The sequence below is a fragment of the Melanerpes formicivorus genome, unplaced genomic scaffold (assembly GCF_026170545.1).
Source record: "Melanerpes formicivorus ecotype bairdi unplaced genomic scaffold, bMelFor1.0.p_v2 SCAF_6, whole genome shotgun sequence".
Taxonomy (NCBI): domain Eukaryota; kingdom Metazoa; phylum Chordata; class Aves; order Piciformes; family Picidae; genus Melanerpes; species Melanerpes formicivorus.
In genome coordinates, this window is record NW_027142358.1 from 31,159,561 (window position 1) to 31,300,357 (window position 140,797).

At 54.8% G+C, this 140,797-nt stretch overlaps 2 protein-coding genes across 2 annotated transcripts in view; both read right to left on the minus strand.

Annotated features, from left to right (window-relative positions):
• Window positions 1–14,402, minus strand: part of SLC29A3 (solute carrier family 29 member 3) — a 20,209-nt gene extending 5,807 nt beyond the window's left edge. Inside the window, exons 1-3 of the mRNA XM_068140326.1 lie at window positions 14,098–14,402; window positions 5,572–5,654; window positions 2,048–2,274 (exon numbers count right to left, since the gene is read on the minus strand). Coding sequence (XP_067996427.1) covers window positions 2,048–2,274; window positions 5,572–5,654; window positions 14,098–14,349 — 562 coding nt within the window. The 5' untranslated portion in view covers window positions 14,350–14,402. The remainder of the gene's footprint in view (window positions 1–2,047; window positions 2,275–5,571; window positions 5,655–14,097) is intronic.
• A 6,214-nt stretch (window positions 14,403–20,616) lies between these two features.
• UNC5B (unc-5 netrin receptor B) lies at window positions 20,617–119,918 on the minus strand. The gene is made up of 17 exons (XM_068140327.1): window positions 119,771–119,918; window positions 52,626–52,847; window positions 45,803–45,946; window positions 42,518–42,621; window positions 41,020–41,200; window positions 40,151–40,318; window positions 38,691–38,855; window positions 34,036–34,068; window positions 32,424–32,618; window positions 30,672–31,064; window positions 29,042–29,129; window positions 28,782–28,950; window positions 27,857–28,090; window positions 26,162–26,311; window positions 25,731–25,895; window positions 25,450–25,640; window positions 20,617–24,008 (listed from the first exon to the last, which is right to left on the minus strand). The coding sequence occupies exons 1-17, from the start codon at window positions 119,862–119,864 to the stop codon at window positions 23,843–23,845; spliced, it is 2,862 nt and encodes a 953-aa protein (XP_067996428.1). The 5' UTR covers window positions 119,865–119,918; the 3' UTR covers window positions 20,617–23,842.
• Between the last annotated feature and the right edge of the window lie 20,879 nt (window positions 119,919–140,797).

Below are 140,797 nucleotides of genomic sequence, written 5' to 3' on the forward strand. Positions count from 1 at the left end.
GTGCAGGAGGAGGACCCAGAAACAACAGCATTCTCTCATTAACACCTCCTGGCATGCACAAACCCTCCCAGGGGAAGCAGCTTGCCCCACTTGCTGGTCCCCAAAGCTGGCTCAGGATGCAGCCTCACACATCTCCTCTTCTCCATTTCCATGCAGCATACCAAGTCATGAAGGCTACATCACCACCCAGATCCCATCCTGCATCTCCTTCCAGCACTGCACAAGGGGCAGGATGGGACTCAACCTGCTGGGTTTCCATGTGCTGAGTCCTGCAGAGAAGGTCCAAACCCTGCTTAAAACCTAACCCTGGCTTGCCACCAGCACACTATAACCACATCCTCCTGCACTCCCCCAGATGGGACTTCCACACCAGCAACAGGGATGCTCAGCAGGGTTCTGGGCAACCTGATCCAGTTGGGAATGTTCCTGCTAACTGCAGAGGGGGTTGGACTTGATGACCTTTGCAGATCCCTTCCAACCCAGACCATTCTGTGCCACCTTGGGGCTGCTCTGACTTCCCCCACTGGGCTCAACTCATCAGAACACTCTTAGCCCCAAGAGAAATATCTCCATCTTGATTTCTCCCCTCTTCCTCTCCTGGTTTGTCAGCTGTTCCACAGCACATTCATAATGTTAGCAAACCTCCAGGGAGCTCATCACTCACAGCTCCCAACGTGCCCCTCATCACTCATGGGAGTGCTGAGCAGAAAGGAGGAGACAACACAGCGCTGCAAACAGAGGAGCTGAGGGAGGTAACTCAGAATCACAGAATCAACCAGGTTGGAAAAGATCTCAGAGATCATCAAGTCCAACCTAAAACCTAACACTCCCTGACAACCAAACCATGGCACCAAGTGCCACATCCAGTCCCCTCTTGAACACCTCCAGGGATGGTGACTCCACCACCTCCCTGGGCAGCACATCCCAATGGCAAATTACTCTTTCTGGGAAGAACTTTCTCCTCACCTCCAGCCTAAACCTCTCCTGGCACAGCTTGAGACTGTGTCCTCTTGTTCTGGTGCTGGCTGCCTGGGAGAAGAGACCAACCCCCACCTGGCTACAACCTCCCTTCAGGGAGTTGGAGACAGCAAGAAGGTCTCCCCTGAGCCTCCTCTTCTCCAGGCTAAGCAACCCCAGCTCCCTCAGCCTCTCCTCACAGGGCTGTGCTCCAGACCCCTCCCCAGCCTTGCTGCCCTTCTCTGGACACCTTCCAGCAGCTCAACATCTTTCCTAAACTGAGGGGCCCAGAACTGGACACAGGACTCAAGGTGTGGCCTAAGCAGTGCTGAGTCCAGGGGCACAATGACCTCCCTGCTCCTGCTGGCCACACTGTTCCTGATGCAGGCCAGGATGCCCTCGGCCTTCTTGGCCACCTGGGCACACTGCTGGCTCATGTTCAGCCCACTGGCAACCAGTACCCCTGCAGGAGGAGGACCCAGAAACAACATTAACACCTCCTGGCATGCACAAACCCTCCCAGGGGAAGCAGCTTGCCCTACTTGCTGGTCCCCAAACCTGGCTCAGGGTGCAGCTAACTTTCAGGTAGTTGTAGAGAGCAGTAAGTTCTCCCCTGAGCCTCCTCTTCTCCAGGCTAAACAACCCCAGCTCCCTCAGCCTCTCTCCTCACAGGGTTGTACTCCAGACCTCTCCCCAGCCTTGTAGCCCTTCCCTGGGCACATTCAAGTATCTCAAGTATCTCCTTCCCCCCTTCTCCCTGCACAGAACACGTGACGCAGGTCAAGCCACAGCACTGCTCTGCAGGAAGGGTGAAGAGCCACCACTCTCCTTGTCTCTGCTGAGCCCTCAGACCTCTGGTTCAGAGAGGTATTTACAGAAGCAAAGACACCAGCTCATGTGACTGAGCATGTTTCTCCTTCAGCAACTTCCCCTCTGTCTTGAGGGAAAAGTTAAGTTTCTGAGGCGAGCCCCACGTGACGAAACTGCAGATGTCAGGAGAGAAAGAAAACCAAGCACCCAACCACAGAAAACCCCAGAGCATGCTCTCACTGCCACAGTGAGGCTGGGGGGAGGAGGGGAAGGCACCAACCTGAGATCAGAGCCTGCAAGTTCTTCATGGGGAAGCAGCTGCTCAGGCCAAAGATGCTGCTGGTGAAGATGGTGGAGGCGCTGCTGACGACAGCCACGCAGCCGACGGTGAGGGCGAAGAACAGGGTGGTCCAGGTGGAGGTGTCCACCTTCACCAGCACTGTGATCACCAGGAAGACAGCCAGCATGACAAAGAGGGAGGAGAGGATCCGGACACTGGCAGGCACCCTGGGGGCAAGGGCAGAGAGAAACTCTTGTGTATAGAGTAGGATGGAATAAACCAGGTTGGGAAAGACCTCTGAGATCACCAAGTCCAACCTATCCCCCAGCACCATCTGACCAACTAAACCATGGCACCAAGCACCCCAGCCAGGCTCTTCCTAAACACCTCCAGGGATGGGGACTCCACCACCTCCCTGGGCAGCACATCCCAATGGCCAATCTCTCTTGCTGGGAAGAACTTCTTCCTAACATCCAGCCTAAACCTCCCCTGGCACAGCTTGAGACTGTGCCCTCTTGTTCTGGTGCTGCTGGCCTGGGAGAAGAGACCAACCCCCACCTGGCTACAACCTCCCTTCAGGGAGTTGCAGACAGCAAGAAGGTCTCCCCTGAGCCTCCTCTTCTCCAGGCTAAGCAACCCCAGCTCCCTCAGCCTCTCCTCACAGGGCTGTGCTCCAGACCCCTCCCCAGCTTTCTTGCCCTTCTCTGGACACCTTCAAGTCTCTCAATGTCCTTCTTAACCTGAGGGGCCCAGAACTGGACACAGGACTCAAGGGGTGGCCTAACCAGTGCTGAATCTAGGGGCACAATGACCTCCCTGCTCCTGCTGGCCACACTGTTCCTGATGCAGGCCAGGATGCCATTGGCCCTCCTGGCTGCCTGGGCACACTGCAGGCTCATGTTCAGCCTCCTATCAACCAGCACCCCCAGGTCCCTCTCTGCCTGGCTGCTCTCCAGCCACTCTGACCCCAGCCTGTAGCACTGCATGGAAGGCACAAGGCAGAGGATGTCAACTCCTCTGCCATGAGAAGGGGTCAAAGAAAAGAAGGGAAGTGGGGGGGACTGGAGGTGAGGAGTAAAAGGTAATGATTCTTCTCAGAAGGCTTTTGTTGTTAGCTCTGCCATTTCCACTTTTGCCATCAGTAGGACTAAGTCTTGAAGTTCAACCAAGTTCCAAATACCTGTCTGCACTCCAGCCCTGGGACATGGCCCCTCTCCTGCTTTGTTCCAGGCTGAACAGCCCCAGTTACCTCAGCTGCTCCTCAGCAGACCTGGACATGCTGGAGCATGTCCAGAGAAGGGCCACAAGGATGATCAGAAGGCTGGAGCTGCTCTGCTAAGGAGACAGACTGAGAGAGTTGGGGCTGTTCAGTCTGGAGAGGAGAAGGCTCTGAGGAGACCTTCTTGTGGCCTTCCAGTATCTGAAGGGGGCTCCAAGACAGCTGGGGAGGGACTTTTGAGGGTGTCAGGGAGTGATAGGGCTGGGGGGAATGGAACAAAACTAGAAACGGGTAGATTGAGATTGGCTGTGAGGAAGCAGTTGTTCCCCATGAGGGTGGTGAGAGACTGGCACAGGTTGCCCAGGGAGGTGGTGGAAGCCTCCTGCCTGGAGGTGTTTGCAGCCAGGCCAGGGGGTGATTCTGTGATTCTATGTTGAGGTGGAACCTCCTGTGTTCCAGCTTGTGTCTGTTGTTCCTTGTCCTGCCTCTGGGCACCACTGGAAAGAGATGCAGAGGAGCTCTGGTAGCTCTCACTGGCTTTTGAGGCAGTTAGAAAAGGATTGTAATGCTTTGGTGTCTTGGTACATCAAAACCAGCCCTCATGGGGCTCAAGGAGGAGAAAAACATTCAGGGGTTTGTCCAAGGTGCTGCAGCCAGCAGGAGGAATTCAGATCTGATCAATGCTTATCAGTATCTAAAGGATGGGGATCAAAAGGGCCACAGACTGTTCAGTGGTGCCCAGCACCAGCACAAAGGGCAGCAGGCACAAACTGGCACCCAGGAGGTTCCACCTGAACAGAAGGAAACCAAGGAGCTGGAGCCCTGGAGCAGGCTGCCCAGAGAGAGGTTGTGGAGTTCTGTGATCTCAACCTGCAAGGGCAGATGAGAGGATTTTGACCACACTGTGCTCACAAGGTCCTGTGTGCCCCATGGCTTCTCCCAAAGGGAAGGAGAGGGTGAGCTGGGGAGCCAGGGATGAAGGCAGAGCAGCAACATGGGCAAAGGCAGGGAGATGGATGGTGAAGAGCCAGCCAACATGGATTTAGGAAGGGCAGGTGCTGCCTCACCAACCTGAGCTCCTTCTATGCCCAGCTGACAGCCTGGTGGATGTGGGGCAGGCTGTGGATGGGGTCTGCCTGGACTGCAGCAAGGCCTTTGACACCATCCCCTACAGCAAACTGCTGGCTAAGCTGTCAGCCCCTGGCTTGGACAGCAGCTCTCTGAGCTGGGTTAGGAACTGGCTGGAGGCTGAGCCCAGAGAGTGGTGGTGAATGGTGCCACAGCCAGCTGGCAGCCAGGCACCAGTGGTGTGCCCCAGGGATCAGTGCTGGGCCCTGTGCTCTTTAACATCTTCACTGATAATCTGGATGAGGGGATTGAGTCAGTCATCAGCAAGTTTGCAGATGACACCAAGCTGGGGGCAGATGTTGGTCAGTTAGAGGGTAGGAGAGGCTCTGCAGAGGGACCTCAACTGACTGGACAGATGGGCAGAGTCCAACAGGATGGCATTCAACAAGTCCAAGTGCCAGGGGCTGCACTTTGGCCACAGCAACCCCATGCAGAGCTACAGGCTGGGGTCAGAGTGGCTGAGAGCTGCCAAACAGAAAGGGACCTGGGGGTGCTGATTGACAACTGCCTAAACATGAGCCAGCAGTGTGCCCAGGCAGCCAAGAAGGCCAATGGCATCCTGGCCTGCAATAGGAACAGTGTGGCCAGCAGGAGCAGGGAGGTCATTGTGCCCCTGGACTCAGCACTGGTTAGGCCACACCTTGAGTCCTGTGTCCAGTTCTGGGCCCCTCAGTTTAGGAAGGACATCGAGACACTTGAAGGTGTCCAGAGAAGGGCAACAAGGCTGGGGAGAGGCCTTGAGCACAGCCCTGTGAGGAGAGGCTGAGGGAGCTGGGGTTGCTTAGCCTGGAGAAGAGGAGGCTCAGGGGAGACCTCATTGCCCTCTACAACTACCTGAAAGGTGGCTGTAGCCAGGAAGGGGTTGGTCTCTTCTCCCAGGCAAGCAGCACCAGAACAAGAGGACACAGTCTTAAGCTGTGCCAGGGGAGGTTTAGACTCGAGGTGAGGAGGAAGTTCTTCACTGAGCGAGTCATTCGTCATTGGAATGTGCTGCCCAGGGAGGTGGTGGAGTCCCCATCCCTGGAGGTGTTCAAGAGGAGATTGGATGTGGCACTTGCTGCCATGGTTTAGTCATGGGGTCTGTGTTCATAGGTTACAGGTTGGACTCAATGATCCTCGAGGTCTCTTCCAACCTTAGTGATACTGTGAAGAGGCTTGGGCAGGGAGCAGCACTCACCTGTTGACGAGCAAGAAGTTTCCCATCAGGCACAGCACAGAGGGCACAGTTGAAGCAATGGAGATGTAGCTCTCAAAGAAGTCCTGCCAGGGGAAAAAAAAAACCAACCACAAACATAACCACAAAAGAATAACCTCTGGGGAGTTGTTAAGGGGAGCATCACATGGACTTCAGGCTCTAAATGCAGCATGGACAGCACGTGTGGGGGAGCTACACCGGAGGTGTCCCTCTCCTGGCATGCTGGAACGCCTTGCCAAGCTGCTCAGGACAACAGGGAGCTCAAATAGGCCTTGTTCAGACTGCAGCAGCCCTGGGGGGGATGTGTCAGGAAATTAGGAGCATCAAGGCAAGTAAAAAGGGTGAAGGAAATACCTGCCCTACTGCTGCACTGGCTCCGTGGAGAAGGAGGTCACAGGTAGAATGGTAAGGGGTGGAAGGGAGCTCTGGAGATCAGCCAGTGCAACCCCCCCTGCTAAAGCTGGGACCCCCACAGCAGCTTGCCCAGGGTCACAAGGGCCAGGTGGGTTTGGAACCTCTCCAGAGAGGGAGACTGCACAACCTCTCTCTGGGCAGCCTGCTCCAGGGCTCCAGCTCCCTCACAGCAAAGAAGTTTCTTTGGTTTCCTTCTGTTCTGGTGGAACCTCCTGGGTGCCAGTTTGTGCCTGCTGCCCTTTGTGCTGGGCACCACTGAACAGTCTGTGGCCCTCTTGATCCCCATCCTTTAGATACTGATAAGCACTGATCAGATCTGAATTCTTCCTGCTGCCTGCAGCATCTTGGACAAACCCCTGAATGTTTTTCTCCTCCTTGAGCCCCATGAGGGCTGGTTTTGATGTACCAAGACACCCAAGCATTACAATCCCTCTCTAACTGCCCCTGTGCTCAGCACTGCTTAGGCCACACCTTGAGTGCTGTGTCCAGTTCTGGGCCCCTCAGTTTAGGAAAGATGTTGAGCTGCTGGAAGGTGTCCAGAGAAGGGCAAGAAAGCTGGGGAGGGGTCTGGAGCACAGCCCTGTGAGGAGAGGCTGAGGGAGCTGGGGTTGCTTAGCCTGGAGAAGAGGAGGCTCAGGGGAGACCTTCTTGCTGTCTGCAACTCCCTGCAGGGAGGTTGTAGCCAGGTGGGGGTTGGTCTCTTCTCCCAGGCACCCAGCACCAGAACAAGAGGACACAGTCTCAAGCTGTGCCAGGGGAGGTTTAGGCTGGAGGTGAGGAGAAAGTTCTTCCCAGAGAGAGTTGTTAGCCATTGGAATGTGCTGCCCAGGGAGGTGGTGGAGTCCCCATCCCTGGAGGTGTTCAAAAAAGGCTTGGATGTGGCACTTGGTGCCATGGTTTAGTTGATTGGATGGTGTTGGGTGATAGGTTGGACTTGATGATCTCTGAGGTCTTTTCCAACCTGGTTAATTCTATTCTATTCTAAAAGCCACTGAGAGCTACCAGAGCTCCTCTGCATCTCTTTCCAGTGGTGCCCAGTGATAGGACAGGGAACAACAGGCACAAGCTGGGACACAGGAGGTTCCACCTCAACACAGAATCACAGAACTGTCAGGGTTGGAAGGGACCTCAAGGCTCAGCCAGTCCCAACCCCCCTGCCATGGCCAGGGACACCTCACACTGCAGCAGGTTGCTCACAGCCACATCCAGCCTGGCTGCAAACACCTCCAGGCAGGAGGCTTCCACCACCTCCCTGGGCAACCTGTGCCAGGCTCTCACCACCCTCATGGGGAACAACTTCTTCCTCACATCCAATCTCAATCTACCCACTTCTAGTTTTGCTCCATTCCCCCCAGTCCTATCACTCCCTGACACCCTCAAAAATCCCTCCCCAGCTTTTTTTGCAGCCCCCTCCAGATACTGGAAGGCCACAATTAGATCTCCTCAGAGCTTCTCCTCTCCAGACTGAACAGCCCCAACTCTCTCAGTCTGTCCTCATAGGAGAATGAGGAACACGAGGAGCAATTTTTTACTGTGAGGGTGGCAGAGCCCTGGAGCAGGCTGCCAGAGAGGCTGTGGAGTCTCCTTCCCTGAAGGCTTCCAAACCCCACCTGGATGTGCTCCTGTGCAGCCTGCCCTAGGTGATCCTGCTCTGGCAGTGGGGTTGGATTGGATGATTTGTGGTGGTCCCTTGCAAACCCTAGGATTCTGTGATCCCTCTCCACCCAGAGCATGCCCCAGCAAAAGCAGCCTGAGTGGGGACACAGGGACATTATTTTCCTTCCTCCTCTCTGTGTGCAGGAAACTCATTGAGGAACTATATTGAGACTCAACACACATTTCCCCTGGGGACTTGCAGATCATCCAAGCAAGTCAGCTGCAGCATCAGTCAGTACTCACCAGCCCACCCCATGCAGAGGGCAGGAAGAAAGCAGTAACCACAGGGGAGAGCTGGAGATTTCCTTGGCAGGACTGCAGCCAAACACTCACATTTTCAACCCATTTCCTGTTCAAGTGTCTCTGCTCCATCTCCTCCCCTCAAGCTGCTCAGTCCCCTGCTGCTGCCACCTCAGCCAGCAGGTAGGACAATGCTCACAAAGGGGATGAATCACAGAATGTTAGGAGCTGGAAGGTACCTGGAGAGCTCATCCAGCCCAACCCCCCTGCCAGAGCAGGGTCACCCAGAGCAGGTCACACAGGAACACAGCCAGGGAGGTCTTGAATAGCTCCAGGGAGGGAGACTCCACCACCCCCCTGGGCAGCCTGCTCCAGGGCTCTGTCCCTCACAGGGAAACAAATTCTTCCTCCTGTTTCCATGGAGCTTCCTCTGCCTCAGCTTCCACCCAGTGCCCCTTGTGCTGGCATTGGGCATCCTCCAGCAGAGCCTGGCTCCAGCCTCTGGGCACTCACCCTGCACAGCTTTATCAACAGCAATGAGGTCACCTCTCAGGCTCCTTCTCCCCAAGCTACAGAGCCCTCAGCTCCCTCAGTCACTCCTCCTAAGGAAGATGTTCCACTCCCTTCAGCATCTTTGTGACTCTGCTCTGGACTCTTTCAAGCAGTTCCCTGAGGTCCTTCTTGAACTGAGGGGCCCAGAACTGGACACAGTACTCCAAATGCAGCCTCAGCAGGGCAGAGTAGAGGGGGAGGAGAACCTCTCTCAACCTACTGACCATACCCCTTCTAATCCACCCCAGAATGGCATTTGCCTTCTTGGCACAGGAGCATGCTGCCAGCTCATGGTCAACCTCCCATCCACTAGGACCCCAAGGTCCTTTTCCCCTTCACTGCTCTCCAACAGCTCAGTCCCCAAGCTATACTGATACCTGGAGCTGTTCTTTCCCAGGTGCAAGACTCTGCACTTGCCTTGTTGAACTTCATTCAGTTCCTCCCTGCCCAGCTCTCCTGCCTGTCCATGTCTTAGAATCATAGAATCAATAAGGTTGGAAAAGACCTCAAAGAACATCCAGTCCAACCTGTCACCCAGCAATAGCCTCCTCTTCTCCAGGCTAAGCAACCCCAGCTCCCTCAGCCTCTCCTCACAGGGCTGTGCTCCAGACCCCTCCCCAGCTTTCTTGCCCCTCTCTGGACACCTTCCAGCATCTCAACATCTTCCCTAACCTGAGGGGCCCAGAACTGGACACAGGACTCAAGGTGTGGCCTAAGCAGTGCTGAGCACAGGGGCAGAATGACCTCCCTGCTCCTGCTGGCCACACTGTTCCTGGTGCAGCCCAGGATGCCCTTGGCCTTCTTGGCCACACTGCTGGCTCATGTTCAGCCTATCAACCAGTGCCCCTAGGTCCCTCTCTGCCTTTAACCACAACAGGTTCAGACTTGCTGCTGTGATGCACACCATGCCCTTGCTGCCTTCAGAAAACAAACCCCAAACAGGAGCAAAGCATCGTGGTGGCAAATCGGTCACCAGCGTCACCAAGGTGTGTCTGCAAAGCAGTTTTTGTCCTTCTTCAGCCTGGACTCAGCACCTGGGCTCCTGCTGGGCTGGGAAAAAAAAGCAGTCCAGGCCCATGCTGGTGGCTGAAGGCAGCAGAGCGTTACCTGGAGCACAGGGCATGAAATTAGCTGCAGCGAGCAGGCTGGAGCCAAAAGCAAGCTGCCAGTCACAAGGGCATTGCTCTAGAGCCAAGCCCTCTGTGCAGGGAAGGCCTGCTGCTGCAGCATGGCATCCAGCACAGCCCTGTCAGGAGAGGCTGAGGGAGCTGGGCTTGCTTAGCCTGGAGAAGAGGAGGCTCAGGGGAGACCTTCTTGCTCTCTACAACTCCCTGCAAGGAGGTTGTAGCTGGGTGGGGGTTGGTCTCTTCTCCCAGATTAAGCAGCACCAGAACAAGAGGACACAGTTTCAAGCTGTGCCAGGGGAAGTTTAGGCTGGAGGTGAGGAGAAAGTTCTTCCCAGAAAGAGTTGTTAACCATTGGGATGTGCTGCCCAGGGAGGTGGTGGAGTCCCCATCCCTGGAGGTGTTCAAAAGGGGATTGGATGTGGCACTTGGTGCCATGTTTTAGTCAGGAGGTGTTGGGTAACAGGTTGGACTTGAGGATCTTTGAGGTCTTTTCCAACCTTATTGATTCCATGATTCTATGGCTTGTCCTGGGCAGAAATCACAGAATCAACCAGGTTGGAAAAGACCTTTGAGATCATCAAGTCCAACCTATTATCCAATACCATCTAATCAACTAAACCATGGCACCAAGTGCCCATCCAGTCTCTTCTTAAACACCTCCAGGGACCTCAACCCCACCACCTCCCTGGGCAGCACATTCCAATGGCCAATCACTCTTTCTATGAAGAACTTCCTCCTAATCTCCAGCCTAAACCTCCCCTGGCACAGCTTGAGACTGTGTCCTCTTGTTCTGGTGCTGCTTGCCTGGAAGAAGAGACCAACCCCCACCTGGCTACAACCTCCCTTCAGGGAGTTGTAGAGAGCAAGAAGGTCTCCCCTGAGCCTCCTCTTCTCCAGGAGGCCAGCTGGTTTATTTTTCACTATAGAATTGTTTTGGTTGAGGGAAAACCCTCTAAGATCATTGAGTTCTGCCATTCTCAAACTCTCCCAAGGCTGCTGGCTGAACCTCGTCCTTCAGCACCACAGCTCTGTGCCTTTTAAACACCTCCAGGGATGGTGAGCCAACCACTTCCTTGCTCCAGCCTTTGAGAAGCCTTTCAGTGAAGATGTTTCTGCTCACACCCAACCCAAACCCTCCCTGGTGCAATTTCATAGGCTCACAGAATCAGAATGGCTTGAGTTGGAAGGGACCTTAAAGCTCAGCTAGTTCCTACCCCCCCCTGCTATGGGCAGGGACACCTCACACTAGACCAGGTTGCCCAAAGCCTCACCCAGCCTGCTCTTAAGCATTTCCAGGGATGTGGTGTCCACAGCTTCTCTGGGCAAGCTGTGCCAGTGTCTCACCACCCTCACAGTGCAGAGCCTTCTTCCTAATCTCCAAACTAAATCAAGCCTGCTCTAGTTTAAAACTACTGACCCTTGTCCTATCACCACAGGCCCTTCTAAAAAGTCCCGCTTCAGTTCTCCTGTAGGTCCCTTGAGGTTTCATAGTTTCATAGTTTCATTCAGGGTTGGAAGGGACCACAAGGATCATCTAGTTCCAACCCCCCTGCCATGGGCAGGGACACCCCACACTACATCAGCCTGGCCAGAGTCTCATCCAGCCTGGGCTTAAACACCTCCAGGGATGGGGCCTCAACCACCTCCCTGGACAACCCATTCCAGGGCTTCACCACTCTCATGGTGAAGAACTTCCTCCTCACATCTAGCCTGAATCTCCCCACCTCCAGCTTCATTCCATTCCCCCTAGTCCTATCACTACCTGAGATCCTGAGCAGTCCCTCCCCAGCCTTCCTGTAGTCCCCTTCAGATACTGGAAGGCCACAATTAGGTCACCTCGGAGCCTTCTCTTCTGCAGACTGAACTGGAACTGGAAGATGGATGTATTGGAGTGGCAGAACCAGCCAACAGCTCTGGTGGGGCTTTCAACCTCTTGCCCTTGGCCATTGGAATGTGCTGCCCAGGGAGGTGGTGGAGTCCCCATCCCTGGAGGTGTTTAGGAAGAGCCTGGCTGGGGTGCTTGGTGCCATGGTTTAGTGGATTGGATGGTGCTGGGTGATAGCTCGGACTGGATGATCTCAAAGGTCTTTTCCAACTGGTTAATTCTATTCTATTCATCCAGAGAAGAAGCCAACCCATGGAGCTGCACTTTTCCTTGCTGCAGTGATGTGGTGGAAGTAGCTGGGTGAAGTGGGGTCTCCTGCATGCCTCATGGGACCCCACTGATGCCTATGTCCTGGCTGAGGGCTGCCTGCTCTTCAACCCTTGCCCTGCTCCTGTGAGCTCCACCAACCCTTAATGAGCCTCTTGGAGGTCCAGATAAAGAAGACATAGACTTGGAACTATTTCCTCTCATTCTAAAGCTTACTACTAGGGTGACCAGCCACCACAGAGAAGCCAGGCTGCTCTTCACCAGAGGAAGTGAAAAGCTAGGAAGAAGACACCAACTCTGCCTTGCAAACAGCCTTTTCTGCCACTGCCTTGGATAAGCAGCACAGCAGAGCCACAAGGAGGGGGTGGGAGGCAGGCAGTGTGGGAGGACATCGTGGCACAGGATGGCAGAGCACCTTTGCCCCTTCTCTGAGCTCCCATTACTAATATTCAAACAGCCCTGGCTGCCACGCTGGGGTGGTAAGTCCCAGAGCAAATGTGGGCGTTGTGCTGGGCTCTGTGTTTGTGTAACAACCACAGAAACACAGAACTGTCAGGGCTGGAAGGCTCAGCCAGTCCCAACCCCCCTGCCATGGGCAGGGACACCTCACACTGCAGCAGGTTGCTCACAGCCACATCCAGCCTGGCTGCAAACACCTCCAGGCAGGAGGCTTCCACCACCTCCCTGGGCAACCTGTGCCAGGCTCTCACCACCCTCATGGGGAACAACTTCTGCCTCACAGCCAATCTCAATCTACTCCTAGTTTTTCTCCATCCCTCCCAGTTCTATCCCTCCCTGACACCCTCAAAAGTCCCTTCCCAGCTTTCTTGGAGCCCCCTGCAGATCCTGGAAGGCTACAAGAAGGTCTCCTCAGAGCCTTCTCTTCTCCAGACTGAGCAGCCCAACTCTCTCAGTCTGTTCTCACAGGAGAGGTGATTCAGCCCTCTGCTCATCCTCATGGTCCTTCTCTGGACACATTCCAGCACCTCCAGATCCTTCCTGTGCTAGGGGCTCCAGAACTGGACACAGTACTCCAGCTGTGGTCTCACCAGTGTGGAGCAGAGGGGCAGAATCCCCTCCCTGGCCCTGCTGGCCACACTTCTCTTGCTGCAGCCCAGGCTCTGCTTGGCTTTCTGGGCTGCAAGTGCTCACTGCTGGCTCCTGTTGAGCTTCTCATCCCCCAGCACCCCCAAGGCCATTTCTTTAGGGCTGTTCCCAAGCCAGTCCCTGCCCAGTTTATATTGGTGCTTAATAAAATGTGCTGAAACCACTGGAATGAGCTTGGCAGCGGAGGGGGAGGATGGGGCACGGCCTCACACACAGAAATCATCCTGCTGTGGCAGGAGAAGCTAGAGAAGGCTTTTATGGGGGGGGAGGAAAAAAAGAGAGAGGCCATCAAGCTTGGCACCCCAAGGCTGGCTCATCAATCGCCCCGTGACAAGCTCCTCATCCCATATGCCAAAAGCCAGATGTTTAGAGCTGCAAGGGAAATATTCCAGTCACAGTTGCCAGATCTTGAAGGCAAAAGCAGTAAAGCATCTGGGGAGGGGGGCCTGAGACTACTGGTGCTCCTGCTGCTGCCTCTGAACGCTGTGCTGCACCACTGCAAGGGAGGGGAAAAAAGTGCCTACAGACCTGTTTGATGCCTCATCACAGAGCCAGAGGTTCAGGGCAATTTATCTCCCAGCCCAGCTGAGACCAGCTGGGAAAGCACAGAGCCCTGCAGGGCCTGCAGGGGGGGGTTCACCAGGCGTGAAGGACAAACAAACCACAGAGAGTTCTACCTTCTGCTGCAGAAGCTGTCCTTGAAAGGCAGCCTTGATTAGGGGGCAGGATAAACCCAATTATTGTTTTCTAAGCCTTAGCACAGAGAGTGGTAGGGCTTGGAAGGGACCTCCGAACACCATGGGGTCCAGCATCCCCCTGCCAGAGCAGCATCACCTAAAGCAGATCACCAAGGATGGTGTCCAGGTAGGTTCTGAAGGACTCCAGAGATGGAGACTCCACCACCTGCCTGGGCAGCCCTGTTCCAAGGCTCTGCCACCCTCAAAGTGAAGTTCCTACCCATGTTTAGAGGGAACTTCCCATGTTCAAGTCCATGCCCATTACCTCTTGTCCTCTCCCTGAGGACCACTGCCAGGCCACGGAGCACTACGTCTTTTTGGGTTTTTTAAGCATCTTTCCTCCAACTATTTGTGCTCTCCCCCCCCAAAAAAAAACAAAACCCAAAAGCAGCTCTACCCCTGGTTTACATCAGGCAAAACCCCAGGGGATGTTCACTCACCTTCTGGGGCAAAGAGCAAGTTGGGGAGGAAAGCCAGCTCTTCGTTTCCTCCCCTCACCCAGCCTCCACAGCGGCACACTCACCCGCAGATCCGACGCCGCCCGCCCTGCTGGGCCTGCCTGCTCCGAGCAGTTTTGCAGCTTGTACATCCAGTAGTGCTTTGCTGTGATGAAAAAATTCCAGGGCAGCAGGGACCCGATGCCCAGGAGGAAGAAAATTATGTAGGCCCCGTGCAGGCGGTCGCTTGGCTTCTGCTGGCCGTACCTGTTCACCGAGGGCTCCTCGGCGAGCAGGGGCTCCTCATCCGGGGAAAAGCTGCTGCCTGCTGGGTGCATCGTGCCGGCAAACTGCAAAAGAACACCACCAGCAACGTTACCAGCACGTGAGGCTCGCAAACTGCTGCTTGCAAGCTGCTTGTGTGTGGCTCTCTTCCCCCCTTGGTCTGAGATTGCCCAGCAAACGCAGCGTGAGCGAGCTGAACCAGCTCAGCACCGGGCTGGGTGGAGGGATGGAGGGGTGGATCCCCAAAAGGTGCAGGAGAAGGGACTGAGATGGTTGGACTTAGTGACCTGAAAGGACTTCTTCGACCTAAATGATTCTGTGAGACGTGGTAGGGATAGGCTCTGCTGCTTCAGCACCCATAGTTCCATCCTTAATTAATGATTAACCCATCCCCTTGACCCTGTAAAAGCAGGAAGCCTCTACTCATGCAAGGCTCCAGAACAAATTCACAGCCTGTAAACTAAAGCTGCTGTGCAGAGGAACCTGTAAAGCAGTACAGCACCTGAAGGACTTGCAGAACTACCTGTAAGCCAGTACAGCACCAGCAGGATTGGCAGAGCAATCTGTTAACCAGTAGCAGAACAACCTGTCAACCAGCACAGAACCTGAGGGATTGGCAGAGCAACCTGTAAACCAGGACATCACCTGAAGGACTGGCAGAGCAACCTGTAAACCAGTAGCAGAATAACCTGTGAACTAGTACAGCACCTGAAGGACTTGCACAGCAACCTGTAAGCCAGTACAACACAAGGTTGGCAGAGCAATCTGTTAACCAGTAGCAGAGCAACCTGTGAACCAGCACAGCACCTGAAGGACTTGCAGAACTACCTGTAAACCAGTACAGCACCAGCAGGATTGGCAGAGCAATCTGTTAACCAGTAGCAGAACAACCTGTCAACCAGCACAGAACCTGAGGGATTGGCAGAGCAACCTGTAAACCAGGACATCACCTGAAGGACTGGCAGAGCAACCTGTAAACCAGTAGCAGAATAACCTGTGAACTAGTACAGCACCTGAAGGACTTGCACAGCAACCTGTAAGCCAGTACAACACAAGGTTGGCAGAGCAATCTGTTAACCAGTAGCAGAGCAACCTGTGAACCAGCACAGCACCTGAAGGACTTGCACAGCAACCTGTAAACCAGCACAGCACCAGCAGGATTGGCAGAGCAATCTGTTAACCAGTAGCAGAACAACCTTTAAGCCAGCACAGCACCTGAAGGACTTGCAGAACTACCTGTAAACCAGTACAGTACCAGCAGGATTGGCAGAGCAAGCTGTTAACCAGTAGCAGAACAACCTGTAAACCAGCACAGCACCTGAACGGCTTGCACAGCAACCTGTAAACCAGCACAGAACCTGAGGGATTGGTAGAGCAACCAATAAACCAGTACAGCACCTGAAGGTTTGGCTGAGCATCCTGTAAGCCAGTACAGCACCAGCAGGCTTGGCAGAGGAACCTGCAAACCAGTAGCAGAGCAACCTGCAAAGCAGTACAACTCCAGCACAGTTAGCAGAGCACCCTGTCGGGCAGTCCCGGCCCAGCAGGCTTGCTAAAGTAAACTAAAGGCGAGAGCAGCAGGCTTCGCACGGCGGCCTGCACGCTCCCAGAGCGCCAGCGAGGCTCCGCCGAGTGACTCACAACCTGCGGTAACATCCCCGGGCTCCGGAGCAGGGCTGCGAACCTACGCCCACAGCTGCTGCCTCTGCCTCTGCCTCCGCCGGGCGAGCCCAGAGCGCCGCTGCAACCCCGGGCTTCGCAAACCGACTCCCAGTCCGAGCCCAGCAACCCACGGGCGGCCATGCCAGACCGGGGGGGACCCCGGGGATGGGCCGAGCCGAGTGCAGGGCGGGAGGAAATTGCCGGAAACCGGACATATGGCAGGAAAACCGCTCCCGTTTCGGGGAGGGGGAAGCGGCGCATCCCTGCCTGACCCCCTGCCCTGCCTGACCCCCTGCCCTGCCTGACCCCCTGCCCTGCATCCCTCCAGCCCTGTCCGCAACCCCTACTGCCCTTACCCCAGCAGCACTTACCGGGGCGGGGGGGCCGCCGGCTCCGTCCCCGTCGCCCCGCTGCGCTCCGCCCCGGCGGGGGTGGCTCCGACCCCGGCCCGGCCCCGCGGGCGGTGCTGAGCAGCTAGGGGCGGTGCGGCTCGGAGGCGTCGGGCACCTACGGCTGCAGCCAAACCCTTGTTGTTGTTGGTGGTGGTCGTCATCAGAGCGCATGGTCCCTCCTGAGGGTGTGAGCGGGGGGAAAAGGGGAGCAGAGAAGCGTGGAACCATGGAATGGGGCGGGTGGGAAGGGGTCTTTAAAGGTCATCGAGTCCAAAACCTCTGCAGTGCACGGACCTCTGCTGCAACGACGGCAGGTTGCTCACAGCCTCGACCAGCCTGACCTGGAATGGGGCATCTGCTGCTTCTCTGGGCAACCTGGGCCAGGGTCTCACCACCCTCAGGGTCAAGCATTTGTTCCTTCTCCCTGGTCTAAATCTTCCTCTTTTAATTGAAACCCAGTTCGCTGGCTGCTAACTGGGAGCCAGAGCCAGCCACCAGCGTCCTCCAGCCTCTCTGAGCCTTCAAGGAGAGCAGGCCAGATCACCTTGGCCAGCCAGATGCCAAAACAGCCCAAGACACACACTCACACACTCTATTTCCCCTCCCCCTCCCAACCCACTCTCTCCTGAACAAATAAACCAACAAGCACCCAACCCACTGGTGATGTGCTGAGATGGAAAGGCTTCAGAGGAGCACGTGGGTGAGGTTTGTTTTCTCCTCAGGATTTTCATTTGCAGTGGCATGCCAGGCTGGGGAAGCACCTGAGGAGATGATGGCACAGCCTCTCCGAGTCAGTAACCCCAGCAGCCCAGAGGGGTTGGCCTGATCTCTCTGATCTGCTGCTGTCTATCATGTCAAAAAGCTCACTGCTGGAGAAGAGCCTCACAGCACATCAGCACAAGGGGCTGTGACAGCTGAGCAGGGGAAACAAAAGCTAGCCCATGCCTAGCTAGAGCCAGGGCAGCCCCTCCAGTCAGCATTACCCACACTCCACAGACCTCCTGAGGTGCAGCCCTCCCACCCCTTCCCCCCCCACCACCACCACAACGTGGGCCCAGGGTGGATTTTAGGGACACCACTAGGCTCAGGGTGGAGTTTGGGTGGTTTGAAGGCAAGATGAGATGTGCTGGTGCAGGGTGTCATGGTTATCCCAAAGAAGGAAGGGCGTCTGGCTGTGCTGGAGGCATGACAGAGCAGAGTGAGTGATGGTGAAGAGATGGGAATGGGATCACAAGGACTTAGGGAGCAGCTCCCCCCAGCTCTCTGCACAGCTCAGTGCTCTCCAGAGCATCTCACAGTAGGGTAGGAGAGCTCTAGAAAGGGACCTTGCCAGACTGGACAGATGGGCAGAGTCCAAGGGCAGGAGATTGAACACATCCAAGTGCCAGGTGCTGCACACTGGCCACAGCAACCCCAGGCAGTGCTACAGGCTGGGGTCAGAGTGGCTGGAGAGCAGCCAGGCAGAGAGGGACCTGGGGGTACTGGTTGATAGTAGGCTGAACATGAGCCAGCAGGTGGCCAAGAGGGCCAATGGCATCCTGGCCTGCATCAGGAACAGTGTGGCCAGCAGGAGCAGGGAGGTCATTGTGCTCCTGGACTCAGCACTGGTCAGGCCACACCTTGAGTCCTGTGTCCAGTTCTGGGCCCCACAGTTTAGGAAAGATGTTGAGCTGCTGGAAGGTGTCCAGAGAAGGGCAAGAAAGCTGGGGAGGGGTCTGGAGCACAGCCCTGTGAGGAGAGGCTGAGGGAGCTGGGGTTGCTTAGCCTGGAGAAGAGGAGGCTCAGGGGAGACCTTCTTGCGGTCTGCAACTCCCTGAAGGGAGGTTGTAGCCAGGAGGGGGTTGGTCTCTTCTCCCAGGCAAGCAGCACCAGAACAAGAGGACAGAGTGTCAATCTGTGCCAGGGGAGGTTCAGGCTGGATGTTAGGCAGAAGTTCTTCCCAGCAAGAGAGATTGCCCATTGGGATGTGCTGCCCAAGGAGGTGGTGGAGTCCCCATCCCTGGAGGTGTTTAGGAAGAGCCTGGCTGGGGTGCTTGGTGCCATGGTTTAGTTGATCAGATGGTGCTGGGTGATAGGTTGGGCTTGATGATCTCAAAGGTCTTTCCAACCTGGTTAATTCTATTCTATTCTAAAATCCAGTGGGACTGGCCCCAAACGTGAAGGAAAAGCAAAGAAACCCTGGTGAGGGCTCCTCTGGTGCCCCCTGGGCATCCTCTCTCCTGCAGAACAAATCTAGAAATCTTAGTGATGACACTTTGGAACATGTCATGGGGGACTGAATTCAAGAGAACAAATGCAGGGAAGATTTGGGCCAGCTTTCACTTCAAGGGGAAGGAGCAAGGTGGGGATTTCAACAGGAGAACATCAAGTGAAATCAGGAAGCACTTGGTCAAAGCCAGCCACAGATTTGGATGGCTTGGATTGGAAGGGACTTTTAAAGGTCACCAAGTTCAACCCCCTGCATGGAGCAGTCACTGGCTTGTAAGCAGCCCTAAAGAAAAGGCCTTGGGGGTGCTGAGGGATGAGAAGCTCAACAGGAGCCAGCAGTGAGCACTTGCAGCCCAGAAAGCCAACCTGAGCCTGGGCTGCAGCAAGAGAAGTGTGGCCAGCAGGGCCAGGGAGGGGATTCTGCCCCTCTGCTCCACTCTGGTGAGACCCCACCTGGAGTGCTGCATCCAGTTCTGGAGCCCCTAGCACAGGAAGGATCTGGAGGTGCTGGAAGGTGTCCAGAGAAGGGCCAGGAGGATGAACTGAGGGCTGGAGCTCCTCTCCTATGGAGACAGAGAGAGTTGGGGCTGTTCAGTCTGGAGAGGATAAAGCTCCAAGGAGACCTTCTTGTGATCTTCCAGCATCTGAAGGGGGCTCCAAGAAAGCTGGGGTGGGACTTTGGAGGGTGTCAGGGAGGGATAGGACTGGGGGGGATGGAGCAAAACTAGAAGTGAGTAGACTGAGATTGGATGTTAGGAAGAAGTTGTTCCCCATGAGGGTGATGAGAGCCTGGCACAGGTTGCCCAGGGAGGTGGTGGAAGCCTCCTGCCTGGAGGTGTTTGCAGCCAGGCTGGATGTGGCTGTGAGCAACCTGCTGCAGTGTGAGGTGTCCCTGGGCACGGCAGGGGGGTTGGAACTGGCTTACCCTGGAGGTCCCTTCCAACCCTGACAGTTCTGTGACACATTCAAGAAGAACCTGACCTGGAACGCTTTCAGGATGGGGCTGTGAGCAACCTGTTCCAGGATGAGTTAGTGCCAAAGGTGGCAAATGAAAGCAACTTGAGAGACTGAGGTCAAAGGATCTATGATGCAAAAAAAAAAGGTTATCACTTCTGAGAAGGTTTCTGCCTCAGCATCATGTCTGGGGCTGGAAAGCCCAGCTTGGGAGGGCTCTGCATTTTAACATGGCTACCAGTGCTGAGGTGCCAGGGCAGCAATTTGCTCCCCATTTCTTTCACTGGCTGCAGAATCTTCAGCAGCTGCCCAGAGCAGGAACAACGTTGCCATCTCCTGGCGGTACCTTGTCCACAGGAGCTGGGCAAGAGGCAAGTGGCCCAGGCAGAGGCAGCAGGAACCTCAAGTCTCCCTTTCCCTGAGACCTCACCTCATCCTGCAAACCCTTCTGGCTTCACTTCCTCTGCCAGAGCCAGACCAATGACACTGAACTAGGAGAGCAGTGTGGGGGGAAGGTGGTCCCAAAGCCAAGGGTGGAGCAAAGCAAAGGAATCAGAAGAGGGAGGTGGCAGTTGGAGGACAGGGCCTTGCTCCTCACTCCCAAATTAGGTACCCATGTCCCTGCTCTTGCTGCAAGGGGCATTGCTTTCTGCAGGGCTGGTAGACATCCCTCAGAGAAGGGAATTCTCTTCTTGAGCTGATGGCTTAGCCCATGAGATGCTGTCTTTACACCAGTCTCCTGCCTTGGAAGCAGCCATGTGAGTCCAAACCAAATCATCAATCAATCTTTACAGCTTACCTCCATCAGGGCCTCTGACAGCAGCCTCCTCCACTTGCTGGCACTGGCACACCTTTGGCATTCGACCCCAAAACAAGCTGGAGGGATGCTCATGGAAATCCCCACGCTGCTGCTGCTGCTGTGGAACTGGACCCAAACTCCCCTCCCCAGATGCTCAAAGCCAGCAGGAACCAGTGAGTGATGAACATGAGAGGAGTGAACAGAGCAGTTCCTTTGTTGCTGTTGTTGGGTTTGGTTTGATTCTTTTTTTCTTTCTTTTTATTATCAGACTAGGAAATATAATTTATTGCATAAAAATTAATCTGTTACAATAGGAAGGCTAAACTTTATTTACAGGTCTTTAGTTTACAGAATAAACAGATGGGGGTTTTAGAGGATGCTGCCACCAGGCCCATCCCCCTGGACATATAAATATGGAAACAGATTGCTGAGCAAGGGATGGGACACTGCCAGCACACGGACCCTGGGCTTGCCTTTGCCAAAGCTCCTGCCTGGAGAGCCCTCTGGCCATAAAGGGAGGCAGGGAGGGCTCCCAGGAGCTGGCACCCAGGGGGGAGAGGTGCAGGCACTCAGAGGACCTCCCCCTGAAGGTCTGAAAAGTGGGGAGAACCACCCCCCCACACCCCCCCCCCACAAACACACACCTGGGTGGATACAGACAGCTGCTGCCCCCCTGGAAGGAAGGGGAAGACAGATGTGGACAGATGAGGATGGAGGCAGAGGTGAGACAGATGGATGGATGGATGGACGGACAGGCGGTGGTCCATGAGCCAGACAGCCAGGATGAAAGCGGGAGATTCAGATGCGCCCCCAAAGAAGAGCATCTCCATCTCAGCCCACAGAGCACAGCAGTGCTGAGAAAAGGAGCCCCATCAACCACCAGCAGCCACTGTGGAGCCATCAGCTCTTCATCTGACTCCAAATGTGCGTGCTCCCCCTCAGATCAGAGACAGGGGCTCGGCCACCGGATGCTCTACCGCAGCCTAAGGGACGGATAAAAACCCTTCCGACACGACACAGGAGCCCACCCAGCAGAAGCCCTCCCCTCCACGGGAAGAACATCCCCTCTCTCCCACAGCAAGAAATGAAGCCCACCCAGAGAGCCAGAGACAGAGCAGGGAGCAGTTCCACACAGATTCAACCAGGTAGGAAGAGACCTCCAAGATCACCAAGTCCAACCCATCGCCCAGCCCTAACTAATCAACCAGACCTTGGCACTAAGTGCCTCACCCAGGCTGGTCTTAAACACCTCCAGGGACCTCGACCCCCCCACCTCCCTGGGCAGCCCATTCCAGTGGGCAATCTGTGAAGAACTTCTAAGATCAAGCCTGAACTTCCCCTGGTGCAGCTTGAGGCTGTGTCCTCTTGTTCTGGTGCTGGCTGCCTGGGAGAAGAGACCAACCCCACCTGGCTACAACCTCCCTTCAGGGAGTTGCAGACAGCAAGAAGGTCTCCCCTGAGCCTCCTCTTCTCCAGGCTAAGCAACCCCAGCTCCCTCAGCCTCTCCTCACAGGGCTGTGCTCCAGACCCCTCCCCAGCTTTCTTGCCCTTCTCTGGACACCTTCCAGCATCTCAACATCTTTCTTGCATTGAGGGGCCCAGAAGTTCAACCGCTGCTTCAAGAGCTGCCAAGAGGAGGCCTCACAGCCATGCCCATGCAATACTGCAGGCAGCTCCCCTCAAGCCACCCTGTGAAGGTGATGCTCTCGCTCGTGTCAGGGCTCCCTGAGTTCGCTCTGCTCCCCAGCATCACCCCAGGATGCTGGGCCAGGGCATCACAGCCCAAAGCAGGACCTGCTCTCAGAGCCTGCTCTTAATACTTGCACTGATGGAGGATCCACAGCCTGGCTGTGGGACCTAACCTAGTCCTGAGCTTACCATCCCTGGCCTATTCTTTTTCTGCTTTAAATACCAGACACATCCCTAAGGTATAGCACTTGCTGAAGAACTATTTCTATCTGCAGGCAGCCTATAGCTTTACCTTCATTGAGACACCACATCGTTGTGAGGAACCTAACCCCCCCCTTGATCCTTCCTACCCTTTGATTACTTTGCCATTCATTCCACAACTTCTCCATCCTCAGAAAAAGTCTACTACAGGGAAAAACAAAGAGAAGAGGAGGATGGAAACCCCATCACCAGAAGATGCCATCCCTCAGCTTGGATGTACTGAGGTCTTCCTCCCCCCCCCAAGCCTCTGCTGAAATACTGCATCAAAAACTGGGCAGGAGCACAGGACCCCCAGACCAATGTGGTTTGCAAAGGGGCTGCACCCTGACCTGCCAACCCCTCTGCTCTCCCCAGGCCCCTCCACGAGCTACTCATCACCTGCCTCTGCCCCCAGGTTTGGTGTGCTCACTGTGGGTTTAAAACATCCCCCACCCTCACCTTTGCCCAGTGGGTCAGTGGGTTGGTGCAGGAGTGAAATCTTTGGTTTGCACTGAAGTGATGTGAAGGAAGGCGCAGGCATCCTGATAAAAAACAGCTCCCCCAGGTGATCCCAGGGGAAGAATTGGTTAAAAACACCCTTCTCTGGACACCCTCCCCACCCCCATCCCTACACCCCTCTTTGCAGGCAGAGAGGGATTCCTCAACTCCACAGGGCGCCGCTGCTGGGAGAAGGGCAGTTTGCAAGGTGGGGGGTGGGTGGGGTGGGTGGAAACCAGCCCCCAAAACTCTTGGGGAAGGTCTCAGGCGGCCCTGAAGCAGAGGGAGGTAGAGGCACTTCACCCTACAAGACTCCCCAGGGGGTCCCAGGCCATTGTAAACACATTTCGCTCCACGCTCGTTTCCCTACGGAAGGACGTCTGCCGCAATCTCTCTCTCTCTCTCACCACCACCCTGACCACAGCAAAGCTCTTGCTCCCAGGCACCAAAACAAAAACCCCAAAGAGGTTTATTAAATCTGACTTCTTTTTTTTTTTTTTGCTTTTCTTTGCTTTTTTTTTTTTCTTGTAAAAAGGACTCATCCATAGATCTGGATAATAAATTCTTTGCGTTTCCTAAGAAACTCTTCTTTCTTGGGGTTGGGTTGGGTTGGTTTGATTTGTTTTGTTTCTCTTTCTCTCTCTCTCTCTCTCTTTTTCTTTTGTTTTCTTTCTTGTTTGCCTTGCTAAGCTGTCTTGAAGCTCTTGACAGAAGCCTTCGCCTCGATTGTACTCAGCTGTTCCACGCAGAAATGCTTTTAGAGGAGAAGGAGGAGGAGGAGGAGGAGGAAGAGTAGAACCCAAAAGGAAAGAGGAGGAGAAGGAAAGCCCCTGCCCCGACTTGAGAAGCCCTAATTCCTCCCCACAGCACCAGGAGGAGGAAGAGGAATGCTGTGTAACACTTGAATTGCTTTGTAAACGCTGAGGATGGGTCTCTAAGGCTGAGAGCGACGCGGGGAGGGAGGGAGGAGCGCTGGCCTCGGCCCTTCCTCGCTCAGCCGCTGCCCGGGGCTGGATGTGCCTCCCCACCTCCTGCCATCAGGGAAGGGTCTTCCAACCCTTGCCCCACCACAGTTTTTTATCCTCCTGGTTGCGAGGAGCATCATCAGCAGTCTCCCTCCGTGGCCATGACCACCAGCATCTCGCTCTTGCCCATCTCTTCTAAGGCACTGGCCAAGGTGTTGAGATCGCCGTCGTCCTGGTGCTGGGCTTCCCATAAGTCCAGCAGCACCCCCGTGGGGCTGGCTTTGGTGGCAAAGTAATTCAGATACCTACAGAGGGGAAACAAGAGAGGAGGTCCACGTTGGTGCAGTGCCCTTTGGGGATGGAAGGAATCACAGAGTCAAGGTCTGGGTTGGAAGGGACCTCCAAAGATCATCTAGTCCAATCCCCAAGGAAGAAGGATGCTGGAGCAGCAAATCTGTCTACAACATGAGGGATGGAACAGCACTAGAAATGGAGAGATTCAGATTGGATGTTAGGAAGAAGTTCTTCACTGTGAGACACTGGTACAGGTTGCCCAGGGAGGTGATAGAAGCCTCATCCCTGGAGGTTTTTGCAGCCAGGCTGGATGTGGCTGTGAGCAACCTGCTGCAGAGTGAGGTGTCCCTGCCCATGGCAGGGGGGTTGGGACTGGCTGAGCCTTGAGGTCACTTCCAACCCTGACAATTCCATGATTCTATGAAGCTTGATGGAAATGCCATAACACAAATGGTAAAACCCTCCAGATGTTGTCTTCAGCTTTTATACAGAGCTGGCATTCTTGCAGAAGCAAGACAAGCTTTGTTTTGCTGGAACTACCCTCCCTTCCTTCAGCCCTTGGAGGTGAACCCAAGCAGAAGCCAGCACAAGCATAGTCTCAGCTATATAAAGGCCAGTTCAGAGTGACCAGAGACCCAGGACTGTGGCATGGATGGATGCATGGACACAGATGGGTTTAGCTCCACAGACCTATATCCCTATTAGTCCCACAATTATTTTGCTTGGAATAGACCATCAAGTCCAGACCATCAAGTCCAACCATTAATCAAACCAAGTCACTACCAAGCCATGTTCCTCAGCATTACCAGGCTGGAACACCTCTGCTGTGAGGACAGGCTGAGAGAGCTGGGGTTGTTCAGCCTAGAGAAGAGAAGGCTCCAGGGAGACCTTACAGCTGCCTTCCAATACCTGAAGGGATCCTACAGGAAGGCTGGAGAGAGACTTTTCATGAGGGTGTCTAGAGACAGGACATGGAGGAATGGTTTGAGGCTGAGGGAGAGGAGGTTTAGACTGGATCTTCAGTACCAGGGTGGTGGGACTCTGGAACAGGTTCCCCAGGGAGGTTGGGGATGCCTCCTTCCTGGGGGTGTTCAAGGCCAGGTTGGATCAGGCCTTGAGCACACAGAATGATAGAAACAACAAGGTTGGAAAAGACCTCAAAGATCATCAAGTCCAACCTGTCACCCTAGACCTCATGACTTCTAGACCACGGCACCAAGTGCCACATCCAATCCCCTCTTGAACACCTCCAGGGAGTCTAGCTGAGAGGTGTCCCTGCCCATGGCAGGGAGATTAGAGTAGGTGATCTCTCAAGTCCCAACCTTAAGGCATTCTATGGTTTATAGGTGGACCTATATAGCTGGACATGGCCTAACTGGATGCCTGAATTAGGGAGGGTGCACAGAGTGAAGGACACAGGAGGGGAAAGCAAAGCACGAGCAGACCACCCACCGGTCCATGGAAAGCTTCTGGGCGAGAAGCCTCCAGTCATTTCCTCTGGAGCTGGGGGCATCCAGGCTGTTGCAGATCTTCTGCCTGATGGAGAGGGGGATTTTGAAGGCGTAGGGTCCCACCTGGGTGGTGCTGGTGGTGGCGGTGCTGCCGCTGTGGTGGGAGCGAAGGGTGTCGAAGGTGCTGGTGTGCTGCCAGGAGACGAGCAGGGAGAGAGGTTACGGCACAGGGCGTGCCCCAGGTGTGTCCTCTTGCTGTCCTCCCGCCTGCCAGCCACTCACCTCTCCCAACGTGATGTGGAGCTGGAAGATCTGCCCTTCCCCTTCCACCTGCCGCACGCAGATCTTGCAGGTGAGCTCGGTGGAGGCCTGGCTGTACCTCTCTAAGGTGAAGGTGCAGTGCAGAGCTCGCTGGCTGCCGCTCCAGATGTGGTAGAAAGGGATTTCCTGCAGATCACCAAAGCATGGGCTCAGCAAAGGCTCCAGCAGCTTCCCCTGGGAGGATCCCACTTCCTCCAGACACCCCACGGGGAAGAGGTGGACCCCACAGACCGCATCCCACCAGGGGAAGACCAACTGGTTCCCCTTCCTTCTCCAATCCTTCAGGAGACAACTCTGGAGGTAAGACCAAGGTGCTCACAGCTCTGTGGTGCCTGGCTGAAGGTGGTGTCCCCCCGTCTGGGATGCCAGCCGCTCCGGCCTCAGCCCCTCACCTGGTACTTGGCCAGCAGCTTGCTCCTCCATAGTGCATGAGGGATGTCGTGGATGGAGAGACGCAGGTTGTGGTAGCTGTCCTTGAAGGGCAGGGGCTTGGGCTCCTCCAGCAGGTACCCACCCAGCGTCCGCTCCAGCTCCAGCACCTCCTGTGGGCAGCAGGACAGGCAGCATGAAACCCAGGAGAGAAGCAGGGGCTGCTCCTCTCCCCACTCCAGAGCCAAAGCCAGGCGTGCTTCTGCCAAGAGGAGCCGGCAGCAGCAGCCAGCCCACCAGCCTCCTAAGCAGAGCATCTTCTGCTCTGCCTTGCCAGCCGCCCTCCAAGGACTTGCCAACTCATCTCACATGCCATCCCCACCTATGCCAAACTCCCTTCTGTGGTGCCCAGGACAGGACAAAGAGCAATGAGCACAAACTGGAACCCAGGAGGTTCCATCTGAACAGGAGGAAAAACTGCTTTGGTGCGAGGATCCTGGAGCCCTGGAGCAGGCTGCCCAGCGAGGTAGTGGAGTCTTCTCCTCTGGAGAGATTCCAAACCCACCTGGACATTATGATGCTGGCCAAGCTGCTGTGGGTGCCCCTGCTTTAGCAGGGAGGTTGGATTGGATGATCCCCAGAGATCTCTTCCAACCTCCAGCATCCTGGGATAACTTGAATTTTAGAACAGATGAGCCTCTGTACTCCTCAGACAGCGCCAGGGTCCAACACAGAGGTCACCCAACCTGTCTTCAACACCATCCCAGTATGGCACCAGCAGCTCTCAGAAAGAAAATGCCATCCAGGAGCCAGAGTGATGTCTCCATCCCCACCTAGAGGCACTGCAGCAAACCCTGACAGCACAGGACAAGTCACTGGGAATCCGTCAGCCACCACACCGCTGGTCCAAGCAGCCAAAGCATCACAACTCAAGCTTCCAGGGCTGCCCTTGGTGCTATCTATGCCACAAAATCCTCCCCAGGGAGGGGAGAGAGATGTCTCCATGCAGGACTAACATGTTCTGTAGAAAACCAAGACAAACCACGGCAGCAAGTGGTGGTGTTTTGGGTTTGGTTTGGTTTTCCATGAGGGAAAAAAACCTCATTAATTTGAGCCTCATTACTGTGAGGGTGCTGGACCAGGCTGCCCAGAGTCTCCTTCTCCAGAGACCTTCTCCAAACCTGCCTGGCCATAGAATCACAGAATTGTTTGGGTTGGAAAAGGCCTCTCTGAGATCCTTGAGTCCAACCATCGACCTAACACCACCATGGCCACTAAACCATGTCCCATAGTGCCATGCCTGCTTGTTTTTGGAACACCTTGAGGGACTCCACCACCTCAACCTGCTGTGTTTAGCAGGGGGGTTGAACTAGATGATTTCCAGAGGTCCCTTCCAACCCCCACCGTGCTGGGATTCTGTGATGGCATGAGAAACTCCACCCAGCAGCAGCAGCAAAACCTCTCGTGTGAGGCGTGCAGGAAGGGAGCCCAGTAGGGGAGCTGAGCAGCACTTTCATTGTTGCCATCAGGGAGGGTGGGGAAGGACAGGGAGATCAGTAAACACACTCATTATTTCACTGTGGTCACTTTGCAGGCAGTTGCATCAGGTTGCCTTCTCCCTGGGGCCAGGACATCCCGAGAGGCACCAGGCAGCGTCTCACCGCCAGCACAAACAGGCTTTGGGAAGGAGGGGCAGCCCATGTCAGCGTTAACGTTACCTTCAGAGCATCTGGTGTGTCCTCCAGGCAGTAGACCTTGAGGTTGTACTCCAGGGAGGTGCAAATGGTAGGTGCAAAGATTGCCAGCTGGAGCCTCTTGATGGCTGACCTGGAGTAGGACTCTCCCACGAAGACGTAGGTGCCAAGCTGGTCCAGCAAAATGTGGCAGGACTTGGCTTCCAGCTGGCAGTAGCAGGGAGTGTTGAGGGTCTCCTCATCCAGGGTCACAACCTCCTAGAAGCAATCAAGACCAAGGGTCACAGCCTATCCATCATCCAGGGGAGGTTTGCTGGGGTGTGGGGGCTGCAACCCACAATGCCCATGGCCTTCTGTGGCTGCAGGGATTGGGTTCATAGGATCATAGGATGTTAGGGGTTGGAAGGGACCTCCAGGGATCATTGAGTCCACCCGCCCCCTGCCAGAGCAGGGCCATAGAATTCAGCACAGGTCACACAGGAATGCATCCAGATGGGGCTGGAAAGGCTCCAGAGAAAGACTCCACAACCTCTCTGGGCAGTCTGTTCCAGTGCTCTCTGAGCCTCACAGTGCAGAAGTTCCTCCTCGTGCTAAGGTGGAACCTCCTGTGCTGGAGTTTCCATCCGTTGTCCTATCCCAGGGTGCAGCTGAGCAGAGCCTGTCCCCTCCCTCCTGACCCCCAGCCCTCAGATATTTATAGACATTTATTAGATCCCTTCTCAGTCCTCTCTTCTCCACCCAAACAGCCCCAGGGCTCTCAGCCTCTCCTCACAGGGCAGTGCGGCAGTCCCTTCAGCATCCTTGCAGCCCTCTGTTGAACTCTCTCCCGCAGATCCCTGCCCCTCTTGAACCAGGGAGCTCAAACCTGGATGCACTATTCTAGGCAAGGTCTCAGCAGGGCAGAGTAGAGGGGGAGGAGAACCTCCCTGGACCTGGGCCCCCAGCTTACCTCCCAGTTTCCCTGGTGGGACTGTGTTTTCAGCTGGTAGATCCAGTCCGAGGAGCCGACGTCGGCGCAGTGGGGCAGGGTGAGGACCACCGGGCGGCAGAGCAGGAGGCCGGTGGGGCCACAGGTCACCGCCGGGCTCAGCACCGTCTGCGTGCCCTCCGAGGGCAGCCTGGGCAGGGGAGAAGGGGACACTGCTCACCAAGCAAGCCTCCAAGGCCAGCAGGAGGAGCAGCAGCTGGGGTGGCGGGGGTGTGACTTACAGGGCGTTCTCTGCCTTGTTGAGGACCAGGTACATCTCGTAGAACTTCCCCTGGGGGATGGCCCCGTGGGGCACCAGCAGGCTCACCCCTGGCATGGCACAGGCAGGAGTTAGTCACAGAAAGGAGGGACAAACCACCCCTCCACCCTGCTGGGGAGGGCAAGGCCAGCCCAGAGCACCACAGGAGAAACATACAGAATACAGAATTAAGCAGGTTGGAAAAGACCTCAGAGATCATCGAGTCCAAGCTATCACCCAGCACCATCTAAGCAACTAAATCATGGCACCAAGTGCCTCATCCAGGCTCTTCCTAAACGCCTCCAGGGATGGTGACTCCATCACCTCCCTGGGCAGCACATTCCAATGGCAAATCTCTCTTGCTGAGAACTTTCTCTTCACCTCAAGCCTAAACTTCCCCTGGCACAACTTAAGACTGTGTCCTCTTGTTCTGGTGCTGGTTGCCTGGGAGAAGAGACCAACCCCCACCTGGCTACAACCTCCCTTCAGGGAGCTATAGAGAGCAAGAAGGTCTTCCCTGAGCCTCCTCTTCTCCAGGCTAAGCAACCCCAGCTCCCTCAGCCCTCAGTACAGGGCTGTGCTCCAGAACCCTCCCCAGCTTTGTTGCCCTCTCTGGACACCTTCAAGAGTCTCAACATCTTTCCTAAACTGAGGGGCGTGGAACTGGACTCAAGGTGTGGCCTAACCAGTGCTAAGCCCAGGGGCAGAATGACCTCCCTGCTCCTGCTGGCCACACTGCTCCTGATGCAGGCCAGGATGCCATTGGCCTTCTTGGCCACCTAGGCACACTGCTGGCTCATGTTCAGTCAACATCACCAGGTGTTCCTCGGCTACAAGATACTGGCCCTGGACTGATGGCAGGGCCAGCCAGGGAAGTGCCAGGGGGTTGTGACCTCCATCCTGAGGAGTCTGGCTTTGGAATAGCTTCCTGCCTTCCTTCTGAGTAGTAGCTGAGGCAGCTGGGGTTGTTCAGTCTGGAGAAGAGGAGGCTGAGGGGAGATCTCATCACTCTCTACAGCCACCTGAGGTTAAAGCAGCCTCTTCTCCTTGGTGGCAAGTGACAGGACCAGAGGAAACAGAAGCTGCACCAGGGGAAGTTCAGGCTGGATGTTAGGAAGTACTTCTTCACTGCAAGGGTTCTCAAACATTGCAATGGTCTGCCCAGGGCAGTCACTGTCCCTGGAGGGGTTTAAACAGTGTGTGGACCTGGTGCTTAGGAACATGGTTTAGTCTTGACCCTTCAGTGCTGGGTCAGGGCTTGAACTGGATCTTTGGGGTCTCTTCCCCAACTGGATGTATTCTGAGATCCTCCGAGATCAAGACTGGAGATTAGGAAGAACTTCTTTACAGTGAGGGTGGTGAGACACTGGAAGAGGTTGCTCAGAGAGGTGGTGGAAGCCTCATCCCTTCAAGTATTTTAGACAAGGCTAGATGAAGCTGTGAGCAACCTGATCTAGTGTGAGGAGTCCCTGCCCATGCTATGGGGGGGTTGGAACTGGGTGAACCTTGAGGTCCCTTCCATCCCTAACCTTTGGGATAGCAAAGGGCAGAGAAGAGCAACGCCTCGCTCATTCAGCAGCCAAAGTCACCCTCCTCCCCAGCCCAGGGCTTACCAGTGCCTGGTACAGTGAGCCTTCCTCCCAGGTAGCCAAACGTGCCGCTGGCACTGTTGCCAGGCTCCCGGGGCAAGCTGAGGAGGTGCTGGGAGCCCAGGGCTTTGTTCCTCACGTTGGCAAAGTGCCCGTCCCTGGTGCCGTCCCCGGGGTAGGTGCCGGTAGCAGGGACTCCCCCCAGCAGATCTGTGCCGTCGTGGAGCCCCGGTGAGGAGGAGGTGGTGGAGGAGTTGTAGACCTTGATCTTGAGGTTGGGGAGGGGGTCAAGCAGGGGGGAGTTGGTCATGGGGATCTTGTCAGAGGAGTCCTGCAGGGCGTACATGGGGCCACGGTACACCCCGGCGCTGGCCGTCAGGTCCGGCTGCATCGAGGGGTGCAGCAGCTGGGGGTTGTCTGCAGGAGGAGGAAACACAGGTGGGATAGAATAGAATAGAATTAACCAGGCTGGAAAAGACCCCAGAGATCATCAAGTGCAACCTATCACCCAGCACCATCTGATCAACTAAACCATGGCACCAAGCACCCCATCCAGGCTCTTCCTAAACACCTCCAGGGATGGGGACTCCACCACCTCCCTGGGCAGCACATCCCAATGGCCAATCTCTCTTGCTGGGAGGAACTTCTTCCTAACATGCAGCCTAAACCTCCCCTGGCACAGCTTGAGACTGTGTCCTCTTGTTCTGGTGCTGCTTGCCTGGGATGAAGCTGGTGGCAGGAACAAAGAGGTGGAAAAGCACTGCTTGACTGGAAGAGATGACTCTGAGAAAGCTGCAAGGGATGGAGGATGTACAGGAGGTGCAACAGGTACAGCACTGGGCTGCAGCTCTCTGCCTTCCACCAGGCACTTGCTCAACAGAAGAGCGTGGCCAGCGGGTCCAGGGAGGTTCTCCTCCCTCTCTGCTCTGCCCTGGTGAGGCCACATCTGGAGGTACTATATCCAGTTCTGGGCTCCCCAGTTCAAAAAGGACTGGAGAGAGCCCAGCAGAGGCTGTGAAGATGCTGAGGGGACTGAAACATCTCTAAGTGGAGGAAAGGCTGAGATAGCTGGGGAAAAGAGCAGCCTGAGAGGGGATCTGATCAGTGCTGATCAATACCTAAATGAGAAGGGAGCAAGAGGATGGGGGCCAGGCTCTTTTCAGTGGTTCTCAGCAACAGCACAGAAAGCTGCAGGTGGAGAGATTCAGGCTGGATGTGAGGAGGAAGTTCTTCCCCATAAGAGTGGTGAAGCCCTGGAATGGGTTGTCCAGGGAGGTGATTGGGATGCTCTCTATGGAGGTGTTTAAGCCCAGGCTGGATGAGGCTCTGGCCAGCCTGATCTAGTGTGGGGTGTCCCTGGCCATGGCAGGGGGGTTGGAACTGGATGATCCTTGTGGTCCCCTCCAACCCTGACTGATTCTGTGATTCAGTGGGCTCAAACTGGCATCCAGGAGGTTCCACCTGAACAGAAGGAGAAGCTTCTTTGCTGTGAGGGTGCTGGAGCCCTGGATCAGGCTGCCCAGAGAAGTTGTGGAGTCTCCTTCTCTGGAGAGATTCCAACCCCACCTGGCCATGGTGATCCAGGGCAAGCTGCTGTGGGTGCCTCTGCTTTAGCAGGGAGGTTGGACTGGGATAAACCCCAGAGGCTCCTTCCAACCCCCACCACGCTGGGTTTCTGCGACATTCCCCTAGAAAACTGGGGCTGCAGGTCCACCAGGGACCAATCTGACATTCACTGAGCTGCTGAGGAGGACCTGCAGGGGCTGTGGCTCTTACCATGCCGGGAGGTCTTGAAGTTGACAGGGTGGAAGCCTCCGGTGAGAGCGGCTGAGGAGTCCGTGATGTCTGTGTCGAAATCCCGGCACCTCCTCCGGTACACCACCACCCCCACGGCCATCAGGATCACCAGGAAGACAAAAATGGCCACCACCAGCCCAGCATACAGGGCCACATCCCCTGTGGCCTCCAGCACTGCGAGGGATAAAAGCAATGGAAGGTGAGAAAGGAGCACTGGGAACGCACCTCGAGACCCAGCGCTGCTTCCCCAAGCCTACCACCGCCTCAGGTGTGGGAGTTTTAGGCTGTGCCTTTAAAATGTTCCACAGATCTGGGAACAGAAAGTGGTAGAATGTAAACAAATCACCATTGGGTGTAAAAAGCCAAAGAAAATAATGGTAAGTTCTAAACAGTCCCATTGGAGAGGTATCCACCATGAGAATTAGTCTGGGGAATCACCTTTCTCTCTTTTTTGGCTGCTTGGCTCTGGAAGAGAAGGAGGAGAAGAGAAAGAAGGAGGAGAAGAGAAAGAAGGAGGAGAAGAGAAAGAAGGAGGAGAAGAGAAAGAAGGAGGAGAAGAGAAAGAAGGAGGAGAAGAGAAAGAAGGAGGAGAAGAGAAAGAAGGAGGAGAAGAGAAAGAAGGAGGAGAAGAGAAAGAAGGAGGAGAAGAGAAAGAAGGAGGAGAAGAGAAAGAAGGAGGAGAAGAGAAAGAAGGAGGAGAAGAGAAAGAAGGAGGAGAAGAGAAAGAAGGAGGAGAAGAGGGAGGAAATTTCAACCCACCACACTCATAAATATGTCCCTCCAGAAATCCAGATCAAGTGTCACTGCCTCTATACAGAGACCACTCAGCTCCCACATCTTCCCCTCCCCTGCCATCAGGCCCTCCATCTTTAAATGCTTGGTGTGTCTTGGACAGGTCTGCCCAGGAAGGAGAGGGATGAAGAGGGAAAGCGAAGCACAGCGAAGCTCCCAGCTCAACCCTTCCTCCTTCCTCCCTCAACGCTCAGCCCCAGCTCTTGGTTTCACACTGGAGCAAAGCCCTATCCCAAGCCTGCTGATCTCAGCCACGGTAGGATTATACCACTTGTGGGAGGTGTCACCTCATCCCCCAAGTTCCCCTTCTCTGGATGCCAGAAACAGGAACCCTCATGCCTCCAGCACCCCCAGCTCAAAGAAGAGGAACTCCTCACAGAGAGGTGTTGACCCCTAGAGAGTAGCTTTGGTGATGAGACACCAGCTGCATCACGGCTGCTTCTCTGGAGATACTCAAAACCCTCCTGGACACAAAGCTGCTCTGGGTGACCCTGCTTTTAGCAGAGGGGGTTGACTAGATGATCTCCAGAGGTCCCTTCCAACCCCCCCACCCCCCATTCTCTGAGCCTGTGGTGCACCCAAGAACTTCAGGCAGCAAACAGGAGGGGGGATGGGAGCAGAGGCACAAAGCAGAGTGCGGGGATTTAATGTACACTGGCGTTCTGGGGTGGCTGCTCCTTCTCCCCTCCAGGCCCCACCCCCTGCCCTAGCTGCTGAGGACCTCTGGCATGGATGTGACAAAGCAAAACCAAATCAATGCCTTGCAAAGAAACGAAATGGCCATGAAATGAACACTTACGGTGGCTTTTGGGTTCACTTAGAACTCTTTTATCTGTGAGGGGGAAAAAAAAAGTTAGAAAATAAAAGGTGAAGGTGATGATGAGGATGAGATGAAAACAAAAAGGCAGCAGGTGGGGGAGGGGGGAAGCCAGGCTGGGGGGGGTCACAAGGAGCTGCAGCATGGGGGGAAGGGATGGGAGAGCAACGTCGTCATTCCCTAGGGCATGAAGAAAGCCAGCTAGAAGCTTGGTGCTGGGGCATCATCCCCATGCCCAGCCAGCCCTTGGGGTGCACATTCCCAGCTAACAGGACTTCCCTGGCTGTGGCAGCGTTGAAGGGGACAGTGGTGTCACACAGCAGCAGGTGGCAGCATTGGCCACTCGGCTCTTACTGTTACCAGGGATGATTCAGGGCTCCTACCAAGCAGTGACACAGGTCAGATGTTTCCAGGGAGCTGAGACCCCATCAGCTTGCCCCAGTCAACCCCAACCAGCTTTTATTTCAGTAGAGACCCCAAACCCAGCACTCCTTCAGAAGGCTTGATGGGACATTGAGATTTAGATCCCACCAATAATCCCCCAAAACTATCTTTCCACCAGGTGACAACTGGGCTGAGTTTGGTTAAAAGACACAAGTCCAAGTCAGGAGGCACAGCACTGCTGCTTGCCCCTTTGGCTTGGGAGACGTTGCCAACAATGGCATGGGCAAGGTGGGGAGCAGCAGGGCCAGCAGCGCCCTGCAGAGCCCTGTCCCTCCACATTCACTCTGCATGCAGAGCACTTGTCCCCAGGCATTCACTCTGCATGCAGAGCCCTGTCCCTGACAACTCACACTGCGTGCAGAGCCCTTGTCCCTGTGCATGCGGAGCCTCATGCCTCCACACTCACTCTGCAACCAGAGCCCTGTCCCTCCGCACTCACTCTGCATGCACAGCCCCTGTCCCCAGGCACTCACTCTGCATGCACAGCCCTGTCCCCACACACTCACTCTGCCCGCAGAGCCCCTGTCCCTGTCCATGCGGAGCCCTATGCCTCCACACTCACTCTGCAACCAGAGCCCTGTCCCTCCGCACTCACTCTGCATGCACAGCCCTTGTCCCTGTGCATGCAGAGCCCTATGCCTCCACTCACTCTGCAACCTTTGCACTCACTCTGCATGCACAGCCCTGTGCCTCAGCACTCACTCTGCATGCACAGCCCTGTGCCTCCGCACTCACTCTGAAACCAGAGCCCTGTCCCTGACGACTCACACTGCGTGCAGAGCCCTTGTCCCTGTGCATGCGGAGCCCTATGCCTCCACACTCACTCTGCAACCAGAGCCCTGTCCCTCTGCACTCACTCTGCATGCACAGCCCTTGTCCCTGTGCATGCGGAGCCCTATGCCTCCACACTCACTCTGCAACCAGAGCGCTGTCCCTCCGCACTCACTCTGCATGCACAGCCCTGTCCTCACGCACTCGCTCTGCCCGCAGAGCCCCTGTCCCTGTCCATGCGGAGCCCTATGCCTCCACACTCACTCTGCAACCAGAGCCCTGCCCCTCCGCACTCACTCTGCATGCACAGCCCTGTCTCTGAACATGCAGAGCCCTATACCTCCACTCACTCTGCAACCTTTGCACTCACTCTGCATGAACAGCCCTGCGCCTCAGCACTCACTCTGCATGCACAGCCCTGTGCCTCCGCACTCACTCTGAAACCAGAGCCCTGTCCCTGACAACTTACACTGCGTGCAGAGCCCTTGTCCCTGTGCATGCGGAGCCCTATGCCTCCACACTCACTCTGCAACCAGAGCCCTGTCCCTCCGCACTCACTCTGCATGCAGAGCCCCTGTCCCTCCGCACTCACTCTGCATGCACAGCCCTGTCCCCACACACTCACTCTGCCCGCAGAGCCCCTGTCCCTGTCCATGCGGAGCCCTATGCCTCCACACTCACTCTGCAACCAGAGCCCTGTCCCTCCGCACTCACTCTGCATGCACAGCCCTGTCCTCACGCACTCGCTCTGCCCGCAGAGCCCCTGTCCCTGTCCATGCGGAGCCCTATGCCTCCACACTCACTCTGCAACCAGAGCCCTGTCCCTCTGCACTTACTCTGCATGCACAGCCCTTGTCCCTGTGCATGCAGAGCCCTATGCCTCCACTCACTCTGCAACCTTTGCACTCACTCTGCATGCACAGCCCTGTGCCTCAGCACTCACTCTGCATGCACAGCCCTGTGCCTCCGCACTCACTCTGCATGCACAGCCCTGTGCCTGACGACTCACACTGCGTGCAGAGCCCTTGTCCCTGTGCATGCGGAGCCCTATGCCTCCACACTCACTCTGCAACCAGAGCCCTGTCCCTCTGCACTCACTCTGCATGCACAGCCCTTGTCCCTGTGCATGCGGAGCCCTATGCCTCCACACTCACTCTGCAACCAGAGCGCTGTCCCTCCGCACTCACTCTGCATGCACAGCCCTGTCCTCACGCACTTGCTCTGCCCGCAGAGCCCCTGTCCCTGTCCATGCGGAGCCCTATGCCTCCACACTCACTCTGCAACCAGAGCCCTGCCCCTCCGTACTCACTCTGCATGCACAGCCCTGTCCCCACGCACTCACTGCCCGCAGAGCCCCTGTCCCTGTCCATGCGGAGCCCTATGCCTCCACACTCACTCTGCAACCAGAGCCCTGCCCCTCCGCACTCACTCTGCATGCACAGCCCTGTCTCTGAACATGCAGAGCCCTATGCCTCCACTCACTCTGCAACCTTTGCACTCACTCTGCATGAACAGCCCTGTGCCTCAGCACTCACTCTGCATGCACAGCCCTGTGCCTCCGCACTCACTCTGAAACCAGAGCCCTGTCCCTGACAACTCACACTGCGTGCAGAGCCCTTGTCCCTGTGCATGCGGCGCCCTATGCCTCCACACTCACTCTGCAACCAGAGTCCTGTCCCTTTGCACTCACTCTCTATGCACAGCCCTTGTCCCTGCGCATGTGGAGCCCTATGCCTCCACACTCACTCTGCAACCAGAGCCCTGTCCCTCCGCACTCACTCTGTATGCACAGCCCTATGCCTCAGCACTCACTCTGCATGCACAGCCCTGTCTCTGAACATGCAGAGCCCCTGTCCCCACGCACTCACTCTGCATGCACAGCCCTTGTCCCTGTGCATGCGGAGCCCTGTCCCTCCACACTCACTCTGCGTGCACAGCCCCTGTCCCCAGGCACTCACTCTGCATGCAGAGCCCTTGTCCCTGTGCATGCGGAGCCCTGTCCCTCCACACTCACTCTGCGTGCACAGCCCCTGTCCCCAGGCACTCACTCTGCATGCACAGCCCTTGTCCCTGTGCATGCGGAGCCCTGTCCCTCCACACTCACTCTGCGTGCACAGCCCCTGTCCCCACGCACTCACTCTGCATGCACAGCCCTTGTCCCTGTGCATGCGGAGCCCTGTCCCTCCACACTCACTCTGCGTGCACAGCCCCTGTCCCCAGGCACTCACTCTGCATGCACAGCCCTTGTCCCTGTGCATGCGGAGCCCTGTCCCTCCACACTCACTCTGCGTGCACAGCCCCTGTCCCCAGGCACTCACTCTGCATGCACAGCCCTTGTCCCTGTGCATGCGGAGCCCTGTCCCTCCACACTCACTCTGCGTGCACAGCCCCTGTCCCCACGCACTCACTCTGCATGCACAGCCCTTGTCCCTGTGCATGCGGAGCCCTGTCCCTCCGCACTCACTCTGCGTGCACAGCCCCTGTCCCCAGGCACTCACTCTGCATGCACAGCCCTTGTCCCTGTGCATGCGGAGCCCTGTCCCTCCACACTCACTCTGCGTGCACAGCCCCTGTCCCCACGCACTCACTCTGCATGCACAGCCCTTGTCCCTGTGCATGCGGAGCCCTGTCCCTCCGCACTCACTCTGCGTGCACAGCCCCTGTCCCCAGGCACTCACTCTGCATGCAGAGCCCTGTGCCCACGCACTCACTCTGCATGCAGAGCCCTGTCCCCATGCACTCACTCTGCATGCAGAGCCCCTGTCCCTGTCCATGCAGAGCCCTATGCCTCCACTCGCTCTGCATGCAGAGCCCTGTCCCTCCACACTCACTCTGCATGCACAGCCCTGTCCCTGAGCATACAGAGCCCCTGTGTTGAGTGCAATCACTTTGCATGCAGAGCCCTGTTCCTGAGCATACAGAGCCCCTGTCCCTCCACACTCACTCTGCCCGCAGAGCCCCTGTCCCTTTGCACTCACTCTGCATGCAGAGCCCTGTCCCTCAGCACTCACTCTGCATGCAGAGCCCTGTCCCTGAGCATACAGAGCCCCTGTCCCTCCACACTCACTCTGCAAGCAGAGCCCTGTCCCTCCGCACTCACTCTGCATGCAGAGCCCCTGTGCTGAGCACTCACTCTGCAAGCAGAGCCCTGTCCCTCAGCACTCACTCTGCAAGCAGAGCCCCTGTCCCTCAGCACTCACTCTGCATGCAGAGCCCTGTCCCTGAGCATACAGAGCCCCTGTCCCTCCACACTCACTCTGCAAGCAGAGCCCTGTCCCTCCGCACTCACTCTGCATGCAGAGCCCCTGTGCTGAGCACTCACTCTGCAAGCAGAGCCCTGTCCCTCAGCACTCACTCTGCAAGCAGAGCCCTGTCCCTCAGCACTCACTCTGCAAGCAGAGCCCCTGTCCCTCAGCACTCACTCTGCATGCAGAGGCCGTCGGTGCAGTTCTTGGAGTTGAGCAGGAGGCCGCTGCAGTCCTTGCCGCCGTTGCGGGGGGCAGGGGCAGAGCACTCCCGGCTCCTCCAGTGTGTGCACTCCGTGCTGCAGGCTGACCACTTGCTCCACTCCGTCCAGGCACCGTCCACTGCAGCCCAAGAAGAACAGACAACATCAGAACAATGCTGGGGCCATCCCCTTGGGGCTCGCTCCTCAAAGCTCCTCTCCATGCTTCCAGGAGACCTTTGGGTAGCGCTGTCCCAGCCACTCTGCAGATATCTCTACAGCGTGGCCAGCAGGTTGAGAGAGGTGTTTCTGCCCCTCTGCTCTGCTGAGACCTCATCTGGAGTACTGTGTCCATCTTTGGGGCCCCCAGCACAAGACAGACATGGACTTGCTGGAGCAGGGCCAGAAAGATGATCCTAGAGGGCTGCAGCACCTCTCCCATGAAGACAGGCTGGGAGAGCTGGGGCTGTTCAGCTTGGGAATCTCCAGAGGACACCTTAGAACTACGTTTCAGTATCAGAAAGGGACCTACAGGAAGGCTGGGGAGGCACTCTTTAGAAGGGCTTGCAGTGATAGGATGAGGGGCAGTGGTTTGAAACTGGAGCAGAGGAGATGCTGCAGTTTGGCCACAACAGCCCCATGCAGTGCTACAGGCTGGGGTCAGAGTGGCTGGAGAGCTGCCAAACAGAAAAGGACCTAGGGGCGCTGATGACAGATGGCTGAACATGAGCCAGTAGTGTGCCCAGGGGCCAAAAGGCCAATGGCATCCTGGCCTGCATCAGAAATAGCGTGGCCAGCAGGAGCAGGGAAGTCATCCTGCCTCTGGACTCAGCACTGCTTAGGCCACATCTTGAGTCCTGTGTCCAGTTCTGGGTTCCTCAGTTTAGGAAGGACATTGAGACTCTTGAAGGTGTCCAGAGAAGGGCAAGAAAGCTGGGGAGGGGTCTGGAGCACATCCCTGTGAGGAGAGGCTGAGGGAGCTGGGGTTGCTTAGCCTGGAGAAGAGGAGGTTCAGGGGAGACCTTCTTGCTCTCTACAACTCCCTGAAGGGAGGTTGTAGCTGGGTGGGGGTTGGTCTCTTCTCCCAGATTAAGCAGCACCAGGACAAGAGGACACAGTCTCAAGCTGTGCCAGGGGAAGTTTAGGCTGGAGGTGAGGAGAAAGTTCTTCCCAGAGAGAGTTGTTAGCCATTGGGATGTGCTACCCAGGGAGGTAGTGAAGTCACCATCCCTGGAGGTGTTGAAGATTGGACGTGGCACTTGGTGCCGTGGTTTAGTAGTCAGGAGCTGTTGGGTGACAGGTTGGACTCGATGATCTTTGAGGTCTCTTCCAACCCCAGCTCCCTCACCCGATCAGTTCTCCAGCCCCTTCCCCAGCTTCGTTGCCCCTCTCTGGCCACGCTCTCCAGCAGGGGCCAGGTTTCTGCCCCGGCCTTACCCGGGCAGAGGGTGGTGCAGGGGATTTTCTGGAAGGGCTGCCCGTCGCAGAAGGAGCCGCCGTTGAGCGGCGCAGGGTTGGTGCAGGTCCGGGTGCGCTTCTGCCAGCCCCGCCCGCAGCGGTTGTTGCACGGAGACCACTCGGACCAGGTGGACCAGCCACCGTTCACTGCAAGAGGAGATGGACAGTGTTAACAACTCAGTGGAGCCCATTGCTGCAGGCACTACAGCTAAGCCTCAGGGTTCACCAGATCCTTAATACATAGAATAAACCAGGTTGGAAGAGACCTTCAAGATCATCGCGTCCAACCCATCAACCAATCCAACCCACCTAAACAACTAACCCATGGCACCAAGCACCCCATCAAGTCTCCTTGAGGAGGCTCAGGGGAGACCTAATTGCTCTCTACAACTACCTGAAGGGAGGTTGTAGACAGGCAGAGGTTGGTCTCTTCTCCCAGGCACCCAGTACCAAAACAAGAGGACAGTCTCAAGCTGTGCCAGGGGAGGTTTAGGCTGGATGGAGTTATTGGCCATTGGAATGCGCTGCCCAGGGAGGTGGTGGAATCACCATCACTGGAGGTGTTTAGGAGGAGACTGGATGAGGCACTTGGTGCCATGGTTTAGTTGATTAGATGGTCCTGGGTGATAGGTTGGACTCCATGATCTCTGAGGTCTCTGCCAACCTGGTTAATTCTGTTCTATCCTATTCTATTCCTATACTATTCCCACCCTATCCCTATCCTATCCTACCCTATCCTATTCCTATCCTATCTTTTCCTAGCACTCCCAGGATGTGCCTCTCTCTCCCCTTGGCTCGGGGGTGCAGCCAGCAGCCAGGGTGCCCTCCCCAGGGGCAAGGGCCCGTACCATAGACGATGACAGCCGCCGTGGTGCTGCGGCGCTTGGCCACGATGTTCTTGGCCATGCAGGTGTAGTTGGCAGTGTCCAGGAGGCGAGCCTGCTTGATAATGAGGTTGTGATCGATGGTGATCAGGAAGTTGGTGTCCTGGGTGGGATCGATGACGTCCTCATTCCTCAGCCACTCCACCTGGCAGAGCAAAGGAAGGGATTGGGTAAGGATGGGGATGAAGCTGAACCACAACCGAACGCTCGGCCAGGAAAAAGCTTGCCACAGCTTTCAGTGGCAATGCCTGTCCCAACTGCGCCCCCACCAGGAGGGTCTCCACAGGCCCCAAAGCTGAGCTAGGACTCCCCAGTCCAAGAGGGACAGGGAGAGAGTCCAACAGAGGGCTACAAGGATGATGAAGGGTCTGGAGCACTGCTCTGTGAGGAGAGGCTGAGAGCCTTGGGGCTGTTCAGTCTGGAGAGAGGACTGAGAGGGGATTTAATTACTAATTAAAAGTGTCTGAGGGCTGGGGGTCAAGAGGGAGGGGACAGGCTCTGCTCACCTGCACCCCATGATAGGACAAGCAGCAGTGGATAGAAACTACAGCACAGGAGGTTCCAGGAGGAACTTCTGCACTGTGAGGGTGACAGAGCTCTGGAGCAGGCTGCCCAGAGAGGTTGTGGAGTCTCCTTCTCTGCAGGCTTTCAAGACCCATCTGGATGCATTCCTGTGTGACCTGCACTAGACTCTATGGTCCTGCTCTGGCAGGGGGTTGGACTCTATGATCTCTGGAGGTCCCTTCCAAGCCCTCACATCCTGTGATCCTGTGACTCAACTGCTTCTCTAGGCTGCTTGGGAAGGGTTTGAGTCAATATCATCACTGATCATGAGTGCAGGCATGAGCAAGGAGAAACATCAGTTTAGAGGGGCTGAAGTCACTACCCCTCAGACCAGCCTAGCACCTGCCCCAAAGCCCTCCCCATCCCCATCACCAAGACCACTGATGTCCTCAGCACCACAACCACTGACTGCCCAACACTGCCTCTGACTCTATTTCTTTCTTCTCAAAATCTGGGCCTAACCAGGCCTGCCCAGGGTACATCACTGCTGTTTTGGCCAAGGATGGGACATCATGGTCACCAGCAGCACACAGCTCCTGGGGGCTCACAGAGCTGTGGACAGGGAAAGCATCACTACTGTGCCAGAAACCTATCTGCATCGACTTGCCCAGCCCTTGGATCTCACTTCTGACTGCTCCCCTAGCGTGTCTCCTTGTTAGATCTTTCCCCTGATGGGTTAAAGGCAGACCAGAAAGCAGGGGCAGGGGTGGCTCGAGCAGGTGCTGAGGCTGCACCTGTGGTTAGATGTGAGAACAGCAAATCCACTGCCCCACAGAAACACTTCTGCTGAGTAATGAAAGGTGACCGTCTCAGCATGAGGCCATCCATCTGCAAGGACGTGCCCCATCTCTCCCCAGGAGGGGTGGGGACAAGCCCCCAGGCCCTTTGAGCTGCTCACCTCAGCTTGGGGCACCCCCTCAGGTGGGCGGCACTGCAGCAGGACCTCGTGCTCCAGTGGGACCTCCTTGCCCAGCGGCTCCTGGTCAAAGTTCTTCCGTAGGTCTGGGAGGGAAAGGAAAACCCCAGGGGTTACCAAGCCTGCTGCAAAAAGAACTTTGGTGGGCAGAGAGCATCACCTTGGCCCCAGAACCCCACAAGCAGAGAAATCCCCCTGGCATAGCACAGCTAGAGCAAAACATGGGGAAGGACTTGGGGGTGCTGGTGGGGGAAAAGCTGAACAGGAGCTGGCACTGTGTGCTCCCCAGCCCAGAGCCAGCTGTGTCCTGGGCTGATCCCCAGCAGTGTGGGCAGCACGGGGAGGGAGGGGATTTTGCCCCTCTGCTCTGCTGAGCCCCCACCTGCAGTGCTGGGGCCAGCTCTGGAGACCTCAGCATAGAACAGACATGGACCTGTTGGAGCAGGGCAGAGGAGGCCACGGCAATGCTGGAAGCCCTTTGCTGTGAGGCCAGGCTGAGACAGTTGGGGTTGTTCAGCCTGGAGAAGAAAAGGGTCCAGGGAGACCTTTTTGTGTCCTCTGAGTACTTAAAGGGGCCAATCAGCAAGCTGGGGACAGACTTTTGAGCAGGGCCTTTTGACAGACAGACTTTTGAACAGGACAAGGGGAGATGGTTTAAACTGAAAGAAGGAGATTGGGACTGGAGAGAAGGAGGAAATGTTTGACATTGAGGCTGGTGAGACCCTGGCCCAGGTTGCCCAGAGCAGTGGTAGAAGCCCCACCCCTGGCAGCAATCCAGGTCATGTTGTTTGGAGGTCTGAGCAGCCTGCTCTAGTTGCAGATGTCCCTGCTGACTGCAGTGGGGGTTGGACTTGATGACCTTTAATGTTCTTTCCAGCCCAAACCAGTCAATGATTCTGTGCCCTGGGAGGAAGGAACTGAAGCAGCATCTTTCCCAGGATGGATCTGGGGCAGCACGTGGTGCTCACAGATGACCCCTTTCCTCATCCACGTGCTTGCAAGCTTACACTCCCTCCTGTCCTTCTAGTCTTGGGGCTAAAGCTCAGCTTAACTGCTGCTTCTTCATCCCTCCTGTTTCTTTCCCTCACCCTCCTGTTTCTTTCCCCCTCTGGACTCCACACCAGGGCTATTCTTTGTTGGAGGGGTGGTGGTGCACCACGGCTCAGTGCCCACGTTGGTGCCAAAGCAAACCCCCAAATTTCAGGGCTTCAGAGGCCTGTTGCTGGGCTCTGCCCCACTTGGCTCCTGTTGAGCCACCTCTCCAGACAGGCTGGAAACCCAACCATCACACTCCAGGGCTGCCATGGGGAATGGCTGCTGCTGAAAAGCCAGGCTCGTTCAGCACTGGGCTGACCACTGCCTTAGGGAAGGAGGAGGAGCCCAGCAGATCCCCCAAGGACGTGGGGGACACAGCAGGATCCCATTCCAGAGCCTGGAAAGGAGCAAAGAACATCACTAGATGGTGCTGCAGCCCTCTGCTACGGCACGTAGCCCTCTTATGGCTGGGACTCCACTTGTGCACAGCAGCCAGCTCTTGCTCATCTGCTCACCACCCAGAAAATGCCAGACCCTTGGCTGGGGCCAAACAGGCAGCCCTGTGCCTCAGAACAGTCTCCCTTGTTGAGGCAAAGTCCTTTGGCAGCCGCCTCCACTTGGAGCCCTCCAGCAGCCAAAAGCTGTTTACAACTGGGGAAGCCGGGCAGTCCTCCTTCAACTTTGCCATCTCATTTGCTAAGAGAGCACATTCAGCTGGGTGAGAGCCTGATTAACTCGCCCTTAATGAGGCTGACACCCACAAACAGCAGCTCTGGCCCAGTGACACACGACTGCAGGGACTCCAGGGACGCGGAGTCGCTGATTCAGGCGAGGCGTGCAAGGTGCTCACCGTCGGGTTATTAACCATCATAAAGCAGCAGAAAGAGCTGAGCACGCTGCTGGCCAATGCAGCATTAACCCAGCCAGTGCCACAGCAGGTTAGGGTGGTTGGATGGAGCTCAGAGAAACCTGGTCTAGCAGAAGGAGGCCCTAGGGCCCACAGCATGGGGTTTGGAACTAGGTAATCTTTAAGGTCGCTCCCAACCCTAACAATTCTATGCACTGAGTCGGGCAGTTGGGGTCACAACAACCCCATGCAATGCTCCAGGCGTGGGGCAGAGTGGCTGGAAAGTGACCAGCAGAAAAGGACCTGAGGGTGGTGATCAGCACCCAGCTGAAGGTGAGCCAGCAGTGTGCCCAGCTGGCCATGAAGGCCAGCAGCACCTGGTCTGGATCAGCAGTAGTAGGGAAGTGATGATGCCCCTGTACTTGGCACTAGTGAGGCTGCACCACAGCAAGAAGGACAATGAAGTGCTGGAGCACCTCCAATGGGATTAGAATAGAATCATAGAATTAACCAGGTTGGACAAGACCTCAGAGATCATCAAGTCCAACCTGTCACCCAACACCATCTAACCAACTAAACCATGGCACCAAGCACCCCAGCCAGGCTCTTCCCAAACACCTCCAGGGATGGTGACTCCACCACCTCCCTGGGCAGCACATCCCAATGGGAAATCATTCTCTCTGTGAAGAATTTCTTCCTAACATCCAGCTTAAACCTCCCCTGCCGCAGCTTGAAACTGTGTCCTCTTGTTCTGGTGCTGGCTGCCTGGGAGAAGAGACCAACCCCCACCTGGCTACAACCTCCCTTCAGGGAGTTGTAGACAGCAAGAAGGTCTCCCCTGAGCCTCCTCTTCTCCAGGCTAAGCAACCCCAGCTCCCTCAGCCTCTCTTCACAGGGCTGTGCTCCAGACCCCTCCCCAGCCTTGTTGCCCTTCTCTGGACACCTTCCAGCATCTCAACATCTTTCCTAACCTGAGGGGCCCAGATCTGGACACAGGTCTCAAGGCGTGGCCTAAGCAGTGTGGTGTATAGGGGGAGAATGATTTCCCTGCTCCTGCTGGCCACACTGTTCCTGATGCAGGCCAGGATGCCCTTGGCCTTCTTGGCCCCCTGGGCACACTGCAGGCTCATGTTCAGCCTACTATCAACCAATACCCCCAGGTCCCTCTCTGCCTGGCCGCTCTCCAGCCACTCTGACCCCAGCCTGTAGCGCTGCAGCCAGCTTAGAGTGATCTTGCTTTTCCTTTTTTCCACACCCAACAGTGTAACAGTTATTGACATTTTACTACTTTCTGCTTGAAATCAGGGGAAAAAAAAACCCGCAGGATTTTAAAGGCATAGCCTAAAACTACCACAGGGGGGCGCCAGGGAGCGCTGGGTACTTACAGGCGATGCGGACGTACGCCCGGCGGCTCTTGGTGGTGCCCGCGGAGCTCCAGGCCACGCACTGGCACCAGTAGTCTTCCAAGCCAAAGAGCTCCTCCACCTGCTGCCGGGACACCTTGATCTGCACCTCCCGCACCAGCATCCCTGCAAGAGGACACAGCCACGGTGTCAGCTTGGCAGGACAAGAGGAAAAAGGGGGGGGGGGGGGGAACTGAGGCAGCCCCCCAAGAGGGCTGCTGGATGCAGGCAGCTTGAAGGGTGGAGGCGAAAGCTTGGAAGGTGTCTCTCAGGCAACCTGAGTTTGGTACCACAAGAGGCTGTTTCCTTGACAGCTGACACCACAATCATGGAATTAGAGTGAAGGATGGAAGGGACCCCGAGGAGCAGCCAGTTCCAACCCCCCTGCCATGCCCAGGGACACCTCACACTGCAGCAGGTTGCTCACAGCCACATCCAGCCTGGCTGCAAACACCTCCAGGCAGGAGGCTTCCACCACTTCCCTGGGCAACCTGTGCCAGGCTCTCACCACCCTCATGGGGAACAACTTCTTCCTAACATCCAATCTCAATCTCCCCACTTCTAGTTTTGCTCCATCCACCTTCCAGTCCCATCCCTCCCTGACACCCTCAGAAGTCGCTCCCCAGCTTTCTTGTAGCCTCCTTCAGACACTGGAAGGCCACAAGAAGGTCTTCTCGGAGCCTTCTCTTCTCCAGACTGAACAGCCCCAACTCTCTCAGTCTGTCTCCATAGCAGAGCAGCTCCAGCCCTCTTGCCCATCCTTGTGGCCCTTCTGTGGACACATTCCAGCACCTCCAGATCCTTCCTGTACTAAGGGCTCCAGACCTGGACACAGTGCTCCAGGTGGGGTCTCACCAGAGTGGAGCAGAGGGCCAGAATCCCCTCCCTGGCCCTGCTGCCCGCACTGCAGCATCAACAACCTCCCGGCGTGGCCATGGCAGACGGCAGGAGGGACTTGGGGCTGTGTTTTCCTGCTTCTCAGCAATCCTTGCCCTTTCATTTTTTTCCTGCAGCTTCTATTTCTGCCAAGGCCTCGAGTTCCTGGCACCGGGTGCTCCGCAGCTGTAATTCCGTTAGCTGGCCCCCGGCGCTGCGAGGAGCAAATCACCACCTCCCGGCCGCCTGCCCGGCAAGGGCTGACGAGCAGGCACCGGGGAAGCACTGTTTGTTTTGCCACTATGAAGGGAAACCACACAAAGCCAACAGAGAAGGCATCTGGGACAAGTACTTGTGGGGAAAAAACAGGGGTTTTTAGAAGGTGCTAGGATGGGGATAGCTCCAACCATGGAATGCGTCGGGTCGGAAGGGACCTTCCAAAGTCATTTGGTCCAACACCCCTGCAGTCAGCAGGGACATCTCCAACTTAGGGCCCCACCAAGCTGGCCCTTGAATGGCCATAGGGATGGGGCCACCACTGCCTCCCTGGGCAACCTCTTCCAGTATTTCACTGCCCTCATTGTGAACAGCTTCTTTCTAATGTCCAACCTAGATCTACCCTGCTCTACTTTCAAACCAGGAGGGGGTTGGTCTCTTCTACCAGCACCAGAGCAAGAGGACACAGTCTCAAGCTGTGCCAGGGGAGGTTTAGGATGGAGGTGAGGAGAAATTTCTTCCCAGAGAGAGTTGTTAGCTGTTGGAATGTGCTGCCCAAGGAGGTGGTGGAGTCCCCATCCCTGGAGGTGTTCAAGAGGGGAATGGATGTGACACTTGGTGCCATGGTTTAGTAGTCATGAGGTGTTGGGTGACAGGTTGGACTGGATGGTCTCTGAGGTCTTTTCCACCCTTATTGATTCTATGATTCCCCCTTGGCCTATCTTGTAGGTCCCCTTCAGACACTGAAAGGCTGCTATAAGGTCTCCTCTCCCTGGAGCCTTCTTCTTCTCCAAGCTGAACAGCCCCAACTCTCCCAGCCTGTCTTCACAGCAGAGGTGCTCCAATCCTCTGATCATCTTTGTGGCCTCCCCTCTGGACCCACTCCAGCAGCTCCATGCCCCTCTTGTGTTGAGGGCCCCAGAGGTAGACACAGTACTCCAGGTGAGGTCTCAACAGAGCAGAGTGGCAGAATCACCTCTCTGGCCCTACTGGCCAGGCTGCTTTCAATGCAGCCCAGGATGCTGCTGGCCTTCTGGGCTGCAAGAGCGCACTGCTGGCTCAATCATCTCATCTCTCTGAAATGCCCTGGTGGGGGGGGGTTGAGCAGCCCTTTAAAAGTGAGGAGCATCCTGCTAATGCCTTCTCTCTGTCATTCCTGAAAGCAAAGGCTACCTAAAACTGCAGCCTGAGCTCCTGACTCACAGGAGAGACAATTTAAGAGGCTTTCAGGCACCCAAACACAGCCAGCTCCTACAGACAGCCAGCTGAATTCTCCTCTCTGACTTGGCCTATTTTTGCTTTCTTCCACATGAAATGTCTTGGATCAGAGGCAGGCAGAGCATTACCAAGCCCAGCTCATTCAAGACACGTCATCTTCAAATGAAAAAAAACACCAAAATGACTTTTCAAGGTCCCTTTTCTTCCATGCTTTTAAACCCAGGACACTTCAAAGGCCACCAACACCTTCCACGGTGTCGACCCATGGCTTCGTGGCCAGCTCCTTCCCCCATGCCCACCTCCCCCTTTAAGCAAGGCAGCTTTGGGTTTTAGCACATCAAACCATTCTGCTTCCAGCTCCTTCGTTGTGTTTTGGGTTGTGGGTTGGGTTTTTTCCCCCCTCCTCCCCCTTCCTAGGGGATAAACTCCATGCTGGTGGAGTTGCATCACCTCCACACTGAAGGTACTGTTGGGGCTGCTCACTGACAGCAGCAATCCCACCATTTGGAAGCCTGGGTGAAGGAGCTGTGCCTTGCTTCCTCACCCAGATTGCTGGCACACCTTCTGCAGGCTGGGGGATTTGGCTGTGGGACAGACTTTCTGCTCCCTTTCTGCTAGGTTTTCTCCATCCTGTTTGACTCAGGAGTGGTGTGAGGCAGAAGAAGTTAGTCGCCCAAGAGGTGGCGTGTGTGGTGGGGCCAGAAAGTTAGAGCTTTCCCCACACTGCACGTCACTAAGCCATGGCACTCCCAGGTATGGGAGAGTGGGGTGATCTGGAGGAGATCTGAGTCTAGAGGGAATGGATTGAAGCTTGAGGAGAGCAGCTTTAGGCTGGAGATTAGGAAGAAATTCTCTCCAGTGAGGGTGGGGAGACACTGGAACACGTTGCCCAGGGAGGTTGTGGATGCCTTCTCCTTAGAGGTCTTCAAGGCCAGGTTGGATAAGGCCTTGAGCAACCTGGCCCATATCAGGGGGAAATACATGACCTTTAAAGGTTCCTTCCAACCCAAACCATTCCATGATTCTATGAGTCCTGACAGCATTAAGAGAGAGGAAATTCATCCAGGGCCAGACCATGCTGCTAGGATATCGCTGCCGGACCAGAGAGTCCCTACCCACAGACTGCAGGGAGCAGGGTCCATCACTCCATCCTTGTCCCAGTTCATTGCTCTTCCCCTAAGCATCCACCACTGCCACAGGCAGAGCACACAACCCTTTGGCTTGACCCAGAGTGGCCACATGTTATAAATAAACTAACAACCCCTTGGCAAAGGCTGTTCTGCCACTCAATGGCATTGACTTTGACCTAGAGCAGTGAAGGTTTCAAATCTGGCCTTTGTGAGAGCTAGGAGGTGGAGATGCAGCCCAAAAGAGAGAAGGAGGGGGGAAGCTCTGGAGAAGCAAGGGGACTGCCTGCCTGGGCATTTTTGGCCATTCATGGAATCATAAAAGGCATCAGGTTGGAAGGGAACCTCGAAGGTCACCTTGTCCAGCCCTCCCTCTCCTAGAGCATTGCTTCACAAAGAGATCACTGGGAGAAAAACACCCCAGGACCAGATGGAGCAGGTTTAGGAAGGGCTCAAAAAGCCACAGGGCAAAGAAAAGATCTTCTCCTTGCAGAGCAGGCTCAGAGACACACCCAAGCGAGGACCAGCTCAAGGCTAACACTGCATGAAGAGCTAAGAAGATACTGGAGGAGGGCAAAATGGGACTTAGGGGAGACTCTGTAGGAGTGCCTGTGCTCCTCTGGGCTGACAAAGCCTCTCCACTGAGTCCAGCCACCTTCTGGGGCCAACAGTGAAGCAGTTCAAAAGGCTGCCTTGGCTTAAAGCCCTCCAGAGGTGAGGAATGCCACAGGCTGAGGGATTGTTTAGCCTGGAGAAGAGGAGGCTCAGGGGAGACCTAATTGCTGTCTACAACTACTTGAAGGGTGGTTGTAGCCAGGAGGGGGTTGGTCTCTTCTCCCAGGCAACCAGCACTAGAACAAGAGGACACAGTCTCAAGCTGTGCCAGGGGAGGTTTAGGCTGGAGGTGAGGAGGAAGTTGTTGGCCATTGGGATGTGCTGCCCAGGAGGGTGGTGGAGTCACCATCTCTGGAGGTGTTCAAGAGGGGATTGGATGTGGCACTTGGTGCCATGGTTTAGCAGTCATGAGGTGTTGGGTGACAGGTTAGACTCGATGATCTCTGAGGTCTTCTCCACCCTTGTTGGTTCTATGATTTGTAGAGAACAGACCTTCCATGGGAAATGTGACTGTTTCTTCCTCTCCTGCTCAGGGCCACAGGGACCAGAACTGGGGCAAAAAAGGCGGGAGCTGAGCTAAAGCATCCCACACTCAGCCAATCTACTCCATTACATGAGATATCCAATCCCCACACCTTGGCCTCATGCCAAGACATTTCAAATCAGAGGGCAACCAACTCTGCAGAGCCCAAGTCCCACGGAAGCAGACACCTCCTAAGATGCCTAACCCCCTTTTCTTGGCCCCAGTGTCAGGCAGCCGGAGGCTGACTTGTCCTGAGGCAGGGAAGAGCTCATCTGCCATTAAAAGGCATTTCAAATCCTACCTTCACATGTTCTCACTGCCCATTAAGCACCTAATCCCCTTGTGAACCTAAGGCAGCTGCCAGCCTCCGCCAGCCCTTGTGGTGATGACTCCTCTGTGTTGACGAAGCATTTTGCAGGAAAGCATTTCCCTGTTTTAATCACTTTTAATTCCACTTAACAACCCCAAAGCCCTGCCAAAGGGTGAGTGTGCAAGCACCCAGGCTGCTTTCCCCAAGCTTCTACAGGGTATGATGACCCTCACCAGCATCACGCCTCCATCTGCGGTCTGGAACCTAAGTCGGGGCAATCCTAGATCTCAATCCAGGCTGGGGGACAATGAACTTGAGAGCAGCCCTGCAGAAAAGGACTTGGGAGTGCAGGTGGATGGGAAAAGCTGGACATGAGCCAACAATGTGCATCTGAAGCCCAGAAGGCAAATGGCATCCTGGGCTGAATCAGAAAGTTCTTCACTGAGAGAGTTGTTAGCCATTGGGATGTGCTGCCCAGGGAGGTGGTGGAGTCCCCATCCCTGGAGGTGTTCAAGAGGGGATTGGATGTGGCACTTGGTGCCATGGTCTAGTCATGAGGTCTTTGGTGACAGGTTGGACTTGATGATCTTTTAGGTCTCTTCCAACCTTGGTGATACTGTGATACTGTGAAAAGCAGCCTGGCCAGCAGGGTGAGAGAGGTGATTCTGCCACTCTGCTTTGCTGAGACCTCCCCTGGAGTACTGTGTCCAGCTCTGGGGCCCACAGCACAGGAAGGGCATGGACCTGATGGAGTGGGGCCAGAGAAAGGCCATGAAAATGATCAGGGGGTTGGAGCACCTCTGCTACAAGGACAGGCTGAGGGAGCTGGGGGTGTTCAGCCTGGAGAAGAGGAGGCTCCAGGGAGACCTAAGAGCAGCCTGCCAGGACCTGAAGGGGGCTACGAGAAGGCTGCAGAGGGACTGCTTGCAAGTACCTGCAGAGACAGGATGAGGGGAAATGGCTTCAGACTAGAGAAGAGCAGATTTAGATTGGATGTTAGGAACAAGTTCTGCACCATGAGGGTGGTGGAACACTGGAACAGGTTGCACAGGGAGGGAGGCCCCATCCCTGCAGCTATTCAAGGGGAGGCTCACTGAGGTTCTGAGCAACCTGCTCTAGTGGAGGATGTCCCTGCTGACTGCAGAAGGGATTGGACTAGCTGACCTTTGGAAGTCCCTTCCAACCCAAACCATTCCATGATTCTATGAACCAAGCTGTGTACAGACCAAGGAGGTGAAAAACACAAAAGGGACCTCATGAGATGAATGCCAAAATGAACCAAAGAAAGCCGTTGGTCCATGTGGGGGAGAGAAAGGAGGGAAGCAGGAGGGGAGGGAAGCAGGAGGGGAGGGAGGGAGGGAGGCAAGGCAAGGAGGGAGGGAGGGAGGCAAGGCAAGGAGGGAGGGAGGGAGGCAAGCCAACGAGGGAGGGAGGGAGGCAAGCCAACGAGGGAGGGAGGGAGGCAAGCCAACGAGGGAGGGAGGGAGGCAAGCCAACGAGGGAGGGAGGGAGGCAAGCAGGGAGGGATGCAAGCAGGGAGGGATGCAAGCAGGCAGGGAGGGATGCAAGCAGGCAGGGAGGGATGCAAGCAGGCAGGGAGGGAGGGAAGGAAGGAAGCAGGCAGGGAGGGAGGGAAGGAAGGAAGCAGGCAGGGAGGGAGGGAAGGAAGGAAGCAGGCAGGGAGGGAGGGAAGGAAGGAAGCAGGCAGGGAGGGAGGGAAGGAAGGAAGCAGGCAGGGAGGGAGGGAAGGAAGGAAGCAGGCAGGGAGGGAGGCAGGGAAGGAAGCAGGGAGGGAGGCAGGGAAGGAAGCAGGCAGGGAGGGAGGGAAGGAAGGAAGCAGGCAGGGAGGGAGGGCAGCACCTGGCAGAGAAGCGAGGGGAAGGGCAGGCCGCGGGCTGGCCGGGGCGGGTGTTTGCTCACCGGTGAGCTCATCCAGGCTCTCGTTGGTGAGGTGGTCGTTCTGGTTGACCCACTCGCCGTTGCACTTGAAGTAGATCTGGGTGGCGGGGTTGGCGCGGCACACCAGCTCCACGGGCTTGTTCTTGATGATGTAGGCGTCCTGCGGCTCCAGCAGGAAGTGGGGCAGGGTCTCCGCCGCCGCCGAGGGGAAGGAGTCGGGCAGCACCTCGCTGTACTCCAGCCCTGCAGGGGACACAGAGCGTCAGGAGGGGCCTTTAAGAGGCTCAATAGAGGTCTATGGAGCCTCTATATTGACCATTGGAGCCTCTATGTAGACCTTGGTAGCTTCTATAGAGGCCTATGAAGCCTCTATAGAGACTGATGGAGCCTCTAGATAGATCATGGTTGCCTCTATAGAGGCCTAAGGAGCCTCAGAAGAGCCCATGGGAGCCTCTATAGAGGTCTATGGAGCCTCTCATTGACCGTTGGAGCCTCTATAGAGGTCTATGGAGCCTCTCGACCATTGGAGCCTCTATAGAGGTCTATGGAGCCTCTCTATTGACCGTTGGAGCCTCTATAGAGGTCTATGGAGCCTCTCTATTGATCGTTGGAGCCTCTATAGAGGTCTATGGAGCCTCTCTATTGATCGTTGGAGCCTCTATAGAGGTCTATGGAGCCTCTCTATTGACCGTTGGAGCCTCTATAGAGGTCTATGGAGCCTCTCTATTGACCGTTGGAGCCTCTATAGAGGTCTATGGAGCCTCTCTATTGATCGTTGGAGCCTCTATAGAGGTCTATGGAGCCTCTCGACCATTGGAGCCTCTATAGAGGTCTGTGGAGCCTCTCTACTGACCATTGGAGCCTCTATAGAGGTCTGTGGAGCCTCTCTATTGACCGTTGGAGCCTCTATGTAGACCATGGCAGCCTCTATAGAGGCTGATGGAGTCTCTATATAGACCGTGGTTGCCTCTGTAGAGGCCTATGGAGCCTCTACAGAAGCCTAATGCGCCTCTGTAGAGCCCATGGGAGCCTCTAGAGTGGCCTAAGGAGCCCATATTGAGCCAATGGGGGCATCTATAGAGCCTGTGGGAGCCTCTATAGAGGCCTATGGAGCCTCTATATAAACCATGGGGGATGGCCTCATTCATGCTGATAAAGCTATGCAGGGTGAGTGCCCAGAGGCTGGAGCCAGGCTCTGCTGGGGGATGCCCAATGCCAGCACAAGGGGCACTGGTGGAAGTTGAGGCATGGGAAGTTCCATGTGAACAGGAGGAAGAATTCTTTCCCTGTGAGGCTGACAGAACACCAGGACAGGGTCCCCAGAGAGGTTGTAGAGTGTCCATCTCTGGAGGCTTTCAAGGCCCCACCTGGATGTGTTCCTATGCATCCTGCTCCAGGTGATCCTGCTCTGGCAGGGTTGTTGGACTCAATGGCTTTCAGAGCTCCCTCCCAGCCCTTCCCCTTCTGTGACTGGCTCGAGATGATGCTGTGGCCAACACTGAGCAACCAACGAGGGAAACCTGTTCCCAGCCACTTCACCCCTGAAGATCAAACCCAAGTTTTGCAGGTCTGACAGAACACAAAGAGGCAGTGGGATGCTACTGCTTAACCTGTTGTTCCCGGGCATGTCACTGGCAAGTCAAGTCACATCACGAGGCTCCCTCTTTACACCTAAGAGCTCTGAGCTTTCCCTCCTCCTCTCTTCCCCCAGCAAGAAGCTGTGATTCTCAACTCCAGGCACTGCAGCCTGCAGGAAAACAGTAAATATCTTCCAGCCCTGTGATAACATCTCCACAGAGCTGGCAAGGAAGAAAGGAGCCCACTCCCTTCATCACCCTCGGCGAGGAGCTGAAAATCCCGAGGTGGAGAAAGGAGAAGAAGAAGAAATAATTCAGATGCATCCAGAGGGAAAAAAACCAAAACCAAACAACTGGATGACCAAGCTACCTCCAGAGCAAAAACACCACTGAGGGGAAAGGGATGGGGGGGGGAAAGCAAACCACACTCTCACACACACACACAGAGACAGGAGGTCAGTCGTTTAAAATCCATTTAGGACAATTGACTTTCCATTTCCATTTAACACAGGACTAAGGGAGAGCGGCAGGACATTTGTCATAATCCATTAACTGCTCTTTTGGAAACAATGAATTAAACTCCAGGCTAATTTCTCCCTCTCTCTCAGGCTGGTTCTTTCCCTGCCTCGCCACAGCCAGGTTGTTTCCACCGCCGCCTCTCCTTTGCAGGGTCGCGATTTCGCCCCAGCAGCCTGGGGTGGGGAGGGGAGGATAGGGTAGGATAGGGTAGGATGGAATGGAATGGAATGGAATGGAATGGAATGGAATGGAATGGAATGGAATGGAATGGAATGGAATGGAATGGAATGGAATGGACCAGACCAGGTTGGAAGATACCTTCAAGATCATCAAGTCCAACCTATCACCCAGCACCATCTAATCAACTAAACCATGGCACCAAGCACCCCATCCAGGCTCTTCCTAAACACCTCCAGGGATGGGGACTCCACCACCCCCCTGGGCAGCACATTCCAATGGCCAATCTCTCTCTCTATGAAGAACTTCTTCCTAACATCCAGCCTGAACCTCCCCTGGCACAGCTTGAGACTGTGTGCTCTTGTTCTGGTGCTGCTTGCCTAGGAGAAGAGACCAACCCCCCACCTGGTTCCAACCTTCCTTCAGGGAGTTGGACACAGCAAGAACTCAGCTTTGCTGAGTTGCCATTACATAGAATCAACCAGGTTGGAAAAGACCTCAGAGATCATCAAGTCCAACCTGTTACCTAATACCTAACACCTCCTGACAACTAAACCATGGCTCCAGGTGCCACATCCAAGCCTGTTTTGAACACCTCCAGGGATGGGGACTCCACCACCTCCCTGGGCAGCACATTTTTCCTTCTGGGAAGAACTTTCTCCTTACCTCCAGCCTAAACCTCCCCTGGCACAGCTTGAGACTGTGTCCTCTTGTTCTGGTGCTGCTTGCCTGGCAGAAGAGACCAACCCCCTCCTGGCTACAACCTCCCTTCAGGGATTTGGACACAGCAATGAGGTCTCCTCTGAGCCTCCTCTTCTCCAGGCTAAGCAACCCCAGCTCCCTCAGCCTCTCCTCACAGGGCTGTGCTCCAGACCCCTCCCCACCTTTGTTGCCCTTCTCTGGACACATTCAAGTCTTTCAAAATCCTTCTTAAATTGAGGGCCCAACAAAGAACTTTTGTATCAATAGGTATCACACACTTGAGCTGCCTACAGTAGAGATCTGTCCAGCATGAGGGTGCCAGCAACCTCCAGAGGGTTACTGTACAGTTTGAGCTTATTGAGTGGAGCACAGATGCCCATCCTGCTGAGCTGTTGGTGAACCTGTAAAGGTTTATGGACAACCAGCTGCCAACTACACAACCAGGTGGCTGCATGAAAAGCAGCATGGCCAGCAGATGCAGAGAGGTGATTCTGCAACTTTGCTCTGGGGAGGCCTCACCTGGAGTGCTGAGGCCAGCTCTGGTGCCCTCCACACAGGAAGGACATGGACCTGCTGGAGTGGGTGCAGAGGAGGGCCACGAAGATGAGCAGGGGGCTGGAGCATCTCTCCTAGGGGCTGAGGGAGCTGGGGTTGTTCAGGCTGGAGAAGAGAAGGCTCCAGGGAGACCACAGAGCAGCCTTCCAGAATCTGAAGGAGGCTTCCAAGAAGGCTGCAGAGGGGCTGTTTATAAAGACCTGTGGTGACAGGACCAGGGGCAGTGGCTTCAAACTAGAGAAGAGCAGATTTAGATTGGATGCTAGGAGGAAGTTCTGCACCATGAGGGTGGTGGAAGAATGGAACAGGTTGCCCAGGGACACCAGGTGAGGCCCCTTCCCTCAAGCTGTTCAAGGTGAGGCTCAACAAGGTTCTGAGCAACCTGATCTAGGGGAGGATTTCCCTGCTGTCTTGAGGGGGCTTGGACTCAATGACCTTTGGAGGTCCCTTCCAACCCAACCCATTCCATGATGCTATGATCTTCAAGGTGTTTTCCAACCTTAATGATTCTCTTTTAATTTGCTGCTCAATTTTGCATCCACTGAGTTGTTGTTTTGTTGGTCTTTAATGCCACAAGTCTACATTCCCTGGCACAGGGGGTTGGCAGGAGACAATCCAGCTGGCAGCAGCAGCAGCCAACCAAGCTTCACTCATGTGAAAACCCCTCTGAAATCATAGAATCCCAGCAGGCTGGGGGTTGGAAGAGATCTCTGGAGATCATCCAGTCCAACCCCACTGCTAAAGCAGGGGCACCCACAGCAGCTTGCCCAGGATCACAATGGCCAGCTGGGGTGGGAATCTCTCCAGAGAAGGAGACTCCACAGCCTGCTCCAGGGCTCCTCCAGCACACTCACACCAAAGAACTTTTGTTCTCCTGCTCTGATGGAGCCTTCTGTGTCCCAGTTTGTGCCTACTGCCCCTTGAACTCTAACTGGACACCACTGAAAAGGGTCTGGCCCCATCCTCTTGCCCCCCCCACCCTTGAGCTATTGATCAGCTTGAATCAGATCCCCTCTCAGGCTGCTCTTCTCCAGGCTCAACAGCCCCAGGGCTCAGCCTTTCCTCCTCACAGAGATGCTCCAGGCCCCTCAGCATCTCCCCTGGACTTTCTCCAGTAGTTCCTCTCTGTCTTGAACTGGGGAGCCCAGAACTGGAGCCAGAGCTCCAGCTGTGATCTCAATAGGGCAGAGCAGAGGGCTCTCCACGTCCCTGCAGCCCTCAGCCTGTGAAGTCAGACTCAGCTCAGTGATCAGGAAAGGAGGCATCATCCAAAACGCTCTACAAACCACTGGTGGGATGCCCAGAGGGCTCTCTTGTCACCCAGCCCCTGGGCAGGGCTGGCTCCAGGGCTTTGCTGTGGCTCTAAGGGCAGGTTTAGGAAGCAGGTTTGCTATCAGGAATGTAAACACTTGAAGCACATCAGCCTCCCAAGGATGCTTGGCAGAGCAGAGCCCTGCCTGGGGCCAGCACCAGCCTCCCTCAGGCACTGCCAAGAGCAGTGCTAGAGAGAACTCCTCCAAGAAATGCTGTCCTTGGCCACAGCATGGCCCTGAAGCTCCTCATTAAGTTTTCCTTCTCTGCCTGTGCCAGCTGCTTGCTTAGTTCTTTTCTTTCTTCCTATTTCATTTGCTTTCTCCCCCAAGCCAGGTGTAACACCCCAAGGAGACCTTCAGCCTTCCCAGCACCATAAGGGTGGTCCACAAAGACCCAGAGCTCCTGAAGAAGCCAAGTTTCAGAAGGACCTCCCCTTATCAAAGCACAGATGTTCTCTGATCCAAAACCACAGGCAGGAAAGAGGTCCCTCTCCAGCAGCCAACACCAAAGACACATTTTCTGCCACCTCACCCTCACTTTGGTGATGCTAAACAAGACTTCAGGTCACCCAGGAAGATCTGGAAGCGGAGATAGGATGAGTCATGGCCCGACAGGGATGAAAAATCACAGCTTTGTGACTCACCCATGATCATCTGCAGCAGGATGGGTGACACCCTGGGCTGTGGTGGGAGCCATCTCAGCCCCCAGGCACAGGCTTTGGGGCTGAAACACCACCAGTGGTACCAAAAATCCATCACCACCATCCCCCTCTCAATGGGTCCCAGCCAGCTCTTCACCCCCAAGATGAGGTCTGCTCAGATTCCTGCTGGGGGTGGTTTCAAGCCCAAGGCTGCAGGTTTCTTCTCCAAGATGGGGGCACAGTGACTTTGGGGACAAGGGTGGTAGAAGAGAACAATCTCCTTGGGCCAGATGCTGTAAAGAACCTGCTCACTTGAAACTTTGAACCCCCAAAGTCTGGACCTTCAAAGCTGGGAGCATCCCAAGCTGCTGGGGAATAGTTACAATGCTGCAACAGCTGAGATCTTTTCTCTCTGGCCAAGAGAGATCTGAGGCCAACAGAGCAGCTCTACCAGGAGACAGGGAAACAAGAGGAGGAGTCCCTTCCAAGCCCCAACAGTCTATGGTTCTATGAGCAACTCCAACTGTTAAACCAGCACTGGCAAGTCATAGAATCACAGAACTGTCAGGGTTGGAAGGGACCTCAAGGATCCAACCCCCCTGCCATGGGCAGGGACACCTCACACTCCAGCAGGTTGCTCACAGCCACATCCAGCCTGGCTGCAAACACCTCCAGGCAGGAGGCTTCCACCACCTCCCTGGGCAACCTGTGCCAGGCTCTCACCAGCCTCAGGGGGAAGAACTTCTTCCTAACATCCAATCTCAATCTCCCCACTTCTAGTTTTGCTCCATCCCCCCCAGTCCTATCACTCCCTGACACCCTACAAAGTCCCTCCCCAGCTTTCTTGAAGGCCCCCCTTTCCTGCTAGTCCACCACTAAACCCATGTCCCTCAGCACCACATCTACACAGCTTTTAAATCCCTCCAGGGATGCTGACTTCACCACTGCCCTGGCCAGCAGGGTCCTTCCCCCCATGGGAGACTGGGGAGCAAATAGCTCCAACACAGTTGAGGACAAGGTGCTGTTGGTGTCAGGATTGGAGGTGTTTAGGAGGAGACTTGACAGGGTGCTTGGCTGCATGGTTTAGTTGATTAGGTGGTGTTGGATGATGGGTTGGACACAATGATCTTGAAGGTCTCTTCCAACCTGGTTTATTCTATTCTATTGAAGGATTAACCAAGCAGAGGATGGAGAGGTCAGGGAAAGAGTTTGTTCTGCTCCAGCCTAATAAAACCACCACTAATTGGCCCTGTAAAGGTAGAAGAGGCTATCTTCTGCTAGGACAAGCTCCCTCTGCAAGACTCTTCCATAATGTTGATTATATTATGGTTGCATTATTCCAGTACCTGAAGGGAGCCTACAGGAAGGCTGGAGAGGGACTTTCTATAAGGGTGTCCAGGCACAGGACAAGGAGGAATGGTTTGAAGCTGAGGGAGAGCAGGTTTAGACTGGATCTCAGGAAGAAGTTCTTCAGTACAAGGATGGTGAGACACTGGAATAGGTTGCCCAGGGAGGCTGTGGGTGCCTTCTCTCTGGGGGGTGTTCAAGGCCAGGTTGGCCTTCAACCAGCTGAGTGTGCACATGGCAAGGAGCTTGGAGTAGATAACCCCTGAGATCCCTTCCAACCTGAGGCATTCTCTGATTCCATAGCTATAAGAAACCTTGCAAGAAGCAAGTCTGTGGCTTCTCCAGCCTGGGCAGCCAACCTCAGGTTGGAGCTTAGCAGTAGTGGTTGGACTGCAAGCTCTAGGCAAGCAGCTGGGCTTGATCTCAAAGGTCTCTTCCAACCTCATGGCATCATAGTATCATAGTATCAGTCAGGGTTGGAAGGGACCACAAGGATCAGCTAGTTCCAACCCCCCTGCCATGGGCAGGGACACCCCACACTAGATCAGGCTGCCCAGAGCCTCAGCCAGCCTGGGCTTAAACACTTCCAGGGACGGGGCCTCAACCACCTCTCTGGACAACCCATTCCAGGGCTTCACCACTCTCATGGGGAAGAACTTCCTCCCCACCTCCAGCTTCATTCCATTCCCCCTAGTCCTATCACTACCTGAGATCCTGAGCAGTCCCTCCCCAGCCTTCCTGTAGCCCCTTTCAGATACTGGAAGGCCACAATGAGGTCACCTCAGAGCCTTCTCTTCTGCAGACTGAACAGCCCCAACTCCTTCAGTCTGTCCTCACAGGAGAGGAGCTCCAGCCCTCTGCTCATCCTCCTGGCCCTTGGAACCCTTGGCCCTCGTATGCCCTGGGACATTCAGACAGCTTGAACACCAGTGAAGAACTGATCAGCAGGAGGGTTCACAGAGCTGCTTGCAAGGCTCTGGCCACAAGCATCCCCCTTCGGAATGGATGTTTTGACCCACACAGGCGTGGAAGCCACCTCTGCTTTGCCCAGCACTGCTCTGATCCCACCTGAGATGCCTGTTTGGCCTGTTGCCAGCAGGAGTAGAGAGACTTCTGCATGTGGAGGCAAGCCAGGAGCCCTGTGCAGCCTTTTGCAGCCAGGGTTTCCAGCGCCTCGAGCTGAGGAGCAATAAAACTCCCGGCAGCCACAAGCTAATAAATATTTGAGAGCAGGCTGGGCTGGCTGCAATCATCATCTCCCTGGCAGGCATCTACAGGGGGTTCCCATCTGCTGGCTTCCCTGCTTCCCACTGGAGGTGGCTGTCTGCTTCCCAGCTCCCTTCTTTCTTTGCCTTTTTGGAAGTCCCAGGCTGTCACCATCCCACTCTCTTACACTCCTCGGGCACGCGGCTCGGCGTGCTAGGGCTATGGGATGGATGTGAGGGAGGCAAGGAGAGGGCAGCTCCAGCCTTGACTGAATCATACAGCCAGAGAATCCATAGAGCCATAGAATGGTCCAGGCCAGAAGGGACCCCCAAAGGTCATCCAGTCAGACCTCTTTGTGGGGGGAGGGAAAGCTAGACCTTCTCTCTCAACCCACTACACCTCCCCACAGTCAGCAGGGACATCCCCAACTCCATCAGGCTGCCCAGAACCCTGTCCAGCCTCACCTTGTAGATCTCCATGGAAGGAGCCTCAACCACCTCCCTGGGCAACCTGTTCCAGTGTTCCACCACCCTCATGGTGAAGAGCTCCTTCCTAACATCTAATCTAAGTCTCCCCTTCTCCAGTTGGAAGCCACTGCCCCTTGTCCTGTCACTGCAGGCCCTTGTAAACAGTCTCTCTCCCTCCTTCCTGGGACCAAACCCTGAACCCCTGAGGATGAGCGTGGCAGGAGCAGGGAGATGGAAAAGGAAGAAGGGGAATAGGTAGTGATGAGTTCTTTCCTCTCCCCCATCCTTCATCACACATTTTAATCTGCTGGGGCTGAGCTGGATTATCCTCAGCATCTGTTCCCTGCTGGTGGTGGTGGGGGGGTGTGACTTGCAGATGTTTGCAGCCAGCAGTTTGCAACTTGGTCACAGATTGATGCCCCCAAGCAACCAAGCAGCCAGCCAGCACCACCAGCCTGCATGGGGAGAAGCACCAGAGCCTGGGTCAAGCATTAAGCCCCTTCCATCAGCCTGAAAGCAGAGGGTGAAAAGGGGATGGCAAGCCCAGGAAGCCATTCCCCTTGCGGCAGTGGCCCAGCAAAGCTCTGCAGGCAAGCGTCAAAATCCTCTCTCCAGCAATTGTTATCCCCTCCAAATATTTGGGAGATTACAGGAGCATTAGCAGCAGCAGCCAAGCCTGGGGGAGCCCATCCCCCATGGTGCCCATCCCCCACGGTGCCCACCACCCCCCCTCCTTGGCCAGGCTTCTGCTTCTACTTCCACCACACCGGGCAGGCAAGAATTCGCTCTGAGGGTTAAGCTGGGATCTGCCTGGAGTTTCTCTTTCCCCTGGCTAAACCTCAGCTGGGGTTGGTATTTAACCCTTTTCTGCCTCCATTCCCCTTTGCCCCCCACCCTCCCTCCCCCCCAATCCATCCATGCCTGCCTTGGGGTGAGGGTTTTTCAGAGGAAGGCCTGACAGGCAAATGGTTAAACCCCTTCCTGCCTGCCAGGAAGGTAGAAATCCTCCTGGAGAAATGGAAAAAAGAAAATATGACAGCTTATCTCCAGCACCACAGAAGGAGAGCTGCCTGACTTCCCAACCCCCCCCATCCCCCCCAGCCCAGCTCCAGTGGAGCTGGCAGGGATGCTCCGGCCACCGGCTTAGCCTGAGGAGGTGTCGGAAAGGCTGGAGCAGGGCTTTGCCCCCACCACAAATCCCTACCTCCCCCCCTCCTATTGCTTCTGGGGGGGAAATGTAAGACCAGAGTCATTTAGGGATTAGTGCTGTTGCCACTTAAGCTGCAGCAAATGACGATGCTGGAGGGATGGTGTGGCTCCCTCCCATGCCCGAATCCCTGCTGCACCAAGGACATCCTTGGAGGAAAGGCAAAGGCATCCCCACCCCGGGGAGGGTCAAGCACATGGGAAGCAGACCTCAGCCCACCACGTTTCACTCCATCCCTGAGTTCAGGGAGAGGCAGCCCCACTGGGCTTGTTCCCAAGGGCTTCCATCACAGAGTGCCTGCCTGGGCTAACTTTGGGTCCAGCAGCAACCAAGAAGCAAGCTTTCCCTCCTGGAAACACCCCCAGCGTCCTCTCTGCCACAAGCATCCCCTTTCTCTGCTCCCCATCACACAGCTGCAGCCTCCTGCATGCCAGGGTGGTTCCCCCATCAGAGAATCCCACAACTGTCTTGGTTGGAAGAAACCTTTCAGGTCATCCAGGCCAACCTGAACCCAGCGTTGCCAGCTCACCACTGAACCGCAGCCCTCAGCACCAGGGCTACACAGCCTGGAAATCCCTCCAGGGCTGGGGACTCCACCACTGCCCAGGGCAGCCTGGGCCAGGGCTTCACAACTCTTTGAGGGAAGAATTGTTTTTTCCTCTTGTCCAACCTCAAACCTTCCCTGGGACAACTTCAGGCCATTTTCTCTCCCCCTGTCACTTGTTACTTGGGAGAAGACACCAACAGGCCCCTGGATCCAACCTCCTTTCAGGGAGTTGTAGGGAGCAAGGAGGTCTCCCCTCAGCCTCCACTCCTCCAGGCTGAACAACCCCAGTTCCCTCAGCCACTCCTCAACAGCCCCTTTTCTCTGGACACTTCCCCAGCTTTGTTGTCCTTCTCTGGACCTTCTCCAGCCCCTCAGTGTCCTTCTTGGAGTGAGGGACCTGGGGAAGAGGGAAGAGGGAAGAGGGAAGAGGGAAGAGGGAAGAGGGAAGAGGGAAGAGGGAAGAGGGAAGAGGGAAGAGGGAAGAGGGAAGAGGGAAGAGGGAAGAGGGAAGAGGGAAGAGGGAAGAGGGAAGAGGGAAGAGGGAAGAGGGAAGAGGGAAGAGGGAAGAGGGAAGAGGGAAGAGGGAAGAGGGAAGAGGGAAGAGGGAAGAGGGAAGAGGGAAGAGGGAAGAATTAACCAGGTTGGAAGAGACCTTAGAGATCATCAAGTCCAACCTATCACCCAGCACCATCTAATCAACTAGCCCATGGCACCAAGCACCCCATCCAGTCTCTTCCTAAATACCTCCAGGGGATGGTGACTCCACCACCTCCCTGGGCAGCACATTCCAATGGCCAATAACTCCTTCCATGAAGAACTTCTTCCTAACCTCCAGCCTAAACCTCCCCTGGTGCAGCTTGAGACTGTGCCCTCTTGTTCTGGTGCTGCTTGCCTGGCAGAAGAGACCAACCCCCACCTGGCTACAGCCTCCCTTCAGGGAGTTGTAGAGAGCAAGGAGGTCTCCCCTGAGCCTCCTCTTCTCCAGGCTACTGGAGATGTGGCCTCACCAGTGCTCAGCACAGCAGCATGCTCCCTTCCTTGGGCCTGCTGGCCACACTTTTGCTCACCCAGGCCAGGATGCTGTTGGCCTTCTTGTCCACCTGGGCACACATTGGCTCATCTTAAGGCAGCTATCAACCAGCATCCCACCTGCAGAATCACCTCCTGCCTTCAAACCCCTCTGAATCGTTTCAAGCAGGCTCGGGCAGGAGCTGGGAAGTGCTGATGGCAGCGAGATGCAGAGAGAGAGAGAGAGAGAGGATGGAACAAGCCCTCAGCACCACCATCCCAAGGGCTGCAGCTTGCTGATGTAACCCCCTGGCCTCATTAACTCAGCGCTGCGCTCATTAACTTCTCCCTCTGCGGGAGGACTGAGGCACCAGGATGGGGACAGACCCAGGCTGCCTGCAGAGGTCAAAACCTGAGCAGGCAGCCTTCAGGGATGGCAAGGACAAACGCTAGCAGCACCTGGCATCTCTCCTCTCCAGCCTGAAGCAAGGTTGGATGTGGGGATCAGAAGGCCCCAGGGATGTCCAATCATGGGCGTGATCGTGGGGTCCCTGTCCCTAAGGCATCTGAGGCCTCCCTCAGGCACATGGGTCAAGGACATTGAGACACTTGCACGTGTCCAGAGAAGGGCAATGAGGCTGGGGAGGGGTCTGGAGCACAGCCCTGTGAGGAGAGGCTGAGGGAGCTGGGGTTGCTTAGCCTGGAGAAGAGGAGGCTCAGGGGAGACCTTCTTGCTGTCTGCAACTCCCTGAAGGGAGGTTGTAGCCAGGTGGGGGTTGGTCTCTTCTGCCAGGCAAGCAGCACCAGAACAAGAGGACACAGTCTCAAGCTGTGCCAGGGGAAGTTTAGGCTGGAGGTGAGGAGAAAGTTCTTCCCAGAAGGAAAAATGTGCTGCCCAGGGAGGTGGTGGAGTCACCATCCCTGGAGGTGTTCAAAACAGGCTTGGATGTGGCACCTGGAGCCATGGTTTAGGCGTCAGGAGGTGTTAGGTATTAGGTAATAGGTTGGACTTGATGGTCTCTGAGGTCTTTTCCAACCTGGTTGATTCCATGTAATGGCAACTCAGCAGAGCCTGGACCACAGAGCCAGCACTCACCCACTCAGCCCTTGCTGCCAGTGCTCTGCAGAAGGGGTTGCTCCACCTCAGGACCATGCATTGGTAGGGTTTTCATCTCTATCCCTCCCTAAAGGTAGAGCCCACCTGGGAAAGCACCAGAAAGCCTGGAAGCAAGAGGTACCACCTCTGGGGAACACCCTGCATGGAGCAGCAGGACACACAAGACCTACACCCCTGCTTCCAGGGCACCACAGCCTGCAAAGTGCCTTGGCTAAGAGGGGAGAGAGCCACTTAACCCTTTCCTCCAAAGCACCTCTGCCCAACAAACTGCCTCATTTTCCTCTGGCAATGGCTCTCTTCTTTGCCATCCCTTACACCCCCACCCCCACCCCCCCTTCCTGACAAATTTAGGACAAATCCAGCCAGGATTATGCTCCATCCCATCATCTCTTGGAGCCCAGACAGACAGTCACCAGGACAGACAGACATTTCACAGTGGCATTGCAAATGGGCTAAGCAGTTTCCCCCCCCCCCCCCAGCCTCATCACCCAGCAGCAGGCAAACGTTCTAATTAGAGAGCATTCCTCCTCAGCCTGGGTAATGAGGGGGTGCACCCAGCCAGCCCTAATTACACCCTTGGAAAGCAAAAAAAGCCAGAGCAGATTCCTCTCCCAGGCAAATGAAAAGCCTGCAGCCAGCCTCCCTCACTGTGCACCATTATTAAAGCAGGGCTGGACAGGGGAAGGGGGGGGGGGGAAATAAACCAGAAAGCAAAGTCAATGCTGAGTAAAGGGCTGGGAAGGAGGAGCTGAGCAGCTCCGAGGATGATTTTGCCTGCCACAGCCTGATCAATCAAAACCCACTTCACCTGCCTGAGAAAACAACAAATCAGCTCTTCAGCTACATCCCCAGGTCAGGCTTTGGCAGAGAGGAGAACTAAAAGCAAGGTGACCTCACACAGGGCCTCCCAAGCTCAGCATCTTCCTGCATCCTAGCCCTGCATATTCCGCCACAGCGCTCCTGTGTGTCCCACCACAGCATGCCTGCACATCCCACCACAGCATGCCTGCACATCCCACCACAGCATGCCTGCACATCCCACCACAGCCTCTCACTACAGAACTCCTGTGCATCCATCCCACTACAGCATTCCATTGCAGCAGCCCTGCACATCCCATTGCAGCATCCCTGCACATCCCATTGCAGCATCCCACTACAGAACTCCTGTGCATCCATCCCACTACAGCATCCCATTGCAGCATCCCTGCACATCCTACCACAGCATCTCACTACAGAATTCCTGTCCATCCATCCCACTATAGCATCCCAGTACAGAATTCCTGCACATCCCACTACAGCATCTCTGCACATCCCACCATAGCATCTCACTACAGCAGGTCGAGGGAGGTGATCCTCCCCCTCTACTCAGCCCTGGGGAGACCCCACCTGGAGTACTGTGTCCAGTTCTGGAGCCCCTATTACAAGAGGGATCTGGAGGTGCTGGAAGGTGTCCAGAGAAGGGCCACAAGGATGAGCAGAGGGCTGGAGCACCTCTCCTATGAGGACAGACTGAAGGAGTTGGGGCTGTTCAGTCTGCAGAAGAGAAGGCTCCGAGCTGACCTCATTGTGGCCTTCCAGTAGCTGAAAGGGGCCTACAGGAAGGCTGGGGAGGGACTTCTCAGGATCTCAGGGAGTGATAGGACTAGGGGGAATGGACTGAAGCTGGAGGTGGGGAGATTCAGGCTGGATGTGAGGAGGAGGTTCTTCACCATGAGAGTGGTGAAACCCTGGAATGGGTTGTCCAGGGAGGTGGTCGAGGCCCCATCCCTGGGGGTGTTTAAGACCAGGCTGGATGAGGCTCTGTCCAGCCTGATCTAGTGTGGGGTGTCCCTGCCCATGGCAGGGGGGTTGGAACTAGATGATCCTTGTGGTCCCTTCCAACCCTGAATGAAACTATGAAACTATAATTCCTGTGCATCCATCCCACTATAGCATTCCATTGCAGCATGCCTGCACATCCCACCACAGCATCCCACTACAGAATTCCTGTCCATTCATCCAACCACAGTATCCCTCCACAGCATCCCTGCACATGCCATTACAGTATCCCACTACAGACTTCCTGGGCATCCATCCAACTACAGTATCCCACCACAGCATTCCTGCACATCCCACTACAACATCCCTGCAGATCCCATTATAGTATCCCACCACAGCATTCCTGCACATCCCATCACAGTATCCCACCACAGAATTCCTGCACATCCATCCAACTACAGTACTCCACCACAGCATCCCTGAACCTCCTACTACAGTGTCCCACCACAGCATCCCTGCAATGGGATCCTGGGGGGCATTCAGAGAAGTGTAGCCAGCAGATCCAGGGACGTTCTCCTCCCCCTCTGCTCTGCCCTGGTGAGACTTCACCTGGAATAGTGCATCCAGCTCCATGCCCCCAGTTCAAGAAGGACAGGGATATGCTGCAGAGAGTCCAACAGCAGGCTACCAGGATGCTGAAGGGACTGGAGCACTGCCCTGTGAGGAGAGGCTGAGAGCACTGGGGCTGTTCAGTCTGGAGAAGGGGTGACTGAGAGAAGGGGTGACTGTAAATATCTGAGGGCTGGGGGTCAAGAGGGAGGGGACAGGCTCTGCTCAGCTGCACCCTGGGATGGGACAAGGGGCAATGGATAGAAACTCCAGCACAGGAGGTTCCACCTCACCATGAGGAGGAGCTTCTGCACTGTGAGGCTCACAAAGCACTGGAACAGGCTGCTCAGAGAGGTGATGGAATCTTCTTCTCTGGAGACTTTCCAGTCCCATCTGGATGTGTTCCTGTGTGACCTGTGCTGGATTCTATGTCCTGCTCTCGCAGTGGGGTTGAATTAATCTTCAAAGGTCCCTTCCAACCCCTAACATCCTGTAATCCTGTGATCCCTCCACATCTTACTACCTTATCCCACCAGAGCAACCCTGCACATCTCCCTCCAGCATCCCCCTTGTCACAGCATTCCAGCACAGCATCCCACTCCAGAATCCCTGCACTTCCCACAACAGCATCTCAATGCTGCTGCACACCATGGCTGAGAGCCTCCAACCTAAACCCTGACCACCACCCCCCCTGCACATCCCACCATGGCTAAGAGCCTCCAATCTAAACCCTGAACACCACAATCCCTGGCAGGAGAAACTTCAACAGAATGGAATGGAATAAACCAGGTTGGAAAAGACCTCAGAGATCATCAAGTCCAACCTATCACCCAGCATCATCTGATCAACTAAACCATGGCACCAAGCACCCCATCCAGGCTCTTCCTAAACAGCTCCAGGGATGGGGACTCCACCACCTCCCTGGGCAGCACATTCCAATGGCCAATCTCTCTTGCTGGGAAGAACTTTCTCCTCACCTCCAGCCTAAACCTCCCCTGGCACAGTTTGAGACTGTGTCCTCTTGTTCTGGGGCTGGTTGCCTGGAAGAAGAGACCAACCCCCACCTGGCTACAACCTCCCTTCAGGGAGCTGCAGACAGCAATAAGGTCTGCCCTGAGCCTCCTTTTCTGCAGGCTAAGCAGCCCCTCATGGTGCTGTACAGAAGCATTCTCCATGCACCACCCTGCATTAACACTCTCACACTCACCTTACTTACTCCTGACCACCATCTGGTTCCACCTATCAAGGTGTGCTGAATCCCACCCTAGGGCAAGCCAAAGCATCCAAACCTCACCCACACCTGCTCCAGTCACCTCCATTCCAAAGGGGCACCAAGATGATCAGGGGGCTGGAGCACCTCTGCTACAAGGACAGGCTGAGGGAGCTGGGGGTGCTCATCCAGGCTCTGGCAGCAGCTCCCCTCCCTGGGAGGAGCATGAGTGATCCAGCTGATCGCGCCTTATTTACGGAGCCACCACTCTTTTTGTTTATCTTCTTGATTATGCTAATCACAGGCAAAGCCTCCTGAGAAGTGCAAACAGCTGAGATCCCTCATGGGGAGGAACCTCTCCTCATTTTTCATCAGCTGGTTTTACAGCACCAGATTGGACTGACTTGCTCTTTAGGCCCAGAGCCGGGAGCTTCGTGAGCCCCTGTAGATACCCACAGCAAGGAGAATGAATTAGGGAGTGGGGGGAAAAGAAAAGCATAGGGGAAAAAAAAAGGAGGAAGAATTGTTTAGCAAATCCTGGCTGCACTCCATTGTGGTGGCTTCTTTTGTGCTCTTTTTCCACCTCTCCTTCAGGGGAAGCAGTGAGGTTTGAAAACTATCTCCCCATCTCATCTCCGTTTCAGGCAGCGCCACTTCTAATTCTGCTGTCGAGGGCCTCGTGGAGAGTTTGTTCTCTTTGCTGAGCCACAGGGTTATTCTGATTACTTTTTGGTGGGTTTTTTTTTTTTGAGGGGATAAAACAATTTTATGAACTTTTATTTATTGGCTTTGGGCTTTTAAAAGGAGCAGGGGGAAAGAAGGACCAAGCACCAAGCCAGTGAGCGCTACCAGAGCTCCTCTGCGTCTCTTTCCGGTGGTGCTCAGTGACAGCGCAAGGAACAGCAGGCACAGGCTGGAGCACAGGAGGTTCCACCTCAACATAGAATCAGAGAATTGTAGTCAGGGTTGGAAGGGACCTCAAGGCTCAGCCAGTCCCAACCCCCCTGCCATGGGCAGGGACACCTCACACCGCAGCAGGTTGCTCACAGCCACATCCAGCCTGGCTGCAAACACCTCCAGGCAGGAGGCTTCCACCACCTCCCTGGGCAACCTGTGCCAGGCTCTCACCACCCTCATAGGGAACAACTTCTTCCTAACCTCCAATCTCAATCTACCCACTTCTAGTTTTGCTCCATCCCTCCCAGTCCTATCACTCCCTGACACCCCCAAAAGTCCCTCCCCAGCTTTCTTGTAGCCCCCTTCAGATACTGGAAGGCCACAAGAAGGTCTCCTGGGAGCCTTCTCTTCTCCAGACTGAACAGCCCCAATTTTCTCAGTCTGTCCTCATAGCAGAGCAGCTCCACCTCTCTGCTCATCCTCATGGCCCTTCTCTGGACACCTTCCAGCACCTCCAGGACCTTCCTGTACTAGGGGCTCCCTACCTGGACACAGTACTCCAGGTGTGGTCTCACCAGAGCAGAGCAGAGGAGGAGAATCCCCTCCCTCACCCTGCTGGCTATGCTTCTCTGGCTGCAGCCCATTCCAAGCTGAATGATTTGATGAGAGAAGGAGGAAAGAGAGCAAAGGGAGATGTACTTCATTTTTACTTCCCCCCCACACACACACCTTTTTTTTGTCTTTTTCTCACCCACTCTTGCCTTCCTGGGGGGGGGGTTTGCAAGAGCTGCTGGGGAGGAAGAGCTGGCTTGGAAGGATGCCTCCAGCCCAGCCTCTCGGCAGGCCCCTCGCCAGACGCTGCCCTACTTTCCCTCTCTGCTCTTCCCACTCTTCTCCCACAGCTCACTCGGTGGCAAGCGTGGGCTGGGAGCTTCACCTTCTCCCTGTGCCAGGGCTCCCACCCCCCAGACCCACCAGCTGAGGTCACCTCCTACCCTCACCGGGCCTTCAGCTTCCACCAGTGCCACGCTGCACTGATTTCCACCCCCCTCTCCCCTCCCTTCCCCTTGCCCCCCAATCATTTCAATCACTGCCTGATCATTAATTTCTTTCTCCCAGCATTAAGAACAACCCAAAAAAAAACAACAAACCAACAAACCAACAAACCCCACAACAAAAGAAAAGGTTCTTCCAGTGCCCCAAATCCTCCATTAATTCAGCTCAGGGGGAGGAACATCACACCAGAGTGGCTGATTAAGGTCCTTTTATTAAACAGCCCTTTAAAGTTGCCCACCCCCCTTAATCTTGCAGATTTGTTGCTCTGCTGAAATATAAAACAAAATAAAATGAAATAAATAAATAAATAAAACCCCTCAGCCAGCCATAAATGGAGGCTGGAAATATTTTGCTGTTCATTGTCCTTTCTCTGCCCTTTTCTTCTTCCCTTCCTCATTTTCCTGTCACAATAAGGGACAAGTAGAAAAAGGGGGGTGGGGGGAAATAAGAGAGAGGGGGAAATAGAGATAGAAAAGATTGAAGGGAGAGGGGAAAAAAAAACCATATTAAATAATCCCTGCTGATGTTGACTAGCAAATATTAAGACATCTCCCCCCCCCTTTCAGCAATATCCCTGCTGGAGAATAAAACCCCCAAACAATCAAGCAAGGACAAGGCTTTCCCCAGCCCCCCCTTGGCTTTGTTGTTCCTTAATCCCTGCAGCCCAGGGGCTGGTACCCAAACCCACAGCTTGGTTTTTCCCATCACAGCAAGGTCTGCACTTAGGGGGGGGAGGTAAAGCATTCTAGCAATTACCTTGATTAGTTCTAGCCCTTCTCCTCTAAACATCACCACCCCACCACCACCACCCTCCCCAAAAGGGCAAATGGGCTCCCAGCACTTCACACCTGCTTCTGTAGAGGGCACATAAAAAAACCCCAAACCCAAGAGGTTTGATTAAAACTGGGAGAGTTGTGTGTGTGGGGTTGGTGGTGTGGTGGGTTTTTTTCTGGTGGGTGCCTATTTTGGGTGCCTGCCTTTCACCTCCCATGCTCCAGAGGAAGGAAATCCCAACACACTCAAAAAAAAAAGAACCCCAACAAAGCCTATTCCCCTCCACAGCAAGGTGGGAAGGCTTTGGGAGCTTCCTAATGTTGTTTGGCACCCTCCTTACTCACCTCCCCCCCTTCTGCTCCCTGGCATTTAAATGCTGTGGAACCAAAAAGCCCCCACAGCCAACTTCTTCCTTTCTCACCATTGGGAGTTTCCACCTTTTCTTCTCTGGCTGCAGCTCCTGCTCCCACAGCACTGAGTTTCTCTTTCCTCCCTTTGTCCTCTGGCACACAACAGTCCTGCTCTGCCCCACGGACCAAACCCCAGTTCCCACGTGGATCAGCCTCTCCACAAGCTTCCTCCCCTCCTATGGGTATCAGAGGGCAGCAGAGGGCTGAAAATGTCCTGGGTCTGGAGGTAACCCCCCCCAGAGCAGCATCCCCAGTGATGCTGCAACCTTGTTGGCAACCATCAGCCTAGGTCAACAGCTGCACTCAAGGATCTGAGAGGTCTTTGCTGACCAATTCTAGGATTCAACAACCTGTATGGACCTACACATGGGGACAGACCAACACACAAATCATGCTCCCTCCCTTGGTGCTACAGGATCCTGAAGTACCAGAGAGACACAGACCTCATTGTGGCCTTCCAGTAGCTGAAGGGGGTACAAGAAGGCTGGGGAGGGACTTTTGAGGGTGTCAGGGAGTGGTAGGATTGGGGGAAAAGGATCCAAGCTAGAGGAGGGGAGGTTTGGATTAGACATCAGGAAGAAGTTGTTCCCCATGAGGGTGGTGAGAGCCTGGCACAGGTTGCCCAGGGAGGTGGTGGAAGCCTCCTGCCTGGAGGTGTTTGCAGCCAGGCTGGATGTGGCTGTGAGCAACCTGCTGCAGTGTGAGGTGTCCCTGCCCATGGCAGGGGGCTTGGAACTGGTTGGTCCCCTCCAACCCTGACAAGTCTGTGATTCTATGAACTGCTGAGCTTGGAAGAGGCCATTGAGAGATCATCACCCTGAAACTTGAGGCTGGAAGAAACCATTGAGATCATCCCCTTGAAAAAAATCAAGATGCCTCCTAGCAAGGTGCAACACTACCAAATCAAATGAGGTTTGGGGTGGTGAATCCAGAGGCTTCCAGGTGACAAACACACTGAGCACCTCCAGCCCCCACACTGGAGCATGTCTAGGAGGGGTGCAGGACAGGACACCCAGTGAAACAGCTCTTGCAGGGCTTGGAGGCACCTCAGAAGGATGGGCAGTGACAAAAGGCACCCAGAGGTGACCCAAAGAGGTCTCAAGGGAGCAGGGTACAGGATCAGACATGCTGAGCACCACATGTGCAGCACACACAAAAAGCAGCAGTGAAAAAGCACCGTGCTGCCCCCCTCCCCCTGCCTCACCCCCTCCTCCCCTCATCCCCCAGCAGCTGCATTTCCATAAGTGATCTGCACTAATTGCTTTAAATATGGCCATGCTGGGGGTAATCAGAGTCATTAAGTGACCTCTGCTCCAAAAGGGCAGGCAGGGCCGGTGCAGAACCCCCCCATCTAGGGCCATGGGCCAGCCTCCCCCCCTGAGCAGGGCACGCTCCTGCATCCCCAGCGTGCTGTAGTGACAGAGCTTAGCTCCAATTTGCTCTTCCCTGGAGACCAATCAGTAAATGGCCTCTCTCCTGCCCTGGAATGGGGAGGCCAGATGCTGCCTGACACCTGCACTGCAGGAGGGATGGATCCTGCTGATGCCTGGCTACCCCAGTCCTGGCTGGACCAGCTGCTGGCAAACACCACAGCACCATGAGTTGCCCACTGCCAGTGAAAGAATCCAGGGCTGGTGGTGATCTGGCTGGGTTCAAACTAACCACATACAAGCATTCAAGCCCCACCCCAGATCCTCTCAGCAGGGCATTTCTGAAGGCAGCACATAGGTGTTACCCCACCTCAGTCCTGGGGCAGGGTGACAGAAGGGAAGAGCTGGCTGTCACCAGCCAGGAAACATCAACCTTCCACAGAACAGGTTGGGAAGGACCTCAAAGACCACCTAGTTCCAACCCCCCCTGCTATGGACAGAGACACTTTCTACTAGATTAGGCTGCTCAAAGCCTGCCCATCCAACCTGGCCCTGAACATCTGCAGGGAGAGGGCATCCACCACCTCCCTGGGCAAGCTGTTCCAGTGTCTCACCACCCTCACTCTAACGAATTTCTTCCCACTATCTAGTCCAAGGTTACCTTGGCCTTTAAGACAAGTCACTTGGCCTTTAAGACAAGCCACTCACCAGCCTGGAGCTGCTTCCCAGCATCTCCACAGATGGTTTTAGCTTTCAGACAAGGGGCTTAGCCTCAGAAATCCCCCACCACTCTGTGCTGGGCCTCCTAAGTTAACCCTGTCCCTGCTGAGGGCCATGTCCACCACCATGCAACATGTCCAAGCCTGGCCAGGCAGCTCATCTGCCAGTGAGGCTTAAGCTGGTGCTTAAAAACACATCCCAAGAGGGTGGCAGATGGGGTTCAACATCTTCCAGCATCTTCCCACAGGACTCTCCCTGCTCTTAGGCAGATGAGATTTGCTGGAAGCACATCAAGCTTCTCTGGCTTAGCCACTCAGTGCCTACCAGAGCTCCTGATCAGGGTTCCTCAACACCAGCAAGCAAAATGAGGACCTAGGAAGGGATGCAGCCCTTCTGGTTGAATTTAAAGCCAACATTCAGTCTTAAGCCTAGTGCTAAAGTATAATCTAGAACCTGCTAAGGACAGTTCCTTGAAGCTAAGATCATAGAATGCATTGGGTTGAAAGGGACCTCCCAGAGGTCATCTCATCCAACACCCCTGCAGCAAGCAGGGACACCCCCAACTAGATCAGGCTGCTCAGAGTCCCATCAACCCTGACCTTGAATGCCTCCAAGGATGGGGCCTCCACCACCTTCCTGAGCAACCCATCCCAGTGTTCTACCACCCTGCTAGGAAAGAACTTCTTCTTAATGTCCAGTCTAAATCTAGGCTGCTCTAGTTTCCAGCTACCTCCCTGGGCAACCTCTTGCAGTGTTCCACCACCCTCACGGTTCAGAACTTGTTCCTGACATCCAATCTAAACCTCCTCTGATTTCAAACCATTGTCCCATGTCTTATCACTGCAAGCCCTTGGAAGCAGGCTTCCCCCAAGCCCAGCTTTCCTGTAGTCCCTCCTTCAGGTACTGAAAGACCACTATAAGGTCTCCCCAGAGCCTTCTGCTCTCCAGGCTGAACAGACCCAGCTCCCTCAGCGAGGTGCTGGAGCCCTGTGATCATCTTTGCAGCCCTCCTCTTGACCTTCTTCAGAAGGTCCACATCCTACTTGGGCCAAGCTCTCCAGAGCAGGACACAGCACTCCAGATTTGTGGACGACACCAAGCTGGGGGCAGGAGTAGATCTGCTGGAGGGTAGAGAAGCTCTGCAGAGGGACCTCGACAGGCTGGACAGATGGGCAGAGGCCAAGGGCAGGAGATTGAACACATCCAAGTGCCAGGTTCTGCACATTGGCCACAACAACCCCAGGCAGTGCTACAGGCTGGGGTCAGAGTGGCTGAGAGCAGCCAGGCAGAAAGGGACCTGGGGGTACTGGTTGATAGCAGGCTGAACATGAGCCTGCAGTGTGCCCAGGCAGCCAGGAGGGCCAATAGCATCCTGACCTGCATCAAGAACAGTGTGGCCTGCAGGAGCAGGGAGGTCATTCTGCCCCTGCACTCAGCACTGGTTAGGCCACACCTTGAGTCCTGTGGCCAGTTCTGGGCCCCTCAGTTTAGGAAGGAGGTTGACTTGCTGGAACGAGTCCAGAGAAGGGCAACAAAGTTGGTGAGGGGCCTTGAGCACAGCCCTGTGAGGAGAGGCTGAGGGAGCTGGGGTTGCTTAGCCTGGAGAGGAGGAGACTCAGGGGTGACCTTCTTGCTGTCTACAACTACCTGAAGGGAGGTTGTAGCCAGGCAGAGGTTGGTCTCTTCTGCCAGGCAGCCAGCACCAGAACAAGAGGACACAGTCTCAGGCTGCGCCAGGGGAGGTTCAGGCTGGAGGTCAGGAGGAAGTTTTACACAGAGAGTGATTGCCCATTGGAATGGGCTGCCCGGGGAGGTGGTGGAGTCACCATCCCTGGAGGTGTTCAGGAGGAGACTTGACAGGGTGCTTGGTTGCATGGGTCAGTTGGTTGGGTGGTGTTGGATGATAGGTCGGACATGATGATCTTGAAGGTCTCTTCCAACCTGGTCTGGTCTATTCCATTCCATTCCATTCCATTCCATTCCATTCCATATGATGTCTCACCAGAGCAGAGGGGCAGCCTCATCAGAGGGGGATACTGCAGTGCACTCCACGGAGCACACAGGCAGCGCTGGGCTCCTGCAGTGCCCTCCCCCAGGGGCAGGGGGATGGCATCTGGCACCTCCAAGCATGGGGGGCAGCAGGTTCCCCCCCAGATAAAGGCTGGGAGGTGTAAAGAAATTGCTGTGCTTCCAGGAAAAGGCACTGCAGCACAGCTCCTGCCTGCCCATGGGGACCCATTACACTAACAGTGTGTCCACTCAGCTTGATATAGAAATTACTAATGTAAATTAATGGGTAATTGAGACCCTTTAGTCCTAAAGGTGTAAATTATTGAACAGGCAACTAAGAGAGAAGGAGAAAAGAAGAGGAAAAGGGGAACTAGCCCAAACAGGCTGAAAAACAAACCCCAACAACGTGTAAATGAAGAGAGAGGAATCACAGAATCACCAAGGCTGGGAGAGACCTCAGAGATCATCAAGGCCAACCTGTCACCACAAACCTCATGACTAAACCATGGCACCAAGTGCCACATCCAATGCCCTCTGGAACACCTCCAGGGGTGGGGACTCCACCACCTCCCTGGGCAGCACATCCCAATGGCTAACAACTCTCTCTGGGAAGAACTTTCTCCTCACCTCCAGCCTAAACTTCCCCTGGCACAGCTTGAGACTGTGTCCTCTTGTTCTGGAGCTGGGTGCCTGGGAGAAGAGACCAACTCCCACCTGGCTACAACCTCCCTTCAGGGAGTTGCAGACAGCAAGAAGGTCTCCCCTGAGCCTCCTCTTCTCCAGGCTAAGCAACCCCAGCTCCCTCAGCCTCTCCTCACAGGGCTGTGCTCCAGACCCCTCCCCAGCCTTGTTGCCCTTCCTGGACACGCTCAAGAGTCTCAAAGTCCTTCTTAAACTGAGGGGCCCAGAACTGGATAGAGGACTCAAGGTGTGGCCTAACCAGTGCTGAGTCCAGGGGCACAATGCCCTCCCTGCTCCTGCTGGCCACACTGTTCCTGATGCAGGCCAGGATGCCACCTGGGCACACTGCTGGAGAGGAGAAAGAGCCAAGCACTCACATTTTTGAGGATGTGAGCCCTGTGGGTACTGCAGGGGATGATCCAAGAGCCAAAGAGACAAGCAGAAGAGCAGCTGCTGCAGGAGCCCTCCAAAAAGCAGCACCCCTTCTTTCCAGGGACTTTGCAAGAGAGGAAAACTCCATGGCTGCATTTGCAGCAGCTCTTGGTTATGGCAATTGCCAGGGAGGTGGTGGAGTCACCAGCCCTGGAGGTGCTCAAGAAGCATCTAGACATGGCACTGTGGGACATGGTTTAAAGGCTACAAGATAATAAGACCTTAGGGATTGGAAGGGACCTTTGAAGATCATCAAGTCCAAGCCCTCCTGCCAGAGCAGGAGTATAGAATCCAGCACAGGTCACATAGGAACACATCCAGATGGGGCTGGAAAGGCTCCGGAGGAGACTCCACCACCTCTCTGGGCAGCCTGTTCCAGAGGTCTGTCACCCTCACAGAGAAGAAGTTCCTCCTCACATTGAGGTGGAACCTCCTGTGCTGTAGGGGTCTGGAGCACAGCCCTGTGAGGAGAGGCTGAGGGAGCTGGGGTTGCTTAGCCTGGAGGAGAGGAGGCTCAGGGGAGACCTTCTTGCTGTCTGCAACTGCCTGAAGGGAGGTTGCAGCCAGGTGGGGGTTGGTCTCTTCTCCCAGGCAAGCAGCACCAGAACAAGAGGACACAGTCTCAAGCTGTGCCAGGGGAGGTTTAGGCTGGATATTCTTCCCAGCAAGAGAGATTGGCCATTGGGATGTGCTGCCCAGGGAGGTGGTGGAGTCCCCATCCCTGGAGGTGTTTAGGAAGAGCCTGGATGGGGTGCTTGGTGCCATGGTTTAGTTGATTAGATGGTGTTGGGTGATAGATTGGATTTGATGATCTTAAAGGTCTCTTCCAACCTGGTTAGTTCTATTCTATTCTATTCTACAGCAGACAGCAAGGAGAAGGTCAGGCCTGAGGAACAAGCCATTTCCTCCTCCTGGCTCCATCCCAGCCTAGCCAGGGATATTCCCACCCCTCCCCTAAAGCACTGGAGAAGGCCTTCAGGAAAAGCAGCCAGTGGCCCGTGGGGAGAAAGACATCACATGGGAAAAACACCCCTGGAACAAAAGCAGCCTGGGAGCTTGTGCCTGCCTGGGGCTGGCCGGGGGAGGGGGGAGAGGGGGAGGACACAACAACGACACCGAGGGCAGGGAGAAGGAGCAAGACAATAGTGAATAGACTCCAGATCGTATCCTGAACTCCCAGCCCCAGGGGAACAGGGTTATAAAAACCCTTTGGATTCTGTTTGTTGTCCAAAACAAACAAGGACATCAAAATAAAAGAGCAAGCTGAACGTGGAGGAGCCAGACAGGAAGTGAGCAACATCTGGGAAACAGCTGGCCCCCGGCTGCCCTACGGAAGCCCAGCCTCCAGCACGGCTCCAGGTACCTGCTCAGCGAGGGCATCCAAAACCCCTGTCCCCCTCCCCAAAAAAGGGAAGCTCCTCAGGGCAGGCTGTGCCCATCAGCACTCAGCTGCTCTCATCTCTCACAGGAGGCAATTCCTGAGCTGAGGGCAGAGAATCTCAAGCTCTTAGCTAGAGGGAGCTGGGGTTGCTTAGCCTGGAGAAGAGGAGGCTCAGGGGAGACCTTCTTGCTGTGTCCAACTACCTGAAAGGAGGTTGTAGCCAGGTGGGGGTTGGTCTCTTCTCCCAGGCAAGCAGCACCAGAACAAGAGGACACAGTCTCAAGCTGTGCCAGCAGAGGTTTAGGCTGGAGGTTAGGAAGAAGTTCTTCCCAGCAAGAGAGATTGGCCATTGGGATGTGCTGCCCAGGGAGGTGGTGGAGTCCCCATCCCTGGAGGTGTTTAGGAAGAGCCTGGCTGGGGTGCTTGGTGCCATGGTTTAGTTGGTCAGATGGTGCTGGGTGATAGGTTGGACTTGATGATCTCAAAAGGTCACTTCCAATCTGGTTAATTCTATTCTATTCTAATCCCAGAATAGAATTGCCTGGGTTGGGCAAGATGACCTCCAAGATCATCCTGTCCAACCACCACCATGGCCATTAAACCCTGTCCTGCAGTGCCATGGCCACATGTTTCTTGAACCCCTCCAGGGATGGTAGCTCCACCAGCTCCCTGGGCAGCCTGACCACTCTTGCAGCAACCTCTCCTCACAGGGCTGTGCTCCAGACCCCTCCCCAGCTTTCTTGCCCTTCTCTGGACACCTTCCAGCATCTCAACATCTTTCCTAAACTGAGGGGCCCAGAACTGGACACAGGACTCGAGGTGTGGCCTAACCAGTGCAGTGTCCAGGGGCACAATGACCTCCCTGCTCCTGCTGGCCACACTGTTCCTGATGCAGACCAGGATGCCCTTGGCCTTTGGCTGCCCAGGGAGGTGGTGGAGTCACCGTCCCTGGAGGTGCTCAGAAAAGGCTTGGATGTGGCACTTGGAGCCATGGTTTAGCTGTCGGGGGTGTTAGGTATTAGGTAATAGGTTGGACTTGATCTCTGAGGTCTTTTCCAAGCTGGTTGGTTCTGTGACTCTATGCTTGGGCAGGCTCCAGCGCGACTGCGTGGGAGGGAAGCCGGCTGGGCAGGCTGGCAGCCGGGGAATTCCCCCACGGCTGCCCGCCCCAAGCTGCCATCCCACCTCTTCCCTCCCCACCCCCCCACAGGGGCACTCTGAGGGTGAGAAGAGAGCACACAAGGATGAAAGCAACTCCCCCCGAGCTACCAGACAGCAGCAGGGGGCAGCAATGGAAGAGCAGCCAGGCTTGGGACTGCTCCGGATGCCAGCAGGAGTCACTCCTGTGGCCCCCATGCTCCCTAGGATCATAGAAGCATTGATATCACAGAAACAGGCAGGTTGGAAAAGATCCTGGGGAGCACCAAGCCCAACCCAGACCCCTACTCTACAAGGTTCACCCCTAAACCTTATCCCCAAGCACTGCATACAAACCACCTTCAAACACATCCAGGGCTGGTGACTCCACCACCTCCCTGGGCAGCACATTCCTACACAGGCCAAGGGCATCCTGGCCTGCATCAGGAACAGTGTGGCCAGCAGGAGCAGGGAGGTCATTGTGCCCCTGGACTCAGCACTGGTCAGGCCACACCTTGAGTCCTGTGTCCAGTTCTGGGCTCCTCAGGTTAGGAAAGATGCTGAGCTGCTGGAAGGTGTCCAGAGAAGGGCAAGAAAGCTGGGGAGGGGTCTGGAGCACAGCCCTGTGAGGAGAGGCTGAGGGAGCTGGGGTTGCTTAGCCTGGAGAAGAGGAGGCTCAGGGGAGACCTTCTTGCTGTGTCCAACTCCCTGAAGGGAGGTTGTACCCAGGTGGGGGTTGGTCTCTTCTGCCAGGCAAGCAGCACCAGAACAAGAGGACACAGTCTCAAGCTGTGCCAGGGGAGGTTTAGGCTGGATGTTAGGAAGAAGTTCTTCATAGAAAGAGAGACTGGCCATTGGGATGTGCTGCCCAGGGAGGTGGTGGAGTCACCATCCCTGGAGGTGTTTAGGATGGGGTGCTTGGTGCCATGGTTTAGTTGATTAGATGGTGTTGGGTGATAAGTTGGACATAGTCTCAAAGGTCTCTTCCAACCTGGTCTGGTCTATTCTATTCTATTCTATTCCAAGGCTTGAATTTTATAGTGAGAAATGGAACCACCACACTCAAATGCATGGAAGCAGCTCCACCACCTCACTCCTTCCCTGTGAAACCATCTCCATCAGGTTCTGTGGCATGGCCCCAGCCGTCTGGTCAGCAAGCTGCCCTCAGCTCCTCAGAGCAAGCCAGCTGCTGCTCCTCCATTCTGTGATCCCATCCTGTGCAGAGACTGGGGTTTGGGTTGCAAGGGCATTTAAAGGTCATCAATCTGAACCCCCTGCAGTCAGCAGGGACATCTGTGACTCGAGCAGGGTCCTCACAGCCCCAACCAACCTCACCTGGAATGCTTCCAGGGATGGAGCATCTACCACCTCCCTGGGCAACCTGGGCCAGGGTCTCCTCACACACACAGTGTAAAACATTTCTTCCTTCACTCCAGTCTGAATCTCTAGTTAAAACCCATCACCCCTTGTCCTGTCACAAGAGGCCTTGCTAAGAAGATTGTCCCCAGCTTTCCTGTAGGCTCTCTTTAAGCACTGAAAGGCCACAAGAAGATCTCCCCAGATGCCACCAGGTAACACCCAAGCAACCCCTAATTCCCCCCCAAAACATTTCCCCCCTCCCTCAACATTCCTTAGGCAGGCAGGCCTGTACCATCTATTTGCTCTGGCAGAACCTGGGATTAGCTTCTCACATTTTCCAGCAGGAAGGATTAAAGCTGGCCCAGCACTGGCCCATGCTGGTGAGGAAGCAGCAGCTGGCTGCATGGCATCTGGCACCCGCTGCTCATTTCTTGTTGGCACGTGGGCAGCTGAATGCCAGACCCAGGAGGGTGGGCAGTGATAGTGCTCATGGCTCAGGTGCCCCCCAGGAGCAGGGATCACAGCATCACTGACTCCCAGCATGGTGGGGGTTGGAAAGAACCATCCAGTCCAATCCCCCCCCTTGCCAAAGCAGGTTCACCTAGGGCAGGCAGCATAGGAACACATCCAGGAGGAGTTTGAAAGTCTCCAGTCAAGGTCTCCAGACTGGAGGAGGAAGGAAAGTGGTTTGGAAAGGGAAAGAACCAAGGCTCTGTAAAGGAAAAAATTATCCATCAGGCTGGCAAGGTGAAAACAGCAAAAACATTTGGGCAATGGGAGGATGGAGAGGCCTGGTTCAGGAAGCCTCAAACCAGAACACACCACTGGCAGAATTCATCTGATGTGGCAGGGTCAGAGGCACAGGCCCCAGCCCTGGAGATATCCAAGGTCAGGCTCAACAGGGCTCTGGGCAACCTGATCTAGTTGAGGATGTCCCTGCTGACTGCAGAGGGGGTTGGACTGGATGACCTTTGGAGAGCCCTTCCAGCCCAGCCCATTCTATGACTCTGTGGCAGCCCTGACTCAAGCTGCCCAGAGAGGCTGTGGAGTCTCCTCTGGAGAGATTCCAAACCCACCTGGACACTGTGATCCTGGACAAGCTGCTGTGGATGCCCTTGCTTTAAGCAGGGAAGTTGGACTGGACGATCTCAGAGCCCAGAAGGCAAATAGCATTCTGGGCTGCATCCAAAGCAGTGTTGCCAGCAGAGCCAGAGTGGTGATGCTGCTCTGGTGAGACCAGAGGGCTCTGGTCTGGAGCCTTCAACACAGGAAGGGCATGGACCTGATGGAGGGGGTCCAGAGGAGGGCCACAAAAATGATCAAGGGATTAGAGCAGCTCTGGAATGAGGACAGGCTGAGGGAGCTGGGGGTGTTCAGCCCGCAGAAGAGGAGGCTCTGAGGAAACCTAATAGCAGCCTGCCAGTACCTGAAGGGGACCTACAAGAAGGCTGCAGAGGGACTGTTTGCAAAGACCTGGGGTGATAGGACAAGGGGCAATGGTTTGGAATTAGAGAAGGGCAGATTTAGACTGGATGTTAGGAACAAGTTCTTTACTATGAGGGTGGTGGAACACTGGAACAATTTGCTCAGGGAGGAGGTTGAAGCTCCATCCCCAGAGATATTCAAGGTGAGGCTCAACAGGGCTCTGATCAAGTTGAGGATGTCCCTGCTGGCTATGGGGGGAAGGGGAGGGCTTGGTCTAGATGACCTTGGGAGGTCACTTCCACCCCAGACCATTCTGTAATTCCACAGTCTCCAGAGCCTTCCAACCCCTACCACACATCACTGCATGCCCTACAGCAAAGGGCACAACTCCTTAAACCCCAAGGACCTCAAGCCAACGAGAGAGCCATAAAATCCTGCTCCTACTTTGAGCTTAGGATCACAGAATCAATAAGGTTGGAAAAGACCTCAGAGATCATCCAGGCCAACCTGTCACCCAACACCTCAGGACTACTAAACCATGGCACCAAGTGCCACGTCCAATCCCCTCTTGAACACCTCCAGGGATGGGGCCTCCACCACCTCCCTGGGCAGCACATTCCAACGGCGAACGTCTCTCCCGGTGAAGAGCTTTCTCCTCAGCTCGAGTTTTTTTGCTCACCTTTACACTAGGCTGTGCCCTTTTATTTCATTTCATGTATTTATTCAGTGTGTGGGCCTTGCTGTTTGTCATCATCTAAGAATAGCCCAATTAACAGGGCTACAGCAGCAAGCAGCTGCCCAGACGAGTTGGGCCCCATGGCAAGAGGTGGCGAGAGCACCGGCGCGGCCACACCGCAGCTAAATTTGGCCGCAGCAAGCAGGCAGACAGGCTCCTGGAAGACATCTGAACGCATCCAGGCTGCCCTGCTGAGGAGGGGTGACACAAAAGAGCCCAACTGGAGCCCAAGCAGCCTGTTCCCACCGTCCCTCACACGTGCCAGCTTCCCTGCCTGCCTTCCCTCCTCCCCCCCCCCCCCCCCCCCCCCGCCATCAAATTCCCAGCCTCTAAAATAAGGCTTTGGGGAGGAAATTAATGAAAAGCAAAGCTGATTACAAAGAACAATACAATGACTCAATCTGTTTCTTTTACCTCAATTGTCTGAAGCTTTTACAGTTAAGAAAAGGTTTTTCTCTCCCCACACACAATTAAAACAGCCTCCCAGGGAAGCAGGGAAGGGCCCCTGGAGACTTTTGAGCAAGATCGGACAAAACACCGTGGAAACAATCCCAAAGGAAGGGCCAGATGATCTAACAGGTCTTTTGCATCTTTAATTTCTTGCCCTTTTCTTTCTCCTCCTGTTGCAGGCACGGTTCTGTTGCGTGTGGTGGGGTGGGTTTTTTTTTAGCTGCTGCTAATTAGATGTTAATGGGAGAGCAGTTGGGTTTTCAGCACATGGTGTCACCAAGAGAAGACAAACATCGGGGCTCTAAATGACAAACAGAGATGGGTGTCCTCATTCTCAGCCTGGAGGTAAAAAACAAAACCAACAAACCTCTCTCTCTAGGAGGGAAAACAGTGCCTAAGAATCTTGGTGTGCGCTTTCCACACCAGGGGGGATTGCTTCTGCACCCACGGGTCACAAGGGTGCCTGCTTCAGACCTCCCTGCTCTCCATCCCCCAGATCACAGAATCAATAAGGTTGGAAAAGACCTCAAAGATCACAGTGTCCAACCTGCCACCCAACACCTCATGAATAACTAAACCATGGCACCAAGTGCCACGTCCAATCCCCTCTTGAACACCTCCAGGGATGGGGACTCCACCACCTCCCTGGGCAGCACATTCCAACAGCTAACAACTCTCCCAGGGAAGAACTTTCTTCTCACCTCCAGCCTAAACTTCCCCTGGTGCAGCTTGAGACTGTGTCCAACCCAGAGGCATCATCAAGGTTGCTTTGTCTAGCTGTGACACAGCTAGGCAGTGGAAATCCCCTCCCCAGAACGACAGACATCCCAGACTACCCTGCTTTTTAGGTGAACCACCTGCCACAAGACCAATCAACCCTCCAGGCTGCTCCTTGGTAGATCATCTCCCAGGAGAAAGCAGCAGGATGCTCTCCACCACCACCACCACCGCCTCCTCCTTCTCCTCTCTGCTGCTTGTTTGAATCAACAAAGTGGGGCAGAGGCAGAAGGCTGTGCCCCCAGCTCTGGTACCTGTCCCCACTTTGGGACAGTCAACAAAGACCACCACTCTTCATCACCAACACAACCAGAAAGCCAAGCACACTCAGGGATTGCTTGGTGGAGCAGCTCCATCGGGCTCCCTGTTGCTTGGTGGAGATCATAGGATGTTAGGGGTTGGAAGGGACCTTCAAAGATCGAGTCCAACCCCACCATGCCCCACACTGCTGGGTGGAGATCATAGATGTCAGGGGTTGGAAAGGACCTTCAAAGGTCGAGATCAACCCCATCATGCTCCACACTGCTGGGTGGAGATCATAGGATGTTAGGGGTTAAAAGGGACCTTCAAAGGTCAAGATCAACCCCACCATGCCCCACACTGCTGGGTGGAGATCATAGGATGTTAGGGGTTAAAAGGGACCTTCAAAGGTCAAGACCAACCCCACCATGCCCCACACTGCTGGGTGGAGATCATAGATGTTAGGGGTTAAAAGGGACCTTCAAAGGTCAAGACCAACTCCATCATGCCCCACACTGCTGGGTGGAGCTGCTCCATCACATTTCACCCTGCTTTCCCTTTCACCCTATGCCCAGATCATCACCTTCATAAAGGTTAATCTAACCTTAAATATTGCATTGTCTTTTGCCACCCTACCAGAAGCTTTCCAAGAGCAGCCAGCACTCCCTGGGCCCTGGCCAGCGAGATGCCGCTGACTCCGCACCAACACTTGTGCAGAGTTTAGGCTTTGCTTCACCACCATACCTAGAGATGACACTTCAAGGGCCACGTGGAAGACCCAGGCACAAGTCAAGAGTGGATGAGGAGCCTCAAAGATGTGGGGGTGGCACCATTGCTCCCGACATCAGTGCAGTCAGCCACACTCCACCAGCTACCGGTGTCCCTATGGGCAGTGACCTCCCCTCCAGCGCCTGCCCCAGCGCCGACGGCTCCAGCCAAGACAGGAATGAAAGCTGCTGCTAAGAGACACATTTACGACCTTCCAAGAGGCAGCCTGTTGACAGCTTAACGAGCTTTTTTGTTTTTCAAGTGGTGGTTTTATATTTACGACCTGAAAGGGAAAGATCTGCGAGGAGGCAGACGATCGTGGGGCTATCTGCTCCTTCTGCTCCTGACCCCCTTTGCTGTCCAGCCCACATCCAAGCCATTCCAGGAAGCCATAAAAAACGATTGCATTTCAGCTTCCACACCCCTCCACACCCCTCCTTCTTTCTCCCTTCCCCCCCTCCACTGAAACCAAAAAGCACCTTCTCTTTTTTTGGTGGTGGTGGTGGTGGTGGTGGTCATCTCTTTTTAATGTTCACCCCGAGGAAGAGCATTAAATATTCATGCAGGAAGCTTCAAGAAAGATCACATCAGAGAACAGCAGGCCCCATACGTGGTGGAGCACCCCAGTGGGATACAAGATGCCACCAGTTCAGCCCTAGAGCCTGGCTCTTTAATGCCTGAGAGGGAAGGAGTAGAATAGAGTAGAATAGAGTAGAATAGAGTAGAATAGAGTAGAATAGAGTAGAATAGAGTAGAATAGAGTAGAATAGAGTAGAATAGAGTAGAATAGAGTAGAATAGAGTAGAATAGAGTAGAATAGAGTAGAATAGACCAGACCAGGTTGGAAGAGACCTTCAAGATCATCAAGTCCAACCTATCATCCAACACCACCCAACCAACTAAACCATACAACCAAACACCCTATCAAGTCTCCTCCTGAACACCTCCAGTGATGGTGACTCCACCACCTCCTCAGGCAGCCCATTCCAATGGGCAATCACTCTCTCTGTGTAAAACTTCCTCCTAACCTCCAGCCATCATCAAGTCCAACCTGTCACCAAAGACCTCATGACAACTAAACCATGGCACCAATTGCCACATCCAATCCCCTCTTGAACACCTCCAGGGATGGGGACTCCACCACCTCCCTGGGCAGCACATTCCAATGGCTAACAACTCTCTCTTTCTAGGAAGAACTTTCTCCTCACCTCCAGCCTAAACCTCCCCTGGCACAGCTTGAAACTGTGCCCTCTTGTTCTGGGGCTGCTTGCCTGAGAGAAGAGCCCACACCCCACCTGGCTACAACCTCCCTTCAGGTAGTTGTAGACAGCAATAAGGTCACCCCTGAGTCTCCTCTTCTCCAGGCTAAGCAACCCCAGAAGTTGGGCTTTATGAGCCTGAGAGATCACATTCCTGGGATATCAGCCCAGAGTTGCACTTAGAGGAGGAGGGGTTGGGGAGGGGGAAAGAAAGAAAGAAGTTGAGATAAAAAGCCCCAAACCCATCACCCCTCCCTGGGATGCTGTGCCGTTGTTTATAAACTCAGTGGTGACAAGAGAGGGCAAAAATCCCTGGGTTTATCCCCAGATCTCAGCAGCCTCACAGCAGAGAAATGCCTTTGGGCTGTGAGAGCATTCCAGCCACCAGCAGCAGATAAGCCTCTTCCTCTGCCTCCGGATTCCTCGGAGGAGAGGAGACACATGGGGGTTTAATTGCATGCAGATAGGCCACGGCCAGGACACAAGGCACAGTTAAGAGCTTTTGGCCCGTTGTGGGCTCACCCAACTGAGCAAGGCTTTTCTCTAACAGCTCATAAAAACCTCAGAGGATGCTTTGGCCAAGCCCAGCTTGAGGAGTTCGAGGGTAGGGGATGGGCAAGGCCAAGATACACAACAAAAAGGGCCGGGGGCGGAGGGGGGTGGACGTGAGATGCAACATCTGGTGGGGAAAACACTGAACATGGCAATGTCCCCTGCAGCACACTGGCACATGGTATTGGACATGTATGTCCCCTGTTCCCCCTCATGTGCTTGGTGGCTGTTGTTTTGCTGCTGAGACCTCACACAGCCACAGGCAGGAGGCAATGTGCTGTGCTGAGAGACAGAATAGAACAGAATGGACCAGGCTGGAAAAGAGCTTCGAGATCATCGAGTCCAACCTATCACCCAACACCACCTTATCAACTAAACCATGGCACCAAGTGCCTCATCCAGTCTCCTCCTCCTCAGCTTGCTGCTGAGCAAAGATGGAAAGCCAGGAACTAAACTGCTGAGCTTGGGACATAGAACTAATCAAGCTGGAGAAGATCTTTAGGGTCATCCGGTCCAACCCTGCACCCTGCACTGCCAGGTCACCACTAAACCATGGCCCTCAGCACCCTGTCTGCAAGGCTCTGAAATCCCTTCAGGGATGGGGCCAGGGGTTGACAACCCCTTGGGAAGAACTTTTATCTCATGCCCAACCTAAACCTCCCCTGGTGCAACTTCAGGCTGTTGTCCTCTTGTCCTGCCCCTCGTTCCCCGGGGCAGAAGGGACCGACCCCCACCTGGCTCCAACCTCCTCTCAGGGAGCTGCAGCGAGGGAGAAGGTCTGCCCTCAGCCTCCTTCTTTTCTCCTGGCTAAATCCCATCTTCTTCCTCATCCTCCTCCATCCCCTTGCAAGCCCTGTCTGCAAGTCCCCTTGGGCAGCCCCCAGACCCTAAGACTTTGGGGCATGCACACAGACACGCACCAAAAGTTCACAGCAAAACTGAGAACCCCCTTTGAAGTGGGATCAGCACTGTCCTGAGCATGGGGGTGATGCTGAACAGGGTCTGGTGGAGAGGGGGCTGTGAGGTGCAGAGTGGGGGGGCAGCAGCAGCAGGGCAGGGAGAGGAGGAGGCAGCCCCCAGCTTCTCCCTCCCTCTTTTATCTGCACCCTGGCGCCTGCTGATAATCAGGGAGCACATTGGAAACCCCGGCGCCAGACAGGATCCTTATCTCCTTCTCAGAGAGGAATGTGGGATGGGGGCAGCCCCTGCAAACAGCTTCAGCAGAGGAGAAAGGGGGGAGAGGGGGGCAGGGAGGAAGAGCCACCCCCTCCACCCTCACCATGGCCCCTTTACACACCAGTAACAGAAGAAGGGGAGGGGAGGGGAAGGGAGGGAGGCAGGGACCCCAGGCAAGGTGGGTGACCATGGTCTGATGGCTTTGCATGGTGCCAGGTTTCCAGCCAAGCCTCCAGCACTGGCTGCAGGGGTGGCTGGAGGGCTCGGAAGCACCCACTGCCTTGTGCAAAGGGCTGTGTAATTATCCCGGGAATAATTGCTCTGCTTAATTTCCCTCCTCATAAAGCCAAGTCCTGGGTAGATTGGCTCCAGAAAGAAGCCAAGCAAGGAACCAGGGCCAGGCCGATCCTGCTGGGAAAAAGCCCAGGGCATGGGCCTGGGGGACATGTGGTGACATGGGAGAGCCATGCCTCCCCCTCCCTGGCTGGAAGCAGCTCTCCCATCCCCTAAAGATGCAGGGTGAGGGCTGTGAGACATCTTCCAAACATGCCCAAGAGTTTCAGGGCTCAGCTTGTGGACAGGAGCAGCCTTTAGGGTGGGTGGGAGGGGAGGACTGGCCCTTGAGATCCTTCTTCTCTGATGAGGAGAGTGCTGAGTTCTGCTCAGACCTGGTGCTGGAGCAGCCTGGGGGTTGATCTCCATTACCAACAGGACCAGCAGGAACTTCAAGCAGCCTAATAACAGCAAGGAGGGGGGAATGGATGGAAGGAGAGGAAGGGAAAGCCAAGCTGCTGGCACTCCTCCCCACCTGCTGCCAAGGCAGGACACAGGAGCCACGGCCCCAGCCCCACACCCCCTCAACTCCCACCCTGAAGAGATCTTCAAGTAGGTTGTTTTTTGCAAGGACAAACCCAGAGCTTCCCTCTCTCTCAGCAGCTGGAAAGCATCACCCCAGCACCCACGGTCAATTGATGCCCACAGGTACAGGGCTTCCATGGGCCACCGAGTCCCAGCCACCATCATCAGCCCTCAGCTTCAGGGCTTTCATGGGCATCCACCCAAGAAGGACTCTGTGGATGCCATTAGAGCCCCGAGGAGTTTGCATCTAATTAAAGGGATATTTAAATAAGGGGAGGGGAAGAAAGGAACTCAGACAAGGCCAACATAAACGAGGGGCTAATGAAGTCAGAGGAGCTGCCTGACACCAGCCGTATGCCTCCAACATGCAGGGCAGAGTCGGTGCCTAGGTAATGCAACTGGCAGGTAGCAGCTCATCTAATTAGCTACCAGGAGAAAGCCCTCATTACAAACCATGCTCTGATTTTATTCCTTTGCTGACAGGAGCAGAGCAACTCTTAGTATCATAGTATCAGTCAGGGCTAGAAGGGACCACAAGGATCAGCTAGTTCCAACCCCCCTGCCATGGGCAGGGACACCCCACACTAGATCAGCCTGGCCAGAGCCTCAGCCAGCCTGGGCTTAAACACCTCCAGGGGTGGGGCCCCAACCACCTTGTCCTCAAAAAAAAGAAAACAAACAAAAAAACCCCAAACACACAACCCCCCCACCCCCAAACCCCACCCCAACCAACCAACCCAAAACCCACAAACAAGAAACCCCCCCAGCCAACAAAGAAACAGACACAAAAAAAGCAAAACCCAAAGCAACAGAGAAATAAAACACACAAAACCACCACACCACCCCCCCCCCAAAACTGGGAAACAAAACCCACCCTGCCTAAAGACCCCACCCTAAGGCTCCACCCTACCTAAAGACCAAAACACCCCCAGCAAAAAAGCCCCCTCCCCCCAGCAAAAACCATCCCCCCCAAAAAAAAAAAAATCAACCTCCCTCAAAACCCCCAAACGAAAAACCAAACCAACCCCCCCCAAAGAAACAAAAAAAACCCAAAGCCTCCAAACCCACCCCAAAGAATAGAATAGAATGGAATAGACCAGACCAGACCAGACCAGGTTGGAAGAGACCTTCAAGATCATCAAGTCCAACCTATCACCCAACACCACCTAATCAACTAACCCATGGCACCAAGCACCCCATCCAGTCACCTCCTAAACACCTCCAGGGATGGGGACTCCACCACCTCCCCAGGCAGCACATTCCAATGGGCAATCACTCTCTCTGTGTGTAAAACTTCCTCCTAACCTCCAGCCTAAACCTCCCATGGCACAGCTTGAAACTGTGCCCTCTTGTTCTGGGGCTGCTTGCCTGGCAGAAGAGACCAACCCCCACCTGGCTACAACCTCCCTTCAGGTAGTTGTAGACAGCAAGAAGGTCTCCCCTGAGCCTCCTCTTCTCCAGGCTAAGCAACCCCAGCTCCCTCAGTCTCTCCTCATAGGGCTCGTGTTCCAAACCCCTCTCCAGCTTTCTTGCCCTTCTCTGGGCATCTTCCAGCAGCTCAACATCTTTCCTAAACTGAGGGGCCCAGAACTGGACACAGGACTCCAGGTGTGGCTGAACCAGTGCTGAGTCCAGGGGCACAATGCCCTCCCTGCTCCTGCTGGCCACACTGTTCCTGATGCCAGGATACCACTGGCATTCTTGGCCACCTTCTCCTAGCATCAGGTGAAAGAATGAGAAGAAATGGCCTGGAATTGTGCCAGGGGAGGGTCAGGTTGGACATTAGGAAGCAAAATCTCTTCCCTGCAAGAGCAGCCAGGCATCGGAACAGGCTGTCCAGAGAGGTGGTGCAGCTACCACCCCTGACGGTGTTGAGGAAACACGTGGACATGGCAGTTTGGGACACGGTTTTGTGGCCAGGATGGTGGTAGGTTGAAAGCTGGACTTGGTGATCCTGGTGGATCCAAAGGAAACAAATCTATGAAGGGAGTTAGGAGCACCCCAGCCTCACACTGCCATCACCCTGCAGATGCCCATGAGACAGAGCTGCTGCTCGCGGCAGGACACGTTGGCATCAGGCTCTAGACCACCCTGGGAGCTGCTCAGCCAAGCTAAGAGGCTCCTGATGCTTCCCATCCCTTCCCCATCTTTGCCTCTGGATGAAAACATTGAGGGGGGAGGAAGAGAAATCCTCAGAGCAGGGAGAGAGTGCAGGGCCAGTGCAATTTTATTTAGTATCTTTATTTATTGAAGCGCTTTAAATAGATATGGATTGACTCTCCCAGCTCTGGCTATTACAGCTTGAAAGGGGAGCTGCAGGCTCTTTGATTAATGCACACAAGGCTGCTTCCAGAGATGCTCAGCATCCCACACCACGCTGTGCCTCCTCCTGCCTAGCAGGCTACACAACAGGGACCCCCTGTATTGCCCTCCCTGTAGGGGTAAGGGGCTGGCACAACCCCAACCGCCCCCCCCCCCCCCCAATGAATGTTCTAGCTCTTGAGTGCCATGCTTTGGGGTAAGGGTTGCTCCACAAGTGCCCAGCAAAAGCTTCCTCAAATGCCCACTTGGACACCATTTCATGCCACAAAAACCCCTCCAGGCACACCCCAAAGGGTGGTGGAGACATTCATCCATCACTGAGCAAAGGACCCACATGCAGGTCATCTTGGGGAGGCTCTCCCCAGTCCCAGCACTGCAACTGCATCCCCACCAGCAAGCCCCTGGATCAGGGTGGGAAGGGGAAGAGCAAGATGCCAAGCTGGAGGAAAACCTTTCTCTTTGGGCATTGCACTTCACCTCTTGCAGTGCCAAGCTCCATCACAGGGCTGTTCCAAGGGATGCTTCAGCTTCTTTCCTCTTGGAAAACACAATGCCCTAGTGCCTCCACCACTCCCCCTTGATACCAGCCACAGAAACCCATCATGCCTCTCCATCACCTTCACCCTCAATCATCTCCACATCCAAGACTGGAGCCTGGGGAAGAGAAGACTCTGGGGGGACCTTAGAGCTGCCTTCCAATACCTGAAGGGATCCTACAGGAAGGCTGCAGAGGGACTTTTCACAAGGGTGTCTAGCAATAGGGCAAGGGGGGGTGGTTTGAAGCTGAGGGAGGGTAGGTTTAGACTGGCTCTTAGGAAGAAATTCTTCAGTATGAGGGTGGTGAGACTCTGGAACAGGTTGCCCAGAGTGGATGGCCCCTCCCTGGAGGTGTTTATGGCCAGGCTGGATGAGGCCTTGGGCAGCCAAGTCTAACTGAGAGGCAGCCCTGCCCATGGCAGAAACGATCTCCCTTCCAACCTAAGCCATTCTACCATTCCACAGTTAAGCCACCAGCTCCACAACCCACGGAGACAAACCCTTCATCCTTCCCCTGCCACCCCCTCCACCTGGGCCCAAGCTCACCCAGATAATCAGAGATTTATTCCTTCCTCGTGGCACCCTCCTGCCACTCCTTTATGAATTTATGGAAGAGGGGAGAGGCATCACCAAGCTTTTATGGACAGCACTGGCTGGGACGTGCATTTCTCTTCCCCCTGATGAAAGTAATTCCCTTCAGTTAAGGAGTAAGTGAAAAACACACTCCTCTTAGGCAGCTGGGGAAGAGAGGAGGAAAATCTATGGCAGCGACCCTGAGCAGGCTCTTCCCCAGGGCTTCCAGGCAGCAAACTTATCAGACACTGCACTGATAACATATTCAGGCTGAGCCATAAGTCTTCAGCATATAAAAGGTCTTCCTAACTGCTAACTGAATGAGCAAGGGGGGGGGGTGGGGGGGGGGGATGAAATAAAGCTAAAAGCCCAAAGAAGCCAAAAGCTGGAGGGTGGCAGCAGGTCTGGGGATGGGCTGTGGGATCCTGGCATGCACACACCACCCCACACCCCCCTCCCCCGGGGCTAGGCAAGAGGATATTGGTGCTAAGCACCCATCTCCTGCCAGCAAGCTGTCTAGGAAAAGTCTTCTGCATGTTTAAAGCTGCAGAGAAGTGGAGGGGAGAAGAAGGAAATCAGCATCCACACAACCATCAGGCTGCTGAAAGATTGCCCCCTGGGCCAGCATCCTCAATCATCCCAAACAAGCTCTTTGCCTCATTATGGCCTCATCTGCCTTCCCTGCTACCTCCCACTCCCAATACCCATCTTACAACACCTTGCCCCCCCCACCCCTCCATCAACCCCGCTCCTTTTCTTCCCTGTAACTCCAAACCAGCTCTTTGTCCCGGGCACAAAGAGCCCCGAGGGTGCTGCTGTGGGTTTCTCTCCCCACCGGTTTCCCATCCAGCTCCTCGGGAACACCGGATCAAAGCGAGCCAGCTGCGATCGGTAGCTGCCTTTCAGTAACTCCAGCAGAGTTTTATTTGCCCCCTGCACCTCGGATGTAGTTGAAAGGGACAGGAGTTTGCAGCTCAACCTCAGTGGGGTCCATCCTCTCCTCAGCAAATCTCCGCTCCCCCTTCACCACTTAAACCCCACGAGGCTCACACCAAGCTGGGGAAGCCAAGGGACACCCCACCTGGAGTACTGCCTCCAGTTCTGGAGCCCCTATGACAAGAGGGATGTGGAGGTGCTGGAAGGTGTCCAGAGAAGGGCCAGGAGGACAAGCAGAGGGCTGGAGCTCCTCTCCTATGAGGACAGAGTGAAGGAGTTGGGGCTGTTCAGTCTGGAGAAGAGAAGGCTCCCAGGTGACCTCATTGTGGCCTTCCAGTATCTGAAGGGGGCTACAAGAAGGCTGAGGAAGGACTTCTCAGGATCTCAGGTAGTGATAGGACTAGGGGGAATGGAATGAAGCTGGAGAGCTTCAGGCTGGAGGTGAGGAGGAAGTTCTTCCCCATGAGAGTGGTGAAGCCCTGGAATGGGTTGTGCAGGGAGGTGGTTGGGGCCCTGTCCCTGGAGGTGTTTAAGGCCAGGCTGGTTGAGGCTCTGGCCAGGCTGATCTAGTGTGGGGTGTCCCTGCCCATGGCAGGGGGGTTGGAACTGGATGATCCTTGTGATCCCTTCCAACCCTGACTGATACTATGACACGAAACAAGGTGAGAATAAAACCCTTTCCTGTTTCCAAACCACCTTAGGAAGGTGAGGAGCAGCACATGATGCAACCCTCTGGTAACCTGACTCGCAGGAACTGCATGCAGGAGGGAAGCTCTGCAGCTCCTGGCTGCTCCCCATGTCCTACAGCTGCTCAGAGGTTGAGTTAGTTATAGAATCACAGAATTGTCAGGGCTGGAAGGGACCTCAAGGATCATTCAGTTCCAAACCCCCCCTGCCACGGGCAGGGACACCTCACACTCCAGCAGGTTGCTCAGAGCCACATCCAGCCTGGCTGCAAACACCTCCAGGCAGGAGGCTTCCACCACCTCCCTGGGCAACCTCTGCCAGGCTCTCACCACCCTCATGGGGAACAACTTCTTCCTAATATCTAATCCAGATCTCCCCTCCTCTATCTTGGATCCATTCCCATCACTCCCTGACACCCTCAAAAGTCCCTCCCCAGCTTTCTTGTACCCTCTTCAGCTACTGGAAGGCCACAATGAGGTCTGTGTCTCTCTGGTACTTTGGGATCCTGTAGCACCAAGGGAGGGAGCATGATTTGTATGTTGGTCTATCCCCATGTGTAGGTCCATACAGGTTATTGAATGCTAGAATTGGTCATCAAAGACCTCTCAGATCCTTGAGTGCAGCTGTTGACCTAGGCTGATGGTTGCCACCAAGGTTGCAGCATCACTGGGGATGTTTTTTCTTGAGGGAAACAAAAATCCCTCTTTGCCATGTCTTAGTAGCCCCCTCCCCCTCCCCTCCCCAAGCATGGATGACAAGCTCATGATGCAAGCAAGTAGTGACCACAGAGCTGCTTTTGCAAGCTCCTCTCCCAGTGCCTCAGGCTGAGTTTTCCAAGCAAGACCCAAGCCCCAGCCAAACTGCTCCCCAATTTTAAGCCAGCCCTGCAGCAGCAAGGAACAAGGGAGAGGATGAGAGGAAATGACCTCAAGTTGCACCATGGGAGTTTCAGGCTGGAGGTGGAGGAAAGTTTCTTCACCCAAAGGGTCATCAGGCACTGGAAAAGGCTGCCCAGGGAAGAGATGGAGTCACCATCCCAGGATGGGTTAAAAAAAGTACATTTAGATGAGGTGCTTAGGGACATGGTCTAACAGTTGTGTACAGGGAGATGTTAGCTTATGGTTGGAATAGAAGTTAAGGTCTCTCCCAAGCAGGCAATACAGAATTAACCAGGTTGGAAAAGACCTTTGAGATCATCAAGTCCAACCTATCACCCAACACCATCTAATCAACTAAACCATGGCACCAAGTGCCTCATCCAGGCTCTTCCTAAACACTTCCAGGGATGGTGACTCCACCACCTCCCTGGGCAGCACATTCCAATGGCCAATCTCTCTTGCTGAGAAGAACTTCTTCCTAACATCCAGCCTAAACCTCCCCTGGCACAGCTTGAAACTGTGTCCTCTTGTTCTGGTGCTGCTTGCCTGGGAGAAGAGACCAACCCCCACCTGGCTACAACCTCCCTTCAGGGAGTTGCAGACAGCAAGAAGGTCTCCCCTGAGCCTCCTCTTCTCCAGGCTAAGCAACCCCAGCTCCCTCAGCCTCTCCTCACAGGGATGTGCTCCAGACCCCTCCCCAGCTTTCTTGCCCTTCTCTGGACACGTTCAAGAGTCTCAATGTCCTTCTTAAACTGAGGAGCCCAGAACTGGACACAGGACTCAAGGTGTGGCCTAAGCAGGGCTGAGTACAGAGGCACAATGACCTCCCTGCTCCTGCTGGCCACACTGTTCCTGATGCAGGCCAGGATGCCATTGGCTTTCTTGGCCACCTTCTCCTAGCATCAGGTGATAGAACGAGAAGAAATGGCCTGGAATTGTGCCAGGGGAGGGTCAGGTTGGACATTAGGAAGCAAAATCTCTTCCTTGCAAGAGCAGCCAGGCATTGGAACAGGCTGCCCAGAGAGGTGGTGGAGCTACCACCCCTGAAGGTGTTGAGGAAACGCGTGGACGTGGCAGTTTGGGACACGGTTTTGTGGCCAGGATGGTGGTAGGTTGAAAGCTGGACTTGATGATCCTGGTGGATCCAAAGGAAACAAATCTATGAAAGGAGTTAGGGGCACCCCAGCCTCACACTACCATCACCCTGCAGATGCACACTGCAGGCTCATGTCCAATCCTCTGACTCAATGACCACTGACCCTACAAACCTTGACAGCCACCACCTTCCCCAACCCTTCAGCTCCGTGCCTCACCCAAGGTCCACCCACAGCACCGTCTCCACCCACGCAGCAGAGCTCCTGATCCCAGCATCACCCAGCCAAAAGCAGTGCTCCCCTCCCTGCCTCCAAGGCTGCTTTTCCAGGCAGAACAAGGCTGGGAATTACTCAGGCAGCATGTGACATGACCACCAGAAGGAGAGCGCTGCATTACTGGAGCTAAAACTGGATCCTGGTTTCTATTGTCTGCTCTTTTGTAGTGATGGGAAGAAAGTGCTGCTTGCTCTGTAATCAAGGCTCTTCTGGCTGGGTTCACTGCTTTTAGGAGCCACCAGGATAATGCAGCATCGCTTTCATGTGGCAGGAGAAGCTTATAAACAACACCATTACACCAACCAAGCCCTGCTCCGAGGCTTGGTTGCTCCCAGAGGCAGCAGCCTGCCTGCTTGCCTGCCTGCCTGCCTGCCTCTGACTTCCTATCTCCTCCAAAAGCCTGGGACTAAAATTTCCTTCTAAAGCAGCCCTGGTGAAATTTAATTACTCCAAAAATAATGCTCCAAAAATACTGCCTAAGTAATTCCTTCCAGCTTGTTTTTTGCTCAGGCTCTCCCAGCCAACCCTCCTGCATGCCCTGTTGCACTCCGCGTGCAGCGCTGGTCGCACACAGCAGCTCCGCATCACCACGCACCCCCTCCTCCCCCAACCCCCCCCCCCCCCCCCAGCCCCTGGGGGTCTTTTCTTCACTGATGTTTTATTTTGGGCCAAAACTATTTGAGATCACCCCCCCTGTTAAAGACAAACACAAAAAAAAACCCCACCACCACCACCACAAACCAGAAACAAATGCAGATTCCCAGCTCACCAACACAGACAGACTGAGCCTAAAACCTCCAGAGTGGATTCACTCAGCCAGAAATGATCTCAGCTGGGAAGCATCACAAGGGGCAGTCACATTCTCAGTGGCTTCAAAATAGAGGATTGAGGGGAGGGGATTGGGAGTTGGTTTGGTTTTAATTTAAAGGGATGCCATGTCTCTGCCTCCTTGTGTTCTATCCAGAAGCAGCATCCTGGGACTGGTAGGAAACACACTTTTGCTTCCTCAACGCCACTTTCTCATCTTCACCACCTTCCTGAGAACTTCTTGATGGTTTCTCAAGCTGCCTTCTGCACTGCATTAAAGAGACTGTCCTTGCAAGTAGGACAAGGACTCATTTCACCACCCAAGAGACTCAAACCCAGAGCTGCCCCTCCCCTTGGCCTCAAGCATCTCCCAACTGGGACAAGCCAGGAGTCCACCTTGCCAGTGAAGCAAGGGACAGGTTTAATACAGTACATACCTAGGGGCATGTATCAGCCAGATCACAGAATGGTCTAGGTTAGAGGAGACCTTTGAAGGTCATCTGGTCCCACCCCCTCTTGTAGTAAGCAGGGGCATCCTCAGCTAGATCAGATTGCCCAGAGCCTTGTTGAGCCCCACTTTGAATATCTCCAGGGATGGGGCCCCAGGAGATCCTCAGGACCTGCAGAGACAGCTAGCACCAGGTGAATGGGGGAAAGGCTTTTTTTTCCTCCCCATCTTTCCCCTTGATGCTCTGTTTACAGAGAGATCCAAACCTGCTGCTCCTCAAACATGTGAAAAGGCAGAGCTGTAGAAAATCTTTGGCCTAAAGAACTACAATAATCCAAACTCTTCCAACATTTAAACCTCATTCAAAAGCCTTTTTAACTCCTTTTTTTCGCTCTTTGTTCTTGACACACACTGGCAAAGTGAGCCCCAAGGAAGTGCCACATAGAACCATAGAAGTGTGGAGGCTGGAAGTGACCTTTGAGATCATGAAGTCCACTTGCTCTCCTAGAGCTCCCAATGCCACTACCACTATGCCATGTCCCTCAGCACCACATCAACGTGGCTTTTAAATCCCTTCAGGCATGGAGACTCCACCACCTCCCTGGGCAGCCTGTTCCAAAGCCTGAGAAGCCTTCCTGTGAAGGAATTTTTCTTACACCCAACCTAAACCTTCCCTGGCACAACTCGAGGCTGCTGCTTCCTCCTCTTCTCACCTGCTTGTGGGAGAAGAGACCAATCCCAGCCAGCTCCAATTGTCTCCCCTCAACCTCCTCTTTCTCTCCAGGCTAAACACACCCAGTTCCCTCAGCTGCTGCTCACCAGCCCTGTTCTCCAGACCCTTCCCCAGCTTTGTTGCCCTTCTCTGGACACACTCCAACTCCTTAATGTCCTTATTGGAGTGAGGGGCCAAGCATCCAACGTGCCAAGTGATTTCTTCCAAAGAAAGCCAAAGAAGAATCCAAGGAAGCCCATCCTTCCCTCCTCAGCTCACCCAGGTGTTAGACATTCCTCCCCTCTTCCATCCCCAACCATCATTAGTGAAACACCATTTCCTTTTGCAAAGAATAGAATAGAATAGAATAGACCAGGTTGGAAAAGACCTTTGAGATGATGAGTCCAACCTATCACCCAGCACCACCTAATCAACTAAACCATGGCACCAAGCACCCCAGCCAGGCTCTTCCCAAACACCTCCAGGGATGGTGACTCCACCACCTCCCTGGGCAGCACATCCCAATGGCCAATCTCCCTTTCTCTGAGGAACTTCTTCCTAACAAAGGTCATCTGCCAACAAGTGCCAGCACAAGAAGAGACATGGACCTGCTGGAGCAGGTCCAGAGGAGGGCCACAAAGATGATCAGAGGGCTGGAACACCTGGGAAGCCAGGCTCAAAGAATTGGGGTTGTTCAGCCTGGAGAAGAGAAGGTTGCAGGGAGACCTTCTTGCTGTCTACAACTCCCTGAAAGCAGGTTGTGGCCAGGTAGGGGTTGGTCTCTTTTCCCAGGCAACCAGCACCAGAACAAGAGGACACAGTCTCAAGCTGTGCCAGGGAAGGTTTAAGCTCAAGGTGAGGAGAAAGTTCTTCCCAGAGAGAGTTGTTAGCCATTGGGATGTGCTGCCCAGGGAGGTGGTGGAGTCCCCATCCCTGGAGGTTTTCAAGAGGGGATTGGATGTGGCACTTGGTGCCATGGTTTAGCCATGAGGTCTGTGGTGATGGGTTGGCCTTGATGATCTTTGAGGTCTCTCCCAACCTTGGTGCTTCTGTGATTTGGAGGTACCTGATGTTAACCATAACTACTCTGCCCCACAACCAGCAGCATGGAAGCTGCTTTCCTGTAGAGCTGCTGCTCAACACCCACCTGGTGTTTGTGCTCCCCATGAGTAGGTGGCAAGTGGGTGATGCTGCTTGTTTGTTGGGTGGTTGGGTTGGTTTCTTTTCTTTCTGTGGGCTATTAATAGATCCCTCTCAGTGACCAACCAGATAGAGAAGGGGGGAAAAAAAACCATAAAACACAACACAATTTTATTGCTAATTTCCTAATCAGGCAGGAGCTTAATTGTGAGACATCTACTTGGGACTCAAAAAGAGGGGGAGGGCTGCAAGCACACCAAGAGCACAACAACAAAGATGAAAGGAATTAAATCAAGTCTGGATGTTATTATTATTTCTTCTTTTTAGGAAATCAAGCTTAGAAAAAAAAAGCCTTCTCACCCAAACAAGAGCAAAAAAACAACACCCAGAAATAAACCAGACAGCCACAGACAAAATCCAACAGGATTTTGGGTGTCTGAAGCACAGGAGCTCCTCTTGGGGCATGATCATAATATCAGTCAGGGTTGGAAGGGACCACAAGGATCAGCTAGTTCCAACCCCCCTGCCATGGGCAGGGACACCCCACACTACATCAGCCTGGCCACAGCTTCAGCCAGCCTGGGCTTAAACACCTCAAAGGACAGCACCCCAACCACCTCCCTGGACAACCCATTCCAGGGCTTCACCACTCTCATGGGGAAGAACTTCCTCCTCACCTCCAGCTTCATTCCATCCCCCCTAGTCCTATCACTACCTGAGATCCTGAGCAGTCCCTCCCCAGCCTTCCTGTAGCCCCCTTCAGATACTGGAAGGCCACAATGAGGTCACCTCGGAGCCTTCTCTTCTGCAGACTGAACAGCCCCAACTCCTTCAGTCTGTCCTCACAGGAGAGGTGCTCCAGCCCTCTGCTCATCCTCCTGGCCCTTCTCTGGACACCTTCCAGCACCTCCACATCCCTCTTGTTATAGGGGCTCCAGAACTGGAGGCAGTACTCCAGGTGGGGTCTCCCCAGAGCTGAGCAGAGGGGGAGGATCACCTCCCTTGCCCTGCTGGCCACACTTCTCCTGATGCAGCCCAGGAGCTGATTGGCTTTCTGGGCTGCAAGTGCACACTGAGAGCTCCTGGTGAGCTTCTCCTCCCCCAGCACCCCCAAGTCTCTCTCCTCAGGGCTGCTTTCCAGCCAGTCCCTGCCCAGCCTGGATTTGTGCCTGGGATTGCCTCCACCCAGCTGCAGGACCCTGCCCTTGGTCTTGTTGAACCTCATGAGGTTGGCTTGTGCCCAAGGAGATGCTCTTGCCCCATGGGTTCTGCTGTAGAAGGATGGACCTATGGCTGTTCCCAGGAGGTGGGGAAGAAGTTGGGGGGGGGAAGTGGCACAGCACTGCCTGTCTCCTCCTGCATCCCATATATAGCATGGTCCCTGGGGGCTGGGAGCAGATGGTTACCAAGCTGACAGGTTGCAAACAGCTCCGTAGAGCCGGGCGGGGACTCAGATATTGTCTCCATGCCTTTATCTTTTGTTTCCAAAACTGTCTCCCAGCTTAAAAATAACCAAAGAAAAGAAAGGAAACAATTCAAGGAGGAGTTTGCAGTAGGACCTCACTGCTCCCCGTGGTTTTGGGGCTGCTTCTTCACAAGCACTTCCAGCCAGCTCACAGCTCTCCTGTCTGAGGGTCTGCACAGCTCTCCTGTCTGAGGGTCTGCACAGCTCTCCTGTCTGAGGGTCTGCACATAACTTTTCCCACCCCAAGAAGAAGGGGGGAAAATAACCCAACCAAAAAATGGATCTTTTCATCTGACTCTCCACTCTGTAGCTGGAAGGAGAACACAAGGACAGCCCTGGTGCACAGCACAACATCAACCCTGCTTTTCCAGCCAGCTGCAGGCAAATCCAGTCCTTGCAAAGAGTTCCTTCCCTTGATTTCCTCTGAAACTCCAAAATGCCACAACTCAGAATCATAGAATCAACAAGGTTGGAAAAGACCTCAAAGATCATCAAGCCCAACCTGTCACCCAACACCTCATGACTACTAAACCATGGCTCCAAGTGCCACATCCAGTCCCCTCTTGAACTCCTCCAGGGATGGGGACTCCACCACCTCCCTGGGCAGAACATTCCAATGGCTAACAACTCCCTCTGGGAAGAACTTTCTCCTCAACAGAACTTCTTCCAAGCATCCTTGGTGCTGTGGCAAGGTGGGGCTTGGTCTCTTCTCCCCAGATCCTAGCGACAGGACTAGAGGAAACAGCCTCCAGTTCTGCCAAGGGAAGTTTAGGTTGGACATTAGGAAAGATTTCTTCCCTGCAAGAGTGGTGAGGCATTGGGACAGGCTGCCCAGGGAGGTGGTGGAGCCACCATCCCTGGAGGGGTTTAAAGAAACAACCCCAACATGTGGGCATGGCAGTTTGGAGCATGGGTTAGTGGGCATGGTGGTGCTGGGTTGATGGCTGGACTTAAGGATCTTACAGACTCAGGAAGGCTGGAAAAGACCTGTGATGGTTTATAGGAGCACCAAGGGCTTGTGAGAAGAGTCCTGGATCCTAGCCCTAAACACATGGCACAGCAGTGACACTGCAGTGTTCTGAATCATAGAACTGTTAGGGTTGGAAGGGACCTCAAGGATCATCCAGCTCCCTTCAGATACTGGAAGGCCACAATTAGGTCTCCTCGGAGCCCTCTCTTCTCCAGACTGAACAGCCCCAGCTAGCTCCCTCAGTCTGTCCTCATAGGAGAGGAGCTCCAGCCCTCTAATCATCTTTTCAAGTGGGTTTATGCTTTAAAATCATCCTCTGGGAGGCCATGCTGGACCCCCTCCCACACCTACCAGGATGCAAAGCGCAGCCAGACTGCAGGACTCCGGCTCCTTTCGCTTCCCTGCTGGTTTTAGCTCTGCAACTTGACCCTGGCAGGAACATATGGTTTGCATTCTCCCCTCTATACTTTCCACAGCCTTGCACACACTCTCCTTCCCCACACTCCCCCCCCTCCCCTCCACCTCCCAGAGGCACACAAATCCAAGCCCTTTCCTCCTGAAGTGAGGAATGGTGCGGGCAGCCCTCCCCACCCCTCTCTAAGGGCAGGGGATGGGCCCTGGCAGAAGCTGCAGTAAAAGCCCCTGGCTGAGTCTCTACGTGGGCTTTGCTGTTTCCTGCAGGGGTCATTAACAACCTGACTTGGATCAGCTTTGTCCTCTTACAGCCTGTCCATAAATACTAACAGAAGCAGAGCCAGTGTGGTGCTGGGACACTGGAGATGGGAAGTGGGAGGCAGCAACAAAAACCTGCTCTGCAAGCAGAGCTTTGCCTTCCTTAGCCAGCCAAATACCAGTAAGGAACCATCCTGCTTGAGGCCTCTGGCCTCATCTCTCTCTGCTAGCAGAAGACAGAACCTTTGGATGCTAGGAGAATAAACTAGTAAAGCAATGCCAAGGCACTGGGGGGTGTAGGGGGTCAGAGGATGCTCACAGGGCAACACCGGCCACCAACGGGGTTGAGCAGCGACTTCAGCTCCTCTTTTCCCCTCCCCACGTGCCAAACTCATCCTTTATTTTCCTGTGAGGCACTTCTCATCTCATTTTCTGCTTCATCCAGCAGCCAGGCTTCCCTCCCCACAAAGGGATGATGGCAGCCTAAGCTGGGTTTTTGTTCAGCCAGGAGGACTGAGCCGGTGGGAGACGGCGGGAGGGATTTTTTTATGGAGCATTACTTTGAGAAGCAAAGGCATCACTCAGCCCCAACCTGCATCCTGGTCATGAAGTGAAAAATGCATGAAGACCCTCATACTTGAGGCCTCCTTCTTTTTTTTCCTCCCTTTCTAGTGTCCTTAAAGCACTGCACTCCAGAACAGCCTGGGAGAGCTGTGGGATGGATGGATGGATCGATGCCCCTGGCCAAAACAGCACAGGCTGTGATAGAAACCAGAAGCCCTGTGGTCTGCCAGCCCAACTGTCTTTGCCAAGCATGCCAAGCATTGCTGGCATGACAGCATACCCCACACCATCCTCCAGGCCATGGCCATTGAAGACCAGAGCAAAGACAAAACAAAACACCCAAACAAACCCCCAAATCCTCTAAATGGATATATTTTCAGCAGCACAGGACCAGTGAGCCTGAGAGGGTCCTGAAGCCAAGCACAACAGGAATCCCTGCTGAGACCTCTCCTGGAATAGTGCATCCAGCTCTGGGCTCCCCCAGTTCAAGAGGGACAGGGATCTGCTGGAGAGAGTCCAAGGGAGAGCTACCAGGATGATGAGGGGACTGGAGCACTGCCCTGTGAGGAGAGGCTGAGAGCCCTGGGGCTGTTCAGTCTGGAGAAGAGAAGACTGAGAGGGGATTTAATAGATGACTATAAATATCTGAGGACTGGGTGGCAAGAGGGAGGGGACAGGCTCTGCTCAGCTGCACCCTGGGATAGGAAAAAGAGCAATGGATAGAAACTCCAGCACAGGAGGTTCCACCTCAATGTGAGGAGGAACTTCTGCACTGTGAGGGCCACAGACTTCTGGAGCAGGCTGCCCAGAGAGGTTGTGGAGTCTCCTTCTCTGCAGACTTTCCAGCTCCATCTGGATGCATTCCTGTGTGACCTGTGCTGGATTCTATGGCCCTGCTGTGGCAGGGGGGGTTGGACTCTGTGATCTTTGAAGGTCCCTTCCAACCCTTAACATCCTGTGATCCCTCTGAGCAGGCATCATAAAAACACTTTAAACCAAAAGACCCCCAAATTGTCTCTATTTGACCTGTTGTGGCTTTTTTAAGGTGGCTGCTGCTCAAGCTTTTAGCTGGGCAGCCAAAGGCCTGCAGTAACCTGTGGCTTTCCCTCCCTCCTTCCCCCCCCACTTACCCCTGGGGATCCTTCCCAATCAGCTGGGACCCTGTCTGCAACACCCGCACGTGGGGTTTCTATCCCCCACCCCCCTACTCCTTTCCATCCCCAGCAGGACCAGCCCCAACATGCCCCAGAACTGCTGGGGTTTTGTTGGAAACTACAAAAGGAACCTGCCCACTTTGCCCCAGTTTGCATAACCAGTTTAGCCCAAGCCTTTGGTTTTGAAGAACTCAACCTCTGGTTAGTCACCGTTCAGCCCAACCAAAACCCAGCCCTCTTCCCAGCCTCTGGAGCTGGCTTTTCCAGCTTTGGGCAGAGCCCCAGCAGTCTTGTCCTGGGGTTTAAAATGTTACAGCCTCAACTACAGAATCTTAGAACACAACCAGAGAATTGTCAGGGTTGGAAGGGGCCTCAAGGATCTGCCAGCTCCAACCCCCCTGCCATGCCCAGGGACACCTCACACTCCAGCAGGTTGCTCACAGCCACATCCAGCCTGGCTGCAAACACCTCCAGGCAGGAGTGAGGCTTCCACCACCTCCCTGGGCAATCTCTGCCAGGCTCTCACCACCCTCATGGGCAACAACTTCTGCCTCACATCCAATCTCAATCTCCCCACTTCTAGTTTTGCTCCATTCCCCCCATTCCTATCACTCCCTGACACCCTCAAAAGTCCCTCCCCAGCTTTCTTGTAGCCCCCTTCAGCTACTGGAAGGTCACAATGAAGTCTGCTTGGAGCCTTCTCTTCTCCAGACTGAGCAGCCCCAACTCCCTCAGTCTGTCTCCATAGCAGAGCAGCTCCAGCCCTCTGCTCATCCTCATGGCCCTTCTCTGGACACCTTCCAGCACCTCCAGATCCTTCCTGTACTAGAGGCTCCAGAACTGAACACAGTACTCCAGGTGTGGTCTCACCAGAGCTGAGTAGAGGGGGAGAATCACTTCCCTCAACCTGTTGGCCACACTTCTCTTGCTGCAGCCCAGGCTCTAGACCCTTGGTTTTATTATACATACATATTTATATACACAGAGAGAGAGAGAGAGATACCTCTGGGTATCTAACAGGGTAACTGAAGCACCCACAACCCAAGATAGGAATTAACCAGGGGGCTGTAACTCCTGCAATCCAAAAGTGGGATTCCTAAGCACCATGGGATTCTAGAGCATCCAACAGAGGGCATGAGGAAGATGAAGGGACTGAACATCCATCTGAGGAGGAAAGGCTGAGACACCTGGGGCTGTTTGGCCTGGAGAAGAGCAGCCTGGGAGAGGATCTTGTTAATGTTTATGGATATCTGAAGGGTGGCTGTCAAGAAGAAGGGGCCAGGCTCTCCTCAGTGTTGTCTTGTGATAGGACAAGGGGCAGTGGATATAAACTGGAACACAGAAGGTTCCACCTCAACAGGAGGAGACACTTCTTCACTGTGAGGGTGATGGAGCATTGGGGCAGGCTCCCCAGAGAGGTTGTGGAGTCTGTCTCAAAGATATCCAAGCCCCATCTGGATGCCTTCCTGTGTGACTTGTACTAGGTGATCTTGCTTTGGCAGTGGGTTTGGACTCAATTTCCAGATGTCCCTTCCAACCCTTACCCATTCTATGATTCTAGCCTGCAAAGCCCCCACAGCCACACCTCCCAGCCTTTGCTTGCTTCACCCCAGTCATCCAGCAGCAGCAAACCACTTAGAATCACAAAGGTTGGAAGACACCTCCAAGATCCTCAACTCCAACCAAAGCCATTCCCACCACAACTACTCAACCATGTCCCCAGAGTGCCATGCCTACACCTGGCAAGCAGGCCAACAAGGTGGGTGAGAGGTCTTGAGCACAGGCCCTATGAAGAGAGGCTGAGGGAGCTGGGGTTGCTTAGCCTGGAGAAGAGGAGGCTCAGGGGAGACCTTCTTGCTCTCTACAGCTACCTGAAAGGTGGTTGTAGCCAGGAGGGGGTTGGTCTCTTCTCCCAGACAACCAGCACCAGAACAAGAGGACACAGTCTCAAGCTGTGCCAGGGGAGGTTTAGGCTGGAGGTGAGGGGAAAGTTCTTTCCAGAGAGAGTTGTTAGCCATTGGAATGTGCTGCCCAGGGAGGTGGTGGAGTCCCCATCCCTGGAGGTGTTCAAGAGGGGATTGGATGTGGCACTTGGTGCCATGGTTTAGTAGTCATGAGGTCTGTGGTGACAGGTTGGACTTGATGATCTTTGAGGTCTCTTCCAACCTTGGTGATTCTATTTTTTGAACACCTATTGAGGCTGGAAGAGACCTCTGAGCTCAGGAAGGCCAACCACTCTCCTAGAGCTCCCAATCCCACCCCTGCTGCTAAGCCACTGCCACTAAACCACATCCCTCAGCACCACATTCATTCATCTTTTAAACACCTCCTGTGATGGTGACTCCACCGCCTCCCTGGGCAGCCTGTTCCAGTGCTTGACTACTCTCTCACATTGAGGGAATTCTTCCCAATATCCAACCTTTGGCACAACTTGAGGCCATTTCCTCTGGTCCTATCACCAGTTACTTGAGAGAAGAGACCGACCCCCACCTTACTACAACCTCCTTTCTGGCAGTTCACAGGAGCACAGGGTGTCAGAGGTTGGAAGGGACCCAAAGAGGTGTTCAAAAGGGGATTGGATGTGGCACTTGGAGCCATGGTTTAGTAGTCATAAGGTGTTGGGTGACAGGTTGGACTTGATGATCTTTGAGCTCTCTTCCAACCTTATTGATTCTGTGAAAGTGATGATGGAGTCCAACCCCCGCCCTGCCAGAGCAGGACCATAGAATCCAGCTCAGGTCACACAGGAACACATCCAGATGGGGCTGGAAAGTCTCAAGAGAAGGAGACTCCACAACCTCTCTGGGCAGCCTGTTCCAGTGCTCTGTGACCCTTACAGCAAAGAAGTTCCCCCTTGTGTTGTGGTGGAACCTCCTGGGCTGCTGAGTTGTGGAGAGCAAGCAGCTCTCCCCTCGGCCTCCCTTTCTGCAGACTAAACCACCTGAGCTCCCTCAGCTGCTGCTCACATGACCTCTCATTTAGCACAGACACCCATGGGGGGGGTGGAAAAAAGGAGGGATTGCAATGATGGCAAAAGAAGGGGGTTTAGCCTTTGCAAGTCCACAGCCCAGCCCCAGCCACCCGAGTGGCTCCGTGCTCCACAGCCGTGCAGCCAAATCCCCTCTCCTGGAACAAATCCCTTTAGTGCCGACGCCGGAGCATGGAAGGGAGGTGGCTCACAGGGATGTGACTGCAGAAAAGCAGCCAAAAAAAGAATGACACACAGCAGCAGGCAGCACACGTCCTCCAGGAAAACCTGCTGCCACAAGCAAGCCAAGCAGCTCCTCCTCCCGCAGCCCGGGATGAGAGCAACCGCAAAGCCCCGATGGAAACGGCGTGGGTGGAGAGGGCAGGGGAGCCCACATTGCCACCTCTTCTTCCTTCCAGCCTAAAGCATTAGCCTGCAGGGCCTGTCACTTGTGCTGACAGAGCTGGGCACGCACCCAGCTGTGACACTGTGTCACCCACTGCTTGTTCCCAACTCCAAGCAGATCCTCCCGAGCCACGTCAGGATGATACAGCCCCAGCCAGCTGCTCCTCGGCACAGGAGCAGCTTCTCCCCAGCCTAACCAAGATCTTCAGCAACACTTGGCCTGCTCAAAGATGTCCTCCAGCCAGCTCTCAGAAAGCAGAGCAAACAAGAGCTCTAAGCTTCTCCAAGCTGGAGGAGAACACCTTTCAACAAGCCCAGTCTCCAGGAGAGCAACCCAGACCACTGATTACTGTTAATTGCTGTGTAATTGGACTTAGGAGCCGTGCTTTCATGCAAGGCACATCTCCACGTTTCACCTCTGTCAGGTGTGTGTGTTGGTGGGGGGAACCTTCAGAATTATATTCCAGAACATGAAGACCACCTTTCAGAAGGTGCTCACACCCCAAGAAGCAGCCCCAGCCCATTTGGGATGCACAGGGATGGAGGAGGGAGACCGTTGGGATCCCAGAGCTGGACAGCAGCCATCCAAAATGAGGTGATGGCTCCAGGCCAGACCACAGCAGACAGCAGGGCCACATTGCAAGATCCACTCTCATGACCAGCACTAATTACTAGCTTTGCTTGCAGGCCCTGCAAAGCCTTCAGAGATGTCCCTCTAGGTGAGGGTGGGGGATGCTTGCTGGGCTCCATTTGGCTACAGGGATGGAAAGCAAGCAGCAGACCACACTGGGTTTGGGGTGGTTTGGGGTTTTTTTTTTTTTGCCTGTTTTAAATAGCAACCAGTTTCAGGCTGCTGGAAAACACCCTCCTCCTGTTCCTCAAGCCAATCCAAACAGAGAGAGCCAAGAGCACAGCCAAGTGACGGCACAGGGTGGTGAGGTCTCCGCAGGGGGACAACAGGAATGTGAAAGAGATCAGCCCCAGCTCACAGGCCATGCAGGGAGGCCCCCACTCAAGATGGCAGAGAGGCAGAGTCGATCAGCCAAGGGGAAGGAAGCTCTCTTCATCCATCTCCATAACACCCTCTGAAGCCTCATAGAATTGTCAGGGTTGGAAGGGACCCCAAGGCTCAGCCAGCTCCAACCCCCCTGCCATGCCCAGGGACACCTCACACTCCAGCAGGTTGCTCACAGCCACATCCAGCCTGGCTGCAAACACCTCCAGGCAGGAGGCTTCCACCACCTCCCTGGGCAACCTGTGCCAGGCTCTCACCACCCTCCTGGGGAACTACTTCTTCCTAATGTCTAATCCAAATCTCCCCTCCTCTAGCTTGGATCCATTCCCCCCATTCCTATCACTCCCTGACAGCCTCAGAAGTCCCTCCCCAGCTTTCTTGTAGCCCCCTTCAGATACTGGAAGGCCACAATGAGGTCTATGTCTCTCTGGTACTCTGGGATCCAGTTTCTCTTGGTCCTGCAACCAGTGGTCACCACCATCCAAAGGAAGAACTACACCTTCCCAGCAGGTCCCAGCTGAAGTCTGGATGGTCAATGAAGCAGAGCTGAGACCAAATTTGTCTCCACTCTGACCTCGTTCTGCTGATGCCTTGTGAATCTTCAGCTTGGAACAGAGGAGCCTGAGAGGTGACCTCATTCATGTTGCAGGGTGAGTGCCCAGAGGCTGGAGCCAGGCTCTGCTGGGGGATGCCCAATGCCAGCACAAGGGGCACTGGGTGGAAGCTGAGGCAGAGGAAGCTCCATGGAAACAGGAGGAAGAATTATTTCCCTGTGAGGCTGACAGAGCCCTGGAGCAGGCTGCCCAGGGGGGGTGTGGAGCCTCCTTCTCTGGAGATACTCAAGACCTGCCTGGATGAGTTCCTGTGTGATCTGCCCTAGGTGATCCCCCTCTGGCAGGGGGGTTGGGCTGGATGATCTTCTGCTGAGGACCTTCTGGGGGCCTTCAGCCACTGCTGGGTGGATGTGCCCGTGCCTGAAATCAACTGAAAACCTCACAGCCTAGAAAGCATTGAGGACACTCACTGACAGCAGCCTCATATAGGAAGAGACATTGCATTCCAGGTGTGTCCCTCCTCCCATTTAAATCTGTCCTGAGGAGCTTCCAGGCTTCCCAAACCTCCTGCCTAAGGAAAACTCCCACGATATACAATGCAACACAAACCCTTTTAATAGCCTCCTGCCCCCGCAAGCCACCCTGCCAGGAAGCCTGGGCTTGTTTCATGTCTTGTCCCTCCAGCCTACTGCCACCCCAGGAGGTGCAGGCACACCAAGGAACCCACCCAGAGGTGGACAGCCCATGCTGCCCCGAGGAGGACACGTACTGGCATTTGAATGCTGCCAGCTGAGGAAGGAGCCTGGCGAGAAGAGGGCAATCAGGGACAACTTCCAGGCCAGTGGCAGCAATCACTCCACAAAAGGGAATCACAGAATGTTAGGGGCTGGAAGGGACCTTAAAAGCTCATCCAGTCCAAGCCCCCTGCCAGAGCAGGGTCACCTAGAGCAGCTCACACAGGAACACATCCAGGTGGGTCTTGAGTATCTCCAGAGAGGGAGGCTCCACAACCCCCCTGGGCAGCCTGCTCCAGGGCTCTGTCACCCTCACAGAGAAATAATTCTTCCTCCTGGTTCTGTGGAACTTCCTCTGCCTCAGCTTCCATCACTGCCCCTTGTGCTGTCACTGAGCATCACCCAGCAGAGCCTGGCTCCAGCCTCTGGGCACTCACCCTTCAGATACTTATAAACATTAATGAGGTCACCCCTATGGCACCCCTGATCTAGTGTGGGGTGTCCCTGCCCATGGCAGGGGGGTTGGAACTAGCTGATCCTTGAGGTCCCTTCCAACCCTAAGAATTCTATGACTCTATGTCTCCTCTTCTTCAAGGTGAAGATTCACAGGGCATCAGCAGAACAAGGGCAGGGTGGAGAAAAATACAGCCACAGCCATGCTCTCCCCTCCCTGCCCAGGGCAAGCCTCCCCTTTGCAGGACACCTCTGGTTCAACAGCCACCATACAACTTCAACAGAATGGAATAGAATGGAACAAACCAGGTAGGAAAAGACCCTTGAGACCATCAAGTCCAACCTATCACCCAGCACCATCTAATCAACTAAACCATGGCACCAAGCACCCCAGCCAGGCTCTTCCTAAACACCTCCAGGGATGGGGACTCCACCACCTCCCTGGGCAGCACATTCCAATGGCCAATCTCTCTTGCTGGGAAGAATTTTCCCCTCACCTCCAGCCTAAACCTCCCCTGGCACAGTTTGAGACTGTGTCCTCTTGTTCTGGGGCTGGTTGCCTGGGAGAAGAGACCAACCCCCACCTGGCTACAACCTCCCTTCAGGGAGCTGCAGACAGCAAGAAGGTCTGCCCTGAGCCTCCTCTTCTGCAGCCTAAGCAAGCCCTCATGGTGCTGTACAGAAGCATTCTCCATGCACCACCCTGCATTAACACTCTCACACTCACCTCACTTGCCCCTGACCACCATCTGGTTCCACCTATCAAGGTGTGCTGAATCCCACCCTAGGGCAAGCCAAAGCATCCAAACCTCACCCACACCTGCTCCAGTCACCTCCATTCCAAGGGGGCACCAAGATGATCAGGGGGCTGGAGCACCTCTGCTACAAGGACAGGCTGAGGGAGCTGGGGGTGTTCAGCCTGGAGAAGAGGAGGCTCCAGGGAGACCTAAGAGCAGCCTGCCAGTACCTGAAGGGGGCTACAAGAAGGCTGCAGAGGGACCATCTCCAAAGGCCTGCAGTGATAGGACGAGGGCAATGGTTTGGAATTAGAGAAGAGCAGATTTAGACTGGATGCTAGGAACAAGTTTTGCACCATGAGGGTGGTGGAACACTGGCACAGGCTGCCCAGGGAGGTAGTTAAGGTCCCATCCCTGGTGACAATCAGGCTTGAGAGGGCTCTGGGCAGCCTGATCTAGAGGAGGATGTCCCTGCTGACTGCAGAGGGGTTGGACTGGATGCCCTTTGGAGGTCTCCCTTCCAACCCAGCCCATTCCATGCCTCTATTTCCCCACTCCAGGGGCAGTTTTGCAGGCAGAAGCTGCTGCCTCTTCCTAGCACCCCACGCAATCCACCTGCACGGATCCTCCGGTCAGGGATCGCTCCCTCACGGCCTGCCTGGGGTCCTCCCCTCTTCTCCTGGGGTGGCCTCTGCTCCAAAGAAAGGCAGATGGATCTAATATGCATTAAAGGTCTCAAGATGAGATTTTCCACGCTATTTGAAAGGGAAACAATCCCTCAGCTTCTGCACTTTGTGCAGACCCCCTTCCCCCTCCCCCCTGGCACTCTAAGCATGAGGGATGCCAGCACCTGACTCTTGGCTCGATGGTTGTGCTGATGAGGAGGACAGCCCTTGCTCACAGCCCCCTGTCTTCAGGCAGGGAAGGGAGAGCTCCTGGTGCACACAACCCCCTTCTCCCCTCCCAGTTTCCATGGGAATAAATGGGAAAGAGAAGCTAGAGCAGCCAGCTGCAGGTAGATACAGGAGCTGTGGGGCAAAGGGATGGAGGTGGAGAAGGAGACCTCCCCCCACACACCAAAGAGGTTCTGCAAATCTGCACAGGCCTCCTTCCCTACCCAAAGGGATTTCTTCCCCCAGAGAAAGGGACAGGCCAGCCCCTAAATGCAAGCAGAGGAAAAAGCCTTGGGCATTGAAGTTGGGGCTCTGCTCACTTTACATCTTGCAGAAGTGGGTACCTTGCTCATTAATGAAGTGTCTCAACTTGTGGCCCCCACCTCCCAGAGGGAAAATAAGAATCCAAGCAACCAGCACTGTCTTTCAATTGAACAAGAAGCAAAGGTAAAAAGGGGGGAAATAAAAACAACCAACCCAAACTGGCTCAAAACATTGACTTCTTAAGATCCTGGGGCTCTATGTCAGCCCCATCCACCCAGTCCAAGCCCCACCTGGCAGGCAATGGGATGTGGCTCCCCCCATATATTTCACCTGCACAAACCCAGCTCTGGTGGGAAGATTTGCCTCATGGCCACAGCCTGGTTTTGGGACTCCTTGTGCCACCAGCACTCCTGCCATTCCCACACACATGCCTCAGGTGGCTTCACAGACACCTCCCAAGGCACCTGGTCATTCCTCCTCCTCCCAGCAAGGAGCAAGGTCAGCAATGTGTTAGCTGGACAGGGGATACTTCCCAGCACTTAAACGGGTGCTTGACCATCAGCTCCCTCTGGAGAGGGGCTGAAGGCTGAAGCATGAGCAGGAAGGATACAGATGGTGCAAGCAAGCAAGGGAAGGGACCTGGTAGAGCCTGGATAGGAAGCAGTGTGCACACTAAAGATGAAAACACTTTATCCCTCTTGAGCTGTGAGACATCCTGCCTGCTGCTGACCATCATGGTGGAACTTGCTTGCATGCCTTTTCACCTTCCCCACCTGAATTTGGGCACCCTTGGGCAGGGACCTAGGGGTGAGGTGTCCCTGCCCATGGCAGAGGAGCTGGAACTGGCTGATCCTTGAGGTCCCCTCCAGCCCTATGATTCTATGATCATTTCCCCACAGAGTCCAACAGAGAGAAACACAGGGATCCAAACTTAGCATCAGGGTCCCTTCACCACATTTACCTCAAAAGTACATTCCCAAGCACCAAGAGTTTGGGTTGAGGCTTGCAGCTTCAATACCCTGGAACTTACACCAGGTAGCAGCTCCTGGAAGCCCAGTTAGGGGATGAGGACCAGGACCCACCAGCCTGGTAGAGAGAGGGCTAGGAGGGAAGGCTCTGAGGAGACCTTCTTGTGGCCTTCCAGGATCTGAAGTGGGCTCCAAGAAAGCTGGGGAGGGACTTTTGAGGGTGTCAGGGAGTGATAGGACTGGGGGGAATGGAGCAAAAGTAGAAATGGGTAGATTGAGATTGGATGTTAGGAAGAAGTGGTGAGACTCTGGAAGAGGTTGCCCAGGGAGGTGGTGGAAGGCTCATCCCTGGAGGTTATTGCAGCCAGGCTGGATGTGGCTGTGAGCAACTTGATCCAACATGAGGAGTCCCTGCCCATGGCAGGGGGGTTGGAACCAGCTGATCCTTGAGGTCCCTGACAATTCTATGACCCTCTGGACACTTCACTACAAACCTAACCCAGAGACAACTCACCCATGTGGGTGTGGGGGAGCTCGCTGCGACAGGGAACAGCCTTCCCCCCCCCCCTAAAAAAAACCCCAACACAACCAAGAACAAAAAGCTAAGCCAGGCCAGTAGCTGTGGGGAAAGCCACCAAAGGTTGTGTGGAGCTGAGGAGACCTGAGCAGGGCTGTGCCAGGCTGCAGCGGGGAGGGACTCACAGGAGATTAAAGGCAGAGTGCAGGACACGCTGGAGCAAGCCCCGTGCTAAATAATTCCTGATTCCCTTCTCTTTCCTTGTCTTCCAGTGTGGCTTCACCCACAGCCTTTCCCAGCCTGGCTCACTTTTGATCTTGGGGCTTGCTCTTGCCTTTCCCTCACCCCCAACCAGCCGATGCAACCCAGAGGTGCCTTGCCACAGCCCACCGAGGTGCTCCAGCCCCAGAGAAAAAGCTACATGGAAGAAAACAAAGAGAGAATCATGGAATGGATTGGGTTGGAAGGGACCTTTAGAGGTCATTTATCTCAGCTCTCCCCTGTGAGCAACTGGAGCAGGCTGCTCACAGCCCCCAGCCAACCTGACCTGGAATGGCTCCAGGCACAGAGCATCTACCACCTCCCTGGGCAGCCTGGGCCAGGGTCTCACCACCCTCAGTGGCAAACATTTCTTCCTTCTCTCCAGTCTGAACCTCCCTCTTTTGGTTTCAAACCACCCCCCCTTGTCCTGCCAGAGCAGGTCCTCCTCCAAAGCCTGTCCCCAGCTTTCTGGCTGACCCCCTTTTAAATCCTGAAAGGCCACCAGAAACTCTCCCTCGGAGCCCTCTCTGAACCACCCCAACTCCCCCGGCCTCTGGCCAAGAGAACAGCAAAGGGAAAGGAGAAAAACAGCAACGGGAAGGGAGAAAAAGAGCAAAAAAACCCAACAACAAGCAACCCACCAAAACCAAAAATCCCCTAAAAATCCAAACTCAGCAAACATGTGGCTGCTACCGGCCCAGCCCGGCGGTTTGGGAGGAGAGGGGATGGAGAACGGGGCTGGGAAGGAGGAGGAGGAGGAGAAGGAGGAGGAGACAGCAGCTCTTCCCCTCCACCAAGAAGCAGGCCTGGGGCTGCCAGCCCAGCGCATTCCTGTGCCGTGAGTCAGGCCTCCGAAAAACCAGGAGGCTTCAAAAATAAGATGACTGCATGCAGCCGGGATGCTTTGCTTGCATTCTGCCTCCCCCCACCCCCGTCCAGGCAGCCCCTGCCTTTCCGCTCCCCCAGCGGGATCAAAACGCTGCTTTGAACCAAAAGCTAGCCGGGACCCTCGAGAACAGCATCACCTTCCGACGCTGGGACCCCGCTGTGGAGCTGGAGGGGGAACCCACACGCCAAAACCGCCTCAACAATAAAACCCCAAGTTGCTGGCCAAGCCCAACAGCGAGCTGGAGGATTTAGGGAGTGTTAGGGAGGGCGCTTTGCTGAGCTAGGGGCCTCCAGGCCCCCACCGAGAGAGGTCTCTCGGTCGCTGGGTGTGAAAGGAGCCATCAGAGCGGCTTCCTGGGGCTTTCTGCCTCTCCCGAGTCAAAGCCCTGCATTTCCCAGCCCTGGTACAAGCCCACTGCAGGTCACACAGGATTATCTTTGCTTCCAGAGCCCCAGCATGATGTCAGGAACCACACACATCACGCCGAGCCACTGCTTCACCACTCCCGGGGCACCACCAAGGCTCTAGTTTAGGGAGTGAGGAGCAGCAAAGCATCTCACAGAACATTTGCCTTTAGGTTCTGAGCTCTGGCACAGCCAGGGAAGGATCAGCTGAACTCCCCAGGAGGAACAGCAAGAGAAGTGAATCTTCGGGCCACCAGACACAGGCCCCCCCCCCCCCCTCCCCCAGCATCCAAGGGGCCAGGGCTGTGTCAGCTCAGTGCCACCACGCTGTGACTCAGGGGCAGGGGTGGCTTGCACAAGGCAGTAAATTACAGCTTGGTGCTCTAAGGAAAGCCCAGAATCAGAGGCAGTGGAACCTAAACTGCCACGGTGGGGCAGCCAGGGGCTCAGGAATCTTTTACACCCTTGTTAACCCCCCCTGTTTCCTAAGGTGAGACACGCAGTGGGCTAGCAGGAGGGGGGCAGAGGCATTTATTCACCACCACCCCTCCTCCTCATCCCACCTCGCTGCAGCAAATGTTTTGCCTCGCATTAGCATGGCTAAAGCCGGGAGGATAGCAGTGACTTGGGAACAGCAGGAACCTGTGGCTTTATGGCACTGACATCTGCTGTAATGAACTCCTCGCAGACTCCATACAGCCCTTCCGTCCTCACCTCCCGGCCCAGGGCTTCCTGCTGCCTCTCCCTGACGCGGCAAGCCAGGCTTTTGCCCAGCAAAGCTCGCTTTATGGACCAGCCTGATAACCTACAGGCTCTCCTGATAACCTGGGGGGGCTCTCCTGATAATCCCTGGGGGCTGGCAGGCTGATCCCACCAACCCCAAAGGCACCGGGAGGGAGAAAGCCACGGGGCTGAGGAGTTCCAAGCACTGCTGCTGCTAGAAATGGAAGTAAAACTAAGCTCCTTGCATCATCTTGGCCTGCTCAACTGACCCAAAAATACAGATTTATGTATGTTTTATTCCTGTGTGGCCAGGATGGGGACAGAAAGGGAATCAGTGTGCACAGCACTAAAAGGACCCAGGAGACCTCAGCCAGGAGATAAAGGACACAGCTGGGCTCTCCAAACTGCTTACTGGGCCAGCAGTGGGGGGCTTCTGTGTTCTAAACAGTGGAAATGCAATGTGGATTTCTCCCCTGCCCCACAGCCACCACTTCCCCCCCAAAATCCTGTTCTTCACAGCAGGTTTTTTCCCATTTCTCTGGTTTTTTTCCCCTCTGTTGTTTCACTGTTTCATTCTGCCACTATCACACATAGCCAGCACCCACTTCTAAGATAGCAGGCTCCATAACCAAGAAGGTAAAGGAAAAGGAGGCAACAAAAAATAAAAAGCCAGAGCAGACCCTTCCACACACCCCTGGCCTCAAAGAAGCCTCCACCTCCTGCAAGGGCAGGCTCTGCTGATGAGCAACAGGTCTTGGAGCATCTCTCCCCCATCACCTGCTTGCAGTGATTGATGCGGGGCACTGATGCAAATATCCCCCTCCCTCCCTCCCTCCCTCCATCCATCCCTAGATGTTTTCCTGGTGGTGATACAGCGGAGGGAAGGGCAGTCCTTACCAGACATGGCAGGGTCACCCTGCCTGCCAACACCCTCACCAGCCAAGCCTCTCCCCAGCATCACCCTCTGGGTTTCAGCAGCCTTTCTCCTACCTCCGTGGGGAAGGAGCCTCAAACAAGCTCCAAAACAAAATCCTTGCCCTATGCTGTTTGTCCCATTTGGAGAGGCACACACAGGAGAAGGAAGCAGGAGTGGGATGGGAACAACAGGGGTGGGAGCTGGGGTTCCCTTCTCCTAGAGGAGAGCACAGCAGCAGACCCAGGGCCGTGTCCAAGCCCCTCAGCACGGCAAAACCCCAAGGCAAACAAGCAGCGCATTCTTTGGGAGTAAAAGGTTGGGGAGGGGGGAAATCAGTTTCTGCTTCGTGCCTCTCCCTTGCAACCAGGCAAGGGAGCCGATTATCCATTCTAAATGGCCTGAAATTGTGCCAGGGGAGGTTTAGGGGAAAATGTCTTGACAGAAAAGGTGGTCAGGCATTGGCACAGGCTGCCCAGGGAGCTGGCGGAGTCACCATCCCTGGAGGTGTTCAACCAACGCGCGGACACGGCACTGCGGGACGTGGTGTAGAGGGCACGGGGGATGTTGGATCCTTGATCTCAGAGGTCTTTTCCAAACAAAAGAATGCCGTGAGCCTCTGCCCGGCAGGGCTGAGCACCCAGCTCGGCTCCCTGCCCCGCGCCGTCCCATGCCATCCCCGCACGGCGCTGCCGGAGGAACGCTAATTGCGGCTCCCCCACTACCAACTTTACACACATTTACATGCAGCAGATGAACGGCGTGCCTTCAGAAAGCTCCCCACACTCAACACTGATCCAGCTCGGGCAGGTTCAACTCGTTTTCTTGGTTTCATTTCTTCTTCATGCCCTCCCTTTCTGCTCAGTTTTATTGCAACCCCTGCATGAACTCGGGGCATGGAAAAAAAATATCAAGAGCTCTGCACGGGATAGGGGGAAGGTGTGTGTGAGTAGGGGGGAGGGAGGGGTGTCCAGCATCACCAACCCAAACAGCATCCCACAAGGGGTCCTGCACCACCAACCTAGCCAACATCCCACACCCCCAACCCCAGCATCCCGGTCACAGCTAAACCCTGACCCGCAGCCGCCTGGCTTAATCCCAGCCTCCCTAATCCCCTGCATCCACAACATCCCTTTGCCAGCAAGGGAGAGTTGTTTCTTCTGGCTGGAGGAGGATGCTGCAGGAGCAGCAGCAAGGGTCCAGGCCACAAACTAAGTCAATAGTGCCATTTCTGCTTTCCATTTGCTGAAACACACGGGAGCTTTGTACGGCGGAGGCAGAAAAGGAGGGGGGGGGGGGGGGGGGGGGGAGAGAAATTAATTAAGGTCCCTCCCCGAAATTCCTCGTCACCTTAATTATGCTTCAGAAAAGAAGGCTTGGTTCATTTTCCTAGAAAATCAGCTTGTCAGGAGATGCTTTTAACTCCTGGCAAGCCCGAGCCACGCAGCTTTTCCCCGATGCCTTCCTCCCCCCTGCCCCGTCCTCAAACCCCTCACACCACAAGCTGCGGGAAGCGAGCTCGGGGCTCTCCTCCCGAGTTCCCCACCGGCAGGACACCACCTTGCCCCATCACCTTAGCCCCCGTGCTTATAGTCTCTCCCGACCTCGTAAACAAAAAAAAGCCCAACCAAACCCGCCATCAAACTTTGCAGAGCTCCACTCTCCCAGCTCTACACTCCAGGACACGGGTTTTCTTCTATACCTGGCTGATCAACACCGGCACCTTTGCCGTGCCACCACGGGAGGATGACAAAGGACGAAGTCCTAAGGACGTTGAGGAGTTGCAAGAGAAGGATGAGATGGGGGGGGGCGGGGGGGGGGGGGGGGAGCGTCGGAAAAAAATCTAGCGGAAAGGCTGGATTTGCTCAGAGGAGGGCAGCAGGAGAGCCGTGCCTCTGTTTATTGTCTGTGGCAGGGATTACCAACGGAAGGGCTGGATTTAAGTGCATCTCAATCACAAGATTGGGTTGCGCACAGGAAACTTTGAAGGGCCATCGGAAAAGACCACTTAGCAGCCCCAGCCTTCATACTGCTCAGTTCATTAACCAGAATAAACAACCCCGAAACCCCAACCCACAAACACCTCACCCTCCCCAATTATTATTACTATTATCATCAATAATATTAATGTAAAACAAAAACCAAACCCCGGCAGATTAGATACCCAGGGCTGAAGAATCACTTCGTTAATGCGGTGGAGAAATCACAGCCGCCGCCAACTACCGATGGAGCTGGGTTTGTTTTGCTCTTCCCAAGACGAAATAGCAGACAGAGCGAAAAGAACTATATAGAGGCGTGTAAATGGATATGCAAATGAATAGATAGATAAATAAATGAATAGATATATAAATAGATAGATAAATAAATAGATATATAAATAAATAGATAAATAAATAAATAGGTGAATATGCAGATATATAAATAAATAGGTATAAGCCAGGAGCAGGCAGAAAGGCAGAAGCGAGAGGCGAGTGGAGCTGCCAACCGGCAAACCCCCCGGAGCATCACCCCCCAGGAGCATCCCTCGGAGCATCCCCCCCAACTCCAAGGGTAACCGCTCAGCCCCCACCCCGCGACGCCTCTCGGTCTTGAAAGAAATAAGGACAACAAAATAAGGAACCAAATGTCCGAGGGCTGAACCTCTCCCACGCACATTCTGAGCCGCCCCCTAAAAAAGGGAGTTAAACTGCACTGAAGTTTGTATTTGGGAGGGGGGGGGATGGGGAGGGGAAAGCAGCCCCTCACACACGCACACACCCCTTGAAAAACTTCATGCCCACCACCCATTTCCCCCCACCCCGTTACCTGCGGCGGCCAGCGCCCGGCGGAGCAGCGGGAGGACGAAGAGGAGGAGGAGGAGGCGGCTGGAGGCGGCTCGGCGGGGCCCGGGTGGCGGCATGGCGGCGGGGCCGGGAGCGGAGCGCAGCGGAGCCGAGCTGCCTGCCCGCCCGCCTCGCCACACTGCCGGGCTGCCCGGCGCCGAACGGGGCGGGACGGGGCGGAGCGGGGCGGGGAGGGGACCCCGGGGGGGAAGGTACCGCCCCGCTCCTGCCTGCCGTGAGCTGCTCCCGGGCTCAGCTCCCCCCTCTTCTTCCCTCTCTCCCTCCATCATCGTCTTCACCCCCTCCCCATCGTCCTCATCCTTATCCCCGGGGGACCGCAGAGCCGAGGCAGGGAGGCAGGGACGGAGTAACCCCCCGTTAAGCACCGCTCTGCAGTAGGGATGTGCGGGCACAAGAGGGAGCCCCGCAACGCGCTCGGCACCGGGGACACCCCCAAACAGCGTCCGCTTCCTTCGCCCCGGCGGAGCGCCGAGCCCCCGAGAGCCGGCCGTGCTCCCCGGTACTCACCCCAGAGCCAAAACAAACCCCCCAGCAAACCCAGTTCAAGGTTGCCTTTTGCTACCAGCAACGTGAGCCTAGCACCGCGGAACGGAACCTCACACCCACCCCCGGCAGAAGCACGGCGGAGAGCCAGGCTGTAGAACGGAGCCAGAGGAGCATCACATCCATCCCTAACCACCCCATACGCTCGTCAGAAAGATCACAGAGCGCCTCGGGTTGCAAGGAACCCTCAAAAGGTCATTTTGTCCAACACCCCCTGCAGTCTAGCAAGGACATCTCCAGCTGGATCAGGCTGTTCAGAGCCCCATCAAGTTTGCTCATCAATGTCTCCAGGGATGGGGACTCCACCACCTCTCCGGTCAACCTGTGCCGGTATTTCACTTCCTCCTAACACCCAGCCTAAATCTACCCTGCTCCAGTTTCAAACCATTGCCTTTTGTCCTGTCACTAGAAGTCCTTCCAAACAGCCCTCCCCCAGCCTACCTGTACGTCCCTTTCAGTTACTGAAATGCCACCAGAGGGTCTCCCTGGAGCCTCCTCTTCTCCAGCCTGAACAGCCCCAACTCTCCCAGCCTGTCTTCATAGCAGAGGTGCTCCAACTCTCCTGATCACCTCCTCTGCTGCTTGTATTGAGGGCCCCAGTGTTAGACACAGTACTCCAGGTGAGGTCTCACCAGAGCAGAGCAGCAGAATCACCTCTCTTGGCCTGCTGGGCCACGCTGCTTTTGATGCAGCCCAGGATGCCACTGGCCTGCTGGGCTGCAAGAACACATGGCTGCCTCACGTCCAGCTTCTCATCCATGAGCACCCTCAGTCCTTCTCCACAGGGCTGCTCTCAATCTCATCATCCCCAGCCTGTATTGATATGAAGCATTGCCCTCACCCAGGTGCAAGACCTTGCAGTTCCCCTGACTGAACCTCAGGAAAATAAAACCATTAAATCCACACCCTGAGGGAGGTATCCTGCATTTACTCAATCCCTGCTCACCTCCCTTCTTGCAAAGAGCTGAACACAAACTTACAGGCTTGCAACCTTCCAGCGATGGGGCTGCATTTTCCATGTGGTGAGCATCAGCTCAGGCTGGGTTTAATCCCCACACTGCCTCCTTGCTGGCTGGAGAGGGGCAAAATGGCACAGTGGTGGCCAGGAGAGCCCAAGTTCAGTCAAGCTGTGGTACAACAGAGCAGAGCTGTTTCTTGTGTCCACACCAGCTTGGCTGCAAAGTGCTGGGTGACAGCAAGAACCTCCACTAAGGGAGAGGGAGCTGCCACTGCTGCCTATAAATGGTTCAAATACCATGGGAGCTGCTAACTACTGCTAAGTGCTGGCAGCTGCCCCATTCCTCCCCAGCAGGGCAGTGGGGCTGAAGGAACCCTGGCAGTCTGTAATGACAGCTTGGGCCTCACCACCTGCCCAGGGTGGTGAGACTTGGGCACTGGTTCTCTGCAAGCTCAGTGTGCTGCTGCTCCACCTATGAGTGTGCTGCTTGGTTGTTGCCTTCAGAGGGCTTGCACAAAGCCTGGCAGGATGGAGAAGCTGGGAGCTGGTGGCTGGTGTGGAATCAGCTTGTTGCACACCCAACATGAGGTTCTGCTGGGGGAGACATGGGTGCTGGGGTTGGGCCACTTTATGCTTTGGGACCTCTTCAGAAAAACCAGAAACTCTGTTTGTACAAACCTTTCAGAACCATCTCAAGCTCTCCCTGCATCCCAGCTGTCTTCTCCCACCTTTTGCAGAGCAACCCCTCCATGCCCTGCTGCTTGGTCCACCTGCACACCACCGCTGACACAGCTGCCTTGAGTGCTGCCTCCAGCAGTCCACACTCAGCTGCTCTGCAGCCTGGATTTAAAGAGCAGTGGGACCTGCTGGAAAAGGCAACCCAACCCCCAGAAAAGGAAACCCAACCCCCAGAAATCTCATTTCCAGTTGTCAATGATGGGCTGGAGCTGCACAAGAAAGAGCCTGGCTGGGCAGGGAGGGACAGAGGTGCACCTGATGCCACCCCAGCATTAGAGAGGGGCTAGAGGGGGAGAAGGATGGGAGAAGAAATCATAGCATGGGTTGGGTTGGAAGGGACCTTAAAAGTCAACCATCAGCGAACAAAAAGGCTGTTTCCAGCTGGATTGGGTCACACACACACAGAGTTCATGGCAGTGTAGCACCTCAGCACTTGGCTCTGGCCCCAGGTGAAGCCCCAAAGCCTGGAGATCTTGAGCCGGAGCTCAGAGACTGTTCACACAGGAGGGCTCAGTGCCTGAGCAGGGAGTTATTGTTGTGTTAAACAGCAGTTGTCCACTTCTGAGCTCCCCAGCCCAAAAGAGAGTCCAAGAGATGGCTCTGAGGATGATTAGGGCACTGGAACACCTGTGTGATGAGGAGAGGCTGTGAGCCCTGGGACCGTTAGGAGAGAGCCCTGGGGACAACTTGGAGAACTGCCTGAGAGGGGATCTGATCAATGCTGATCAATAGTAGGGGACAAGAGGATGAACTCAGACTCTTTTCAGTGGTGCCCAGTGACAGGACAAGGGGCAATGGGCAGAGGAGGTTTCATCTGAACATGAGAAGAGACTTCTTTACCATGAGGGTCCAGGAGCCCTGGAGCAGGGTGCCCTGAGAGGTTGTGGGTTCTGCTTCGAAACCTGCCTGAATGCATTCCTGTGTGCTCTGCCCTAGGTGATTGTCCTTTAGCCGGGGGGTGGGATTGAACTCACAGTATCACAGTATCGCTAAGGTTGGAAGAGACCTCGAGGATCATCAAGTCCGACCTGCCACCACAGACCTCATGACTAAACCATGGCACCAAGTGCCACATCCAATCCCCTCTTGAACACCTCCAGGGATGGGGACTCCACCACCTCCCTGGGCAGCACATTCCAATGGCTAACAACTCTCTCTGGGAAGAACTTTCTCCTCACCTCCAGCCTAAACTTCCCCTGGCACAGTTTGAGACTGTGTCCTCTTGCTCTGGTGCTGGTTGCTAGAGAAAAGAGACCAACCCCCACCTGGCTACAACCACCTTTCAGGTAGTTGCAGAGGACAATGAGGTCACCCCTGAGCCTCCTCTTCTGCAGGCTAAGCAACCCCAGCTCCCTCAGCCTCTCCTCACAGGGCTGTGCTCCAGACCCCTCCCCAGCCTTATTGCCCTTCTCTGGACACCTTCAAGTGTCTCGATGTCCTTCTTATCATAGTATCATAGTATCATAGTATCAGTCAGGGTTGGAAGGGACCACAAGGATCATCTAGTTCCAACCCCCCTGCCATGGGCAGGGACACCCCACACTAGATAAGCCTGGCCAGAGCCTCAGCCAGCCTGGGCTTAAACACCTCCAGGGACAGGGCCCCAACCACCTCCCTGGACAACCCATTCCAGGGCTTCACCACTCCCATGGTGAAGAACTTCCTCCTCACCTCCAGCCTGAATCTCCCCACCTCCAGCTTCATTCCATTCCCCCTAGTCCTATCACTACCTGAGATCCTGAGAAGTCCCTCCCCATAGATCTGCCTTCCAACCTTTACCATTCTGTGATGACTGAGGGGAAAAAGCTATGATGAGGGTCTCTGAGGAGCAGCTCAGTGCCAACGAGGGTATTTACTAATGATATTTATAATGATATTTACTAATGATAATGCAGAGCAGGAGGGCATGGGGGAGTGCTCAATGCTGGAAGCAGGTGTGGAGCCTTTGGTGGGGATCCTCCTGCAGAAGCCAGTGAGAAGGTGTGGGTTAAGCCAGGTGGCAGAGGAGTCCTCTCCTGGTATTCAAAGTATGAATTAAAGCAATGCAAATGAAGGGTTAGCCCACCACTGTTTTGCAACTTCCAGCAAGCACGCAGTGACAAACTATCATTAAAGGCAAAGGGCTGCTTTTTCCTCCCAGGTGTTTACCCATTACCCCTTGTTTTCTTCTCCTGGCCTGGCGTGCCCGTGTCAATCACGGCCCCAGCCTGCTGGCACTGCTCTCAGCAGCCCAGCAAGAGCTGCAATGAGTTGTGCAGGGCTCAGCCACTCAACCGCAGCAGGACCGGCAGGGCTCAGCCCTTGGCGCCAGCTCCGGGGGCAGAGGGAGGTGAGGGGAAGGGGATAGTAGATCAGAGAATCAATCACATAATCAATAAGGTTAGAAGAGACCTCAAAGATCATCAAGTCTATGATTCTATGATTCTAAGTCCAACCTGTCACCCAACACCTCAGGACTGCTAAACCATGGCACCAAGTGCCACATCCAATCCCCTCCTGAACACCTCCAGGGATGGGGACTCCACCACCTCCCTGGGCAGCACATCCCAATGGCTAACAACTCTCTCTGGGAAGAGCTTTCTCTTCACTTTGAGCTAAACCTCCCCTGGCACAGCTTGAGACTGTGTCCTCTTGTTCTGGGGCTGGGTGCCTGGGAGAAGAGACCAACCCCCACCTGGCTACAACCTCCCTTCAGGGAGTTGCAGACAGCAAGAAGGTCTCCCCTGAGCCTCCTCTTCTCCAGGCTAAGCAGCCCCAGCTCCCTCAGCCTCTCCTCACAGGGCTGTGCTCCAGACCCCTCCCCAGCTTTCTTGCCCTTCTCTGGACACCTTCCAGCAGCTCAACATCTTTCCTAACCTGAGGGGCCCAGAACTGGACACAGGACTCAAGGTGTGGCCTCAGCAGTGCTGAGTCCAGGGGCACAATTACCTCCCTGCTCCTGCTGGCCACACTGTTCCTGATGCAGGCCAGGATGCCCTTGGCCTTCTTGGCTACCTGGGCACACTGCTGGCTCATGGCAAAGGGTTCCCACCACCCACTTTTGGTATGGCTTAAGAGAGGGGCAGCAGCCACTACAGGTCAGAGAGTGATCTACTGGAAAGCAGCTCCATGGAGAAAGACCTGGTAGTGCTGCTAAGGAGATCTTGTGGCATTCCAGTATCGGAAGGGGGCTACAAGAAACCTGGGGAGGGACTTTGGAGGGTGTCAGGGAGGGATAGGACTGGGGGGGATAGAACAAAAGTAAACATGGGTATATTCAGACTGGATGTCAGGAAGAAGTTGTTCCCCATGAGGGTGGTGAGAGCCTGGCACAGGTTGCCCAGGGAGGTGGTGGAAGCCTCCTGCCTGGAGGTGTTTGCAGCCAGGCTGGATGTGGCTGTGAGCAACCTGCTGGAGTGTGAGGTGTCCCTGGGCATGGCAGGGGGCTTGGAACTGGCTGAGCCTTGAGGTCCCTTCCAACCCTGACAATTCTATGGTCACCTTGAGGCAGCAGTGTGCTCTCATGGACAAGAAGGGCAATGAGATCCTGGGTTGCTTTAAAGAAGAGTGTGGCCAGCAGGTTAAGGGAGTTCTCCTGGCACTCTAATCTGCCCTGGTGAGGCCACATCTGGAGTATTATGCCCAGTTCAAGAGGGACTAGGAACTACTGGAGAGAGTCAAACAGAGGCTACAGAGATGCTGAAGGGGCTGGAACATCTCTGTGAGCAGGAAAGGCTGAGAATCCTGTGGGTGTTTAGTCTGGAGAAGAGCAGCCTGAGAGGGGATTTGATCAGTGCTCATCAATAACTAAAGGGTGGGGGGCAAGAGGATGGGGCCAGACTCTTTTCAGCTGTGTCCAACAGCAGGACAAGGGGCAATGGGAGTGGAATGGAACCCAGGAGGTTCCATCTCAACAGGAGGGGAAATTTCTTTGCTGTAGGGCTGCTGGAGCCCTGGAGCAGGCTGCCCAGAGAGGTTGTGGAGTCTCCATCTCTGGAGAGCTTCCCACCCCAGCCGGCCATTGTGATCATGGGCAAGCTGCTGTGGGTGCCCCTGCTTTAGCACAAGGGCTGGACTGGATGATCCCTAGAGGTCCCTTCCACCCCTCACTGTGCTGGGACTGTGATTTTGTGAGCCAAGGTGACATCTGATCCTTGACATTCTGCACAGGGCTCAGCAGGGGGGGGCAGGGGGAACTGCTCCCACCCAGGGATGCAGGAGAAGCAGCAGCCCCCATCCCACTGGTGGGAGGGAGCAGGGACTCACCCACAGCCCTCTCAGGTGCACGCCTCAGGTCGGACACTCGGCAAGGGGGAAGCAGGAAAGCGTTAAACAGAGATTGCAATCAGATGAATAACAAACAGAGGAAACTCCTAAAGCATAATCAGGAGGCAAGACAAAGACTCTCTTGTTCAGACTTCGAGGTCGTGGTGCCCTTCAGCTGTGATTGCACCATCACAGGAGGGGTGGGTGGCCTCTCCCACCCAAACATTAGAGGCAGGGTGGACCTTAGGTGGGCTGCAACCTCTCCTCTCTCAGTGCCTTTTTGCTTTGTCCTTTCAGATGGTGCCCAGGAGCCTCACTGGGTATCTCAGCCCTAGCTTAGGGAGAGCCTACAAACTACCACAGCTTGGTTGCACAGAGATGTCAAGATCTCTTTATGGTGTAAAGAATTGAGGGAGGACACTGAGACACTGGAAGGTGTCCAGAGAAGGGCAACGAGGCTGGGGAGGGGTCTGGAGCACAGCCCTGTGAGGAGAGGCTGAGGGAGCTGGGGTTGCCTAGCCTGGAGAAGAGGAGGCTCAGGGGAGACCTCATTGCTCTCTGCAACTCCCTGAAGGGAGGTTGTAGCCAGGTGGGGGTTGGTCTCTTCTCCCAGGCAAGCAGCACCAGAACAAGAGGCCACAGTCTCAAGCTGTGCCAGGGGAGGTTTAGGCTGGAGGTGAGGAGAAAGTTCTTCCCAGAGAGAGTTGTTAGCCACTGAAATGTGTTGCCCAGGGAGGTGGTGGAGTCACCGCCCCTGGAGGTGTTCAAGAGGGGATTGGATGTGGCACTTGGTGCCATGGTTTAGAAGTCCTGAGGTGTTGGGTGGCAGGTTGGACTTGATGATCCTTGAGGTCTCTTCCAGCCCTGGTGATTCTGTGAGGTGGGGGGAAGGATGACTGGAGGGATAGAGCACCTCTTCTGTGAGAACAGAGTGAGGGAATTGGGGCTGTTCAGTCTGGAGAAGAGAAGGCTCTGAGGAGACCTCATTGTGGCCTTCCAGGATCTGAAGGGGGTACAAGAAAGCTGGGGAGGGACTTCTGAGGGTGTCAGGGAGTGATAGGACTGGGGGGGGATGTAGCAAAGATAGAAGTGGGTAGATTGAGATTGGATGTTAGGAAGAAGTTGTTGCCCATGAGGGTGGTGAGAGCCTGGCAGAGGTTGCCCAGGGAGGTGGTGGAAGCCTCCTGCCTGGAGCTGTTTGCAGCCAGGCTGGATGTGGCTGTGAGCAACCTGCTGCAGTGTGAGGTGTCCCTGGCCATGGCAGGGGGGTTGGAGCTGGCTGAGCCTTGAGGTCCCTTCCAGCCCTAACAATTCTGTGATTCTATGATTTATATTTTCACATCATTAGCTGAACCTGCTTTGGGAGGGGGGGGTGTGAGGTGGGGGTTGGACTTGATGGTCTCCAGAGGCCCTTCCCGAGCCCTACCCTTCTATGATTCTGTGGTTTTGTTTCAATCTCCCCCACCCCCTGCTGCCATGCTATTAGCAGCCACCGTCTGCTGGAAGCGCTGCAGGCAGCTCAGCACGGGGAGGGAGGGAGGGGGAGCCAGAGGTGCTTATCTGTTTGGGGGGGGGTTCAGAGGTCTCCAAGTCAATTTGCATAGCATTATCCATAACTATGCTATCAGGCCAAGCAGCCTCACCAGCCTAATTAGGCATTAGGAAGAAGGAGAGGGTCTGAAGACATCCACACAGGAGGAGGAGAGGGGAGACACAGCAGAGCCAGGGATAACGCGGGGGGTCAAGGCCCTGGGAAGGGCTTTCCCAGCAGGGAAAAGCAGTGGCTGGAGAGACTTCTGCTTTCCCTGGGGATGCTGCACCCCTGGCATGAGCTCCCCACCACTTACAGCCACAGCAGCAGGGAACAAATGTGCAAAACTTGCGTGTTTCCAGCGCAGGGAAGTGTCCACTGCTGACAGCTCTGACACTTCCCTCCTCTGGGAATGCAGCTGGGCTTGCAATGCCCCTGCTCGTTTTGAAAGGGGGGGGAAGGACATGTTTCTAGGGAGCTTGTTGGTGGCAAGGGAGCCCTGACACGAAGAAAACACTGACTTGAGCGGGGGGGTACTAATTAATTTTGTTTCCCCCCTCCCCTTCCCCTGCTGCTAATTGCAATTTCCTCGTCTGCGTGCCCCGGGTCCACCGAAGGAGGCTGCAGGAAGAGCTGCAAGGGTGAGGGCTGCAGCCGCGGGGGAGTCCCAGCCTGGCAAGGACAGGGAATTCCCTTCTCTTCATAACACGGGCATAACTAGGGCAGGAAAAAGGGCTGGGGGAGGAGGAGAGGGCAGGTTTTCCTGCCAAGCCAGCCTTTTGCTGGGTAGCTTGGTGCTGGTGGGCACCTGTGTGGAGCCAGCCTACCCTCCTGGGTCAGCCTCCTGTGCCGCTTTCGCTCGGTGGGGCTGCTCGCAGGCAGCGGCGTGCTCCGTGCTCGGTGCGCCGTCGAAACGCCAAGCAGGGGGCTGCCTCGGAAACGTCCTCCTCCTCCCTCAGCAATTCCTGTGCCCTCTGAGGGCGAAATACCTGCCACTGAGCCTTCCTTCTCTGCTCCATGGGCTCCTCCCGCCTCACCCTGTGCTTCCTGGCTTACCCCTTTCAGCCTGGGCAGGGGAGGTGAAGACAAGGGGCTGCCCTTCCACCCCTCACCTCCAAATGATGCGGCTGTGCGCAGCACCTCCTGTGCTCAGGCTGGCAGGAGATCGTGAGGCACCCAAGCAAGGCACAGCAGGAGATGTAACAGCTCCACAAAAGCTGAGGATGGAGAAGGTCCAACTGGAGGATCAAGATGTGATGCCTGCCCATCACCTGCTTGGAGGGGGGCATCCTTGCTGGGGAGACCACCAGAGAAGGCACAACATCCTCAAGATGAGCACCAGGACCCTGAAGCACACCAGATCCATCTCCCCCAAAATCTCTGAGCCCTGGGGATGCACCAAACACAGAGCACAAGGTGGGATCTCCAAGCCTCTGCCCTAGCTCCCTCCCCAAAACCTCTGCCCTAGCTCCCTCCCAAACTGAGTGCATGGGCAAGAGATGGAGAAGAAGAAGAGAGGCAGGGTCTCCATGGAGGATGCTGGGGAGCACCAGGACCCTGAAGCATCCAGGTCCATCTCCCCCAAAATCTCTGAGCCCTGGGGTCACACCAAACACAGAGCACAAGGTGGGATCTCCAAGCCTCTGCCCTAGCTCCCTCCCCAAAACCTCTGCCCTAGCTTCCTCTCAAACTGAGTGCATGGGCAAGAGATGGAGAAGAAGAAGAGAGGCAGGGTCTCCATGGAGGATGCTGGGGAGCACCAGGATGAGCACCAAGATGAGCACCAGGACCCTGAAGCACACCAGATCCATCTCCCCCAAATTCTCTGAGCCCTGGGGTCACACCAAACACAGAGCACAAGGTGGGATCTCCAAGCCTCTGCCCTAGCTCCCTCCCCAAAACCTCTGCCCTAGCTCCCTCCCCAAAACCTCTGCCCTAGCTCCCTCCCAAACTGAGTGCATGGGCAAGAGATGGAGAAGAAGAAGAAGAGGAGAGGCAGGGTCTCCATGGAGGATGCAGGGGAGGGAGGGGTGTTTGTGGTTCAGTGGCTCCCAAGTCCCTTCTGCTTTGCAGCGCTTCACGAGTGGCCCTGGCGTGTGATTCGATTAGGGAGAGCGCTTCACTTTCTACCCACTCCAGAGCCTCCTCTGCTTCAGCTTGAGCTGTGATGGAAATCATCCTGCTTGGGGAGCAGAGAAGCTGATGCTAAGACTCCCCTTAGCCCTGACCCCTCTCCTTGGACTCTGCTGCCACCTCTCTCCACCGGCCTGGGTGATGTTTCAAGGTCCCTAGGGGCCGGGGAAGTAATTCCCAAGGTGACCATAACCTGTGTTACAAACAGTTCATCCAAGGAGGGGCTGGGGACAGGACCACATGTGCACATAAGGAACCAACAGGCAGGGGCAAGAAGCCCAAACCACCAGAAGATGCTCTGGGGATCTTTCATCAAGGCCACAGACTGCTCCAGAGGGAGCCTGTTTGTGTCTCTGGATCACCAGCAGTGCCTCCTGAACACTTTCCCTGCACCTAGAAAAGAGAGGAGGGTGGGAATCATAGAATCAGTTAGGTTGGAAAAGACCTTCAAGGTCATCAAGTGCAGTCAGTAACCCTGCTCCACAAAGTCCACCACCAAGCCATATCCCTAAGCACAACACTGACACAGCTTTAAAATGCCTTCAGGGAGGGTGACTCCAACACCTCCCTGGGCAGCCCTGTCCCAAAGCCTGACAACCCTTCCATAGAACCAGAGAATTGTCAGGGTTGGAAGGGACCTCAAGGCTCAGCCAGTCCCAAACCCCCTGCCATGGCCAGGGACACCTCACACTGCAGCAGGTTGCTCACAGCCACATCCAGCCTGGCTGCAAACACCTCCAGGCAGGAGGCTTCCACCACCTCCCTGGGCAACCTGTGCCAGGCTCTCACCACCCTCATGGGCAACAACTTCTGCCTAACATCCAATCTACCCATTTCTAGTTTTGCTCCATTCCCCCCAGTTCTATCTCTCCCTGACACCCTCAAAAGTCCCTCCCCAGCTTTGCTGTAGCCCCCTTCAGATCCTGGAAGGCCACAAGAAGGTGTCCTGGGAGCCTTCTCTTCTCCAGACTGAACAACCACAACTCTCTCAGTCTGTCTCCTTAGGAGTACAGCTCCAGCCCTCTGCTCATCCTCATGGCCCTTCTCTGGACACCTTCCAGCAGTTCCAGATCTTTCCCCTACTCCCTGGAGGTGTTTAAGCCCAGGCTGGATGAGGCTCTGGCCAGGCTGATCTAGTGTGGGGTGTCCCTGCCCATGGCAGGGGGGTTGGAGCTGGATGGTCCTTGTGGTCCCTTCCAACCCTGAGTGATACTATCATACTATGATACTCAAAGCTCCAGAACTGGACACAGTACTCCAGATGGAATCTCATCAGAGTGGAGCAGAGGGTCAGAATCACCTCACAACCTCCTGGCCAAACTTTCTTGTTGCAGCCCAGGCTCTGGTTGGCTTTCAGGGATGCAAGTGGCAGTCCCAGCTTGGGAGCTAGGAGTCCTGCCAGGACTGTTCCTGTGCCTCCCCATCCTCATGGGGAAGAACTTCTTCCTTACAAGGAAGTAATTGTTCCTAATGTCCAAGCTAAACTCCCTCTGCAGAAGCTTGAGGCCATTCATTCAGGGCTGGGGACTCCACCACCTCCCTGGGCAGCTTGTTCCAGGGCCTGATCACTCTTGCAGTCAGGAAATGGTTCCTCTTGTTCAATCTGAACCTCCCCTCTGCAATTTGAGGCTGTTTACTCTTGTCCTAGCACTAATTACTTGGGAGAAGAGCCTCTTGGGAAGAGAACTCTTGGGTTTGGGCTGAAAGGTTGAGAGAAATTTCAGGCTGTGGGGCTCAGTGTCAGGCAAGCCAGATGGAGATGCATGAGAGGAGCAAGACAAGGTGCAGAGACCTGGCAGCCACCAGCAGCTCATTGCAGCAGTGCCTGGTGGCCCCTCCAGCAGTGCAGTGATTCCTCTCAGCACAGGAACCCTCTGCCCTAGGAGCATGCAGGTCCTAGAGGTACCACAGAGAAGGGTGAAGAGCAGTATCTGGCTGCCCAGGGAGGTGGTGGAAGCCTCCTGCCTGGAGGTGTTTGCAGCCAGGCTGGATGTGGCTGTGAGCAACCTGCTGCAGTGTGAGGTGTCCCTGCCCATGGCAGGGGAGTTGGGACTGGCTGAGCCTTGAGGTCCCCTCCTGACAGGTTGTTCAGAACAGGACTGGCTGTGGCACTTGGAGCCAGGGTTTAGTTCTCAGGAGGTGTTAGGTAGTAGGTTGGACTTGATGATCTCGCAGGTCTTTCCCAACCTGGTTGACTCTGATTCTGTGGATTCTAGGATTCTAAGTTGCTATGGATTCTAAGATTGTATGGATTCTAAGGCTCTATGGACTCTAAGATTCTATGGATTCTAAGACTCTGTGGATGCTAAGACTATGGATTCTATGGACTCTACTAAGACTCTGTGGATGCTAAGACTCTGTGGACTCTGTGGATGCTAAGACTCTATGGATTCTAAGATTCTATGGATTCTATGGATTCTAAGACTCTATGGATTCTAAGACTCTATGGATTCTATGGATTCTAAGACTCTATGGATTCTATGGACTCTAAGACTATGGAATCTAAGACTATGAATTCTATGGACTCTAAGACTCTATGTATTCTAAGACTCTATGGATTCTATGGTCTCTAAGACTATGGATTCTAAGACTCTATGTATTCTATGGACTCTAAGACTCTGGATTCTAAGACTCTATGGATTCTATGATTCTAAGTTTCTGTGGATTCTAAGGCTCTATGGACTCTAAGACTCTATAGATTCTATGGCTTTTAAGTTTCTATGGATTCTATGATTCTATGGATTCTAAGACTCTATGGGTTCTATGGATTCTAAGACTATGGATTCTAAGACTCTATGGATTCTAAGGATTCTAAGACTCTATGGACTCTATGGACTCTAAGACTCTATGGATTCTAAGGATTCTAAGACTCTATGGATTCTATGGACTCTAAGACTCTATGGACTCTAAGACTCTATGGTCTCTAAGACTATGGACTCTAAGACTCTGGATTCTAAGACTCTATGGGTTCTATGATTCTAAGTTTCTGTGGATTCTAAGGCTCTATGAATTCTATAGATTTTAAGACTCTATGGATTCTAAGATTCTATGGACTCTAAGACTCTGGATTCTATGGATTCTAGGATTCTGTGGATTCTAAGACTCTATGGATTCTAGGATTCTATGGATTCTAAGATTGTATGGATTCTACGGATTCTAAGACTCTGTGGACTCTGAGATTCTAAGTTTCTGTGGATTCTAGGATTCTTTGGATTATAAGATTCTATGGATTCTAAGGGTCTAGGATTCTATGGATTCTAGGGGTTCTATGGATACTAGGATTCTATGGATTCCAGGATTCTATGGATTCTAGGGGTTCTATGGATTCTAGGGGTTCTAAAATTCTATGGATTCTAAGATTCTATGGATTCTATGGATTCTAGGATTCTGTGGATTATAGGATTCTAAGTTTCTATGGGTTCTAAGATTCTATGGATTCTATGATTCTAGGATTCTATGGATTCTAGGATTCTATGGATTCTAATATTCTAAATTTCTATGGATTCTAAGATTCTATGGATTCTAAGATGCTATGGATTCTAGGATTCTAAGTTTCTATGGATTCTAGGATTCTAAGTTTCTATGGATTCTAGGATTCAATGGATTCTATGGATTCTAAGGGTCTATGGATTCTAGGTTTCTATGGATTCTAGGATTCTATGGATTCTAAGGGTCTAGGGATTCTAGGATTCTAAGTTTCTATGGGTTCTAAGATTCTCTGGATTCTATGATTCTAAGATTCTATGGATACTATGATTCTATGGATTCTAGGATTCTAAGTTTCTATGGATTCTAAGATTCTCTGGATTCTATGATTCTAGGATTCTATAGATTCTAGGATTCTGTGGATTCTAAGGCTTCTGTCACTATTTGTGTATATCACACAGCCCTGAAGCAAAGCAGAGACCTTCCCAGCTCCAGGCTGGGCCGTGGCAGGGCGGTAGGAAATCTCCAGGAGGTGTGAGTGAGGGAGGGGGGCAAAGAAAAGCCGCAGCAGCGCGGCTATCAAAGCCCCAGTGCCGCGGAGCAGCTGCAGAGGCAGCAGTAATTCCCCATTCCTCCTCACAGAGGAACTGGGAGCGTCCAAATCGAGTTAGCAGGCAGCAGACCTGAGGCCAAACAAAAGGCAGAGCTTTCCTCCACCCCACCCGTGATTAAATTAGGGACCCCATTGCTACAGGGTGCTATGGAGACCTGCAGCCTAAAGGGGCCCCAGAAAGCACTTAGGCAAACTCAAGGGGCACACAGGTCTGGCAGAGGGCTGTGTTAAGCATGATGGAGCAGCAGACACCTCAGGGGAGTCCCTCAGCACAGGGCTGCTGGGGGTATGAGTGGGATTGAGGGGCTCAGCAGTGTGGAACAGGGCATCCAGGGCTGGGCTCCCCAGTTCAAGAGGGACAGGGATCTGCTGGAGGCAGTCCAAGGGAGGGCTGCAAGGATGATGAAGGGACTGCAGCACTGCCCTGTGAGGAGAGGCTGAGAGACCTAGGGCTGGTTAGTCTGGAGAAGAGAAGACTGAGAGAGGATCTAATAGATGTCCATAAATATCTGAGGGAGGGGGCCAGGCTCTGCTCAGCTGCACCCTGGGATAGGACAAGGGCTAGAAACTACAGCACAGGAGGTTCCACCTCAACATGAGGAGGAACTTCTGCACTGTGAGGCTCACACAGCACTGGAGCAGGCTGCCCAGAGAGGTTGTGGAGTCTCCTTCTCTGCAGACTTTCCAGCCCCATCTGGATGTGTTCCTGTGTGACCTGTGCTGGATTCTCTGGTCCTGCTCTGGCAGGGGGGGTTGGACTTGATGATCTCTGAAGGTTCCTTCCAATCCCTCACATCCTGTGGTCCTGTGAGCTGCCATCCCTTGCTGAGGATGCTAAACTAGTACAGCCTGGGAGATAAATAGAGATAGGGGGTCTAATCACCTAAATAAACTCTTCCCTAGGTCCTCTTGAGAGCAAGGGGGAGGTTCTTTGACCTCAGAAGGGCACAAAATGATGCTAGAGGCAGAGAGGACCGTGGAGGGACAGCACAATTTGCAGCCACATCCCAGCACATGGTAGCACTGAGCCCTGGGCACGGCAAAGCTGCATTGGGGTGGCACAAGCAGCCTCAGGGAGAAACAAAGGTCTCTCCAACCCATCTTGGGTTCAAACCACAGCTCTGCTCCACAGCTGAACCAAGCCAGGCTTGGAAACCACAGGGTGGCCTCTCCTGCCACCTGCCCCTTCTCCAAGGCAGATGCTGGGGGTGATTAATGCCCACCTCAGCGAGGTGCCAAGTCCCCAGCCCTGCCAAGCTGCTAGGCAGGCTGCTCTGGGGAGATAGGACAGCAATGGGGGTGGGCTGGCTGGCCAGGGCCATGGCAAGCTTTGGGACTGCACTGCATTCAAGCCCAGCACCATAGCTAATCATGCCCCTGCCCATGGCAGGGGGGGGAATGGAACTAGTTGATCCTTGAGGTCCCTTCCAAGCCTGACAGTTCTATGATTCTATGCAGCTCCCAGAGAAAGACACTCACCCTTCAGGTAAGAAAAAGCAGTGCCCAGGCTGATGAAGCTTGGCTGTGGTCCCCATTAAACCCTTCTTGCTAAGATACTGCCCTTGCCCATGGTGGTGGTGGAAAGGCAGCCCTGCACCTACAGAACTGGTTAGCCCACTTCAGCTCACATCTCCAGCACAAAGATTCTGCAGCTGACTGCATCCTGAGCAGAATAAGCAGAGTTCTCCCTGGTCTGGAGGTAGAAAGTCATGTCTGATGCTAGAGAGGAGGGGAAAGGAGCAGCTGCTGTGTGCAGCCAGCAGCTGGCACGCTGCCCTCCCTCCAGCTTTAGGTGAGCATCACTGTACCTGTTTGCTTGTGGGGTTTTTCCTCTGAGGAGCCCACCTCGTTGGATTTGTAGGAGAAACTTCTTCACTGAAAGGCTGGAATACTGCAACAGGCTCCCCCAGGCAGCTGGTTGAAGCTCCATCCCTGGAGGGGTTTAAAAGACACAGAGGTGAGGTGCTGAGGGATGTGGTTTGGCACCAGGCTTGGCAGAGGTGGAGCATGGTTGGATGCAGTGATCTGGAAGGCCTTTTCCTACCACAAGGATTCTGTGACTCCATGATTTCCCTTTGCAGATCAGTGTGGTCCATGCCCAAAAAAGCCCACAAGAGTCAGGATAGGGTAGGATAGGATAGAACAGAACAGAACAAACCAGGTTGGAAAAGACCTTTGAGATCATCAAGTCCAACCTATCACCCAGCACCATCTCATCAACTAAACCATGGCACCAAGCACCCCAGCCAGGCTCTTCCTAAACACCTCCAGGGATGGGGACTCCACCACCTCCCTGGGCAGCACATTCCAATGGCCAATCTCTCTCTCTGGGAAGAACTTCTTCCTAACCGCCAGCCTAAACCTCCCCTGGCACAGCTTGAGACTGTGTCCTCTTGTTCTGGTGCTGCTTGCCTGGCAGAAGAGGCCAACCCCCACCTGGCTACAACCTCCCTTCAGGGAGTTGCAGACAGCAAGAAGGTCTCCCCTGAGCCTCCTCTTCTCCAGGCTAAGCAACCCCAGCTCCCTCAGCCTCTCCTCACAGGGCTGTGCTCCAGACCCCTCCCCAGCTTTCTTGCCCTTCTCTGGACACCTTCCAGCAACTCAACATCTTCAGTTCAGTGCAAACCTGACAAGAGATAATGGGATCAAACTTGGACATAGGAAGTTCCATCTAGACAAGAGGAGGGATTTCTCTGAGGGTGGTGGAGCAGTGGAGCAGGCTGCCCAGAGAGGTGTTGGGATCTTCATCTCTAAAGACATTCAAAACCCACCTGGACATCATGATCCTGTGCAACCTTCTCTAGGTGAACCTGCTCTGTCAGGGGTCTTGGACCAGATGATCTCCAGGGGACCCTTCCAACTCCAACTTTCTGTTGCTGTGAAAAGTGCAAGCACAAAACCCTGTGGCAACCCCTCCCAGCCCCTCCAGGATGCCTTGCCATGGAGAGCCAGCAGCTTGAGGGAGGTGATTCTCCCCCTCTACTCTGCTCTGGTGAGACCCCACCTGGAGTACTGTGTCCAGTTCTGGAGCCACTGTTGCAGGAAGGATCTGGAGGTGCTGGAAGGTGTCCAGAGAAGGACCAGGAGGATGAGCAGAGGGCTGGAGCTGCTCTGCTATGGAGACAGACTGAGAGAGTTGGGGCTGTTCAGTCTGGAGAAGAGAAGGCTCCAAGGAGACCTAATTGTGGCCTTTCAGTATCTGAAGGGGGCTACAAGAAAGCTGGGGAGGGACTTTTGAGGGTGTCAGGGAGTGATAGGACTGGAGGGAGGAATGGAGCAAAACTAGAAGTGAGTAGATTGAGACTGGATGTCAGGAAGAAGTTGTTCCCCATGAGGGTGGTGAGAGCCTGGCACAGGTTGCCCAGGGAGGTGGTGGAAGCCTCCTGCCTGGAGGTGTTTGCAGCCAGGCTGGATGTGGCTGTGAGCAACCTGCTGCAGTGTGAGGTGTCCCTGCCCATGGCAGGGGGGTTGGAACTGGCTGAGCCTTGAGGTCCCTTCCAACCCTGACAATTCCATGACTATGATTTTGGCCCATGGCTGCCCTGTGGGCTGACTCAGTGAGTCTGGGTGGGCAGAGCCCTGCTGTTCCCTCAGCTTCAGGCAGAGATCTTCTTCTTGCTCAGAAGGGAAGGGAGGAAAAAAACCTCCCCTGCTGCCCACAGAGCCACCACATGCTGTAAGCACAGCTCAGGCTCCTTGCTCTCCCATCCAGCATGTCAAGCTCAATAATTTATGGTCCATCCATAATGCATAAGCAATAATGTTCTACAAGTTGGAACTGGCACTTTGGCTCTCTGGACCACGCTGCTGTTCCCCCTGGGCCCACCTTGTTCCATGGCCAAGGTCTGGTTTCTTCTTGCCAAAAGGCAGTAAGGCAGCAGCAGCCACCTCCAGGCTGATATGGCCGTGAGGGGCATCCTAGAAGTGCCAGGCTTTGGAGCTGTGTCCATCTGTCTCTGCTCTTCAGGTTTCCAAGGGCCTTTTTTCACCTGATGGGATGAAAATTATAGAATGAGAAAGGTTGGAAAAGGCCTCTGAGATCATCAGGCCCCACTGTCAACCCAACACCACTGTGGCCATCAAGCCCTGTCCTGAAATGCCAGGACAGGTCTACCCTTTTTTATGAACACCTCCAGGGCTGGGGACTCCACCACCTCCCTGGGCAGCCTGCTCCAGGGCCTGACCACTCCTGCAGTCAGGAAACTTTTCCTCTTGTTCAATCTGAACCTCCCCTCTGCAATTTGAGGCTGTTTCCTCTTGTCCTAGCACTAATTACTTGGGAGAAGAGCCCCTTGGGAGGAGAACTCTTGGGTTTGGGGCTGAAAGGTTGAGAGAAATTGCAGGCTGTGGGGCTCAGTGTCAGTGGAGATGCATGGGAGGAGTAAGACAAGGTGCAGAGACCTGGCAGCCACCAGCAGCTCATTGCAGCAGTGCCTGGTGGCCCCTCCAGCAGTGCAGTGATTCCTCTCAGCACAGGAACCCTCTGCCCTGGGAGCATGCAGGTCCTAGAGATGCCACAGAGAAGGGTGAAGAGCAGTATCTGGCTGCCCAGGGAGGTGGTGGAAGCCTCCTGCCTGGAGGTGTTTGCAGCCAGGCTGGATGTGGCTGTGAGCAACCTGCTGCAGTGTGAGGTGTCCCTGGGCATGGCAGGGGGGTTGGGACTGGCTGAGCCTTGAGGTCCCTTCCAACACTAACAATTCTATGACTGAGCAGGAGCATTGCCCACCAATAAGCCCAACCAAAATCCAAGCTCACATTTTCCTCTTCTGTCCTCATCTGCCTGATGGAACATCTAGTGACAGCCCACAACTCTGCCCCACTCCCAGACAAAGATCTGCAAAGCACAAGCAAGGTCTGTCCTACCCTCTGGAAAGATGCTGATGTAGAGAGCAGCTTCTTGGAACAGGTAGCCCAGAGAGGTGGTGGAAGGCTCATCCCTGGAGGTGTTTGCAGCCAGGCTGGATGTGGCTGTGAGCAACCTGCTGGAGTGTGAGGTGTCCCTGGGCATGGCAGGAGGGTTGGAACTGGATGATCACAGAATCACAGAATCACCAAGGCTCGAAGAGACCTCAAAGATCAGCGAGTCCAACCTGTCACCACAGACCTCACGACTAGACCATGGCACCAAGTGCCACATCCAATCCCCTCTGGAACACCTCCAGGGAGGGTGACTCCACCACCTCCCTGGGCAGCACATTCCAATGGCTAACAACTCTCTCTGGGAAGAACTTTCTCCTCACCTCCAGCCTAAACCTCCCCTGGCACAGCTTGAGACTGTGTCCTCTTGTTCTGGTGCTGGGTGCCTGGGAGAAGAGACCAACCCCCACCTGGCTACAACCTCCCTTCAGGTAGTTGCAGACAGCAAGAAGGTCTCCCCTGAGCCTCCTCTTCTCCAGGCTAAGCAACCCCAGCTCCCTCAGCCTCTCCTCGTGGGACTTGTGCTCGATCCTTGAGGTTCCTTCCAACCCTGACAGCTCTATGATTCTATGTACAAGGCTGACAAACAGCTCCAAACTGGGTGATCCAAGTGATGATTTGGGGGTTGGGAGTGTGTGTGAGGGGTGGCAGAAAGGACTAAGGGGAGCTTACCCCAGGAGATAACTCAGAAGCATCATGATACCAGCCTGCGAGAGGCAGGGAAGCGGAGCAGCTTCAGGGAGAAGTCTGAAACATGAGCCACCCTGTTCTCAGATTAGAGAGGAAGGAAAAAAACCTCCAGACACCTCTTGCTCTGCAAACTCTGTTAGTCAGACATAAAACATGGTGAAGCAGAGCGTGCTGGAGCTCCTTCCCTCCCCTGGGGGTGATGTTTAACTCGTCACAATACAACCGGCTGGTGTTGACTGCCAGAAGCTGGGACAGGAAGGGGAAGGGGGGAATAAAATAAAAGAGAACATAGAAAAGGGGCAGGAAAAGTAAAAATCACACACAGAAACCAGCACTGACTTCCCTGCTCTTGGCTGGAGGTGGCTGGTCCGTGGAGCGTGCCTGAGGGTGGACCACGGCCGCAGCTCGTGCGGCATCAGCCTCCCCCCTGCGCTGGGCGCTGGCGAGGCCACAGCTCAGATGCTGGGCTTGGGTTTGGGCCTCTCACTCCAAGAAGGGCATGGAGGTGCTGGAGCAGGTCCAGAGAAGGGCAATGAAGCTGGTGGAAGGTCTGGAGCAGCAGGTGTGGTGAGGAGCAGCTGAGAGTGAAACCTCCTCTGTGGTAGTGGGACAAGGGCAACTCGAATCCCTCTCTCTCTCCAGGCTTGGGGGATGGCTCAGTGTTTCCAGGAACAAGCAGCTTGCATTTGCACTGACAAGCATTAAAATCATGGGGTAAGAGCTCAACAACTTGAAGGTCAGGTTGTCTGGGCCAGGAAGAGCTCCAGAAATTTCCAGGGATGTATTTTAGAAGCTTTTGTCCTGGATGGTTTCTTGGAGGTCTTTCCTGCTCAGCTTAACATCTGTGCCCAGCCTGGCCTTGAGGGAAAGAAACTCATCCATTCAGGTTGTGCTGGGAAATTGGGGGGGGGCAGCAAAACAAAGAACATTTTCAGTTGTCCTGCTCTATTCCTCATGCCAAGGAGGACATTGAGGAGCTGGAGAATGGCCAGAGAAGGGCAATGAGGCTGGTGAAGGGTCTGGAGAACAGGGCTGGTGAGGAGCAGCTGAGGGAGCTGGGGGTGTTCAGCCTGCAGAAGGGGAGGCTGAGGGGAGGTCTTCTCCCTCTCCACAGCTCCCTGAACAGAGGTTGTAGCAAGGTGGGGGTTGGTCTCCTCTCCCAAGGAGCACTCAGGAGGACAAGAAGACACAGCTT

Bases quoted from the DNA above. Each gene is read 5' to 3' on its own strand.
- UNC5B (XM_068140327.1), bottom strand. From the start codon at position 119,864: ATGCCGCCACCCGGGCCCCGCCGAGCCGCCTCCAGCCGCCTCCTCCTC. The intron at 41,201-42,517 runs GTGAGCAGCTCA...TTGCTCTGCCAG, and splicing joins AGGGGGTGCCCCAAGCTGAG to GTGGAGTGGCTGAGGAATGA. The intron at 31,065-32,423 runs GTAAGAGCCACA...CTCCTCCTGCAG, and splicing joins CTTCAAGACCTCCCGGCATG to ACAACCCCCAGCTGCTGCAC.